The following is a 114715-nucleotide window of genomic DNA, read 5'->3' as shown; positions in this document are numbered from 1 at the left end:
ATTTTAAATATGTATTGCATGTAAAACCAACTAAATCCAAGGCTAAATGACCAAATATTTGTCCTTCTTCTTTATGAGGACATAATCAAGGCCCTTGTAGATAAAATGTAGTTTATTTATCTGAGAGAACTTTCACATGTCTTTTCAGATTGCCATGGTATTTTTACTTGTGTCAGTGGTCACTTTTGTAGCAAGGTCTGTCCTTTCAGAACACGGTGTGCTTATATCAACACACAAATACACACATCACACACTTACACGTGTCATCCACACATAAAATCCACTCAGACACAATCCAAATGTCCAAAGTGCCTCTCTGGATTTTTGGGCTATTTTTACAGATATATGCTGAAGATATAGAAAACTGTTATTTTTTACTAGCAAATTAGGTGACAGCTCTCCAGCCAGAGAAGAACAACACTGAGGAATTCTCAGCATAGGTATGGAGCCCACAGCACCATCAGCCTTATGAGTAGGAAAAATATGAAAAATTTAAACTGAAAATATCCCAAAAGGTGTGAATGTATTGATGGAGAGACACAGCCATTCTGTTCTCTATGTCAGAGGTAAATTCCATTCAAAATCTTTCAGCTTACCTCCTAAAAAAAATTAAAAATCATGCAATAATCTGACTCCTTGAGTTAAATTTGTGTCTTTTCCTCCTTTTTGGATGTTAGCTGCAGGATTGCCATTGAGATGGGCAGAGGGATGAAAAGATCAGAAAGAAAATAACCTCTTACGTTATTCTTACAGGTTTATGACATGCCTGTTTTGTTGCATTCCATTTGTGTGTGTTCCCCAGGGGAACAGATGTACACAACACACACACAAATGTAATGCAACAAATACGGGCATGGGGCTGTTATTCCCCTCACCCACCACCCCTCAGTAGCCATTTGAAATGCTGGTACTAAATAACAATACACAACTAAGAAGACAAAAAGATGAATCCAACACTTTAGCCCATGTACCTCCATTCATTAGCTTAAGGTACCTGCACAATCATTTTTGTTTTATGATATAATTTCTTGAAAATGTCTCCTTCACACTGTTTCCTTTGTGGGTTGGTTTTAAAATTGTCATTCGAGATTGAACAGCACCAAAAAGCCGAGGAGGCGGAGGAGGAGAGAAGGAAAGAGCGAATATGGAGGAGAAAACCGAGTTTGACCTGCAAGTCAAGATGAGCCCGAGGTCCCGAGGAGCCCCGTGGCCGGGTCCCCGCTGGCCCCGTACCGGGAGCCTCGGTGCCCGGGAGCCGGCGGAGGGACTGGGAGTTCGCGAGGCACAAGGGGTGGAAGCTGGACGATGGCAGCCCGAGCAGCCCGGGATGGAGCACTGAACTGCTCCGAGCGTTTCCCTGTAGAGAAGCCCCCCAGGAGCCCGAGAGCGGCGAGGCAGAAGTTTGTGTTGCGGGCTCTGCCCCTCTCGGTGGTACCGCCGGGCCGGGACAGCGCGCAGCCGGCGGAGAGGCGGCATTTCGCTCGGCACGGTCCCGGCTCCATGGCCGGTGCGCTCGGAGCGATGCCGGGAGCCGGGCTGCAGCTGCGGTGCCCGGGTGCCGCCGGGATTTGCCGGGAGCTCGGGGGGGCGGCGGGGGGTGGCGGCGGCGGCGGTGGCGGTGCCTGCGGTTCACATGCCCCGTGCGGAGCGGGCACGGCGGCTCCGCGCCCCCGAGCGCTCCGGGACCGGACGCCCCTGCCCTGGGCTCGGGCTGCAGCTCCTCCTGCTCCTCCCCGGCACGATGCGCGCAGGACATTAGTGGCTCCGGAGCACTTTGAGTTGCTCCCACCCCGCTCCGTGGGATTAATCTATCCTTTTGGAGGTTATTTTCGGCAAGCAGCCTCGCAGGCGGGCAGAGCGGCCGGAGGAAGAGCCAGCGGCAGGGGAGGGATGCGGGAGCAGGGCAGCGGAGCCGGGCGGGACTGAGCCACCCGCAGAGGAGAGGAGGAGAGGGAAGGAGAAAAGAGGAGAGGAGAAGAGAGCTGCCCTGCTCCCTGCTCCCGTGCCGGGCTGCCTGCATGGCTCCCGGGCACTGTGGAGATTGTGGGGGCTGCTGCTGCTGAGCAACCATCCATCGCTTTAAACTCAGCCTCAACTTAGCGCAGCAGGCAAGAATGGCAAAGCCACTGGAGCTTTGGAGCTGCCAGGAGAGCCGGGGAACCTGGGTTTTGGTCGCTGCTGTCTAATAAATGGGAGTAAAATGGAATTTCTTACCTGGGTTTTTCCTGCCTTGATTCTACTGTGCACCCAACAGCACAGGTGTATCAGGTAAGAAAACATCTTATCATTCTCTCGGGGTAGCTGGAGTGAGTGATGCCAGCTCTGGCTGGGGCTCCCACTTTTGCCCAGGGATGCTTTCTGCACTTATGGGCCACGACTGCTTTGAGTGAGTGTTCAGGAGAAAAAGGGCCCTTGACTGAAGAGTTTCCATAATGTGCCTCATGTGTTTCAGTTTTTTCTTTCTTCATTCCCTAGCTGAGAATGCACTTCTGCCAGTTGAGCAGCAGTTTCTTGGCTTAGTCAAGGGCTGTGTTTTTAACAGGATGCTCCTGGAAGATTTTTCCCGAGGGCACTTACTCTAAATTGGGGGCAGCACTTTTTCTAAGGCACTGCAATATCCCAGCTCAGCCTCAGCCCCTCCAGCAGCTCTGTAGGGGCCTGCTTGAACATGAAACTCTTCCATAAACCCCAGCACAACCAGTGGGGTACGAGCTGAATAGCCCTGCTTAGGGCCTCCATAGGTGCCATTAAAACCCCAAAATCCAACCATCCCTTTCTAATGAGTTCATTAAGTCTCCTGAACTTGGGTTAGCAGGAGGAGACTGTCAGAGATCTTAGGGGGAAAAAAAATTTGGAGAACACAAACCATTTTTAAAAAATAATAAATTTTGAAGGAAAATGTATATTTGCAGCTCTCAGTCACATTCCCTCCGAAGGTGTTAGCTAGGCAACCAGCGCCGGTCTCGGTATATTCTTATTCTCTCCAGATCTGGAGGCTGGATGTGGAGAAAGCTTGCCACGATTACGCAATGAAAATAGAGGGGGGAGTAAAAAAGAACTTGCTGCATGTAAAAACATGCCTACACCCCCCAGAGCAGGGGTGGTTGTGGCATTAAAGGGGTCTTACATCTTCTGCTTCATAGTCATCCTTAATAGCTTCAGAGGAGTGGAAGAGGCAAAGTGGGAACTGTAGTAAAACATAACATTGTTGTTACACCTTTTGGAATTAATCAGGGAGATCTGATTTTTTTCACTGGGAAGGAAAAGAATCTTGCTCAGAGAAAGTGTCAAGTCAACTGCTCTTAGTCAGGATTGACAGAATGATTTATCCTGTGACCTTGAATCTGTTATCCAGGGTCAGATCCTGACATCCTCAGACTCTGAAGCATTCCAGTGGTACAGTGAAGGCAGAGGAAATACTGATTATTACCTAAGGGCACCCAGATCTTGCCCATCATTTCAATGATCCTGTTTCTCCCTCTGCAGCTGGGCTACCATTGAAGCTGGGGGTTGAGAAGTGATGTTTGAGTACATAAGACCAAAAAAAGAGAGAATTTTGAGGAAGAGTCTGTCTTCTCAGCCTCTGTCTCCAAGGTCTGCTCCTAGGCACAGCAACTGCCAGGATATGTGTTTGTTGGATACATTATTTATTTTATTATTAATTCCCTAATTGACTTTCTTTCTCCAGTTACACAATAGTGATGAATTGTTTGGTAGGAATACATCCACTCATGGCAGACTCAGGCAAGGCAAATTCTAACTTCAGAAATTCCAACTGTTCAGGTTGTAGTCTTCCAAATATTTCCAAGTGTCAGACATTCCATGGTCAAGGAGAGCTTCTCTGTTTAGATTCAGGATTTAGGGTGGCAATGGCAGGACACTGCTTAATCTTGTATAAAGGGAGTAGCCTTGCTTGCATGTGTACTTTGGATCAGTTAAACAGAACTGAAGTGAAATTTTATCCTTGCATTAGTAAAATTATTTTTGGTACGAGCTGCTTTTATGAATAGCCGCATATTAATGGGCAAAACTGCCAATGGCTTCATTTGAAAGCCCTGATTTTGTTTTCTAAATGCAGTGTGATTCAGAATTTTGATGATAGAGGCCATCCAACACCCCTAAATTCTCTGCTCCTGAGTTCTGTGCACTGTATATTGAAAAAAACCCATATTCCAAAAAGGAAGAACATTTTGGTGAGTTTGAAATTCACCAAGAAGACAAAAGAGACAAGAGACTTCCCAAAAGCAAAACCACCAGTGAAAATAATGTTATGGTTTGGCAGAGGGGGGAAGTGGAGGATGTATGCAGGCTGCTTCCTCAGAGCATTTCTGAATACCCTCCTGGGGTGTTTAGCTGTGTGTAAAGCAATTTCTCTGTCATGTGTGTTATTTGTCTGAAGTGAATGAGCCAAATTCAGCCTAAGTCAGCACATTTTTGTCAGGTAAACAGTTTTTAAAAAAAGTGGGTTTTGGTCTGCTCAAGACAGTGATTAGTGGCAAGGAATTTGGCATTTAAATGATTGACAGGTCTTCAGGACAAAGGCTGTGGCTTCCACTATTTTATCAGGGTTTGAGATGCTGTGGATGCTGCAATAATAAATGTGCCACAGTGAATGAGATCATCTGCAGAAAGACATTTGGAGAAATATTTCTTCATTTGTATGAGGAAAGAGCACTTCTGAAACGAGTTTTGGGGTGTGTGTCTGTACTGTGTAATTTCCCACTGAATGAGATTTTAATTCTCTAATTAGAATAGGTGCATATTTAATATTTAAGTTTCCACTCTGTTAAGTGACTTTTATACTCTTGCATTTAATTGTCATTCTGCTGTGTGTCTCCCTAAGCCTTTTACTTCTATTTGTGGAACCAGAGCAGCTTTAACACGTGAATGTATGCAAAGAGTGGTCCATTTTCTGTAGCTTAAAACTGCCAGAGAGGCTTTGATGTTCTAAAGGTTGCCATGAATTAAGCCTAATGCCTTTTCAATTACATTTCAAAATACAAAACATATTTACAGTGAGCTTCCCTTCGAGTCTGGAATGGCAGATGGGAAGGATATACATACTGCTCTGGATAATCCTGGAGTTTGGCAGAGGTCAGATTGTTCACTGACCTTGCAGGATATTCCTTGTCTTTTTCCCAAGGAAAAGTTTTCTTCAGTGGTGATGACATCTTGGACATCTGTCCCAAATGCTGATCAAAATGAAATATACTGATCCCAGTCCTCCAGCTGAACTGGTTTTTCCATCTGCCAGGTTAAAAGATTCATATAATAACCATGCTACAATCCCCAAGAGAATCAGGTTAGCAGATCTAGAGAAGAAACAGAAGATGCAAAAAGCGATTTTCCACATCTTGCTGCTGTGTGAACTTTTCAGAAGATCAGTGCACCCTCCTGACCAGTGAGGCCTCAAATCCGTGTCCTACTGGCCACTGACTTAAGGATTCTCAGCTTTTTTTGCAGTCATCCTGGAGATTTTGGCACTGCTGGGCAAAAATGAAATTGCTATTACTATCCCTTGCTCAGCTGCTGTTGTGCTCTCATTCACATGGAACTTACAGATTGCCTCTTGCTTTGGTGTGATTTAAATACCAGATATTTTCCAGTAATATTGATAAACTTCTAGCAAGTGTTTTCAAGCAGTGTTCTGGAAGAGAGCAAAGACAGGCTAATGCCTCACTTGTCTGACAAGCCTTTGGAGATGTGCTGTCCAAGTTGATTGATGCTTCTCCCCCAGATCATTCCACATTTGTAGGAAGACCTGGTCCTGCAGCAGCTGGGAGGGAGGTGCCAGCTTGGATTGGGAGGATTTTGGGATATGTGTACTTTTATTCTGGAACTGCTCCCACTTAGCTCTGAAAGAGACATTTCTTTGTTCTGTCATGTGACATTCATTGCTTGGAGTTGCTTTCCCTAATCTGTGTCAATATCAGGGACAGAGGAACTCCACAGGTTTGTGCAGTTTATCAATGGGGATTTCCTTTCCCTTTGTCTATGCAGGAGAACTCACTATTGCTTCCACGGTTTAGACAGCAGTAATCTGTTTTCAATGAGCTCAGCTGAAGTTCTCCCAATGCTCCAGATATGGACAGATGCAAACATATTCTCAAAAATATCTGCCTGAAATGAGATGTGTACAGAGTCAGAGTGTGGATCATCTTCTTCAGCTTTCCCTTTGGGAATGACTTCCAGAGGCACAGAGGTCCCCAGGGCTGTTGCCATTCAGCCAGTGAGGCCCTCCACACTGGCCTGGTGCAAACTGAAGAGAAGCTTTTCAGGAGCTTTTTTACCCCTTGGATTTGACAAATCAATATCTTGATTTTACTAAGTCCTTTTTCTTACTGAAACAAGCTTTACAGCAGCTTACATTAGGAAGTGAAGTTGCTGAATCAACTAATAATAGTTGCCTTTCTTTCATCCTTACTGCTTACACTATGAAAAGTTAATCCCTTCCAATGCATCTTTTCTATGCTGGTCTTCCTTTTTCAGGTACAATAATGAATAATATTTTAGGCCATTTATAATCCCAACTGCTTATCAAGGATGAAGGAAATTCTCCCACCATTCTTCTTGTAACTTTAAAGCACTGGATGTGATGTGCAGAAGTCTAGAGGAATGACTCAAAGGAGTTTTCACCACATGGTAAATTGAGCCATAAAATTATTTCAGCTGTAATATTTTAATAACCCCCCTGGTATTAAGTGCATATAGCTCCACTAACTCCAGCACATTTGTTACACTGATGATCTGACCCTAAGGCTTTATTAATAATAGAAACAAGATTTATTTTAATTGTGTCATGGATATTTAAGTAAAACTCCCTCTAGATTGTAATCTGCTTAAAACACATGGCAGGCTGTAGCCCTCAGTCTTTAACCTGACTCTCATCATTTTAACTTCCTTTGAGCTCCACGGCTTTCCTTAATGCCATTAAAATAGAATCCTGACACAGGGGAACAGCTGAACTCCAAGCTTTGTCAAAACATGATCAGCACATGGGATACATCACTACAGTGCTGTCACCTTCTGACTTGAATTCTGTTTCCAAAACACTTTACTGAACTTGGTTGCTGCTTTAGCAACAGAAGCTGAAAAGCATCACCTTCTATTGAGAAGTCAAAGAGATTTTCAGCAGGTATATTCATTCAAGTGTATTGTAGCTATTTAATTAGGAAAAGAGTACCATTCTTTACATATAAAAGGATGTCTGACATTTTACTGATTAGAAACACCTTTCCATGTCTGTGGCTGAGACTTGTGAATTACAAATAAGTATGTTTTTAAACAAACTTATTATAAAGCTATAATTACACTACAGTAAATAATGATGGTTGGATGATTGAAAGACCAGCAGTCTGATAGAAAGAAGTGTTGATATAGTTGATGAGACCAAATAAAGAAGGAAAAAACCTCTGTCAACATCTGTTATAAATCTTCAAAGCCCTTGTCTAAATCAATTATGTTATTCCAATTTATGTAGCTGAAAACACATCCTGGAGTGTTCCAAGATCCTTCCTCAGAAGAGATAGAGGGAGCTGAGAAGTAGCGGGGATTGTAATTTGAGAGGAACATAGGACAGTGTGCTCAGGCAAGGAAATCTTAGAAATGCAGTTTAACATCACATTTTGCTGGGAACTAATGAAGTTGCACTTGGAGCAGTGTCCCTGTGCTAGGAGGTCACAGAAGCTTTGACAGCTCTGCTAATGCAAGACTTCAGTGTCTGTGCTGCTCAAAACTTACATTTACACGTTGTAATCCCAGAACTCCTTCCTTATATAATTGAGCCCAGACAAGAATTTTAAGACCAGGGCAAGCAAAGGTTTTTCTTTCAGTCTCCTGTGAGAAGAGTTGCTTATTGTAGGATACTCTGTTCCTGTGCTGGCAATAACTGCTTGTGCTGAGCTGAATGCCCAGGCTGGCATATTTTGGAGAGAAAAACCATGTGCTTTATGTGGGTCAATGTCACATGAACACTCTAAGAAAGTTATGTAAGTACCAAGGCAGAATGTGTTTGTGGTGTATTACTCTGCAGCCTTCCATGGATATTTAACCATTTCTCTTCTGTTACAAGTCAGAGGTACCTCTCAAATGCCACAGTTAGAGCTGGGATCAGTGGAAGATGCTAAACCAGTACTCAGGCAGCTTTGATCCAGTACTTGCATTCAGTCACAGGTCCTCTCAAACCACTGGGAAATCTTCTCTTTGCAAATGGTGCTGTCAGACACTGTCCCAGCCCCTCATTTATCTCTTCCTGCCCTGTCAGTCACAGTGCAGCGAGAGGAACAATGTGAGCAGACACAGATCTTCAACTGGAGCCTGCCAGCTTGAACAGATAATGAAGACAACACAACCTTGCCTTGGTTTGTAAGAGATGGAGGAATATCCACATCAGTGCTTGTGCCAGGGCTGAGGGGCTGGCAGCTGCCAAGGGCTGCAAATGGCAACCAGACCCTGGGCTCAAGTCTTCAAGGAGCATCTCTGGCCTGGCGAGAAGAGGCACCTGGGAGAGGGAGCCTGATTGCTGGGAGAGGCTGTGCCATGAGCACAAACCCCACAGCAACACATCTACCGACCAAAACCTGCTGCCTGCTATCCAGATTCCAGATGTGCAGTTTTTCCTGTTTTCCTGTCACATTTGACAATGCACCAGCCTTCTTGATCTCGGCTGTTGTACAGTAAGAAGCTGTCACAGCTGCATTTCGGAGTTCACAGATGCATTCTAGGCAGTATACAAAGTATCTTCCTTTCCCTCATGCTTTTCTAAGTTTCTAAATGTATTTTTCCTATTTTTTTTTAGAAAGAAAGAAACTTTTAAAAGTATGTGCGTGTACTTAAAGAAGCCACAGTCTTGCCTGAAATTTGTTTTGATTTAAACAGAAATATCTGAAATGGTTTTCTTACCTATAAAAATCTCCAGTATAGCTGATTCTACTGTAGGTGGTCTCTGGTGTAAAACAAGTGAATAACTTTCATTTTCTGTCATTCTGTTTGTAAACATGGGAAATTTTAAGATACTTATTCTCTTCACCCAGAGCTATGAGTGACATCGGAGATTACATAGGTTCCAACATTGAAATCTCCTGGTTGCCCAACCTGGACGATTTGATGAAAGGGTACGCACGAAATTTCAGGCCTGGGATTGGAGGTGAGACTTGGAGAATGAATAATGTCTCTTTGGTTCTTACAATCCTTCTGATGTTTATGTGAAATTCATACTTTAAATAAGTAAAAAGTTGTGATTATCTTTTACTTGGATACTGGAAAAAAAACAATCAACATTTTTCTTGATTTTGACAAGAGACAGACTGTTCAACAGCAAGACAGGCTTTTGATGCAGTTCTTAAATCGTTGACATCTAAGTTGAAGGAATTTTGTATTTCATTAAATGGTGATAATTTCTGCATCTGCTTGAAGTCATGCTGTCTTAAACTAGATAATGTGATTTCCAGAAAGGAGTCTGTGGTTTTCAGTAGTTGTGATTTTTATCTTGTGTCTCTTATCACTGAAGTGAGGTGTGCTGTTGGGAATTGAGGGTGCAACTGGTAAAAGATTTAAAACTCGCTTTAAGAATGTACTTTACAACACTTCAGTGAACTGATGAAAGAATTAACAGTCAGGGTCATTGATATTTATGGGTACTATGATGATATTAAAGACCCCATTCAAACATTTTTTTCCTCAGGTCCTCCCGTTAATGTTGCTCTGGCAATCGAAGTAGCCAGCATTGACCACATCTCAGAAGTGAACATGGTACAGTATCAGATTGTTTAGTTTTGCTTTAAAAAAAGCAAAGGTTCAAAGCCAGAAGCTGCATTTGTTGAGCTATGTAAACTGATTTTCTCCATCAAGACCTATGCAATTCTAGCAATGTGTTATGTACAACATTGATATTGAATCACTTTTTTATATCCTGTGCTTATCCATAGTAGGAGCATATGACCAAAATACCACTGCTTGGGCAGCTCCCTGGCTAAGTATAAAAATATGCGTTTGCACTGAAAGCAAATAATATATTTCTAGGCTAAGATATTGATTTTTGGCTAAGTTCCAAGACATTATCATTGTCAGCATCACTTCTTAATGAGGATTTCTCTTGTCACAGGAATACACCATGACAGTATTTTTGCACCAGAGCTGGCGAGACGATCGTCTGTCTTACAACCACACCAACGAAACTCTGGGCTTGGACAGCAGGTTTGTGGACAAGCTCTGGTTGCCAGATACTTTCATAGTCAATGCCAAGTCTGCCTGGTTCCATGATGTGACTGTGGAAAACAAACTTATCAGGCTCCAGCCAGATGGAGTCATTTTATACAGCATCAGGTGAGTGGCAAACAGTACAAGTGTTCTCTGTTGTGTGTTCACTTTTTGAATGTTCTATAATCACTCAGCATTCCTAGGAGGATTTCCTGAAATAATTATTGGTTAAAAACTGAAGAAATGCTCCTATCTCCCTATCTTTTTCTTTATGAGAAGTCAGGAAGGTCTCTTTGGCAGCACTAACACATTTTGCACTGCAGTCACTGGTCATGTCCAGAATGCCCTCAGTGGGAGAGAAGCCTCTCATGCCTTTGGTCATTAGGCAAAGAGTTGCTGAATACAGAGCAAAGATTCTGTTCTCCACTCCCTCACTTTATTTTCCAAGGGAGCTGTGAGCCTGATTTAGGCTCAGCTTCCCCAACTTTCACACAGACAAAGTAGCATTTCTCACTTTTGAAGAGGGCTGTGGCTGGAACTCAGTAACTATATTGACAGTTAATTGTGTAATGTTCTGAAAAATAATGAATGTGCACCTTTGAAACTGTAAGTCCAAAGTCCCCCTTAAGGTATTGGTAGTGATCTTGGGGACAGTGAAAGGGAGGAGATTGAATCAGAAAATTCCTTTTTATCATCATCAATAGCTGCAGAATCCTCTGACGTTGGACGAGTCATTTGACCTTTTTTCAATTCCCTCTGCCTCTGGGTTTCCCACAGACTCAGGCAGCAGCCAGCAGGACTTTGAAAACAGTTTCCTTTGTTAGTATTAAGGTTTCAAAGTTTTCCACTCAGTCTTTTGAGTTCTGAGGAAAAGGCTCTGTCTGAATGTCACTAACTGGTGTTCCTGTTGCTCCAAACAGGATTACCTCAACAGTGGCCTGTGACATGGACCTTTCCAAGTACCCAATGGATGAGCAGGAATGCATGTTGGATTTGGAGAGCTGTAAGGGCTGAGTACCTCTGTGTTTTGTGTGAAGCCTGCATACATGGTGCTGAGATAGCTGCACTTGGCTGGGGTGATTCTGCTTTAGTCACTTGGGGTTTAAGTGAACAGAACTCTCTTCATTGCCTGTGTTGGGCATTAGACTGTGGAGTTTTCAGTACCAGTCCAACCCTGGTCCAATCCAAATCTCTAGGATTTGATGTAGGGACGATGAACAATGTACAGTCCTGCTGACAAATGTCTGGAATGTTGTGCTTCATGTGAAACCTTGTGCAGTTGTGACAGTCACTGGCATTACTGAGGTTTGTATCAAATCCAGTGAGAACAAGTAGAAAAGCCCACAGGCAAAATGTGATGTGCTATTTTTAATTTATGAGAAAATAGGAAAAAGAAAGAATTCCCTGCTTTTAATGAATGCCATTGTGACTAACCTTCACATAGCTCTTTAACTGGCCTTGGCATTCGTGTATCTGTTACACAGAAATCCATCAGAATAGTGCATGGATGGGCTTAATTCATTTGTACTCACAAAGGAGGGTGAAGAATGGATTTATATTTTATCCAGCTTGTATTTAATCTATGATCAGCATGTAATTCCCATGAGCATTAATACTTCTGAATGAAAATCACCACTGACACAAGCAGGGACCACCCAGTCAGGGAAAAAGAATCTGGTTTTTAGATCAAGGGACCTACAGGTCCTGAGGGTTGCAGAGATCTGGGAATACCAGATCCTGAGCAGATCCCTTGGCCTGTTGATGCAAGTTTCTCGTTTTCTTTTTTGTCACTGACTTTGTTTTCTAGGCTGTTAACCACAATACCATTTTATCCTGTCAAAAATAGCAATCTACAGTTTTACTTACATAATCACCAAATGCAGAGGCAGCAGACAGTGCCCCAGCAATTCATTCCCTCTCCCAGCGAGTTCTGCAGGGAGTTTTGGTGGGGGTTGAAGGTTTTAATTGAATTTGAGGGTTTTCATTTCAGTGAAGCAAACAGAAATAAAATCTCTTTAAACAAATGGATGCTTTAGTAGCAAGTTGTCAATGAACAGCAAAACTAGAAAGATTGATTTCCTGTGGATTTGCATATTACATAAATCCTCTCATTCATATCCCCCCTTTCTGTCACGGCCCTGGTGCCCTGCACCTCTCCAAAGCAGAGAGAATTATCCAGACTGAATCTCAGCATGTTTGCAACGTGTCTGGTGGAAATCAGAATAGCAGAGGAATTAGGGAACTTCTACTATGAATTCTCTAAGCTCTGAATTTCTCCCTTGAACTTTGTGTTTATTCAGCTTTCTTTTGGCAGATGGCTACTCTTCAGAAGACATTGTCTACCACTGGTCAGAAAACCAGGAGGAGATCCATGGGCTGGATAAGCTGCAGCTTGCTCAATTCACAATTACCAATTACCAGTTCACAACAGAAATTATGAACTTCAAATCTGGTAACAGAATCTTTCTTCAGTTCAGGGACAGTATCTGACTTCTTCCCACAGAGAGAAACCTCCTCTATCTATAATAGAAAATCCTTCTTCTTAAGTAACTAATTTAAGAACCTGTCAGGTTTCTGATAAGAGTTTCCTTCATCTTCCACTTGTAAGAAGTGCCATTCTTTGCTGAGCCTCTAGGTAGCCACTGTGGCGTGTTCTGTCCTTCAGCTCTCTCTGCTTGACAAAATAGCGCATGGAGTAGCCAGACAGCACTTGATAAAAAGCACTTGAGGTATAGCTCACATTTTCTTGACCTAATTTGCAACTTCAGATCAAGAAAAATTTCCATTAGCCCTGATGTTACGGAGCTTATGACGTACAGTCAGATCAGTCTAATTCTACCCCGTAGAAGTCAGTGGTGTGTATGTCTATCACTGGGCTTATTGCAATGTTTGTACAAGATTGGAGTCATTTCTTTCCTGCTGATTTTTCATCCTCTTTCATGTATTCAGATTCTCATTTATGCTGCACATCTCCTCTAAGCTCTTTTTTGAGTTTGAAATTAACTTGGCCTTTTAAAAAATCTAAATTTAGTATCTGGAGGACTTTCTACAGCAGATGATAAGACAGTACACATTTTGAAGCAATACTGTTATTTGAGAAGACTCATGATTTTATTTTCAGATCTGGCATTGATATGACCTGAGACAAATCATTTGACCTATTCTTAGCTGATGAAAGCTGCAGTACCTCGTGCAGGGTTTATGAAGCATCAATCGAACACCTTTCAAAAAAGCTTTTGGTGACCCTTGTGCAGAAGATGCTAAGGAGTGTAGCTCTGTGTCATTATCTGAAATGTCATTTTAAATATCAATCTAACTGTAATTCACGCAGCCAGAATCTCTTCTGCCTGCTCTCTTTTCCAGCAGGTCAGTTTCCCAGGCTCAGTCTCCACTTCCACCTTCGGCGAAATCGAGGTGTTTACATCATCCAGTCTTATGTCCCTTCCATCCTCCTGGTGGCCATGTCGTGGGTGTCCTTCTGGATCAGCCAGTCAGCTGTGCCTGCCAGGGTGTCACTAGGTAAAACAGATGGCTTGGGGACTCACGGGGAAGGGAGTGCTCAAGTGGGAATTGTGCTCTCTGATAATCCTCATTAAGGTGCATTTATGACCACTGCGTTTACATTTGCAGAAGGGAGGGTTCTTTGAAAGATTTCTCTCCTGGTTTAATTTCTGTCATGTTATCAGAGCAGTTCCTCAGTAAGGAACAGCAAATAACCACCTAGGGAGGGTTAAAAGCAGTAATGACTGTGAAAGAAATGAAGGAATTGATTTGAAGGAACTGGGACAGTGGCAAAAAAATGTTCCTGAAGCTTGCGGGTCTTTTTGTCTGACTAAGGGTTGCCAGCCCAGATGTAAAAGTGTTTGGGGGTTAAGTATTTGGGGTTTGTTTTTCCTGATCTAGGATAAAACCAAGGATAACTTGTTCAAAGCTGCCATACAAATGCAGTTTCTTAAAAGTTTTGAAAATCATAAGCCCCAGTATTAAGGGGCTTTTACTGTGAAAATAATCCTCAGCCTCATATGAATAAATATATTTATGTATATTAGTGCATATATTTCTCTCTTATGCTGCCCTGCAGGTATCACCACTGTTCTTACAATGACCACTCTGATGGTCAGTGCCCGATCCTCACTCCCACGAGCCTCTGCCATCAAGGCCCTGGACGTTTACTTCTGGATCTGCTACGTGTTTGTGTTTGCTGCACTGGTGGAATATGCCTTTGCACATTTCAATGCTGACTACATGAAAAAGCAGAAGAACAAGATCAAGGCGAGAAGGCAGAGTGCAGAGGTCAGTAAGTGTGATACTGGGAATAATTTTGCCAAAGCAATCACCCTGCTTCATGACCTTTTACAACAAATTCTTCCCGAGAGGAAAGGCTTTGAGAATGTTCTTGATGGTGCTTCAGTAATTCAGAGCATGTAAAGCCATAACCAGAATTGTATGTGGTAGCACAGAGTCTTCCATCAGTTCTGCCAAAGCAGGGGTTAAATCCCATTCACCACATTTGGATCCCAGGGGTGTTTCACCATGCTGGTGCCACTGATAGCTGGGATAAATGACACTGTCCTTGCCCTATAAATTGCCATTGTTCTCCTCTTCCCTTTGCAGATCAACGTGAAGAATGCCATTGTTCTGTTTTCCCTCTCCATAGCTGGTGTGAACCAGGAACTGGCCATTTCCAACAGGCAGCACCGAATTCCCAGAAGCCTGCCTGGATCATATGGCACAATAGAAATAGAAACTGGAGAGACAAAACAGCAGCAGGGAATGAAACTGGACAAAAAGACTGGCCTGAAGTCCCTCTTTAAGCCCATTGATGCTGACACCATTGACATTTATGCCAGAGCCGTGTTCCCAGCAGCCTTTGCAGCAGTCAATGTTATATACTGGGTTGCATACACAATGTAAAGGCAACAAAAAAAGGAAAATTCTTCCCAAGACCTACAAACGAAACAATACCCACAGGCTAAAAAGCCCTCACTGAAACTGAATTGAGGCACCTCTTCTCAAAGGATTTTCCAATGAGCTCAAACACTTCCAAAGTCAAGAAGGTCCTGCTATGAATTCCTACTTAAAGCAGCAATTTATTGCTGACCTGATTTGATACGTAAGACTGCACTCTGCCAAACAATTCCAGCTCTTCCTTTCCTGTAACACCATGAGACAACTTTTCATATGTACATATTTGTAGCAAAAGTTTAAATCTTAAATGACCATGGTTTTCCTCCACTTCAAGGTTGATCAGTAATGAAGATTTGGCTTTTCACACTCAGATAATTTCCTTTTTATTTGTAATGAAAGAGCTCATTCCTCACTTCTGCACGAGTGGTTTTCTGCATCTGTGGGCCGGTCTAGGTTTAACAGTAGCGCTAAAGTTGGAGTTTTTAATCAGAAAAATCTCATGAACAAAGTAAAAGGGAATAGAGGGGAGTGGAGGTTTTTTCTTAAAATATTATTTGTCTTGGGTAAAGTATTGAAAAATTTCAATGCTCTTAGTCACAGCATGAAATAAAATATACTACATAAAATTCTACTGAATTGTTAATAATGACTGTATTACATTTCAGATCTGAGCTAATGAAAGTTTAAACACTTAAACACAGAAATGTTTATTAGTTTAATAGGCCCCAAAATAGATAAAGTGGTTTAGAACCACAAGGAAAGCTCAGGCTTCCTGTGTTAGATTGGGAAAAATTTGAAAGGTGCTTGATAATGAAGGAAGTCAGACTCCATTTGCACGAATGACTTTAGAATTTGTTAATTTTCACTGAGAATCTACCATGTGTGCCTCTGAAAATATCCTTTTTGAATCTGTCCCTAAATAGCTGAAGGAAGTAAAAAAATTTCATAACTGACTTTAAGATATTCCGTTGCTTTGGATATTTTTGCTGGTTTTATTCAGAGGCTGACCTAATCTCTTAGGCCTCTTCACTTCCATTATTCAACAGTGAAATTTATGGGTCCTCATACACACTGCTTAATTCAGGACTAGATCTCTCACCCAGCTCCTGCAAAATGACACTTTGTTCTGTAAATAATCTCAGTGAGCTCAGCAAGTGAACACAGTACTCACAACAAACTAGTTTCACAATTATTCTCTAAAATCTCCACAGTAAATATATTGGAATATGGATTAAAACAACTGAAATATTGTTAATGTAGGAAGCCAATAGAATAGATTACAAAAGGGCAATTTATTTTCAGGATACTGTTGCCTTGAAAGTGAGAGTGTTTTAAAAATAGAGACTGCCACAAAACAAAAGGTGAAATGAAAGAGAGGAAAAGAAGGAAGCAAAGCAAGAGGCTGAAAGCTGCAATTGAAAGGAGCATGGAGAGAGACTAAGCCAGAGGCTGTAGGTGAGAGAAGAGCTTTGCTGGCATTTAGGATGGAGCTCTTGAATGTGTGGCTGACAATTAATAGTTACAATAAGTTTGAAAGGAGGATTTGCTCCCGGTGGAGTATGTGCACATTCCTCCTGCCTTAACTCAGCTGTGATTTAAAGTTTGATTTCATATGACCAGCACTGAAAGATAAAACATTTTAGCACTGATTTATAACTTAGAATAAGATTTGTTCAGTATCAGTGAAATAAGAAAGAGAATGCTTTGAAGAAAAAAAGAATGATCTTGAACTGGGCTGTAATAGAAAATATACTCCACTGTAGGTCTTAGGCTCACGTCAATCTTTAGTTTCTGTTATCATGGAAAAGCTGTCAGCCAACAGAGTGCTGGAAAACCCCAAGTGACATCAAGGTGTGATTGTTCCACCAATCCCTCACCAAGTTGACTCTGGACTGAGACACCTGGATTCTGCTCCCAAATCTCACCACTGAGCTGCTGGGAAATCTCAGTCAAAACCTTCCACTGCATTGTCTGAAAAATTGCTGTCATGATTTCTTTCCTATATCTTTGAGTTTTACAGAAGAAAAGCTCTTCAGGAGAGTCAAATCCTATCCTCCAGCTAGGTAAGTGCATCCAATAGTACTTTCATGGTACTATTTACCATTGTTTCTGAGGCTCACATACTGAATTAAGGCCAAGCATCACTCAAATGTCATCTTACCCAGAAAAGCAAATGAAAATCTGCATCTCTTTCAATACATTCAGGTAATCAAGCTTTTTTCTTTCCCTCCTGCTTCTCCTCTTTCTAATTTGTTTTTCTTATTGTTTGTTCCTGATGCTGATGGAATGCTGCATTTCAGAAATACACTTTATTTTTTTCTAAGTGTGTTTTTGGTCATAATCACTTTCTCTCCAAGGAAACGCAACATCTTCTGCCTTCCTCTGAATAAATCCTACCGCTCTATATAATGATTTAATGCAGAGTGGAATAAAAGCAGCAGAAGCATGACTTTACAATGCCTTTTCCTTACTAAGTTGTTGCTTTTTCCCTGATCCATCACCACAAAAATACTACAGCCTTTAGAAAGACCACAGTGCTGCCAACTTCTCTGTTACACTTGCAAAAATCAGAAATAATCTTTAGTTTAAAATCAGATTAATTTCTGCTGGGAAAGCAGAATCCAGCCTTTTTGTATCCCACTGTTTTCTCCAGCTATTAGTTTATTATGTAGCCTGTCAATGTTGGTAACTTCTGCAAAGAGTGAAATTATTGACTAAATCCAGCTGGAGGAATATTCACAGCAAGTTTCTGAGGAGTGCAAAACATAAGAAAATAATCCATGATTTGGGAATTAAATTTATTAAAGAGCAGAGAAGGAAGCACTGCCTTAGTCCCTCTAGTGTGCAGTGGCCAGTTATTGAGAGTAATTAGCAAGAAGGTGGCTGCAGATATTAAAAAGGCAATGTCTAATCTAATTACTTCAGCAGTAATAGTTTGTAATTGTGCACCTGACATAACTCCTTACACTGCAGCCAACGGACTGATCACATGGGGTTATTGGACAAAATTAGTTGCTTCTCCATCTGGGAGACAGTCACAGGCTGCATGTCCTGCTGACTGCTCCAGAAGATTTATTCAGTGAATTTTTTCTCTAGTTTGACTGCAGATCTTCAAGGTGCACAGCTCAGTGTGAGTGATCAAAGTAAAGGGTGGCAGCAATCTCCTCAAAAAGCCCCAAAGCCAGAATGTCAGACTACCTACAGTGATGTAGACAGAAGCATAAATAAAAGGCAAAAAATACCTCAGAAGGTTGCAGGGAGTTGGAGAAGTGCCCTGTGAGCACACATATGGCAACATGTCCATCTCAGAAACAAGGGGATCTGAGGGGAGAACAGGAGTTTCAGCTGCTGTTGTTGCACTTGCATGAGTAGCACAAGACAAAACACCTCCATCAACAAGAGGGAGATTTTCTTAAATTGGCTTCCAGAGCCAGAAACTGAAAATTCAGATGCCATTCAAACTTTTGAGGAGACATTTCAGTACAGGAGTATGGTGAATTGATTGGATTTTTGCATAAATTTGGATCTTCTGTACTTCTGTATGTGCTTAACTTTTTTTCATTTAAAATCATCGTATTTAAAAATCCTCAGACATTACTGCTTTAGACCTAGTAACATCTAAAGACAACTCTCTATTCAACTCTAATTTCATGATGCCCTTAATAAAGTGAAATAAGCCAAATTTGATATCAGTTGAATGCTGACTTTGGATGGGTTGTACTAGTGCCATAAAAAAAAGTATGTGACAGATGAGAAGGCACTTTTTCTGTGCTGCACCTGAAAGCATTTGTGTTCCTTTCAGCAATTTATAGTACTGCTCTATGGACTGGCGTGTCTGTGAGAAAAAGAGTGGGATATGTGTTAATGTAATCATTCTAAATGTGAAGTGTTAATAAAATGTAGATATACAGAAATTGGAGCTTCTATAAACGGACAAAATAGGCATTCCAACTATTGAACTGGAAGATAAAATGCATTAGAAGGAAAATCAGAATGACCCTAGAGATTTCAGCCCATAATGACATCCTGCCTTTTCAGTGCCCAAGGGTTTGCAGAACTCTCCTTTGGCGTTGATAACAGAAGAGGAAGCACCATTGTGTGTTGATGAGAGCTTTCTGGGGGGCACTTATGCACAATGCTGTACTGATGTGAAAAAATAGCTATTGCTGCCTCATGAGGTTGGAAAGAATCAGAAAGCACAAAAGGAAAGATAAGAAGAGCAAGATACTGCATTTGTTTGAAGGTAATGCTGGCAGTAATAGTGACAGCACTATGAAGAGGTTAAAAACCAGAAATGTCTGTCCTGTTTCTGGGTAAAAAGGAAAACATTTATCTCAGTTAAAGCTCTCACATCAGTTTTGAACTGGTTTGCTAATCCAATAGATAATGTAGTGAAACCAATTTAGCTCAATGAGGCTTCTGCTGTTGGGACAACAAAACACTTAATACGATTGCTCTGATTTTAAATACTCCCAGTCATTACCCTGGAAAAGCACTTCTCCCTAGGGGAAAACAGCACCCTGTGTGTTTGTCTTAAAGCAGAATAGATAACAAAAAGCTTATTGAAAGTTTCTGAGAATATTTTTGTTTGAGAAAAAAATCTGAAGCACCTCCCTCCTTCCCTGTTTATTACAGCAGCTTAAACCACTTGCCATGGTTGAAAGCCTGTTTGATATTAAAATAACATTGTGTGCCATATATGTTACAAACATAAAGAGCTGATTCTTCCCAGTGAAAACTGAATAAAAATTTGGCAATGAATATGTGGTTTTGGATGGATTTGGTAGATAGATGAGAAAGGCACTGTGTCTGAAATAGAATTAGAGGATCTAAGCTCCTCATTACATAATGCATCAGGGATCTGCTCTCTCCTTATACCAGCTTTGTGCCACAGCTATTTCTTTTACTAAGTCCTGCACAGTAAAAACAAATCTGAGAAGACAGTCAAGCCCAGACTGTCAGAAAATATTGTATGAACAGAACTAATCAGATGTTATTGGGAGTTCACTGTTCCATGAAAAGATTGGTCCAAAAAAGTAAATCCAAATATTCTGCATTTCTGAGACACTTTCTTTAACTCTTGCAATACTTCTGTTTCCCTTGATCCTCAGTTCTCTTTCCCTTTTTTCTTTCCTTTTAGAAAGGGGAAGAGGAAATTTTTTTTTTCTTTGGCAAAAGAACATATTAGGTAAAACTATTATAATCTTCTTGCCCAGCTATAAAAACCAGGGAGACTAAAAATCTCAATTGACAAACCTTTGTACCTTCCAATGATTATTACATAAAAGGCAAGAAACTCAATGCTGTGATAATTAAGCAGCACACTCCCACACAAACACACTCCCACACAAACACTCCCCCACACAAACACACTCTTTCCTCCCTGTTTCACTCCCTTACACTGCACACTACTAACCCCATACGTGCAATAGAGAGAAAAAGGTAGTTTAAGTCATGCCTCAAATTCTCCACACTCTTAAAGAAACTCTTTTTCCTAATTTTGGCCCAAGCATCTCTAACATAGTTGCTGGGTAACATTAGTTACTATCAAATCCAGGTTGCATTAGTTGTTCATTGGGTAAATAATCTCAATTAAGAGCAGCACAAATATCACAAAACTCCATTTTCATTCATGGGGTTACCAAGTGGAGTAGAGAGAACATTTTTCTTTCCACAGTAATAAATAATTGGCCAGCTTTGGCCAATTGGAACAGGCAGAGCTGGAAGTAGCAAAACAATATATAGGCCATTGAGCTATTCCAGTATTACAATTACTACAGCCTTAAGATTAAATAAAGACTGAGTGATGAAATACAGAGTAATCTGTAAAACATCTGGTATAATGTTCCATCCAGGCTGTTCTTCCTTTATTGCTGCATTTCTTCCAGCTTTAAACAAATACAAAATAACTATTTCTGTACATCTTTAACTAAATTTTGACGGATATATTTAAGATTATCCTACCCTCATCTTTGTGGGTGAAACTTTTGCATATACAGCTTGTATGTGCAAATATATAAAGGACAGGAGGTTCTACATTTTCTTTATCAATTGCAGCGCACATATGCATAGTACTGTAAAATCAAACAGGTTGTTTAAATATCCTGAAAAGGTAAATACAGAAGCACAAAGGTTTGGGTTTAGTTGCTTTTAAAGATGTGTAGTTTGGGCTACTCATAGAATTCTTTCTCCTCCTGGCTAATGAGGTGTCAACAAGAGAGTCAGCTTCTGGTTGCTTCTATCTTATATAAGACAGACAAGTAAGGGAGGTGTTGGCTTAAAATAGGCTTGAAACATTATTCATTTTGCCTATTTTAACACAGGCTAGAAAAACACTAATATTCAAGCCAGCAAGAAAATCTACAAAGAATTGCCATGGTGATTTCTGATATTATGTTGAATATCTGCTTTACTCCAGTTTATGTTCAAATATATTAATGCTTTGCCTTATTATTTTTATCCAAACTTTGTGGCATCTGGCCCAAATTCATTCCCACTGCACCCAAGGATTTCACTGCCAGTTATTTCAATGGAAACAATATCTAGTCTCTTGCTTGGCAAAAGAAGAGAGTAAGTAGGCTGGAGAGCAGCCTGCACATGCTGCTGGTTTGATCTGCTAAAGAGACATTCTATGGGGAGGCATTTTTATTCTAAAGTGATACAGAACTGGTTACTCACACTTCACATGCACTTCGAGATATGAGCTGTCTCTCTCAATTTCTTTGTTGTTTAGTTCGCAGTGTGAAAGCATCATTCTAATCCCTACTAAATCTTTAAAACCTTGGAAACTTGAAAGGTCTTAATATAGCTGAAGATTTTGAGTCATGGATTCAAGTACTAACAGGATACCTGTCTCCTGTCGAGGTGAAATTAGTACCGATTGCCCCTTTTTTGCAACAATTCTCTGGAAAAAGTAGCTGCCATGATGATGTTTTCATTGGAGAGTTTGGGAGGGAGGGAGGAGTTTTCTGGTCAGCCTTGCAAGAAACAGACAAGTACCTCGTGTCTGACGGCTCAAGCTGTACTTTAGATTAATGAAATCTTTAACCTAAAGATATTTTTTTTCCTTCTCAACTGATTTAAGAGTTCTCAACACCCTGAAGCACTAAATAAAGACGTACGACTTGTAAGCATCGTTTGCACACCCGTGATTCCCAGCGAGTTGCCTGGGAATCTCTTGCCATCTGCTGGAAACGTGCGGATGTACAGCCTGAAAGGAATTTACATCACTGCCGGGAAATAACAGAGAATGCTCGGAGAACTCATAACTTCGAGTCAAAAAAACAATTCACACCAGACTCCCAGGCTGCAGCAGTTGGACTACCACCATTAGATTCTTGAATAAATCACATTTTCGCTGATACAGATAATCTGTGATATGACTGGGTGTTGAAAGTAGAATTTCAGAAATGAAATATTTGGAAAAAACCAAAACCCTTTTTAGTTTTCTCTTTCTCAAACAGATTGCTTCAGATCACTGCTCTTAAAAGATCTGATACGAAAAGATTCTAATGGTGATTTTTAAAAGAACTAAAATTTTAGAGATCTCATTTACACCTGGAATCAAATCAAATCAAATAAAAAAACCTGTAGGAGCCTGTCAGCTCTTCAAATCTAGAGGTAGGTGACAGAAATATTGCAAATATTAATTTGAGGATGGCTTGGTAGATTAAAAAAGTGCCTGCCATCTGGAAAAATAAAGGGAGAATAAAAAGGAATACATTGAGGATTTACAACTTGTGTTTCAAACCAGTTACAACCTATTCAGCTAATGCACAGAGCAAAGCCAAGGTCCTCTCCAAAAACTGCCACCTGCCCAGAAGTGGGAAGCATCCACTGAGAAATTCAACTGTTTAAACAGTCTTGTAATATAATACAAACCAACCCAAAACAAGATTTCTAAAGCAACAGCATGGACAGTAAGTGACCAACTACACAACTTCTCTGCAAGATGTAAAAATATTATGGTTGAGATTTTTTTTCATCAAGCACTGAAAATATACCTGAGCTTTTCTCCTTGGTAAGTTGTGCTAGAAGAAAAAACAGCAATAAACCACACAAAACTTCAGATCAGAGTTCTGAAGAACCTTTTATCTCCCAATCCAACAGCTCAAGGATCTGAAGCATTTAATTGACATGGAGATCAAAGACTACCTTGACCTGAAAGAATTATGTTTGTAGACCTACCTTACATAATGTTCTCCATTTTACAGAGAGAAATTCAGAACACATGAAGATTTAAGGACCCACTTTGAAACCAAATTGAGAGTTCCCAATAAGATAAAATTAGCAGTGGACACACAAATAATTCTATTAAAGACTGATAAATGAAGCAATAGGTTGCATTTCCTTGGTGTCAGAGAAAAGATCTCAACAGATGGGAATACATTTTCCCCATTTACTGCTAATTAAACTAATGCCAATTATTATTTATTTGTATTTTGGAAGATTGTAGAAACACTAAAAGAAGCCTCAGAGCTACACTGCTGCCAACTGTCCAACTCACAAACCCCAAAAGCACCACAAAGGTGCTGAGAAAGTGCTAAATATGCCTGAAAAAACTTGAGGTAGGTGTACACATGGAATAGCAGAAAACCAAGGACCAATTATTTTTTTTCCATATCAAAATACAAATCATGACTGCTCAACTCCAGGTAGCCCTCCCAAAAAAATCCTAATAGTTTTTGTCTCCCTGTTTTATTTTTCAAATGTGGTGGGTCATGTTGCCCAATGGTGGGTATCAAGAAAAGCCCCAAAGCAATTCTTTTGCTCTTTCCTAAGCTGATTTGCTTAGGAAAGTTTTAAAGTACACAAGGAAAGCAGCTGTTTGGGCAGGATGAGCAGCATTTCCACTAGAGGACTCTCCGAGTTCATCATCCCACCTTCTGTGAGCAGAACACAGGAGATTCTGATTCATTCACAGTTTGGAAGCAAAATATCAAAGCATCATTAGGGAAAAACATTCAAACCCAACTTTACAAAGCATTAAACATGTCACAGACTGCCTCTTGTGGAACTCTGTTTGCTCCACCACTAATATATTGATTTTTTTCTCTCATCTGGCCAGTCTGATATTATTCCCTCTTTATTATCTCAGCTGTGATTTTCCTGCTTTAGCCACTTTGAGTGGCCCCTCCCTGGGCTGGATGCTGGATTGACACTCACCGGACATCACTGCTGGGGCTTCCTGCTGAGATTTTCTGGGAAGTAGCTCTGGCAGCTCCAGGGGAGGCAGGCAGGGCCTGTCCCATCAGCACCTGGCCTTTATCCCCTCAGCACCTCTCCCCTCAGAACATGTCCCCTCCAACTCTGTCCCCTCACATCAGTCACATCCATGTCCCCTCAGGACCTCTCCTCAGTGCTCAGTCCCCTCACACCTGTCCCCTCACAGCACTGTCCTCCCTCCCTCACACCAGTCCCCTCACACCTGATCTCCCTTACATGTTCTCTAGCCCCTCAATGCTGTCCCCTCACACATCCTGTTCCCTCATACCAGTCCCCTCACACCTGTCCCCTCACACCTGTCCGCTCAGCACAGTCTCCTCAACACAGTCCCCTCACAGCAGTCTCCTCAGTACTCAGCACTGTTCCCTCAGCACTGTCCCCTCAGCACTATCCCCTCTCACCTGTCCCCTCAGCACTGTCCCCTCAGCACTGTCCCTTTCCACCTGTCCCCTCACAGCACTGTCCTCCCTCCCTCACACCAGTCCCCTCACACCTGATCTCCCTTACATGTTCTCTAGCCCCTCAATGCTGTCCCCTCACACATCCTGTTCCCTCATACCAGTCCCCTCACACCTGTCCCCTCACACCTGTCCCCTCAGCGCTGTCCTCTCACACCTGTCCCCTCAGTACTGTCCCCTCAGCACTGTCCCCTCAGCGCTGTCCTCTCACACCTATCCCCTCACACCTGTCCCCTCAGCGCTGTCCCCTCACACCTGTCCGCTCAGCACAGTCCCTTCAACACAGTCCCCTCACAGCAGTCTCCTCAGTACTCAGCACTGTCCCCTCACAAATGTCCCCTCAGCACTATCCCGTCTCACCTGTCCCCTCAGCACTGTTCCCTCAGCGTTGTCCCCTCACATCTGTCCCCTCACACCTGTCCCCCCCCCCCCCCCCCGCCCCGCTCCCTCAGCCGCCGCTCCCTGCAGCGCCGCGCTCCCATTGGCTGCAGGTGTTCCCCCCCGCCCCCCCGCCCGCTCTGGTTGGCCGGGACGCTCCGGCTCCCCAGGTAACGGTTCCCGCGCTGCCATTGGCGGCGGGGAGGCGGGACCCGGGCGGGGATTGGCTCTCCATTGGCCGCGGCTCCCGCCCTCAGACCGCCATGTTGCCGCGGGCGCGGGGCGCTGAGCCTGGACAGCGGCTGAGGGGCGCGGGGGGCACCTGGGGCGAGACTTGAGGGGGCACCTGAGGGGACAGCGCGGCTCCTCCGCCGGCCGCCGCCGCCGCTCCCCGCCGGGGCACCGCCAGCAGAGAGGCAAAGTCCGCTTCGAAACTTCCTTGCGGGACTTTGAGCAACTTGAGGCCGCGGAGGTGTAGCCGGGCAGGGCTCGGGGAGCGGCCCTTGCGCGCCGCGGGGCCCCTGTGTGTGGGGTGGGACCGCGGCGGTCGGAGCAGGTAGGAGCCCGGTCGGTCCCGGTGGAGACCGCTCTGTGCGGTGAACTGCGGTGCCAGCCCGTCCCGAGCGACGCTGCCGCGTCCCGGCCCCTCCCCGCAGGCCGGGGCTGAGGGGGGACCCGGGTGGCGGGAGGGGCCGCGAGTTCCCCTGAGCCCCCCGGGAGGGTCGGGTGGGGGGTTCGGGAGTCTCCGCTCCCCCGGTACCTGTGGCCCGGCTTGCCCGGACAGCGGGCTTAGGGAGGTGTCTGGATACACGCATTCATGTGTGAGGCGGTAGTTTGGAATAAACAGGATGTTTGTCAGGCTCTAATCATAAAGGTATGCTAAATTGCCCCTCGGAGTTCCTCTGCTGCTTCTCTTGGGTAAATTTGTAGCTGATAGTAATTGACTGCAATGTTTTATTTACAGAAAAAAACTATTTTTAGTTACTTGATTCTTTGGGAGAAAAGAGTAAGATGCTGTGTTGATGAATAAGTAAAAACTTCTGTGGAGTATTTCAGCCAGGAGGGAGCTCTTGGATGATTTTTAAGAAAACATCCTCAAATACTTCTGTAAAGCCAAATTGTACAGGATAATTTTAAGCAATCTTATTTAATTTCTATGCAGGTCAGTGGTCTTACACATTTTCTTTTGATTTTTTTTGCTGTTCTATGTAAAGCTATTTGTGTTTCTAAAATTTGACACAACTCATTTGTTTAGCAGTGTGTATATATTCATCAATATTCTGTTTTTTTTATCTCTGCAGCTGGATTGAGAATCATCTGGAGCAGAAACAGATTTCACATGTGAAGCTCTGCAGAATCTATCTTGAATCAACTTATTTCTGCATACTTATAATTTTATATAGCTGCTAAATACAGACCATGCCTAGCAGAATGGGCTCAAAAATTGATCTGAACAAAGACTTCATCAGAGTAAAAACACACTACAGTGGGTAAGTCAGTGTGTCCTTTCCTCTGTGTTATGACCTGTCTATTTTTGAAGTGTATTGAGCAGGAGTTCGTGGTCTGACCTAGTGATAAAGTAACCAGGGCTTTGGTGGATTTGTAATTAACATCAGATCAGGCAGGTAAACTTCTGAGCTATTAAAATACCAGTCAGACTCCTGCAGCATGCTGATCAAGAAGAAAAGTTAATTTATTCTTCTCTTACAAGGGGAGAAAATGTGCATAAGTGACAAACCCGCAGTTATTGTGGGTTGGTGGATTATTGATTTCCATGGTCACAGCCAGGTTAGATCCATCTCCTGCACCCAAATGCAGTTATTACATTTTATCCTGTCTATAATCAGAATGTCATGGTCCCTTATGACTTCATTCAGTTGACAGTAAAAACAGGGAGGTTTTATTGCAGCAACATGAAATTTGAATTTTCAGGTATGTTTAATCTAATTGGCTGGCTGCCACTCTGAGGACCTTGGGAAATAATGTTGCTTTAGTCTCTCCTGTCTTCCTTCAAGGCCTGAATTTAAGGCATTTGAGGAGTGAACTATTTGGCCCAAGTAGATCTTAAAGTTGATTGGAAGTATTTAGACTGAACTTGTTGGCATTTAAGAAGTGACTTGAGTGATCATTTCTGGTGTTTTACTGCTAAATAACTAAATGTAGTTACAACTGTGCATGTTCTTACATTATGGTGTAGAAAAATGCTGGTTTGAATTAAATGTGATGTAGTTATGGAAGTCACTTCACAAAATGTATTGAAAACAAAATGCTTTTGTTTTAAACTTACCTACTTACCAGTGCCATGCAGTTTGAGGTGCTGAGTTTAGAGTTCTGGAGCAATTGAATTAATGTGGTAATGCAATGGGAGAGCTGCCTCAGCTCCGTGGGGAAGGCACTACAAGCAGCAGTAGAACTGGGTGTAAATAATTTGGGGTGGCTTGCTGGCAGGTAGTGTTGGTATAAAGTGAAAGCAGTGTGTCTGTGGAACTTGTCTGTGCACAGCTGGGGGAGGTGATAATAATTGTGTCAATGTTAGAAGTCAAGTGATTATTATTACCATGTTTTACAAGAAACTGCTGTCGTTTTTCCTGCAACACTACATTCAGTCTTTTGCATTAGCTGTGAAGTCTACAGAAGTCAGTTTACAAACAAGAATTCCAAGCTCTCTGAATTTTGTTTATGTTCTGCTGATCTAATTGTGTGAGGTAAAACTGACTCTTTTTGGCAGTGTAGCCTCTATAACTGATCATCTCAGTATCTCCACTGCACTACTGCACTCAGCTTTTGAAGAAATTTGATAGACTGCAAGAAATCCTTGATGCTGGGCAGCTTCAGAATTAGGGACCAACTGCTGAACTGAAAATAATAGTACAGATGCCTGTTAGAAATGTGAGCATGAGGAAGTTTAAAGCATGTGAGTGTTGAGTGTATCTCTGGAGGCTGAGTATCTCAGGTATTCCTGTTTCTGGGTGTGACAGAGTTCCTAACATAGCACAGTAGAAATCACTGCCAGAGTAGATTACAAAAGAAAAACTAACTGCAATAATGAACCAAGAATTACACAACTTGCCTCTGGTTTATACCTGGTTACTTGAAATCATTGGAACAGAGCAGCAGTGCAGTCTGCTTTGCTGTGGGTTATCTTGGCTCTGAGAGATGACAGGTTTGATCTGTCACTGGAATTATTTCTCTTGCTGTAACTGCTCATAGTGAACTTACTAATCATTAGCTTTTCATGTTACTGGGTAGTGTCCAGTTTCAAATTTTTTTTTAAAGTGTCCCATTGGATTGTTTAGTGATAAACAATGAATGGTTTTCACTTCCCTGTGCCCTGATTGCCTGATGTGGCTGTAGAGATGTTAAGATTAAATACAGTAAATCTCAAAGGAACATGGACATCATGGACATGAAGTTCATTCATTTACTTGTAGAATGACATCTGATATCATATTTTTAACAATTCAAGGCTGATTAGTAGTTGCCAGTTTTATTTGGAGTTTTATTTTATTTGCCAGTTTTATAGTGTGTGTAGTAGTGTTGTCTTACAGTGTATTTTCAGTTTTTGAATTTTATTTAGATACTTGTGAAAGTGTGATTGTCCATGGTTACCACAGATTTACTGCTGCCTGATTTCATGAGTGGCTCATGGTGGCAGTGCATTAAATAATGAGCTTTTAAATAATGAGCATTAAATAAATGCATTTGTTGTTCCCTTGTCTTGGGGCAAGGCATTGCACCGGCCCTCAAACATTGCTGTGAGAACCAGTTTAGTCTCTTACTTTCATAAATGCATAAAACACAACTTCTTTGACAGGGAAATGTTCTTAAACTCAACCTCACCTGACAGCTCTCAGTGTTGTGGATGATATGGATGTACAGGTTGGCAGGCAGCATATGGGTTTCTTTTGCTGTTGCTGTTATGAAGAATGATTAAGTTGCTGCTCTTTGAGAGTGCTACAGAGTATAGATTAAAGATACACTTGAAAAGGTAGCAGTGCTTTAATCTGAATTTGAAACAGTCCAGTTCTTTAAGATGATTGTTTTACAGCTTTGCTTACAGTAATTTTTCTCAGCAAAGGCAAAATGGCAAGTTATTAATCTATGCCATTTAAAATGTAAGTTGTGGAGTTTAAGTTTCTTATTTCAGTGTAGTACTGTTCAACTGCTGGCTGAAAGACATAAGTAGGCAGAATGTGTTGTATAACATTTATTCTAAAATGACTTTTCACATAGTATGGAAACAGGAAAATCATCTCAGTCATGTTGGACAACTTCTGATATATTTGCTGTGTTACACTAAGAGGGGAAAGAATTACACATGCCAGTAGCCATTAACTACAAAACAGTTTCCTAATCATCCTCTGGAAGGTTTTGGAGGTAGTGGAATGATTTAAGTTCATCTCCTGTTTCTTTTTGCACTTGTTAATTGATTTCCCAGAGTCAGTTATTTGAAAAATATTTTAAAAGTAGTAGAAAGTCTTGTTTGTATCTTCAGATTTTGTTTTGTGTAATCTTTTTTTTATTTTTCAGTATTTGACGTGCTTTGACAGGACTTGTGGACTTCCATTATATCAAAAGTTAATTGTCACAAATTCCTGAGATAATGTATAGTTTACAAAGAGAGTATTGAGTTCATGTTCTCTAAAAACTACGAAGGTAGAGTGTAAGATGCAGAATTTAAGTAAGATTTTACCTATGTTTTCCTGTAATTACATCTTTTGAGAATTCACCTAATCAAAACTTCATTTCAGACAATGTAGTGGATGTGAGGTAAAGCCTCTGTTTTAAAGGATTTTACAATAATTGAGATTTTATTTATCTCCTCATGGAAGAAGCACCTGGATTTAAAAAAAAAATTATTATGAAAGCTTCTGGTTTGTTTTTTAACAACACTTCAAGTGCTGATAATTATAATAAGGGAGCTTGGCTCACCAGAGTAAACATGCATTCAAGGCAGGTAATTAACGCATTTATTTCCTCCATCCTGAAGTATTTTTAAGTTAAGCGCTGTGAGGTGTAATCCTGCTGGCACAGTGGGAGTGTTTTATATGAGGAATGCTCATTCTGTATGACTCTGCAGCTTGCTGTCCATAGGTGGAACTGTTGGAATATGCATGTATTTTCTGATAAAAGCTGATGTCTTCATCTTCTGCAGGGACATCCTGATAACGAACTTGGATGCATCAATGAGCTATACTGAGCTCTGTGATGAAGTGCACGAGATGTGTAACTTGCAGCAGGAGCAGCCAATTACCCTCAAGTGGATTGATGATGAAGGTATTGGACTGAAATACTTCTCAGGGTTTGTTGTTCACTGTGGTACAGAGAAGGGGCATTGAGGAACTTGTATAAACAAATATCATGCTGTGGAGTTTTTTTGTTTCTAAATACCTAACTACAGAGCCCTGTCCCAGAGCAGGAAGCTCGTAGAAATGAAACTTAAGACATCAGGGTTGATTGCAGTAGTGCCTGAATTCACTTCTACAGAAGCACCTGGTCAAAGCCAGGGCCTGCAGAGCTAGAACTGAATACAGAAAGGTGGAAAAATACCAGACTGGTTTGGCTAATAGTTTTATTGTGTTTTGGTTTTTTAAATAGCTCTCTTAGCTGATAGTGTTGTTTGAGTAAATGGAATTTCAAAGTACTGACCTTGGAGGGAGGTAGCTGGTAGTCAAAGACAACTCAGCCCTTTTTAAGACACCAAGGACAAGTATTAATACTTCTAAATTTTACTCTTTATATTTTGAATACCAAGAAGGACAGAGGGACCTGTACCAACCTCAGTTTAATGGTGGTGTAATAAGAAGTAACCTGATCAGAAGGACATGGAAGATAATTACATTGCCTGTGCTTAGCTGGTTGAACTGCATGCCTGCTAATAAAGGAAGATTATTGCAGGGAAGAAGAAAACCCCCTGAGTTTTGAGTTGGAGGATTCTAAGACAGGAGTTCTGTTAAATGTTTCTTGGTCTCTCTGTTGCATTGGCTTTTTGAAGTTTACTTAAATTAAAAAGAATTTATCTAGTCTCTGTTCTAGTATTTTTATCTAGTCTTGGTTAAATACCTGTACAACCTTTCTCTAATTCCTGGGTCTGAGTGGTTGAGTTTCAGCCAATCTGCTGTGTTGGCTGTTACTGATCCTCCTGGGTTTTGTGAGTTATCCTATTTCTGCATGCAAGTGTTTCCACTTATTGCCACATGGAATTTAAGTTCATTTGACTGATTGCACAAACAGATGTTCTCTTTGAACTAACTAAAAGCAAACAATTGCCGATGGCTTAATGAATAAACAAAACCTACCAAGAGATGAAGAAAATAGATTTTCTGTTGGGCTTTTATAGTGTTTCTTTGTTTTTGACAAGATCCAAAAGGTTTGAACTATGAATAGCTCACTCATGATAAAATCCTGTAAAACATACAAGGAATATGGATTGTTGATTTGCAGTACAAATAATTCTTTTGTCTTTCATGTTGCATTGCTGCATTTATAGATCATCAACAAAGAGACGTAGCTGGGCCTGGGATTCATAATTTTACAAGATCAGAACATTTTTAAATATAAATTAAAGTTCAAATGTTGCTTGACACTGGTGTCATCACTTGGCCTGGATATCATAAGGTCACCTGTCTGCCAAGGTGTGCTGCAGGAAGGTGGCTGCTCCACAGAGGGACAGGGGTTCAGAGTGACACCCTGGCTTCTTTGCTGGCTCTCAGTGCATTGTGACGTACTGTACTTTACGTGTGTCTGCTTAAGTGGATTTATGGATTAATTATCCAGTTTTAACAAAAATAACCCTCCCAAGGTAATGCTGATAAAGTGACCACAAGCAGACATCAAGATAATGGGGGGGGGGGGGTTGATATTTAGGCATATCTGTTCACTTTCATTCTCTTGTTATCCTGTAGGATAGTTCTTCCTACTCAATTTTGATGAAATTGGAAGGAATAATTGAGTTGTTCCATTTTGGCTTTGATCAAAATGCCAGCTTAATATCAAGCGATTGAAAGAGAGGCAATACCTGAAGCTGGTACATTTTTTACTAATTGAAATTCTTCAGTTGTAAATTTGTCTGTGTGTTGTTTTTTTTTGTTAGGTGACCCCTGTACCATCTCATCTCAGATGGAGCTGGAGGAAGCATTCCGTTTGTATTGTCAGAACAGAGACCAAGGGCTGATCATTCATGGCAAGTATTGCACAGTTCAGAACCCCTGTGTGCCAGATAATCCCAACAGCTGCTTAAGTGGCAGGTTGGAGTCGCTCCCTTGTCTGTCAAATATCCTTTGTGTAGCTGCTGCCCTGGAGTTTGATGCTGAGGAAGGAAGTGGAGCTCAAAGCTGAAGCTGTTCAGGAGGCTTTGAGTTCAGCACTGCACAGATTTGTTCATGCTTTACTCCAGTATAAGCTCCTGCCAGTCTAGAACCAAATTTTGATTGCATCATTTCTCACGTAGAATTATTTAAAGGGTTCCAAAAACTGTGTGTAAATGTACTCAAGAATCAAGGAGAAAGTACTACTGAGAATCTTTTACCTTAAAAATCTAATGTTTTTGTTTTAGTTTTCCCAAGTACTCCAGAGAAACCCGGCATGCCTTGTCCAGGAGAAGATCGTGAGTACTAAAATGTTCTCCAATTCTAGCTAAACTTTTTTTTTGTCACATGGAAAAGAAATATATTAAAGCATTTTCATAATCTAGTGCTACATATGTGTGTTTCTCTTTGTTTTCTTAAAAGAATGAAAAATGTTTTACACTTTTTCAACAGTCAAATTGCATAAATCAGTGTTGCAGCAGTGTTTTAATGTTTCTGAGGATTAATGCTGGTTTTTGTTGTTGATACATTCAGAGGAAGAGACAATGGGATTTTAGATGCCTATTTGAATGTAGGCCTTTGCTTTTTTTGTGGTTCTTTTGGTTTTTTAACTTTCAGGGAAAAGAAATGATGTGCTGAAGAGGGAGATACAGCCATTTTAATAAAAAGGTTATTAATCTCTATAAAAATAATCCTGTGAGAGGTAGATAAACCTCCAGAGGAAGGACACATAATTGATATGGTTTACCTGTATTTGTAATAACCTGAACTGCACAGGGATAAAAGGATTAAATAGCTGTATAGTCAGTTCTCATTACAGAGGGATGGCATCAGGACTTTAGTTCATATCTTGGTAAATGTTAAGGAAAGGAATGGGAATAATTGGGTGCCAAAGGTACCAGATGATGCTTGGCTGCTCACAGGAGTATTAAAAAAAGCTAACTGAGGAATTTGAAGGACCTTTGCTCTTCTCTTTGAGAAATATGAGAGGAGATAAAACTAATTGCTGATAAGAGCAAGTAATACAAACTAGGAGAAAAGTACTTGGTTGATGAGGATTTACACTGACAGACTGGCTGAAGATGAGTAGTGCAGTGGTAATAGTTGTGAATGCTATTTTTAATCAGAGAAAGAATGCTAATATGCTAATAAGTTATCTATTGAGAACTTCTATGAGGATGGAGAGAGGTGAAATAAATACCAAAAAGTTAGAGTTCAAATATTATTTTCTACACTTAACTACATCTAACTACAGCAGGTGAAAGGTTGACTGTAAAAACCAGGTAAGTTTTCATGTTGATTAGGTTATTAAAATTGTCTTTTAGAAAAGAAAAAAAGAAAGTAAATGTACAACATTAATTCCTCTAATTTTCTGAACAAGGACAGCAGATAAAGGCTCTTCTACTATGATTAGAAGAGTTAAAGAAATTATCCCTGAGACACCTAATTTAATGAACTCATTAAAGGTGTAGATATTCTAATAGGAAAGTTTTTTGTGTTAATTTGTTCAAAGTTTGAGTTCTCTCAAGCCACGAGATGAGCTGCAGAAAGCAGAGCTGAGTGTGGCTCAGCTGACCTGGTTATTGTGTCTGTAGGGTATTTCTCCCTGTATGGTTTTACAGGTCACGTTGAATCACACTCAGATTGTTTAAAAATCCTGTTTAGTTGGATGTGCTTGATAAGGGATCTCTGCTCAGGTTTCTCATGGTTTCATGAGTTAATTTGATGCACATTACCTCTTTGCATCTGTGGGGCCTGCATGGAAATTTGGCCTAGTGGCCTAGGTATAACTATTTTTTGCAACAGAGCTACTGAATTGTATTTAAATTGTAATTTAGCATAGACTAATAGATTTGGTTTTGTTGCTTGTTCGCCAAAAGCCCACAACAAATATCTGCATTGCACTTGGACTGTAAGGGGATGTTAGTGGAATTGGTAATACAGTTTGTTTAAGGAACTATTTATTTTGTCAGGACTGAAATATTTGCTTTGCTTCAGAAAATATTAATCCTGTTTAAATTTCTTATTTTGTGTCTTTATCACTGTAGTTATGTTCGTAGGAAATCCCTTTAAAAGTGAGAATATTATGTAATATATGGATATGTTTTCTGGAGCATCACGTTTGCACTATAAAGGAGCTTATGAGTTTGCCTCAGGTTTTTTCCAGAGACAAATAAACAGTGAAGTAGTTGGTCTATCCAAAATGAGCTTCTACCTAAATTAGCAGTTCTAAGTGTGGATTGCTCATTTGTTACAGAACTACAGACAGTTCGAAATAGAGTTTTTAAATAAAACTATTCAATTGTGAAATAATTGCATTTCCAATCTGTTGCTCAGATGTCTCCGTGTTAGGTCATGGAGTGGCTCTTTCCAGTAGTTTGTGATCTTCTGAAGTGCAAATCTCTGTTTCTGTAGGCTTGTAGGGTTTTTCTTTCCAGCTCTTTCAGAACAATAATACTTTGGAAGAAGAGTGCAGGAATACAAACTGGAGGGTTTGCATTTACGTTGAAATTTAATTATAGAGCTGCTACCTATCCTCACCTTTGTTAAATTTGATATGGTTTTGAGATTGTACCAGCCAGCAAAGCTTGAAATAAAAGCCTGTAATGCATTAATGAAATAAACCACATGCCTAATATTTCAATTCCATTTGCATGACTTAAGGAAAGTTATTTCTGTGCTTGAAGAACCTTTGTTCTTATATTGATGTGGTGCTGTCTGTGAGACAGAATTTGCACAGTCTCCAGCATCTGCATTTGTATTGTCTCTGTATTCCTTTGCTGCTGAATTTCTGTGCTTGTTGTTGGAGCCAGCCCCAGCTCCAGAGTAAGTGCACAGCTGTGGTTACAAGCAGCCCCTCTCCCTGAGCTGGCAGTGCTGCTGGGAGGTGACAGCGTTGCTGAAACATCTCCCATCCCTTCCCAGACACTGAATGTGACCTCTCCCGGGCGTTCCCAGCATCTGCTGGACTGGAGCCTTGGGTGCTCGATCCGTGTTTCCTGATAAAGATGGCAGACTTTTAGACCAGTCCTGCATTTCACTTTTACTTTTGCAGTGGATGAGCAGTTGTTTCAGAATGGAATAAACAAGGTTGTTTCAGAGGCGTTTGGTGTGTTCTCTCCTGTGCCTCGAGGTGCCAGCGCTCCTGACAGCGCGTGTGGATGCCGGCAGCTGATTGGCAGCTTTATAACTTAGTTATTGGAGTCTCAGCTTATTTACCCTGACAGATCTTGATCTGATTTATCACTCTTGGTGCTGCAGTGCATTGTGTAACACAGCACGTCCAGCTGAACAATTCCCATCGATTTGTAGGACTTGCCTAACGGAATTGCCGGCTTTATCAGAGAAATACTTGTTTTGGTGACATCAGCTCCTTGACATCCATGCCATGTTTTAGTTGTGCCTCAGCTGCTAGCTACAGCCTCTCAAGGGAGCCAGTACCACCCGTGCCTGGATACATGAGGCAGAGATGTGAAAGGGAGAGACGGGGGTAACCAGTCTTCCATTAAATATTTGCTCTTAATGTTCGAGCTGATCCTGCCCATTGTCCTTGGTGTCTAATGGTATTCACACAGCGGCATCCGTGGAATAAAGGGAAAATGTTTCATTTCATACCTACTACATTGTAAAGAATTCCATGCTGAAGAGGCTAAAGAATAAAACCCAGTGAGTAATGCATGCTTTTTCTGTAGATTTTGTGTCATCATTGTGGTTGCTGTTGTGAGCGGCGGGCACTGACGCGGGCTGTGTGTACGTGTGCTGCAGGAGAGAAGAGAACTCAGCATTTTGGTTATGGTACAGTCGCTGTGCCTGCCACCCTCCTTTGCAGCCATGGATTGTTACAAATGCAGAGATTCCTGCTGCCTCTGTGTGTAGGGATGTGGCTGAGAGACCTCCTGGAAATACTGATAAAATTGCATTGAAAGGACTCCTGGGGAATGTATTTTAGGAGGAGAGGAACGGAAGAGTGAGTGATGCTGCTGCTGCTAATATTGGAGATTAATGAAGGAAATGTATCCCAAAAACCCTGACGGTATGTGCTCAGGGCCTGTTTATTGTAGGATTGCTGATGTAAAGGCTAACCATTTAGGAGCATCATTTTCTGAGGCCTTTTTGTTGAATTCTGCTTAGTGGATTGTCTTGATGGCTGTTTTTAATTGTGAAATACTTGTTTTGAATTAAGGGTTACTTAGTTTCTAATATTGTCAGAACAAACTGTGCTAGTTCACTTCTGCTTTACAAATAGATCTGTGTATTTAATATTAAAATTCATCTTGGGTTTGGATAGCTAGTGCCAGCAAATTTTAGGGTTGTTTTGCTGTTGGCTTCGTTAAATAGGAGAATGCAGACTAGGAGACCTTTAAATTAATTAACAGAAGAGAATGAATATGTTTTCAGTGTTTTAGCACTTATTATGTTAGTGTGATAGTTTTTATTATCTAATATTTCTGGCTGATTTTGCTGCCTTATTTTTTTCGTAATGATTACACTGTGTTGTGCATGTCTCCCTGTGCTCTTTGTTTATCTGCTCAGTATTTTAGCATTAGGTGTTTGGACTTCATTTTCCCCCCAAGCCATCTTTCTTGAAAATTTCATCATAGGCTTGAGTAAAGGTATCGTAGTAACCTAATTGTTATTGTGGGCTTTTTATTTTAGGAATAGATACTTGATTTTGCCTTATGTCCTGCCTGATACTGTGAAATAGCTTTAAAAGGCTTCTTGCTGGAGTAGTGTGGCCTGTAAATATTTTTCTAGCTCATAAGGCAGGTTTTTCCCTTCATTTGTTACTGTATTGGCAGCAGTGATTAGGTTATTCAGAGCACGTGAACCAATTTAATCCCCCAATGAAGAAAAGAACTATTGCCACCATAGAGACTGTTCTGAAGACGTAGATTGGATTGCACTGGATAATTAGGCAATTTTGAAACTGCTAGTAACCCTCTCCTGGATTTTAGTAATTGAACTGGGGGGAGGGAGGGACTGTACTATTTTAATGTAAGATATTTTTGCTTAGGATTCAAAAATAGCTGTGTCATAGTTTCTCAAGAATACCTGAAATTTCTTCCTCTGTTTTAACTGCACCACATTGGTGTCATATGTAACATATTTGAAAAAGAGACAGATTGTGAGGCAGCATAAGTGACTGAGAACAGAATTGTAGTTAAAGGTCTGGTTTGCTTATAATAATTTCATGATTTTTAATTCTAAGTAATCTCAACACTTTTCTTAGCTATGAAATGTCCAATGAAGAATAAAGGGCTGGACCTTGCTTTTTATAATTCAGGCATAAAATTATAAAGCACAAATCTGATTGTGGGATTTGAGATCTGCTCTTAATTAAAGGTGCTGGGTGTCTTAGCAGATGTTTGTGTTACAATTTATAAACTATAGACTAAAACTACAATGGACTAAGGACTGCATGGGCTGATTTTTAAGGTGTCATAGCAAATAATCTGTGTTCTTTTTTCTTTATTGCACTTCCCCTCTCCTAGCTGTTACTCAGGATGTAGTATATTAAATGCAGAAAGGATGTCACCTGGTTTCAGAAAGCTTCTCTTTGATGTAATGTCTAGTTCCTCTCCCTGTGTTATGTCTCATATCTTCTTATAAATTGGTAAATCCACTCTTGATATTCAGGCACTTGGGTAACTAAATGGGCAGGGAGGTGGTGAAGCTTTTTGATTTTGCTGGAATGAGTGAATATTTGTGGGCCTGCTAAACCCCAGTTAGGCCTGTGTGTTTCAGAAGCTTGGAAGAGCTGTTTAATCTGTAACCTCCTCATTTATACAGCCAGGGTTAATGCTATATTGTTATACTTGGGTTCTGTATAAGACTTTTGGAAGTAAGTTGCTTTATGCAAGTTCTGGGTTTTGATGTTGAACTGAGCCACAGAATTCACAGCAGAGGCCTGCAGGGCAGGTATATGGGCTCTTCAGCATTGATCTCCTGGATTTTGGAGTTGCTGTGAGAAACCAGATTGTGTGTGAGATTCTGCTGCCCATTTGGAGTGGAGGGCACCAGGAGCAAACCTTGGGAGGCCCTGATAGCAGTTGTAGCCTCTGAGGGCTTGCAGTAGTACAAATCTGGGTGGTAAATAAAGCAAAAAGCAGCAAACTTGAGGCTTGCTGACAGGGGGGCTCCCAGGAGAGGCACAGGAGAGCCCTGGGCACTGTCAGAGAAGGGTGAGCTGACTGTGCACTTCATCCTGAAACCACATGGGGAAGGAACTGCCATGGGAGTGGAAAAAGGCAAAACTGATCGTCTCAATATTGACCAGAAAGTGCCTCGTTTGTAACTCGAGTTCCATTGCTGTTTCTCCTGCCTCTGTTAGGGCTTGTCCTTGAATTGTTAGCTGGGGATGTGTTTAAAAGGAAACCAGAAGCTATTTCAAGGCAGTACTCCAGGATTTTAGTATGGCCTTTATTTTTACAATGAATTACTTCTACTGCTAATACTATTCTATGCTTCCTCTAACAATTTATGTTCTTTTCTAGTTCTCTTCAGTAAAGCAGTGCAGGTGCCCTGTGACTGGCACAAGACTTTACAAAGTTCTTTACTTTGTCAACTCTGATCCAAAGTTACTGAACTTTAATTTCAATTTCATTCCAAGAGTGTGTTTTGGAAACTTTTGGTAGTTCTGTGATGTTCAGCTTCATGTGCAGTAGCACTTTGCAGCACGAGTAGAATTGTCCAGGTAACTCTGAAATGAGGGGGAAATGGGTGGATGGGACAGGTCACAGCCAGGGGAATGTTTCAGAGCAAGAAGACAAGAGTAGGACTTCAACTTAGAAGAAGACAATTGATCAAATATTCTAAAATTAATTTTCAAATAATGTTTGATATAGGATAAGATAAATCAGTTAACCATTTTGTAAAGGACAAGAAGCAGGGAAGTGGGACTCTTCAAGCAAAATCTTCTATAATGTTTTCTCAGGGATTTGTCAGTAGCTAGCTTTTTGTTTTTTCCTTTGACCTTTTCAATAGACATGGCATAATTTGCTTTTTAAGATAAAAAAGACTAGGTGAAAACTAGATCTGACCAAGTTTTAACTGATGACACTTGAACAATGTGGGTTCAGTTCCTTCTGATTGCTGTCTCACTCAGTCACAAGAACTGGACTTCTCCCTTTCAGTTACCCACAGGTGCTCAAAGGACGAACATTTTCTTGTAATTGTGAGCTCTCAGGTCTAGGGTAAGACTCTCAGCAGATCTTAAATCCTGCAGGCTGCTGATGAGATACAGCAGAACCAAATTCCTGCAGCAGACTTCATTGGGTTGCTCCTCACTTTTTTGGTTGCTTTCTTCTGTGATTCCAGGGTGTATAAAAGACAGAGACTTTCTGTTATCAGGCTTTTATTTATAATAGAAAGTATTGTTTCATGGATGTAGTAAGATACAGAAGTTTGTTTAAGAACAAAACAGTGGCCTGAAAGTGGATGCAGATGCTACAGATTGCTTACATGTTCTGAACTGCATTTTGCTGTACTTCAGTCCTAAGAAATTAAAGAATTAAATATTTTAAATAAGTACTGGCTCAGTACTCTTTCAGCTTGATCAAACATTTTAATGCAGCTCCTAAATGATGCTAATAGAACATTAAATTCACTTTTCACTGTAGTAAATCTTTTAATGAAAGTGATTTTTATTTTGGGAGAATTAATGATGCAGTCATCAAAAGAAGCTTTTGGACTTCCTATTAACCATGCAATGCAAGTTTGGTTTTAGGGTTCATGTTACCACTGACTTTGTAACCAGAGGAGCCAACTGCACATCATGAAAGGCTGTGAATTGAAAATTGCTTAGAGAAGGGAAAATATGAACCTTTTTTCTTGCCTAAACAAAAATGTTAATCACCTTTAGAAGCATGGACTCACCACCAGTTGTCTTCTGGCCCTTTTCACAATATTCTTTCAAAATAGAGCAGCAGTTTATCCTGTGGCTGGCACAGCCTTACAAACAGCAGAAGTGTCAGCACAAGAGGCTGAGGAGGGAAGGGCATCAGCAGGTTGTGGTCACTGATGTGCCCAGAGATGCTCAGAGCCAGGACATGGTCACTGCTGGGGCAGCAGCCCCTGACTGAACTTAGTGACCATTTCTTGAGTAACACTTGGTATATTTTGTTATTTTCAAGTACATCTGATAAATTGCACATAAAATCAGACTTGTGAGTCAGAGGCTCACTGAACTGTTAGCACTGCTGTATTTGTGGCATTGTCTTTGGAGGTGTGACTTTGTCACCTTGCAGTGCCACAGAGCCATTTTAGCAGCAGGATTTGAAGGTGAGCTCGGGCATGAGGAGCACTGGGGGTTTGTGCAGTGCAGGTGGGACTCAGCTGCCCCTTCTAAGGCCCTGGGGAAGGATGTTCACCCAGCTGTGCTGCAATAAATGCTGCTGCTCTGTGGGACATTTGTTTCCTTGTTGGCTCTCCACTGATCCTATACTTCCTTGGTCATTGTTGCTGTCTTAACTGTGCTTTTTCTTCACAGACTTTGTAGTTCATTTTAGTGTCTGTTGGAAAAGAAAAGGATGGGGAGATGGTTTCCCAAGTGCTAATCAGCCTTAAATTGAATTTTAAACAGCTATCTTCTGGCCATTTCATATTTTGCAATAACTGCAAGGGGTCAAAGCATTTAATACCTCCATATTGTTAAGGATACTCTTTTCATTTTCCAACTTCAATTGTATGCAGCAGCTTATTCATAATAAAAAGAAAGGACACTTAACATCCAATGTATGTCTTAAAATTGCTTTCTGAAGCATGTAAATTGTTTCAATGTTCCTGTTTGTAGGAAATTAAATAACAGATGTTGAGCAATGTGCTATCAAAGTCTACTTTGGAATTTAGTGTCCAAAAAAGTGTTCTACCTTTATATGTAATTTCTTTATCAAGTCCAGTCTATCTGAAATGCCAGTATCAATTTCCCCCTTGTAATTCATGAGTTGGTTTTGAAAGAATGCTCACTTGTGTGCTCAGCACAACATTAAAAGAACAAAACAAAAACTGGGCATTCTGGTAGTGTCCAGCTGGCAGGCTGGGTAATTGGCCTGTAAACAAGTTGTATTAATCTCTGAGAAGTGATTTGCAGCAATAGCAAATTACCTCTGTGTTCAGGATAGGAGCAGATTTCATTAGGGCTGGATCACATAAAAGCCAGCTTTGGAATTGCATTTGGAAGTCCAAATGAAGAGGGAATAATTTTTGTGGCCATCTTACTGCCCTTCATTGGTGGAAACCAACTGTGTTGTCATTTGGAAAGGAATTGTGCCTCCTATTTTCCTCTGCTTTTCCAAGTTACATTTTTCAGCACCAAGTTCTCATCCTTTCTGTGAAGTTCTGCAGACCTTGTTATGGTATTGGGGAGTATCTTCTGTGGATAAATCATTTTGGAATTAACACTGAACAGTAGACATTGCTTGTCAGTTTATATCCACAGATAAATTTTGTTCATGTTTTTCCTTTGAGCTTTTTTCTACAATATTTTTTAAATGATGAGGAAAGAGGCCCAAGCCCAGTCCCAGAAAATGTCATTGGAAGGCCAATATCAGATCTATTTGCAGGGTTTCCTGTGCTTCACTGTTACTGATGTAGTTGCACAGTTTGACAACAGAGGGAAGAATTGCACAGCAGCAACTGTCAGTTGTTCCCCACTGCTTTTTAGGTAGAGGCAGCTGGTTAATTTTATTTTGAGTACTTTTATTTCCTTGTACCCTTACTTTGAAAAAGCCTGTGTTTTTTTCTTTCCATTTTCCAATCTTGGAAGTACATAAAGTTCTGCACCTTCATTCTATTTCAAATATATGTTTGTATTCCCCGATTAAAAATTGTTTTCCCTGCTAGGAGCTTAAAATCTACTTGATTTTTTTTTTTTATCAAAACATTTTCAGATAATGAAATGAGGGTTTGAAAGATTTTTTTTTTGTTAGGCAATGTTTTGTGTTTAATATTAATCATCAGAAAAGATTACTTTGTTTAATTAGGAGTATATCATCTCCATCAGACTGCAAGCAGCCAACTAGAACTCCTTAATGAGTTAACTGATGTGTACTGTGAAATAAATTTAAAAATAGCCCTTTTCAATAAGCTTAGTAATTAAATAATCAGACTTTTGTGGTGGCATTCCTCCTTCTAGGTAGTTGGGATCAATCCTGTAAAAACTTGGTTTAGTTCTTGGTTACCTGGAATCCATTCCTTGTTTTATTTTGAAGTGTTCTAGAAACATGTCCCTGAAAATGTTGTTTGGGTTCATTTTGTCATGTGAAGGGATGAGATGCAAAGTCAGATGAGAGCTTTGTTCACACAACACTGACAATAAATTGTTTCTTAACTCAAGGTATTCACTTACTGCCATTTTATGAATCTGATTATTGTTCAAGGTGGTTTCTTTGATCTGATGGAGCTCTAGCTGGGACTTGTAGCTGATAATGCTTCAAAATAACAATGATCCTGAAACCCCAAACTGCTTTTTATAGCCTGGCATTATCCTTGGGGGGGGTTTCTGGGAAGGATGTCCCCTTTCAGAAGGTTCCTGCCTGCTCAGTTTTCCAGGGGTTGAGGTCTCTGGCAGCACAACCATGTGGTGCATCAGCCACTTGTCCCAGTTCTGGATGCTCAGTGAGCCAGAGGGTTTTATTCTGTCATAGAAATTTAATCCTAATGTGTAGTAATAATAGAATGTGTGCTATAAAGGTGTGTCTTGCAGGGATTGATGTTTTCTCATTTTTTACCTTGGCCCCTTTTGGATCCAGGGAATAGGAAATAGGGATTGATTTGCCTCAGCCCCTGCACTGAACCATGGCAGTCCTGGAGATCAATTGTAGGGGTTCCCACTTTTTAAAGCTGGTCTATATTAAGCTCAGTTTTTGTTAGACTGTTGCCTCACAAGTACATAATATAAAACCCTGCCTTTGATTTAATATTTATCATTAATTAGGGAGGTGACTTGCTCCTCTATTTACAGACTTCATCAGCACAAGCTGCTCGTTAACTTATCATTCACTTAATATTCCTCATGTCAGTGATAAGCTAATGTTCAGATCACAGATGTATTACATTGCCTCCATATGGTGCTTTGTCTAATGAATTAATTAACTATTTTGGAAAAAAAAATCCTTGTGGAGATTTTTTCCTCTTGGTGAAGTCACCCTAGAAATGGTGGAAGGGTTTTCCATTGGTGTTTGTGGTTGAGCATATTTTGGTTAAAAACTTTGCAGTCATTTTGCTAGGTTCTCATTATAATTTTTTTTGCATTTGAGCAAAGTTTGCTTTAAGGTTGATATTAGGCAGTTGATATTTTAAAGTTGATATTTTGAAGAGTTATTTCAGAAAATGGCCATATCCAGTCTTCATCTCTGTTCCAGTAGCTGTATCTTTGCCACTTTGGGCGTGCAGTCCTTCAGCTGCTTTGAGGAGCTGGTTGGTTTTCTTTTTTCCAAATTGTTAACAATTAGTTTAATAGTGCAGTATCTGTTTCAAATGCCTGCACAGCAAACATTTGCACATGCAAATAGAGTAGGTATGAATGTTTGGGGATTTGGCACTGTAGACATGTGGAATCACAGAAACTTCAGTGCTTCCTTTGGAAGGACAAAAATAGAGGATCTAAAATCAGACCCAGTATTGCAGCCAGTGTTCACACATTGCGTGTCAGTAGCCTGTGAGTTTTGGCTTGCTCAATAAAATGTTAAAATAATTTCTTGACAAAGAAACTTTTTACTACTTGTATTATCATTTGACACAGAAAAAGTCTGTCTTTTTCTATTAAAAAAAAGTCTTCATCTCTGATGAAGTGTGAATGTTTGAAACTTGAAAGTAACATTAAAGATGAAAATTTAAGATGCTTTTGTATTAGTTCCTGAGGATTATAAATATACAGTCTGCTTCATTCTGACAAAGTATCAATTATAGATCAGGTCTCTCAGAGTCCTTATACCTCCTGTAGCCCACGGAACTCACCTGTACCAGCTGTGGGAAGCTGCTGACCCTGGTGGTGTGCAGGGCTTGTCTGTGTCACCCCCACAGCTGTGAGCAGCTCTAAAAGGGACCCCTGTGGCACAACACTTAATATTAAATATCAAACTCTCTAATTAGCCATTCACACAGAAGCTGCTCATCTGCATTTAAACGGCCACAACAAAAGTAACTGGGAGTAGATGCTGGGTTTGGCTTAAGCAGATTAAATGATTTGTTATGTTTAGAATATATTAAAAATAATCGTGGATCAGGCACTTGACCTGCCTGAACAAAAGAAATATTTACTGTCAAGGTAAAAACGAAGGGAAATGATGTAACTCTGCAGACTTAGCACATGTTGAATGCTGCACGTGTGAGGTGTTATCAGTACCGAACACGTCTCGCACTATCAGCACCAGCCATCCTTTGTGCGTGTCCATGGAAGGTGCCAGGGCAGAGCAGCAGCGCCATTTCCCCGAGGAGCTGCTCCTTTAACAGCTCTGTCCCTCTCACCTGAGCCAGAGCACGGAGCTGTAACGGGATTATGATCATGTGAGGGAAAAGAGACAGGGCTGGAGGGAAGGGAGAGGCAGCGGTGAAAGCACATCCTGCCCCAGCCGTCACTCACGGCCGCCTTAAAAAATCCAAATCCCCAGGGATTGTGGCTGTGCGTTGATATTTAGGAAAGCAAGATTGTTCTGAGTCACAACTTGCTTACCCTGCTGTGTGTGGTGCTGCTGGGCTGCCATGCTGCTGCTTTACACCTTTCTGGTTTCTTCCCTAGAATCCATCTACCGCCGGGGAGCCCGAAGATGGAGGAAGCTGTACCGAGTGAATGGGCATTTGTTTCAAGCCAAACGTTTTAACAGAGTGAGTACTGTTGCATGAAACGTTGGGGTTTGCTCATGTTCTGTGCTCATTGTTTGCCTCAGTCTGTGCTTTTTCTGTGCTGGTGTGTTGGGGAGAAAGGAAAAGCAGGATGCTTGTTGATGTGACATTTCGGGCTCTGCGGTGTTATTCGAGTCATAACGAGCAGGCAGAACTTGGCAGTGTTTGAGTTTGAGTTAATAGAGGATTGGTGGAAATGGTTTCTTTTTAAAGTCTAAAATACTGTGTTTGGGACTGTTTAAGCTGATACATCCCTGGAGCAGCTTCTCCTCTCTCCACTCCTGTGATTTTGGTTGCTTGTTAGCAAAATCTTTTACCTTCAGAACACTGCCATCCATAAAAGTTACAGCTGCTGATGTGAGCTTTAACTGTTTAGTAGCTGGGGTACTACACAATCCAAGAATTTAAAAAAGATTTTTCATTGAGCTAAAATACAGCTGCATTTGGAGAGCCTGATTTAATCCACATAAGCAAGTGAATGTGGCTTTAAGGCTGAGACACCTCCTTCACTTATCCCATTATGCCTAAGTATTGCAGCATATATATAAATGTACTTGGGAGAATTCCACACAAAACTGAGTGCACTCAGAAGAGTTAACTCTTTCATTCAGCAGGGACATTTTTTCTAATAATTCAAATAAGAGTTTTCTAAAATTCCCCCCTCCAGAAATGCACTGAAAGAAGGAAAAGCCCCTTAAAACTCAGAATTTTATCACTAAATATATTTAAAATATCATATATCTGAATTATCACATGAATTAGCATAATGTGCTACAGGAATAAAATATTTTAATTTGTTGTATGAAAGTATACTTTTAATGTTTATTTGCTACATAATACCAAGATATTTCCTTTGAAACACTACTGCATGCATACTGCCACATTAATAATCCATAATGTCATAGATAATGATGTTTTATTTGCAATGAGGTAAATAATGAATATACACAGATTTTGATACCTCATTAGGATGCCCACATTAGGATGTCACAGTCTTAAACAAGACTGCTTTTATAGCTGCATACAAGTGCCATCATACAGAGCCAGAACACAAATGACATCCAGCTGGAGTTAGTAAGCAGGTTGCCATAAACTGTAAAATGTGACATTAAAATGGATAAATTAATGAGAAATTATGGTCATGTCTGTATTACTGAATTCAATACCAAATTTCAGCGTTAATGGAATTTTTAAGGCTGGAGTATTCCTTAAGAATTCATTCCTGTTTCAAAGTAACCTTTTGCAACTTTTTCAGATCATTCAGATAATGAACGCATGCAAAAATTTAAACTTTAATCTTGTTGAACATAGCATAGAGGTGAACTCTCTGATATAGCTTTGACTGCATGTGAGAGGTATGAAAGGGTTTCCTGGATTTCTGATGGAATTTGGGACCTGCCCCTACTTCCAGGCCTGACAGGTTTTATTTAGTCTTAATACTACTGCTGCAAAACCTATAAAAAGATACTGAAGGAAGTCTGGTGGGCCAGGAATTTTGGAAGAGGTGGCAATAGATGTCCCAGGCTTCCTCTCATCAGGCAGTTTTTGGGTTGTTTTTCTTTCCTCTGAGCAGTGCAGTTTGGGTTTCTCCTGGTGGAGGAGGACTGGCTGCATAGAGGAGGGGGATGGAATTAAGTCTTGTTTTCTACAGCTACCAAAATACAACAATAATTTCCTACCAATATAAAAATGCTTCTTTGAAGAAATGCTCCATTCTGTGATCATTAGTTTTGAACTATTCCAGCACTACTAGCAGGGATTTTCAGGAGCTGAAGAGTTTTGGGCAGGAGTGTGTGTGACTCACTGGTGTGAGCATCTGGTGACTGCAGTGTGCTGGGCAGTGCCTGGGAGGAACAGGCTGGCACTGGGGCTTGGGGCCAGAGCTTTGGGAGGTCTGGCTGAGCTGGGCTGGGACTAGCAAGGCTCCTGTGCAGCTGCAGGGTGATGGGCACTGCCCCAGGCTGCTGCAGGAATGCCTGGAGAGCATTGGCAGCCTGGATAAGGAGGGAGTTTTGTGGTGGCAGTGTGAGGGAGGATCACTGGGCCTGGGTGACTCCAAGGATCTCAGATTGTTGTTTGGTGCTTTGGGTAGAGTGGATAAAGTGACCATAGCAACATGCACTGGAACAATGATTTAAAAACCTCTCCTGTTAAAGTCAGCAGCAGGATGTCTGGCGTCTTCATTTACCCTCATTTTGATTCAACTCACATGCTCTCTTCTCACATATGTAAAAACACCATAGGTTTTTGGTGCTCAGTGCAACACAGAGGCTTGATATCAGACATGATTAATGGGTTTTAATTATGCAAAGTTTCTACCACTGTTAAAATGTATAGGTGTAGATGTAGAACACTTTTTGTACATTGTCTGCTTAACATTTTGTGCCTGTGCTCTCCAACACCGTCAGTTTGGGTGCTTCTTATACATAATTGTGTAGTACAAACTTCTGGCAGTTTTGTTTGGGTGACCTCTGTCAAAACCTGAGATTCTAAATAGACTTATTCTCTAAAAAATGATTTGCTAATGTCACACTGTAATGTGTTCCATATGCTTGAGGTATTTGTTTTCCTAACATTCATTTAAAAAGAACTGCATTTAGCTGAATTCTGGGTGTGAAGTGTAACCTTCAGTGTAATTCTGGACATTCTGAAATGATTCCTGAACATCTGTTAGGTGACTGGGATGGGCTCTTGTTGCTAGAGAGCTGCTCCCTTGCAGCAGGGATTGACCTGGAACTGATGATGTGCATTGTGGCTTGCAGAGAGCTTACTGTGGCCAGTGCAGTGAAAGGATATGGGGGCTCGCAAGGCAAGGCTACAAGTGTATCAACTGCAAGCTGCTGGTCCATAAACGTTGTCACATCCTCGTCCCACTGACCTGCAAAAGGCATATGGTGAGTGTGTGCTCTGGCCAGGCCTGAGGGGGCCACTCTGGCCTCTGCTGCTCTTGGGAGATGTGTCCTGAATAATGGAGTGGGGGCATTGTAACACCTGGGGGTATTTGGGTTTCAGTTTCTGTGGATGACAAGCCTTTGGATTGTGAGCAGAGAGAAAATGAGGAAAAAAAGCTTGTGATGTGACTTCAGTGTGCTCAAGCTTGAATTTGACTTCTCCATTAGATGTTGACAACTTCAGAAGTTATTCCTTTTAGCCTGTGGGAATGTTTTAAGAACTAAGGCACTGATATAATTTCTGCATTGCTCTTTTCAGAAAGGCTTATTGCTTTCCTGTTCCTGCCACCTCAGTTTCTCCAGGACTGTCCCCTTCCTCTCCATGGCCCTCAGTCCATTGCCAATGCTGGTGTCTTTCCTGCCCTTTAAACATCAAAACATTGAAACATCTGTGTATCTCAGTTTTAGCCCTTTCCTGTGTTTCACTGGTGGTTGTATCATATTTTTTGTGATTTAAAACTTAAACCAGTGTTTTTCTTTGTTGGTATTGTATGTGACTTGCCTTGACATTACCAATTCTTTGCCAATTACTTTCTTCATGCTGCTCTACTTCCTGGAATAGTCCTGCTTGTCTTGGGGATGAGCCCAGGGTCCAAATGCAATACAAAATATCCGTTATTGTGGTCTTCACTAATTTATGCATAATCAGCAACAATTCATGTTTTTATTAAGCAGGAAAGGAATATGCCAGGGCTGTAAATGGGGTGTGTAACATCATGCTGAAGTGTTTACTTGTAATTCCATGTGAAACACTCAGAGGTCTTTAAGTAGAATAAAATTTTGAACTTTGCTGTATAATACCCCACTCTCATTTGTAGAAGACAGCCAAGCCCCTGTTGTGGCTGCCCAGAATGGCTAATGCAGCATTGAGGTTTTGCTAGGCTGGTTTTACCATGCATTACCAAATGTTCATAGTTGGACACATAGTCTCCAAAATCCAATTTTCATTGTGGGAGAGGGGAGGATCTCCTGGAGTTTCAGGCAGGGCACTCCCAGGGCTGCATGCCCAGTGGGGTTTGTCTGTCTGTCTGTGTTTGGCAGGATTCGGTCATGCCTTCCCAGGAACCTCGCTTAGATGGCAAAAACGATGAGGCTGATCTCCCTTCAGAGGACACTGATGGAAGTGAGTGCTTTCTTACTTTAGAACCCCTCTTGCCCTTATTTTTTCCTCTTCCTGTTTACAAAAAGGGAAAAATATGGTCAGCTGGTCAGTATGGTCCAGTAATGTTTAAAACAGCCTGGTCAATAAAATGGTCAATATGATTCAATAATGTTTAAAGCAACCTGGCCATAAGCTACTAAACATCTTTCTGTTCATTGATTTTTAAAACTACTTCAGTGAAGGCTTTTATAACTTTGATTTCTTTTCCAGTTCCCTACATTCCTTCAAACCGGAAACATGATACCATTAAAGATGACTCTGAGGTATGTTCTTAAAATATTTTTGCAATTTGTGTTTATGTACTCCAAATCACAGAATGAACTAGGTTGGAAAAGACCTTTGGGGTCATCAAATTCAATCTAATCACTCAACTTTTTTGTAAAATAGCTGTTTATTTGTTCTGGGCTTTCTGCTGCCCTTTTCAAAAGTCTGGGATTTTTTTTCTGAATGTTGATAATTTTCTTTAAAGCATTTTTATTGGATTTTTTTCAGATTTCTTCTGTGTTAAGCTGTTGTCATTCCACTCATGATCCAAGATACCTTTTAGGATTTTTGTTTTCTCCCTTCCATTTGTTGGAATAACAGTGATTTATCAGAGGGTTTGACTTTTATGGTCCTTACAACAAATGGCTTTGCCATTGCCTTGTCTGCTGTCCCTAATGGATGCTCACCCTTTGTCACCCTCGGGCTCTTGCTGTGGAACTTGGTTCAGTCTGGTGACCCATTAACTGCCCAGCTCTCTGAGAGGGTTCATATCAATAATACCCAAGCATTTCTACACAGCTCCTGTGGAAACACAAGTAGAATAACACACACTTAAACTCTTCTTTCAGGTCTTTTGTAGAAGATCTGACTCAATCTCTGCACATCAACAATGTTGTTCCTTTAGAGCAGTCTGAAAAAATCTGAATATGCTTCAGTTCAAAAGAGCATTTAAGAATGCTTCTGGCATGTTTAAAATAAATAGGATGCACTCTGCACAACACTGGTTGTTCTGATGTTCCCCTCTGAGCAAGGCTGCACCTTTTTCCTTTGCCTCCACTACAATGCTTGTCACTCCCATTCCTTTCACACTTGAGTAGCTCCTGCTCCTGGGTGACTGACTGCCTTATTTTCAGTCATGTAGCTGCAGATTTTTATCTCAAATTCAGAAATGGAAGGGTAGAAATTAAAAGCACATCAGAGAATTTTAATTGCTCACTTAGGCTGTGGTCAGTGCTCTGGTTTGTGTTGAAATTTGGGAGGTGCTGTTTGCTCAGCTGTCCTGAACTGCACTGCTGTGATTGTCCCACCTTGCCTTTGAGCTGAAATGATTTAAGGTATCCTACAGAATTGGTGTTCTGGGAGCTTTGTGTAGAATCTTTAAGCTTAGAGCAATCTCTTCTAATAGCAGTCAATCCTAGATCAAGATTCTTTATATAAACACTTTCCACAGTTCTGCAGAATGCTGATCTGTCTGCAAGTACAGTAGTGTGAGGTCAGATAAAAATAGGCCACAGAAGTGTGTCAAAGCCTTGGGTAGATTGGTAAAACCTGAAAGTCCAAGTACCTGCTGCATTCCTCTAGTTCAGCTGCTCCATCTTCAGTCCCATGTTTTCACATCTAATTCCAGCAAATAGCCAAGGTGATAAAATTTCTCTTTTTTAAATAATGAATTTAAAAATAACAATCTTCATAGTAGAATATTTCCTGCAAATTCTCAGACTTGAGAAATTGAGATCTGCTTCTGTGTGCTCCCAGGAATCTGTTAGAAATCCTAATTTTCATTAAAATTATAATGAGCTGAACACAGACAGTTGTTGCCTAAACTGAAACCAAGACAGTATATTCATTAGCAAATTAGTGTTTCCTTATTCATCTTATTTTTAGATAGCTTTTATTAATTTGGGCTATATCTGTCAGAATATGAACAATGCTCCTCACTTTGTACAAAGGATACAGTGTACATGGCCTGAGGTTCAGGAGTTTGGATAAACCTCATTTCTCAAGGCACTGCTTTCTGCTTTCTAGCAGGGAATATGAAAATGATTAGTTGGATGAATTACTGCCTTGGAAAAACCAGTAACTTTTAGTAAGAGCAAACCCAATGGAAACCAACCATTTCTAAACAAATGTGTTCCATCAGCATCCAGCCCTGGGTGCCAGTGCCAAGCAAAGTCAGCAAATTCTGTCCAGTGCCTGAAGATCTCTCTGCTTTAATGGTTACTTGCTATGGAAATGTCTTCAGTTTCTAGCATCTGTTTCTTTTTATACAGGATCTCAAACCAGTCATTGATGGAATGGATGGAATTAAGATTTCTCAGGGGCTTGGACTCCAGGACTTTGATTTAATCAGAGTTATTGGCCGTGGAAGTTATGCCAAAGTTCTTCTGGTTCGGTTAAAAAAGAATGACCAGATCTATGCTATGAAAGTAGTGAAAAAAGAACTGGTCCATGATGATGAGGTAAAAGTCTGTGTTAATTGCATTCTTTTACATGCTATAAAAACTTACTATGCTTTAACAAAAACCATTCAGCTGAGCAAGAAGCTTATGTTTCAGACAGCTTCTCTGGCAGAGAAGTTTTTCTGACTTTGAGCTCGTTTGTCATCAACTCTGCATGAAGCACCAGGATGAAATCTAACAGAAATGTCCCTTATTTTAATAACAACTAACAATTACAAATGGTCTTGGTAGAAATCATGTATTAAACATTCCAACCTGGATGTGCTAATCTGTAAGTGATGAGATAAATGGGGTGGATTTTGTGCATTTAATTTTGAAAGAAAGCAAATGTGTTTTCCAAGGCAAAAGCATTGTCTGTGTCTCAGGAAAGGAGCTGAAACTTTGTTCTTACACTCATGCTGGCAGAGCCTATGTGCAAGTGACTCAGTATTCTGAAATATTTCTTCTATGAGTACAAAAATTATGCTACTGCAATTTTAGATCCCTGTGTTTTTGTCTGCCACAGAAATCTGCTGCATTTCTCCATTATTTTCAAAATCCTTTAGATTTTTTTTAAATACAAGATCTCAAATGCATGAGTTTGGGGGGAAAATTGAAAATTAAAAGGGGAAAGGGTTTTTTCATCTTTTTTCTATAATGCACTTTTTTGAAAGTAGGGTGTTAGTGCAAAAAACATCAAACCACTATTTTAAGTGTTCTTTGTGTTGGGAGTTTCAATCAGTTGCTCTGTCACCTCTGTCATTATTCCAGAGGCTGGGCTTAGTTCTCCTAAAATCCTTTGGCTCTCTCATTTATTTGATGTTTCCTTTTTATCAACCAAGATGAGGCTGTTGTGTGGTTTATTTACTGTTTTCCTTTTTAACATGTGTTTTTCCAAGAAGGTGGGAGCCAAAGCCAAGTCCTGTTTAATGATTTGTGCAGCTGTTTGAGAAGCAGAGGTAGATGAGGAAAGGCTTTCTGGAATTCTGGTTCTCATAATTACATAGAAGATAGAGCTAATTGGTTTTTCTTTTCTCTAAGATAAGCTGTATAATGAAATTCTGGGAATTGATAGGAAATTCAGTGAATTCTGTGAGTGCATGAGATATTGCAAATAATGAAAATTTCACCTTAGAAGTGTTCTTCAAAGAAAGAAAATCAATTACATAGCAAGTATCAGCATGTTTAAATTAGCTGGTGCTTCCCAGGGTATGGCTGCTAGGGCAGAGAAGTGAGATGGAGGGAGATCAAATACCTGGGCTTCTGTTCAGTTTTGCTAAGCTTAGTTTTGTTAAGTGGAGCACTGGTATAATCCTGATGCCAAGGGCACTAATGAAGAGTTAATTTAAAGACTCTTAAAGAGAAGCTCATTTACTTAAACTAAGAAGTGGACATATTTAGTGCTTTATTCAGAATTGGATTTTTGCCTCTGGATTTTGATCTGGACTCAGGTTTACCCCTCCAAGGTGATGTATCTTCACAAGGGTGCACACACAAAACCGATTTTATTTGTTTATTTATTTAATTGGATGGTGACAGTTCTTGGTTTCCTCTGAGACTTCAGTGCCAGCATCCATCCCTGACAGGAAGGTCTGATTTCAGTTTCTGTATTTATTGTCTCCAGATTGGCTGGGAAGCTGGGAGTATCTGTGGAGAATGGGGAATTTTTAGAACAATTACAGTTTCTGGTATATTGGCAGGGTCCTGAGTGTTTGCAGGGTGGCACATGATCAGTGCATTGCACGAAGGGAGAATATCTGCTGCTAAACCCAGCTGTCTGTGATGTTTAAATTGTGTGTGGTTTTATGAAATAAAGCTTAAAAGCTTTGTTATCACAGCTCTGAATTTTGCAGCACTGTGCCAGTATCATGCAAACTGTTTTTATGGTGTGGTTTTGCACTGGGCATTCAGGACTTCTTCCTGTTGAAGGATTAAAGATATCTGTGATGCTTTTAATGATTTTGGCTGGACCAACTAAGCAGGATTTGGTAGTTTCATTGAATTAAATTTGAATTTCAGATGAGGAGATGAAGTTCAGTTCACTTGATTCTTTTAAAAGCTGGAGATTCCCATTGTTTGTGTTACTGGCATGAGCTGCTTCAGCAGCCTTGGGATCATTTATCAGAAAACTGAATTTATTTCCATGCAGCAGTGTGAGCAGTTTATCAAATATTGCAGATGTGTTTTATTAATAATGGCTTAGATTTTGTGCAGGCCTTCCTTAAATGGTTAAATAACTTCTGAATAAATAACAGAATGACAATGTTTTATAATTTCCTCCAGATTTTCAGGGATCCTTGCCTTTCTGAAGAGCAATGTACCAATACCTGTGTGTGTGAGGCAGCACTGTGATCTTCACAGGTGTTTTTCTGGGAACACCCCCAGTGGTTATCCAGCAGGAGTTCTGATTGTTCAATTACTCTATTTCAGGATATTGATTGGGTACAGACAGAGAAACATGTGTTTGAACAGGCATCCAGTAACCCCTTCCTAGTTGGTTTACATTCATGCTTTCAAACAACAAGTCGGTAAGAAAGATCTGAAATTCTTTTTTTTCTTTTTTTTTTTCTTGAGAATCTTGATCATTGTGCTAAATTTCTTCCTCTAAAGCAAATGTAACCACGGGCATCACACAGCCAGAGAGTTTTGGAAGGAAGTATCAGCATTGTCAGGGATTCAGTGCTGCAGCAAAGTCAGTTCTAGGGGGACAGCTCAGGCAGGGGTGTGGAGAAGAGTGAGGTGTTCTGGGTGAGAGCTGGAGGGAAAGGAGGAGCTGTCCTGCCTTCCTGAGCACAGCCCTGTGAGATGGGGAGCACAGAGCTTCCCAACAGTTCACAGCAGCTTCTGCTGAGCAGCCAGATCAGTCCTCAGCTGTTCACTGTTCCTAAAGAGCCTGAGAGCTGGGCTGCCCAGTAATAACCTTTTAATAATCATATAAAGCCCTACCTGCACAGTGATACTGTCACCTAGGAGGCTTAAAAGCCTTCAGCACATATCAAAACAGTATGTGGTTTTGAGAAAGTGCTTATTTAACTCCTAATTTAGGAATACTAATTCTTTGTCCCTGTGTGCACAATCCAAACTGGATTATTTGCTGCTTATTTTGCAATTGGAATATGAAAAAACCAAGAAATTTCATGTCCATGCCTGAGTATGTTCCTGGGGAACTGGGATGTGGTTTGGGATATTTTTGTTTTCACAGGCACCTGTTTGCTATTACACTTTTATAATGCCTCATGCCATGTCTGTCATAATCAGAAAATTGTCATTCTATCCAATTGTGCAAAGTTTTAAAGTTTTCATGGATTATAGAGTCATATATCCTTAAGAATAATCCCTTGTTTTTTGCAATGTGTACTGTCAAGTGTTAAAATACAAAGCCATGCACTTTACCTTTTCTTCAGTCCCCAAAATTTCACCTCCCTAATGGTTAGAGCAGAGGAAATCTTCCTAGCAGGAAAAACAGAGATGGAGGAGGGAAAGGATCAGTGTTCTGAAGGTACATGGAGCAAGGAGTGTTTGGAAGCAGGGGAAAAGAAATAAAGAATGATCTCCAGAGGTCACTGACTGAGGATTTGACCAAAACAAACTCATCAGAAAAAATATGAGAAACTGTTGGGGAAGGCTCTTAAGTTAAACCAACATTCCCAAAGACTTTCTCACCAAACACAAAGTAGAATTGTACACCTGATATAAAAATTCATGTGGTCAGGCAGGGTGAGGAATCGAGAAGGAGAGTTCTTTAACTGCTGAAACCCAGGAAAAGGCTGAGTCAGCAGCAGGATCCTGTGCATCCCTCTTTGGCAGCTACACTGACAGAGCTGAGGAGCAGAAATTGGAAAAAAAAAAAAAAAACCATGCTGAACATAATCAAAGCTTTCTGAATTCCTGGTGTATCTTTATGAGTCCTGCTTTTCCAGCCCAGCTGCTTCTTGCAGTGAAACTCTAGTTTTTTTGTTGGGAACTTCAGCCATTTGCCATGGATATAACCATAATGTCATGAATTCACAATTTGATTATAGCTGTAATGTTATAAAATCATAATTATGACCTCATTTACATCAAGCAGGAAAAGCACAAAACTGATTCCAAGTGAATAAATTCATCAACATCAGATTGTGTTAAGTGGCCCAAAGAAAATGAGCTGTAATAAAACAGGTTGTGACAAGGGTACTGATGGGGAGAAAGCTGCAAAAAATGTTCTTTCTCTTGAATTTAGTTTAAATAAGTTTTTAACACAAATGTGGAGCTGAATGTGAGGCTAATTGATGCTGTATGTAGCTGTGCATTGTTTCAGATACTGATGATGCTTGTTTCATTATTGTAATAAAATATCTGCCCTGGACTTGCCCAGAACTGCCAGATCAGTGTCTTCCAACAGCCTGAAACCTCCATCCTGCAAACCTGGTGGTGTTTCAGTAAATCCTTCTAATCCCAGCAAGGCCTGCCACTGCTGACACTCTTGAATATGACTTGGCAAGGAACTTGCAATTTCAAGTTCTGAATGGTGATAAAACATTGGGGACTTCTAAATAGGATGGGAAAGCTGGAAGCAAAAAACACCAGGAGTGCTGTAATGAAATACTCAAGGCATTGTTATGTGTTTTGTTTGCTGCTTATTTAATTTCAGTTTAGCATTTATCTTCTTGTGGGGAGGCCACTCAGAGTCCTGCCAGCTGGATTTTGTCCAATAGATTTTCCTGGTTTAAGTTTTAACACTTTTTAAGTGTTTCAAATGAAGAATCCTTTTCCAAAGAACACTAAAATCACCAGCTAGAGTGATCTGAGAGACTGGAGCATGTGTTCTCCAAAGGGAATGATTTCCAGTGTGTGGATGTGTGGAAAGGAGCTTTCAGCTCATGGAAAATGAGGTGTACAAGGAAATGCTGCTCCCTGGGCCAGCCCAACCTGCCCCAGCAGCTCTGTTGCTGTCCTGAGCTCTCTCTGACCTTGGCAGCATTGTCTGGATCATATTTTCCCGAGGATGAAAGCTTTCCTGCAGACTGGAACAGAATCCTTCTATCTGCCCAGCTCCACCTGGATCTCTGTCCCCTGCTGACCTTTCTCTGCTTTGGAGCAGCCTGGTTCAAACATTGATTCTCCAGAGGAACAAGTGAGCCCAGAGCTTCCATCTGGTGCCTGTGTTGTGTACAGTGTCACACTTGTTTAATCCATATAATTATAAATGAATATAATCATTAATTATAATTAATTAATCTATTTATACAGATAAAAGTGGCAGCATTTAAATAAAGGGAGTATTCCTACATCATATACATAAAATAAGTACTCTCTTTTTTTCCCCTCTTAAATAGCTTTGTGTTTGTAAGAAATCTAGAAGTCTGAATCAAGAGTAGAAATGAAACTGGTTCAGATGGGAAGAATAAAACCAGTATTTCTGAAGAGCTTCCTTGGGATGCATGAATTGTGTTCTGTAATTTCAGATTGTTCCTGGTCATAGAGTATGTGAATGGGGGGGACCTCATGTTCCATATGCAACGGCAGAGGAAACTCCCTGAGGAACATGCAAGGTATGTCCTGCCTCAGGGCCCTGTTGCTGCTGCTCTGCTGCTCTCTGCACTTGGGTCCTTAAGTTGAGCATGTCCTGCCTGGGAAGAAATGGAAATTTTATTTTTAGAGAGCAAGCAGTTCATCAGCAGGAGCAGTTATTCCAATTTACTCCTCATTATTGCTTCAGATTTGGGTGCTGCCTCTTTGATCTGTTGATGGAACATGTAATATTCTACCTCATTTGCTGTGATGTTGAAATAATACAGTGTTGGTGGGAGAAGATTAAAAATGCAGTTTGCATGGCCCTGTACTACACAAAGGCTCACTGTCACTCTGAGCAAGAGGAAAATAAACATTTTCCATCTTGCCATGTGGAATTTTCAGAAAAAAAATCTGTGGAATAATGAATAAATATTTTCTTAATTAGTAGAATAAAAAAAAAATCTAATTTTACATAGGGAATGGTTTTATAAGAGGTCAGTGTCATTATCAGTAAATGTAGCTTGGGTTTTTTATGCTATTGATGCATAGAAGGTGGCTATAAAATGATGGTTTAAGAACAGATATTTAAATTGCACCAGCTGTTCTACTATCTTAATGCTAATATGAACTTCCTCCTTTTTAATTTCAGGTTTTATGCTGCTGAAATTTGTATTGCTCTAAACTTCCTACATGAAAGAGGCATCATCTACAGAGATTTAAAACTGGACAATGTTCTCTTAGATGCAGAGGGTCATATCAAATTAACAGATTATGGCATGTGCAAGGTAGGATTTTCCTGACCTTTCTCCTGTCACTCTTGGAGAACACTAAGAAAATTCATTTTTATATCAACACCAGTGTTACTGATCCCAGAATCTGGTTGTGGAATTGGAATTTTATTTTAAAAATCTTAACTTTTTTTGGAATAGAACCACGTTTGGAACTGAATTGTAATAGAAGGGTTTTTTCCTCAACATCTGTATTTGAGAAGGACTTCCAAATTGTTTAACTGATTTTTTTAAATGTATCTGTAAGCAAAATATTCTTACATACATGTTGTAACTCAGTTTAAGTCAACTTTGCTGAAGAGGAGCTGTGGAGTCCTAGGCCATTTTGAGCATTATGAGTATTTATTTTGTGAAAGGAAGCTCTTTAAACTCCCTGAGTAACTCGGGGTTTTAAGTCTAATTAAAGGAAATACCCAGAAAAGGAGGTCAGGTTTTAATTTATGAAATGATTTCTGCATGTAGGAAGGTTTGGGCCCAGGTGACACTACAAGCACTTTCTGTGGGACACCAAATTACATTGCACCAGAGATCCTCAGAGGAGAAGAATATGGTAAGGCATAACTAAACAAGCTCTAGTTACAATAAATAGAGCTGCAGCTGGCTTCAAATATAATTAATTGTTTGACTTGCACATTTCTGTGTTAATATATAATAAAACTTGAGTGCTTGTTGTGCAGTTTAAATTTTTTCCTGAAGTAAAGGGTTTTTTTCTCTTCCTATCACTCATTTCAGCTTCTTTTAAATCATAGTTGGCCTGAAAAATATTTATTAAATGATACTATAGGAAAACATTTAAACTGCAGCTTTGCTGCCTGTAGACAGTTCCCCTACATCTGTCATCCCAGGTGAGAAAGCTCAGACTCACCCAGGGCTGGTGGAAATCATGGCAGGGGTCTCAGCATCTCCCGGGGTGACTTTATGATGCTCATATCCCCATTTGTCTGTTTAGCCCAGAAATTATTTCAATGGGCATTTTATGATGTCCATTTGCCTGTCTAGCCCAGAAATGTAGAATTTTAGCCCAGAAATTTAGAATTTTAGCCCAGATATAGAAATCAGTTTCCATTTTTCTCCAAGGAAATATTTTCATGAACCGGTTGAGGGAGGGGCTGCTTGAATCTGCTTTCCAGAGGAACCCCTTGGAGGTTCTCTCCCAGCTTTGCCCTAAAGCAGGACACAGTGCTAAAACCAGGCTTTGTGGGAGGGAGAAGCTGCATTTCCAAGGAGTGCTGTTTGAGAAGTGTCTGTGTGTCCTGCAGGGTTCAGTGTGGACTGGTGGGCCCTGGGCGTGCTGATGTTCGAGATGATGGCGGGGAGGTCCCCGTTCGACATCATCACTGACAATCCAGACATGAACACTGAAGATTACCTCTTCCAAGGTACAGCCCTGGCCTTTGGGGATGCTTCTGGGGGGGACAGCCCAGATGGGCACTTTGCAGGGCAGAGCTGGGGTTTCCTTTCCCACTGTTACCAACAGTGCTGCCAACTCCATTGCAAAACTGTTCTAGAGCAGTTCTGTAACAGAACCTGTCATGTTCTTCTTGAAGGGCCTGATAGAAAATCAATTTCTGTTTCAAATTTGCCCTATAGTGAGGAGTGAAACTTTTATTTTCTGTTTACACTACAAATAATAGCAAAAGGTAATGAAGGTAACATGTCCCTCAGGAAATCTTGTAATGTCAATAGAACAATGCCTTTGTTTGTTCTGCTTTGCAGTTTTTTGAGAGAGGGAAAAAGGACAACTGTTGGATTTTTATTTTGTTTATTTGTAGAAAAAACTCTTCATCAAAATTGGTACTTCTTGGTCAACATTTATGATGATTTATGCTTGAATTCCTGTAGCTCCTTTTGTTTGCATGATTCAAAAAAATTACTTTATCTTCCATTTTCTAATTGGTACCATACTGAAATAATAAATGTTTGTATTGAATTCATGTCAGTGTCACAAACCAAACCCCAATATTGCTGTTTTTAAACCTGTCACAGTTATTCTGGAGAAGCCAATCCGGATTCCAAGGTTTCTTTCTGTCAAGGCTTCCCATGTGTTAAAAGGATTTTTAAACAAGGTAAATAACATTCTCTTATTTTTAGCATCTGAAAGCTGGAAGTCAGAGCTTCCTGTTGAAAGTGATACAGTTAAGAAGTTAATCTGCTTACTGTTAAGGAAATCTATAAAACCTTGGTATCCTCTATGTTACAAACCTCACTTAGTCTCCAAATTGCTGAGGGAATTCCACAGCATAGGCTTGCTGTTAGCTAGGTGAAGGCTTTAAAAAAATAACTGTAGCTTTGTTTATAAACTCTTTCTCTAATACTTGTTACTTATTTAATTAAGCTGATGGATATGAATTATTTTAAGAAGTTGTAAAAGATAATTTTTAAATTAAGTTTCAAATTTTATTAAAAAAAAAAAAAGAGATGAAGCATTCTTTGCTAGCCACAGTGTGTTTATCCCAGCAGAGTTTGCACAGTCATGGGAATGCTGGAGTCATCTCTGTGGGCTTTTGGCAAACGTGGGCTGGAAGTGGCTTGCAGTGTGTAATTCCAGTGTCTGTGTTTTGCACAGGATCCCAAAGAAAGGCTTGGCTGCCAGCCCCAGACAGGATTTGCTGATATCAAGTCTCACACGTTTTTCCGCAGCATCGACTGGGACCTGGTAAAAATCCCTCCTTGTGTTTCTGGGTGTTCCAGAGGAACCATTCATTAATTTATTAATTGTGTGCATAGACTGGGACCTGGTAAAAATCCCTCCTTGTGTTTCTGGGTGTTCCAGAGGAACCATTCATTAATTTATTAATTGTGTGCATATGAACAAACCTGTTACAAACAGGGAAAATGAATTCTAGAAATGTCAAAGTAGTGGTCCTAGTACATCAAAACCCAGCTGAATTTACCAATTCTGTGACTCCTAAAATAAGCAGGATTATTGAGGTGGGTGTCAGGGTTTAGTGACCTGAGGAGGAGTGAGCAGGATCAGTCCCCTTTGTTAGGGATGTGGCAGGAGAGCAGTGGGGTTCTTTATAAAGGGGCTCTGATTACAGTTTGCAGATTTTCTTTAGTACTGCTGGGGTTGAGGGAGGTTTTTGGTTCATGGTGAAGAAGATGACTTGCATTTCAGTGGGTTTGCAAGCAAATATTGTATCAAAATTGGGTTTTTAAATCTTCTGCTGCTTGGTAATTGTGTTACCTTCTGTCCTCAGTGCAGAACCATCCCAGAAATGCCATTAGAACGGTTATTGACACTGGTTTTTAAATATTCTGCTACTTGGTAATTGTGTTACCTTCTGTCTCCAGTGCAGAAACCATCCCAGAAATGCCATAATAACATTTATTGACATTTGAGCAATGAAGCTGTAAAGTCTGGAGCGCCTCCCTGGCAGCATTACATTTTTAATAGGTAGTTAACAATTGCAAAGTGTGTCTGTAGTATTTCCATAGTCTGGGAAGGCTGCAGGAAGTGTAGGAAGAGGCAGCACTCACATGAAAGAGTTCAGATGAGAGAAAGCTGCACAGTTTCATTTTCCCTTTGAAGCTGCTGCTCTGAATTTCATTGTAACATTCTTCAGAGAGCACAGTGCAGAAGGAATTGGTGCTTTAAGAGACCTGATGTTTACAAATTTATCCCAGTAATGAGGGCTGTCCTTAATTTTGTCAGACATCCCTTGCTTGGAGTTCTCTCTTCAACCTTAGTGGAGGGTTTTTTTTTGGTTTTTTTTATTTGGTTTGAGGTTTTTTTGCTATCTTGTGGTGCCCCAGTCAGCTCACCTGGGGGTTGGAGCAGAGCATCATGTCCTGCAGTTTGTTCTGCTTTGCAGTTTTTTGAGAGAGAGGGAAAAAGACAACTGTTGGATTTGTATTTTGTTTATTTGTAGAAAAAAACTCTTCATCGAAATTGGTACTTCTTGGTCAATATTTATGCTGATTGAATTTTTACATTTTCTAACATATTTTATGGCTGAAAGCTTTAATATTAAATCCCTATTTTAAAAAAATGAACAATACTGCTCAGGAGGATGAACGTCAGAGAAATTTGAAGTTAAATTTCTAATAAGTTTTGGCAAATGTACTCAGGAAAAAATGAGAAAATACTTGGAAAGCTTTTTTAGTTATTAGAATCTCCTACTCACCACCTGCATTTCAAAGAAAACATTTGGACTTAAAAGCTTTTCCAAATCTTTTCAAGTTGTACATAAGGAAACGAGTCTAACACTGACTTTAAAACTTGTTCTGTGTGGAGCTTGAGCTAAATGGAAAAATAAATCCAGGGAAAGAGAGCACAGAGCCCAGGAACATTTTTCCTGGTGTTAGTCATCCAAAGTGTGTGGCACAGCCCAGAGCACTTGAGATTGCTCACTCTGGTGTAGGATGGCTCAGCAGCATCCAGGGCAGTTCTTTTTTGGATTGTTGTGGATATTCAGTCTATTCTTATCTCAGTGCCTGTTCATGGTGTTGAACCATTCTATGCTGGAGTACAAACTCCAAAGCCACAGCTCCTGTTTGCAGTGAGGGATTTTCTAGAGCTGCACCACCTGTTTTTTCATTCATTTGCTCAAGTTAAAGGCTGCAAGTTCTCTCTATGGCTGATTTAAGAGGGCTTTTGTGCTGTACTGAGTATAACAAAGGAGGAAGTCTGATGTTTAACCCCTTGTGGAATAAAGCCTGGCTGTTGGATATGAGTGTGTAGCAACAGCTCACAGGGACAGTCCTGCCACCCTGCTTCAGTTTTTAAATATTCATTTTGCTGATTCCTTCACATTGCCATTCTTGTTTGGGAGGAGCTGGTTATTTCTTCCTCACGAGTTTGATTTCATGGTGCTTTCCCAGACCTGATCATCAATGGGATGTTGATGTGTTAATGCCACCCTGTGACAGTCTCACAATTTCCTCATATCTCCACTTCCTGTGCTCTTGTCTGAAACGTGAAATCCAAGATTTCTCTGGGATTTATTCTGGTTTTTTTGCTCTGTACCAAGCATCATGAGTGATCCTGGCCTTGAAATCAGGTTTTTATCTGATGTTGGTAATACAAGTGATCATTTTGGTCAGTGGTAACTACTGCTCACTCTCATCAGTTACCTGTCCTAAGTTAGGTTATGGAGATTTGTAGCCTAGATAGTTTTTTGCCTGAATATAAATGTTAAAATTAGAATGTTTGTGTCTGTGCTACTATGAATTGGACTATGTGACAGATTGCACACAAATGAGGAAGAAAAGTAGGTCGATATCTCAGGAACAAAAGTAAATATATTGTGCTAACTGCTGTATTGCAGCACTGTGGGAATTTATCAGTCCTGAATCTAATCTACCAATTTAGAGAAAACCTAAAAGGCTGAATTATTTGTGGATTTCTGTTTTAAAATGCAGAGCAGTAACTGTATTGCTGGCTGTTGCCTGGCTTGTAGGGCATGCTACTTGGTATTTTAATGTTCCTTTGCAATAGCATTTCCAGCAGTTGGATTTGAGTTTGCTGAGGGATGCTGTAACTCTTGCACTCTGTAACTTTGTCCTTTGCCCCACGTTTTGGGTAGCTGGAGAAGAAGCAGACGACGCCCCCGTTCCAGCCGCAGATCACGGACGATTACGGCTTGGACAACTTCGACACGCAGTTCACCAGCGAGCCCGTGCAGCTCACCCCAGATGATGAGTATGTGCTCTCTGCCCCAGTCCAGCTGCAGAGCTAGGAATTCATGCAGAGATTAGCTGGAAATCACTAAGAGGCTGTGTGTGTTGGTGTGGTTGGTTTTTTCTTTTCACAAAGGGGATGGGACTGCTGGGGTACGTTCCTTGAGCTTTTATTGCAGCATCAGCCTCATTACATGGTTGAGAGAGTAGGAAGATGGCAAAAGCTCATGTACAGCCAGCAGCAGCCAAATATTTCTTTCACAGAATTCACAGAATCCCCAGGTTGGAAGAGACCTTAAAGGCCATGGAGTCCAACCCAGCCCCAACCCCTCAACTCAGCCCTGGCACCCAGAGCCACATCCAGGCTTTGTTAAACACACCCAGGGATGGGGACTGCAGCGCCTCCCTGAGCAGCCATTCCAGCACTTTATCACTCTTTCTGTAAAAAACTTTTGCCTAATATCCAACCTATATTTCCCTTGGTGCAGCTTGAGACTTTGTTACAGAGCATCTTAAAAACGTTTTAGCCAATAGCATATTGCTTACAGACAGTTGTTTTAGCAAATTACATGTACACCTGCTTCACAATGTTTGCTTGTCTTCTTTCTATTAACAATACACCATTATTAAGCTTAAAACCTTTTATTGTCTTCCTTCTAGAAATCTTCTTACCTTTACTGTTTCCCACAACTATGTACTTGCCATTAGAACTCACATTACAGTAAATTTGAAATTCTTTGTATCTTGAATAACTTATTATATGACAGAAGACTGCCCAGTGTTCTGATAAACTAAACACTGCTCTCATTTGTTTTTCAGAGATATAATAAAGCGAATAGATCAGTCAGAATTTGAAGGATTTGAATATATTAATCCATTGTTGCTGTCAACAGAAGAAACAGTATGAAGGAATGACCTCGTTGGGGACAGTGTGAATGACATTAATTTATCCTTAACTACAGTATATGCATGCGAGGCTGGGGACTGGTCACTTTGGATGGAGACCAATGATCTAAAAACAAATTTGCTGCTGAAAATCAAAGAAGAAAATTATGATTTTGGTGGGTGTCCTCTGCCACTTAGTGATTCTTAAGTTCTGGGCACTGACACAACTGGCTTCATTAATGAAGGAATTTGCATTTTGTGCCTGTTTCATGAAGGATTGAAACGTTCATTGCATCCCTGCAAAAGGAGATCACGAGAAACTTTGAGATCCACACACTTTCTACAAACATTTGATGCAATGAGCTCCCAGTTGAAGAGTATTACAGTGTAACATCCTGAAGAATAAAATATATTACAGTGGTGTTGAAGCTTATTTTTGATGCCTTTTTTCACAAGTGGTACCTGTCTAAACATCTCAGATATATTTAAAAGGAGTTGTGTTTTATTAGCAATCAAAACATAAATTTGGGTACAAGATTTAAGTGCCTAAATGGATAAACTGCATTGAAGGATTATTGCATATTTGGGACGTTCTTACACCTGGTAAGTTCTGCTTGTTAATATTAAGTAAAATTCCATCTGAAACATACAGTTCACAGCTGCAGCCTGATGTTTAGTTGCATTTTTACAGAATTTGGAATGCAGAGGGACTCAGTGAGATTAATTCCAAATTAGAATTTACGGTATCAATTACAGAATCTGTTGTCTTAAACTCCAAATTTACCAAAATGTAGAGATTGAAGAAAACTAAATTTGCACACAAAGGATTTCTAAACATACTTAAGCAGTGCCTACACCTACAATGATATTGTGTTGTATATTAGATTTTTGAAAAGTATTTTTATCAACAATACAAATATTCAGATGTAGTGCAAAAGCATAGTAAAGCATAGCCTTAAAGTAGTAAATCTAGAATAACCATAAGATAAAATCCACTTTCCTGATAAAGCACACCTCCTGCTTATGATAAACTGCTTACAGTTGCTCAGTGTGCATTAATAACTAATCATTCTGCAGCAGAGAATGGGATCTTTCAGCGAAATGATTTGCATCAAAGCAGTACAATTCTTTTAATGGCAGAAAAACAAATACCTAAGAAATTGGAAGAAGCAAAAGACAACTGTGGAATCCCTTCTGGTGGGAGCTGGGGGGTGCCAGGGGAGCCAGGGGCAGGGGAGGACTCGGGAGCTGGCAGAGCCCCCGGGCTCAGCTCTGCTGCCTCGAGCTGGGCTCCAGGGCTGCTGGGGGAAGGGAAAACAAAAACCCTGTGCTGGCATCTCACCTGATTGGGTGTAAAACACAGGAGAAATTGTGACACTTTCACTTTCTTTACATTAACCTATGGTTTTCTCAGGGTACAGCATTGCATTAGGTGCTGAACATGACATCTTTGGGATTCACATCCAAGTCATGAGGTGCTAGGACCAGACTGCCAAAACATTGTTTGAAATAGTCAATTAATCATTGATTAACAATCTAGGTTTTGTATCCCCTCCTTAGCCACAATTATGCAGACCTGTGGTTGTTTAGTTCTATGAATCCCATTCAGGTTTCAGTTGTGGGTTTCTCTGTTGGACTGTAGCTTTTCATATTCAGCAAAATGTGTTTTAATCAACACTAAATAATTTAACTAGTAAAAAGTACTTGCCTCAAATGCCTGGACTTTAGATACTTTATTATCTACTAAAGGCAACATTACCTTTTAAATGTAATCTGACATTTTTTAATTGCTCCTTTTCCCCTTTTCCCTCTTATTTTATTTCCCTGAATAATTTCCCGTTCAGTGTTTTGAACTCCCCTGGTACTAAAGCTAATCAGTAGTGATCAGAGTGACTGCAGGCAGCTCATGAATGGAACTGTGACAGGTTAAGCTGTCCTTTGACATGCCAGGGCATGGAACTTGAAACTGGAAATATTAGAAATGTGGGTTGGGGTTTTTTTTAACCTTTTTTCCAGGTTTCAGAACATTTTTGGGAGGGAGGGAAGGAAGAATAGAAAGACACATTTTGCTAATCAAACATTGTAAAGACTATTTGATTTTTATTTAAGAATTTACAGGCATTTACAATGTTGCTGTGTTGCCAAATAGTTTGCTGGGTACAAGTTTGGTTGCTCATGTGCAAGTGTTTGAATAATGTTCTGTTCATGATGAAGGGGAAATTTTTTATATAAAGTACTTGTTTTATAAATAAAAGAAAATGAAGGATGTAATTAAATGTGTGGTTTGGAAAAAAATCCTAATATATTACAAATGGATCTGGTAATGATATATAGTTGTCTTATTTGAAATAGTAAATGAAAATTCTAGCTAATTTAATGATTGTAAAACAGTAAATATGTTCTTGTAGTTTTGTATAATTAATTAGTTGGGATCTTTGCTGACCAGTTTTAATTGTGCAGAAGATGGTATACTAATCCATAACAGCTGAGATCATTTATATTCTTGCACATCTATTAAAGACTTTAATGAAAAAGTTAATAGACTGTTATTATTTATCAGTGAAATGGGCTGTGTCCAAGCTCTGAAACAGACCCACTGTAAATGAAATCTCTAGGAGCCTCCTGGATTTTTATACTGTACCCTGTGTTTATTTTGTCTCTGAATCCCAGCTCAGCTGCAGGTTTTGAGGTCCAGGGCACAGGGAAATAAACCAGAGCAGGTTGGTGATCTCATCCCTTGGTTTGTGGCTACTGAGCTGTCACTGAATGTCATTTATTGTCATTCCCAGCCTTAGCAAGTGTTCCCCTGCTCCTCTTGGGAAGTGACCAAAGAGCAGCTGAGCTGCTGAGCCCCTCCCAGCCCCAGCAGGCTCGGGGCTGTTCCCTGCTCTGAGCCCTGGTGGTGGCTGGGGGGGCTGTGTGCAGCTGGTACCAAAATCAGCTCTTTTGGCTGTGTTCAATCTCCCTTTGCAGCTCAGCATTGTGACACTGCAGCCTAATTAGCCCAGTGGTATTAATCACCTGTTGAACAGTGATACTGACTTAGAAACCTGCACTGTAAGGTTTGAATTTAGCTGGGCTCCTTCAGAAACATAAAAACCCCACACCCTTTATTTGGTCTGGGCTGTTTTCTCTTAAACAGCTACACTCCCAGGATCAATTGTACAATTACACTTTCTTACTTAGCTATTAACAAAAATTGCCAAATTCAGATTACTTTTAAACTGAGTTTATTTTCATAGTTTATCTGTTTAGAAAAAAAACGACAGTAAATTTTTGGATTACAGCAAGTAACAGTTGTCTTTTGCTCAGCTGCTTTCTTCTGTCCTGGGAGGTTCAGAACTCTGGTGCATCAGACAAAGCTTGAGGGATTTCCAGTAGTGCATTTTTTCAGGAGTACCAAGCCTCATTTCCCTGGGGGTCTCTGGGACATCCCAGAGCACTGTTTTCAGAACTGGAACTACTTCACATGCATTTGAGAGGCTTTAAAAGAAAAAAAAAAACCCAAACCAAACAGGCAGGTGGCACTTATCCTTCTGTTGAGTTACTGGTTTAGGTCAGAGACAAGGATGTGCTTCCTTGACACATTTTTCCTTTTCCTTTGAGAAAGCTTCATCCTTGGCCTGGTTCCTGTGCTCTCCACTCCTCTGGATTTACCACATGACATCATCTGCACTTTCAGACAAGCACCTGGCAAGGTGCCCATCGATGTCCAGCTGGGAGAGTCTGCAAACACAGAAACAGTCTCATCCTTGTACTGACTGTTCTTTACTCCCTCCCACAAGTGTTTGGTCCCTTAGTGGGGCAGTCAGTCCTGTGCACAAATCCTCTACCAAAACCTCCCACCCTTGCTGTTGGTGCTGCTCAAACTGGAGCTGAGTAGCACAGACCTGATGTATTTTAAGCCTTTCTGTCTAAGTCTCTTGACAGAAGCACCAAAATTGTCTAAATATTAATGTAGCCACTGTTGTGTCTCCTTGTTCAGCCTCCCAACAACAGGGAAAGTGGCCCCCAACAGCTTGCAGGGTTAGAGGACCTGTGGAAAAGCACATTTTCAGCAACTCTGACAGCCAAAGTACTATGAAATTGTGTTAACATTTCTTACTGTAGAGCAGATACTCAACTTGTAAATGGGATTAAACTATGTCATTCTGACAGCTAAAAAGGACCTTACAGTAGAAGTTTTGTCTGCTTAGTTATTCTGTACATAAAGGATGCATCCAGAACCTGCTGTGGTTCATTTATGGGAAAGTCATGAAAAAAAACCAAAACACAAACTTACCTTCCACTAAACTGCATCAGACACATTGGACAACTGTCAAGAGTTGAAGCTGCTTCACTCTGGTTTTCCTCCTTCTCCTTGGGGCTCTCAGCCCCAGGAGCACTCCCGAGCTGAGGCTTCTCTGCAGGCACCCCTGTGGCCTCCCCTGCTGCAAGCTCCCCCTGGTGTGTTTGGATTTGAGGCTTTTCTTCACCCTTTTCTCTCCTGTCTGCCCTGCTGTTCTGTACAGTCCCTGCGTGGTGCTGCTGAGGGCCCAGGGCTCCTGCAGGGCTTTGTGCCAACGCCGAGGGCTGTGCTGAGCTGCTGTGCCCAGGGAGTTTACATGACTTGGGACTCACATCCAGCTCTGAAACACCTTTTGTGTCTGCTCCAGATGCAGTTTTGGCTTGATCTGTTCTGGTTCCCCTGCAGGTTTTCTCAGCTGTGGATGATGAACTCCTCAGTTTATCTGCTTGGCCCTGTCCTTTATGTAGTTCATTGCTCTGGCTCTGTGCTGGCTGCTGGGAGCTCAGATTCTTGGGGTTCAGACATTTTTCTTGGTGAAAAGAGGGGAATGATACCCAGTGAAATTCTTTTGTTCCGACTGTAAAGACTTCCTGGTGTTCTGGACTCTTTTCCTGTTGTTTCTACAATACACACACACACACACACAGAGAATGCCTTAAGCACATGTAGCAAAATCACCCAGGCTTTGAGGACACATTGCAAATACTGAGAAAGCTGAACTACAGGAAGGAAAAGAACATTTTATTTGTGTCCCTCCTCCAGGAGCTTCCTGGAGCTGATGGAATATGGGTCTTCCCTCAGCATTTCTAAATGGATACAAGGGGTACTCATGTTCCAGAGAGACTAAGGATGAAAACAACAACCTGCTGCTGTTCAGGGGGGAAAAAAGTTCTTTATAAAGACTGATTTTTATGTCATGATCTTGCCTGATGCCACTGGAGTGATGTCAGGGTGGGTTCTGTGCAACTAACCCCTCCATTACAGCTTGCCTTTTCCAGTGTCATTCCTTGGGGAGATGCTGGTGTTTATGGCAATCAGCATCCTTACACAGGCTCCTTCTTCCTAGCAAAATGTTGGAAAGAATTTGCTGTACTGCAAAAAAAAAGCCTCTTTGTAGCTGTCCTTATATTCCCTGCCACACCTTGCCCAGCCACAGCCCTGCACACAGAGACTAAAGAGCTGAAACCCCACATCTCTAAAAGCTATTTCATGTTGTTTCCCATTAAGCAGGCTGTCGCTATTGGAAGCAGGAACAAAGTGCAAAAACAAGGATACAGCACGCTACCTTTTCCAAGAACTCTGGAAAGCTGGGCACTGTGTCCCAGTTTGTGCACTCTGAATCTTGACTGATGTCTTTCAGTAGCAAAAGCCAGGTTTTTTCACACTCATTTAATTCTTCCTTTTCAAACCAGGAACATCTGTCAGTCGATGCCCTGTAAAGACACAGTCCAATAGTTTGAAGGTGGGAGAGAACAAAGAAAATACTCTTAACACTGATACCAGTTTGCCTCTTTTTTCTGGAACACAAAGACATTATTGAGCCTGCAAACTATTTTTTGCAGCTTTATATGACTTATGTAATTTGTGCAGCTAGCAAAAAATTAATGTCTAAATGCTTTCCTTTCTGCTTGTAACAAATGAGCAGTAGGTATCTATCACTATCTTTACTTCCAAGTGAAGCAGTTAAGTGCAGCCACTGTTTTATCTTCTCAAATACCAAACTTAACACCTGCTGAGCACAGAAATCATGGAAGTGTTTGCACTGAGGGTGGCAATTGTATCAGTTTCCATGTATGTCTGGACATTCCCACACTGCCATTTGAAATTACTGATTATCTTCCCAAACAACTTGATTTAATTGATCCCAGGAACTATAAGCACTAAAAGGTAATGTTGTATAAAGACAATTCCAAGGAAAGGATGGATTGTTAATGTCACAGTGGTATTTCCAGCATTCTCCCTGATGCGTTTTCTTGGGTCGCTGTCCAAGAATGAAGCTGTACAGGGATGAAATTGGAAACAACATACTTTTAAAGAGCAGAGTGATCAACCTCTCACAGCCCATGGTGGAAGGGGCACGGCTGAGCCCCCGGGCTCGAACACAAACCGAGCCACTCACTGCCTTCCGTCCTCCCGAACTCCAGGGCTGGGAAAAACAAAAACTACTTCTGCGCTCCTGTGAGCCGTATTCTGGAAGAAAGAAAACTGAGTTTTCATATATTAACGTTTCTCAGGCCCTGGCCTTGCCAGTGCTGTTCGGAAGGCGGGGGGCAGGCTGTGCTCTATCCTGCAGTTTTACCTCTATTTTTTGAAGGCGCTAAGGGCGGTGTTTAATGAAATAGCGTTAACAGACACAGATCTGACCGCGAAACGCCGCGAGTCGCCGGGGCTCTGCACCCCGGCCTCCGAAGCCGCTCCGATCCCCCCGGAGCCCATTGGGTCCCCCAGGACCGATCGGATCCCCCCGGTCCCGACTCACTGGGGCCGCGGCGGGGGCTCGGGGCAGGGGCTGCGCTCCCGGCCGCGGGCGGGCGGCGCCGTCCGGGGCTTCAGGCGCAGCTTGGCGGCTCCTTCCTCACACATGGCGGAGGCTCCCCGCGCCTCGCCGGGGGACGGCGCTGGCGGCCGCAGGAGGGCGGGGAGTGAGGGCGGCCAAGGCTTCCTCCTCCTCCTCCTCCTTCTCTTCCTCCTCCTCCTCCTGCCCCGGGCGCGCTGCCGGGGCTGCGACTCTCCGCCCTCAGAGCCGCCCTCAGAGCCGCCCTCAGAGCCGCCCTCAGAGCCGCCCTCAGAGCCGCCCTCAGAGCCGCCCTCAGAGCCGCCCTCAGAGCCGCCCTCAGAGCCGCCCTCAGAGCCGCCCTCAGAGCCGCCCTCACGGCGCGGGGGTGGCGGGAGAGAGCGAGCGGCTCTGAGGGCGTCCTGAGGGGCGCCCGGCGTTCCCCAGCCCCTGCACCCCTGAGCCGCCGGGGGCTGGTCTGTCTCAAAAAAAGCCCTTTTTGATGTTGCTTTTACCCTCAAACTTGATGTTTTTATAGGGTTTTGGTGTGTCGGGAAGGGCAGGGTCAGGGGCTGTGCTGGGTGGTCCCCGTGGCTGAGGGGGACAAGATGGCGGCGGGTGGGGCCTGGCCTGTCTCGCCCTGGGTCTGGAGCTGCTGCGCGGGGTCAAACCCAAAGGCTGTTCTTCCAGAAAAATAACATGGACTGGGAGAGCGCCTCCGACCTAATTTCGCTTTTAGAGAAGAATTTGAAGTGATGCGATTTGACGTTTTTGGCCGGAATGTTGCCATGCTAGAGAGGGTTTAAACACTCCCCAGCCTGCAGCCGTCTCAAAAACAGACCCCAGAGGAATGGTGACAGACACTTCATCCTCCATTAGTACATGAAAGGACCAGAAAGTAACTCTGCTGTTTAAACTCTTAACAATTGATGCAAGGAACAAATAACTGTGCAAGGAAATAAATCCAGTTTGCTAACAGTTGTTTGTGAGGGAGCGCCAGCACGCAAGACTCTTTGCATTAAACCAATTTATTATTGGTAAAACAGGAGCTGAAGTCCACATTCTTTTTCTGTAAGTGCATTTATGTGTTCCTGGATGTCAGTGGACTGCTCCATCCTTGGATTTTTCAGAGTAGAAAGGAAGCATCAGTATTGACTGATTGTTAGAGGTTACACCAGTGAATCATTGTGTTGGTCACACAGCCCATCAAAAATATATTAAGTAACTAAGTTGACTTAATATGTGGTTTGAGTGGATCTGAACCTTGAAAATGGGTATCAGAGTTCAGAGATTCACATTTCACATAAATTTAAAGCTGAGCAAGTCCATTCAGCCCCATCCAGAGGTGTTCCAGCTGAGGATGATTCTGTCTGTGCAGAGATCTGGGAGGCTGTGCCCAGCCTTCACCTTCAGGTACTTTGTGCTTCTGTGAGACCATAATCCTTTAACTCTGTGTAACCACTAATTTCTTAACTTTAAAGCAGAATTAATAGGTTTCCTTTTGTGGATAAAAGTCTTAGAAGTGCAGTGTTTGGTTGCTCCTGGTATCTGTGGAAGTTTATACAAGAGGTAGTCCAGCTGAAAGACAGAAAGAATAAAAAAATTGTCACACTAGAGGGCCAGCATTTTAGCTGTGTGATGGGCAGAGTAAAACAAGAATAAAATCCAGGAAGAAAGAAACTACTGGAAAAATCAACCCCTGTCACAAAGACTAACCTTTTCCCACATTAATATCTGTTACAGCTACTGCAGTGCCCAGGGAACACTCAAGGTACAGTCACAGGGTTCTGTCACTTTTGTTGCCATTTAGAAGCTGCTTCCCAGTGTGGTGAAAGGAGATCCCAGGAAATCGGCCCCTCCTTTCCTTCTTTGTCGGGAAAGGCGTTCTCCCAAAAGCTGCAGGTGGAAGAAGGTAAGTGGAACAGAGGCAAAGAGTGAATCTGGATCTGAAGGGTTTAGGCTGCTGTGGAGAGGAAGGTGGTGGTGGCAGCAGAGACAGAGCAAAGCTGGAGAAAGGGGGTCTAAATAAAGCAGAAGTGTGAATTGAAGAGGGGTTTGGCCGTGGAAGTGATGGGAAATGAGATGGTAGAAATCTGATTTCACAACCAGCTGAAGAAGTAAAATCCCAAGGGGATTTTACTCAGGATCACTGGGAATTGTGGCCCAGCGCTGACTGTCACCACATGGAGGCAGCAAACTATGCAAAACCAGGGATTTTACAGAATCCGGGGGGCTGTGAAAGCGCTCCAAACATACTCCTGGGTGTATCTATGCTAACGATCAGTGATGCCACAGGGTTCCTTTCATTCCTGTGATGTTTGGGTTAGTGTTTTATATTTTATGACCCCTTGGATACTCCTTGGACAATCCTCTGCTGCTAAATTGTGTGTTGTACCTATGGATTTATGTTGTTGGATACGACTTCTCCCAGAACAGCCATCAGGAGTGCAGCCTGTTCTTCATGCTGGAGGTGTTGCTGTGTGGTGCTGTGAGCACTTACAGCATTTGCAAAAGCTTTATTATGGGGGAACATAAAAATTGGTTATTGTGCAGTAAGGGTCCCAAATGAAAGAATATAATAAAAAGAATAGGGAAAATTATTGTTGCAGCTTCTGCTTGTAAAAAGCAAAAGGAGAAAACCTTGCTTCTGTAGCAGCTGTAGGTTGTAGGTAGGTTTGAATTTTGTAGATTTAACTGAAAATTCTAAGGGTTTTTTGATTGTTATCTGCTTAATGATACCCACTCTAACCATGTCATGAATGTTTTCATCCTTGCTCTATCTGCTTCTGTAACTACCTCCAGATTTCAAACTAGAAATCTTTGTCCATTAAGGACATTTAGTATTTTTCATCTGCATCTTTCCAGAATGAATAAAGTACTAAGAATAGGAAGGCAAAGTGTAGAATAGGATCTGTTCTTGGGCTTGCCCCTTTGCACAAGACAAAATCTTCTGTTTCCTCCACTGCATGGAAATCCTATTACTTCTTGCTTGATTTTGGGTCTTGCTAATTTAATAATTAGAATGTTTAGTGGTCTTAGGAAAAAAGTTCTCCTAGAAATGCAGAGAGTAGTCTTTATCATAATCAGCCTTGGCTGGATTTGAGCCAGTGGTCAAGGGATTTGAGCTTGTGGAAGCCAGAATGCTCCTACAGATTATCTGCAGGGATTTCCTTGTAAATGGAGTGCCAGCATGTGTAGTTATCTCTTCCCTGTTGAGTCTCATCAAGCTGCACACGCTTAATCTTTACTTACATGGTCGCTGATTCTTGCTGTAAAGTGGGCCTCAGTTTTAACTTTTGCTCTCAGGAAGAAGGGGCTATTATAACAAATTCTAATCCTTTTGCAGTTCCACAGTCACTAAAGCCTATAAATTGCCTGCCAAACAAACCAAGTGATCTTTTCCTGGGCTGAGGGAAAGAGGAGAGTGTAAAACGCAGGTGCCAGCATTTGCTGGGGAAGAACTGGTACATTATCAACTAATCCGCCTTCTGCTATTTCTGATTTCCTCCCCAACAGCTGCAGCATTGAATGAGAGCTTCTGCATTTGGGAAGAATTAGAAAGCTTGGTAATGCAGGGTCTCTATTACAGATACAACAGCTCACAGACAGGGAGGAGATTTTTGCTGCCGGTGTAGAATTTGGAGTGCTAGGCGTTTTATAGCCTGGAAAAATTGTAATTTTCAGCTGTTGTTATGGAGTAATCAATGAAGAAGAGATGCCACAGTTTCTGCTGGGTTTCTCTCAGAGCCTGATGTCATTGCATGCAGAAGCTATTATTTTTTTTAATGTGCCACTTTGAGGCTGAAGCACATACAGTTTTTATTAAAACTTCTTTTTTTATGACGACTGATGCTCGCTGATAGTTTTAGACCTTCTGAAATATCATTTCTTCTGTAATGATAGCTCCAGTATCAGATAAAAATGTTCAGAAGAAAGTGTTCCTTGCTAGACCATTGAAATATTATTATATTTTAATTATTTTATCTAATCAATGCTTAGCTTGGAAGTACATGTTGATAATTTTTTGTCCTTGTCAAATAGTCTGTGACTTCACTCAAGGATGAGCATGGCCATTCTGCTAAATGTAATAAAGGACAATGTCCCCAAAGAGACCACAGTGTGCAGGGCAGAGCAGCAGGGAAAGCTGTTGCAGCAAATGTCCCACAGCTGAAATGCTCCACTCTAATGTCCCAATGTGTCCCCTAAATAGCCAGTGGCAGCAATTGCAGCCCTGGAAAGAGTAACTCAGCAAACTGACCGACTCAGTCCAGTGCTAATCACTGGCTGTGGTGAAGTGGGAAAGTCTGACTCGTTTCATTAATGTGATGTGTTACAATTAAACCAAAAAATGAGGAGAACTGGGTAACACTGGCTTAGTCAGGAGAATAAAGATGACGTGCATTTCAGTTTGAGAAGCGCAGGCTTCCAGAGAAAGTCAGTTGAGTGGAGACACGGTTTTGTGGGTTCTCCTTAATTTTAGTTGGAGGAGACATTCTCTTTCCCACAAGAAGCCACTGTCTTTGAAACCTGCTCCCTCTGGTAGCACACCAAAGCTGAATTTGCCAACGTGCAGCACCCAGTGCATGACTCATCTCTTCAATTCAGCCTTTCCAAATGCAAGGACAGATCAGCACCTGTGTGGCTGGAGATGGAAAACCCAGGCTTATGACATTTATATGCCAAGATGGGAAGACCTAAAAAGAGGACTAGGGAGACTAGCGTGGCATTTGCGGGTACCAGGTTGCCAAGGAGGCATGTTGTATTGAAACAGTTGCCTGGGAAACATTTAAAAATACATTGAATGGAAAAGCATATGTGATGTGCCCACAAGTGTTCTGTGTGAATGAAATGCCATGGCTGATGATGGCACCAAGAGACTGTTACTATTACATGTAAAAATGCTGCAAGTGATGTGTGGTTTTTTCCCTTTTGTGGTGTTTTCCTACCCTGTTTGCAGGAGGTGCACCGAGGGAAGGTTGTTTTGCTCTTGGCTGATGGATTAATGTGAATGTGGGGAAGGTGGAACACACAGGCAGCAGCAGCAGCTGGGGATGGCAAGAGCAATTTGGCTTCATTTAGGCAACCTAAACCAACTGACAAGGAGCCTGCACAATTCCCCCTCAAAAGTAATAACAGCACTGCTCAAACTCCTACAATATAAAGATAAATGGTTCTCTGAGCATTGCCACTTTAATTGGTGCTAAAATGGGTATTGGGAAGCTCTGATGTCATTGCAGTGGGACTTACATGTAAACATCATGGAAAATGCAGGGGTTTTGATCAAAGGTTGGACAACATATATGAAAAAGTCTCTCACTGACCTTGTTTTTTGTTTAGGGCACTGAAATAGAGGGAGATGATAGGATAAAGTTTCAAGAGACAGTTAACTGCTCTAGTCCTTCCTCAGATCAGAGTCAATTACTGAGGGATGATGCTGACAAAAAAGAATGATGTCACGAGAACCAAAACAACAGTCATATTCACTCTTTGTCTCACAGAAAAGACCCTTATTTTCCTATGCAGCCAAGAAACAAGGGAGCTAGGAACTGTAATCTTTGATATCCTACCTTGGACAAAGAGATTCATCTGCTAGCAACTTCCAGATACTAAAATGCATCTCTCCTTGACTAAGAATGAGTGGCAGGTGCGAGGCTGGTTAGGATTATGGTCACCCTGCCTAATCCTCCTTTGGAGATTTAGAAACAAATACCCTACTCTTGATTTGCTAGAGGCTTAAGAAGCCTGTTTGGGAGCCAGCAAATTTAGCTTGGTCCAGGCTTTATGTGGTACAGTAAATTTTTTGGATGATAGATGGAGTAGAGAGGAGTTCAGTTCAGTAAGAAGGAAGGTCTGGAGTCCTTTTTGTTGGTGGTAGCTCTGCAAAGAGGGCACCAGAGCTTTGGCTGTTTGGGGCTGGGAGGTTGCTGCCTGTCTGGTGAGTGCAGTTCCCCAGGGAGGAGGAGACTCTGCTGACTTTGCTGTCAGTTTGGCCAGTGAGGAGATGCTTTTTGGCATTCTGTTATCTCCTCATTTCGGCACAATCTGCTCAGGGGTCTGAGGTGATGCAATGATCACGTTGGAAAGCCATGAATCAGATGAAGTCTCCCCTGGTGTCAGTCAAGTCCCAGGATCACTCATCATTTTTCTGGCCCAGTGTGTGTTTGGTTAAATCAAGTCCTGCTGTTTCTAGGCCCTGGGGTTAGTGTAAGAGAGGAGGAGAATCTGCCTTTCATCCTCTCAGAATTTTGCAATGTGACTGAAAACTTGGAGAGAATGTGTCAGATCTCAAACAAAGATTAGGTTTGATGGCATGGAGCCATGGGTTCTGCAACCCAGCCCAGAATTCTGCTGAGGGAGTTGTATCATCTCCCCATACTTTAAAGGATTTAGACTCTGAGTTTAGGATGAAATATGGCTTGAGGTTTTCATATTTATTTATTGCTTGCTTTCTTGGTTTTTTTTGTTTGTTTGTTTGTTTTGTTTTGTTTTTATTTAATTCGAAATATATCTCACAAATTATAGCCAATAGAAGTCTGAGTTCCTCTTCTTTGCTTCATTTGAAATCAACATACTAAGGAGCTCCACAAAAAAAAAATTTCCATAAATCACTTGTTTATGGGCATGAAACCACAAAACAGTGGGACAAAATTACCCTACTAGTTAATGTGGTGTGATTTTATCCAAAACTACAATGTTGTATAAAATCAACATAAAATAGAATGTAATTCAACAGATGAGTATGTCTTTATTGCTTCAATAAATGTGGGTAGTAGGTTTAGTTAGTTTTGCAATTTTTTAAGGCCTGACTAATATTTTAGAAAGAAAATAGGGTAAGTCTGAAGGAATAACCAAAGTTATGGAGGCAAATATAAATATTTTCGCTGAGGAGGGTGTATTTTCATATTCATTCTCCCTTTGTCATTAATGCTTTGATAAAAGAAATATAAAATGTGATTTATTTAGACTCCTGACAGTAAAATACAGGAGAGCTCTAGTTTCTTTTTTTCCAAGTGCCATTTATTTAATTGTGTTAGACATGGGCTGAGTTTGGTTTATTTACATTTTCTTAATACCCACTGCACTGTAACTCCATTGAGACCTTGTCACTGTGAGGGGTCTCTGTGCCTGGACTGTCCCTTGCTGTGACCACACCTGCTCAGAGGTGCTGGGCAGGGCTGTGCCTGCCTCTGCTGTCACTCTGCAGCTCCAGCAGCTGTCACTCACATCCATTCAGTCAACTTCAGCACAAGAAAGCTGATGCCTTCCTGCCACATCCCAAAACTGCTGCTAACAAAGGGTAACTTCATGCTACTGTTCCTTTCATGAGTGAGTTTGGAACTGGACTGATTCTGGAGGATTTTTCCCAGCAGAACTTCTCCTGCTCCCCAAATCCATTTTGCTGTTTCTTCAATCCAACTGTCCTGCTCTCATAGAAATTTTTGCTTTTTCCCTTTTGATCAGTGGGAAGTGCTCTGAGGGAGATGTGTGGTAGCTAAACCAAGATGTTGTGGTGCTGGCTGAGGACAGGAAACATGTTTAGTTAGCTGAAGTGCTTGCTCTGGTTTGTACCACAGTCTGGTTCCATCATTAGCCTATTTTTATGAGTCTGTCCTCCCATACTGGAATCAGATGTTTTATCAGAGCACTCTGAGGAAAAGCAGCAGCCTCACAGCTCTCCGTGACTGTGCTGTACCCTGCAGAAAATGAGTTGTTTAACTTAAAGCCACATCCCACCAGGGAAGAGGCAACATCACAAAGAGCTGCAAAAATATTGGCACCATCAAACCTCAGTATCAAAGGAGGAGATGAATCCGGGTCTTCCAAGAAGCTGTTTGGGCCTAAATGGGTTGGAGATGCAATCTATGACCAGTGCAGCTTTGTAGGCAGAAATGTCAAATATAGATGCATTTAAGTGAGAGCTGCCTCCTATTCCCTGTCCAGCCAAATGAGATTTGGAGGAGCCTGCTCACTGCAGGGTTCAAAGGACAGCAGGGATCAGCAGGGAATTGTTGTCAGTGTTTCTGGGAGTGGGGTTTGGGTTTTGCAATTACAGAGAAACTAGAATTGGCATCCTCATTTGCTGGTCCCATTATTTAGTAAGAGACGGTTGTTTTTCTGAAATGTTTACCTGTTCAGTGATGATTTAATTTAGGAATTAATTTGGGGAATTTCTACTGCCAGTAGTGTGATGCAGTAAGTCAGAATACTTAATTATGATGTGCCCTCTGCCTTAAAGTAGCCCTTTCTTACCTAATATCATACTGGTACCTGTTTATGAGATGGGACACGGGTGCACAAAAATTAGGGATATGGCCTGTGATAACACAAGACCTGGGAACTGAACTCTGGCCTGTTCACTGGGCCTTTGCATAGGCATAAGGCTGATCTTCCTTTCAAGCCCTGTTTTACTCCCAAGGGCTTCCAACACAGTGTCTTTCATCAGCTTTGAGTTCACTGGAAAAAAATAAAAGATTGGGACATCTTTCTGAAAGTCTCTGCCTAATGGCTTGTGTTTTCCAGAGTATTGATAAACCCCAGTGCAAATCCTGAGCCTCCCCTGCCCCAGAGACGTGCTCTGGCTTCAGTACCACATTTAATGACAAACAGTCACCTAGTTTACCATATGCATTCTTTTATCTTAGCTTCTCTCCGTGCATGCTAGGAGATTTATTTCTCCTCATAATGCATTTCATGTGTGTTAGTTGTAAATATTGTGCTCATAAATCAGCCTGGAGCATCCAGCCCCAAGGATGGAGACAGCTCACAATAGGTCTGTCTGCTTCACATTGTGAGCCTGAGCTCGCTCTCTGCTTTTTCCATTGCTGGGCTCTGCGAGTGGCGTGTTGCCAGTCTCCTGCCTCACATTAACAGGAATACTATATATTACTGAATTCAAAGTGTTTTTCCTTCAGGACTAGAAGAATGTAATGGAGCATGCATCTGGCAGCAGGACACCGTGGCTGTGGCGTGTGGGGAATCACCCCCAGGGCTCCCTGCTCCAGTCACCGGGGCTGGGGACACCTTATGGCAGGGGCTGCATGCAGATAGACACAATGTGTCATGAAAAACTGATTCTTCTCCCTTCCCTGAGCCAGATTCTCTAAATTCAATACCACAAAATTAGCAAGTCTGGTGTGCAATCCCCAGAACTCCATTTTTTTTCGTGCCACTTCTAGAGCCAGCTCCATCTGTATTCACACCTACTGACCTCACTTTTTTCATCTGGGAGATGGAAACTTTTTTTACTTGTAAGAAGTTGTTTTGAGATGAATGAGTGTGTTCTGTATATGCATGGGGACATGTCAATGCTACAGAGATGCATACCAAACTGCCCCAAAACTGGGGTTGTTACTCCCTATTTTTGGGTACTATCATTTGGCTTCCCCTCCATCTGTCCTTTTTGTTGGGAAGTTTGTCTGCCTGGTGGACTGCAAGTACTTTGTGTAGTGCTCCTGATAAATTACTGCCCTTTTACTGATTTTAAGGATGTTGTTCTCTCAAAATTCCTGAATCAAGGCTGCATTACATTGCATGGTCTAAAGCAATCAATATTCTCTAATCTTTTGATGTATTAATTAGTTTGTATTTGGAAGTCTGAGATAGGCTGAGCTGCAGGACTAAAACTAAACAGAGTCTATCACACCAAAAATATTCTGAAGGAGTGTATTTCTTCATGGGAGTGCAGCTGAAAACACCCCGTTTACTGTAATTAGTTCATCTCACTCTTGTGACTAGGCTTCCCACCTAATTTATACATATTCAAATATGTTTCTAGGTATCTGATTCTTGGAGACCATGTTAAACCAGTGCCTTCTGTTGGTTATTCTGGTCTAGGGAGATTTTGATTTGCCTCACACAGTACATGCCAAAATTATAACCCTTGATTTGCCTCACCCAGTACATCCCACAACTCTGACCCTACCTGAAGACACTGTTCCCCAGAACAGTCTGTAACCATGATGTTCATGATGCATTTCAGGAGAGCTGGAGAGGAGAATGGTGTCATCACCTGAGGGGAAACACAAAGCAGAAAGAAACGAGGAGGGGAAATTTCGGTGCTTATTTTTAGACTCCGTGGGTGAGTATTATTTTCAGCCTTATCTCTATTAATTTCTGCAGAACATGGTGTTAACGTGTGATTAGAAGAAAGTATTGTAGTTTCTAGCTCAGGCTAAAGTAATCCCTCCCTGGAAATCCCTGGAGAGTCAATACACCCCTTTGTACCAAGGTAGGGCAGCAGAGGCATGGCTGCAGACGTGGATGTGTCTGAGACAGCTCTAAGCTGAAAAATAAACCTTACATGTGCATTTGTGCTTATTGAGTTCACAAAAATTGTCCCTGACACTGGGTCAGTCCTCCCTGTAGCTGCAAACCCTGTTAGGGAGTTGGTTTAAAGCTAAATTTCAGTATGTTGATGGGGAGCTGTTCTCACACTCATCATCACATACCTTCAGCATCTTCTGAATTTAGCACAAGACTACACACTCATACGTTTCATTGAAGAACATGCTGCCTGTTAATCAGCACTTTATTGTCTCAGTATGCTTAAAATAAGCATTTTGTCACTTTCAAGAAGAAGGAACTTTATTGGTTTGCATTCTGGCACTGTGCTCCATGTTGTCAAGTGCTGTCAGTTGGCTTCTTTCTGTAACTTATGAGATTGAAACATTCTGGTAACAATTTTCATCAGATACATATTGGATGTGTTACAGAAGTATCTCTAATGTTCCAGAGAAGAGAGATTTAGTGGGTAACAGTTTGATCTGGAGTGCCAGAGGTCCCCTTTAGAGCTTCTGATTGCTGTATGGGACAGGGAGCACAAAACTGAAATTCCCCTGTTGATCAGAGAATGCAGTGAGAGGAAGGAAAGAAGATAACATCTTATCAAGGCATCTTCTTGTTTCCTTTATGAGCTGCTAAGAAGCAGCATTAGCCCTTCTCTCACTCAGTATTAAGCAGAGGACCTTTGAGGGAACAGTGGCTGCCAGGCTACCAAAATTCAGCTTGACTGTCTGAGACTGTGTCTGGAGTCTGAGGAGCACTAAAAGCTCATACTGCCTTCAAGCCAGATGTTTTGAGTTAGGCTGCAGTGCTGTCTTTTCATTTGGTGTGGAGGCAGAAAAGTACAATGGAGTCTGATCTCTGCTTTGAAAGACCTGTCAGTAGCCCTGAGCCTTTCAACCAGCTCTGAGCCATTTCAGCTCTGCAACCCTCCCAGTTCAGCACCAGCATGAGGAGCAGGGTTGTTCTTTACACAAGGAATCTTGTTTGACAAGATTAGATATCGCTGTCATTAAATTTAATAATTTGCAGAATTGTCCATTGCTAGTTTATATTCTAAGTGGAGCATCAGAAAAGGCAGCAGAGGAGACTGAATGGAGACAGGGAGAGCCAACCCCTGAAGTGATAAACTCAATGCCCAAACCAGTCTGTGGGACCATAAAGCATATTAATTCCTAAATTCCAATAATCTGTGAAAACTTTTGAGGCTTGACTGTGGCAAAATAGCCCAGAAGTTTGGGAAGAATTCAGTTGAGCAATGTCCTCTGCAGAAGGCCACAAGCAGCTTTAGAAAAAGACTTGGGTAAGCCTATTAAATCTGCTTAGGTTCTTGGATATTTCCTGTTGTAAATAGATATGCTTTGGGGCCTTATTCAATGCTATATGTAAGAGAATTTAATTATGGTTATATCTTTTAGCCTGTTACAAAACTTTGCAGCTCTCTTTGAGAAAAAACCCAAAAAACCAAAGCAGAGTTTCTTAGGTCACATGAACACAAAAGAAATGCATGAGATTTTGGTCTTGGAAAATGCAGCTAACCTTGAACTCTCTTATTAGGAAGAAAAGCTGTGAGAACTTAACAAAATGCTATAATTATCCATGTTTCTAATGAGGTTTTTTGGGTTATTGATTGAGTTTTATTGTGCAGCAGCTTTTCCAGAAATCATGGGGGCCAGGAACTTACCATTAAAGTCTTGTTTGGAATCACCCAACTGAGGAAAAAAAATCTAGGAAAAATGAGTTCTTTGGATTACAAAATGTAAAAAGCATATTGATATAATTATCCTTAAAAGGAGATACTGTAGGAAATAGGATGGATTGAGTTATTACAAACATTCATGGAGTAAAAACACTATTAAAGCATTACAAGATTCAAACAACCAGTGAACCAAAAGTGCAAAAACAATGCTTTGGAAATTAATATTTTCCCAAGAAATGTTTCCAGTAAAAACCTGGGAAACTGCACTTTCTCTTGTGGGTGAAAAAAAGTCACATTTTAACTTTAAAGGGACAGTGCTTCTGGACAGTTTTGACATTCAGGATGTTCTCTATCTCCATAAAACTGTGAAAAAAGAACTTTAAGGGCATCATCTGGGTTTTTTCCCCAGTGTGTGCCCGTCAGTCTGTTTGTGTGTTTTTCCATGCGGACGGTAAAAGTAGACGGGACAATTTCACAACTGCTTCCATTTCTTTTTCTGACTCCTGGGTACTTGTGGCATTGCTGCTAGTGGAAAATACTAATAAAATCCCTCTGGGGAGCAGAGTGCCCAGCATATTTTGGTGACATTTATGGTGCCCTGGGTAACCCTTTCCCTCCCCCAGCTCTGTGAGCCTGCTCTCAGGGAGGGCTGCTGTGCTTTGCTCACAGGCTCTCTGCTAAGGAAACCAGAAACTTTGATTGCATTTCAAATCCAGTCCGTGCCAGTAGCAATTCCCTGGTTGTTTTCCATAGGGTTATTTTCAAGTGGCCCATAAATAAACAGGGACATGGTCCCTGATGTGTTCCGGCCTAAACGATGAACACGATTGATCTTAATTGGTTTCCTTGGTAGTTCTCAGAAAGAGCTCTCAGAAAGAGAGAACCTTGACTGGTTATTTAGTCTCAATATTGCTCATTCCTGACTTTTGCTGGTGGTTCCTGGAAATTTCTCAAGGCATTGTTGATTGAAATATACTGCTGAAGCAGTGTCCAATGAAGTCCCAGCCTCCTGCTGTCAGAACTGGACCTTTTGTGGAGACAAAGGACTGCAGACTCCAGGGCTGTCATGTCTGATATCCTTCACTGGGAACAAATGCACAGGGAAAGGGAGAGAGCAGAGGCAGACCCTGCTTCAGCTCCCTTCTGTGTGGAGGCACAGACTTGAGCTTGTAACATGTACCGTGAAGCATAAATACATATATTTATATCTGTATTTTTAACTGTGTACTGCTGGCTGTGCAGCTGAGAGTGTGGAAGGATTCAGGAATGATGGGATATTTGTATGGTGCAAAACCCCCGGATTTGTTTCAGTAATGATCTTTAAAACAAAATACAGCAGAGAAGGAACAAGAGAACCCTTTTAACTCTTGCTGGTGAAGGATGGAGTTCTTTTTTTTTTTTTTTGGATTGCTACCTCTTGAAGTGTCTTAAAGTTTTGTGTGAAGCAGCTTTTCATGGCCAGTGTCAGGCAAAGGATAGTGGGCACTGCATGGGATCCATTGCAGCAATTCCAGTGCTGAAAATAACATCAACAGCATTTCAGTGTTAAGAAACAAAGGCTTGGTCCCAAAGTTATTATAGATCAGAGGAGTAAGCTTTTGAGAATGGAATGAAAAAAGAAAAAAAAAAGAAAAATAAGGCCTGATTAAAGACTTTAAAAAATGCTTATTCCCGTGGGATTTTTGACAGTGTCATTCTATCAGCATAAATTCATTTTAATCCAGCAGTGGCCATCCTCCTCGCCGCCTCTTTTCTTTTTTTTTTTTTTTTGTTATTTTGGCTTAGCTAACTGTGCAAATTACTCAGTTTTCCTGTGTAGAAATTCAAACACAGAAAAAATAATCCAATCCCTGGATTTCTAAATTCAAGCAGCTTTCAAATCAGAAATAGTTTTGAGGCAAGAACAATAATCTTTCTGGTGGTGGGTGGCATAAAAAGACTGGTTTTTTCCATTCAAGGCTTTTTCTTTTAAATGCATTTGATTTAGATTGATTTAGCCTGGTGTGGGAATTGAAAGTCTGACTGAAACTTCCTGTTCTGAGTTGTGGCTTAAGTGAGTTGCTGGGTGAAGGTGTCGGAGCAGCCGTGTATCCTCTCTCTTGCATAATGATCCTTGGTTCTGATGAGTTTCCATCACCTGCGTGGGCTTGATGAGGCAGAGCCCTCTTGACTGGTTAAAAGCACAGGAAATCTGTGCTTCTCTCCAGACCTGCTCTGTTTTTTGAGAGAATTGCTTCATTTCTTTCTCTTGTCTCAGTTTGTCAGTACGGTGTAACTTTTCTAAGTGCTCTGAAACCCTGTGGAGGACTTGTTGAATCCTTGGGTGGAGGTTCCATATGATATTCCACAGGTACTTCTTTACTGAGGTGCTAAATAACCTCAGCCCTGTCAGTGGAAATAGTCCAACTTGCCTTTTCTTCTTAGAACCCACTGCCCTGTACTTTCAGTGAATTGCTACTTTTCCTGTTTCCAGTACTTCTTTAACGATTTTGTGGAATGTTGTAGGATGTGTGTGGCAGCTCAGACCTTGTCCTCCATTGAGAGCTGAGCAGGTTGGCACGAGAGGTTTCCGCTGAGTTAAGGCACATGGGAAGCAGTTCTGTCTTTCCAGGCTGAGCAAGGAAAGCCTTTAAGTTACAGCAACACCTACAGATGTTTCCCCTCTGCTGACTACTGCAGTCAACAGGAAATGGCCAATAAACAGAGTGGCTTCCAAACTGCAAACTCCTGCAAGAGGTACAGACAGAGGTGAGGGTGCTGGTTCTCTCCAGCTCAGGGAGAGGTTCCTGGGCTCTGGAGCTTTGTGGTGCATGGACACATCACTGACCTTGAGCAGGGTTTTGGTGTTGTGAGCCACAGCCCGTTCCCACAGGGCATTTTGTGCTCAGCCATCCTGATCTAGAGGTGGGTCACTTGATGTACTGGGGCCATGTGGCATGAAACACTCCCCCAGAACAGCTCAGACCTTTTGGGGTGGCAGCACAGACCTGTGCTCAGGATCTGGAATATAGGGGAAAATAGGTAGTTTGTGTTGATTGTATGATCCCATTCACAACAGGTTGTACATTGAAGCCCATGCCCTAAACACTTGTAGGTTTTTTTAAATGCTCAACTGATTCCTTACTCACACTGAACAGTTACTACTTTCTGATATTTTTTTGGAAATTTTCCCCTTCTTTCCCTGCATCAATTAATATAAACTAGAGGTCAGAGCAGCTCTTCATTATGAAAATGTGCTAGTTTTTATCTGTTCTGTGACTCATTTTTCGTGAAGAAAATCAAGAAGGAAAGAGTCTTTGAATCTTTTAGTGTGATGAAAAGTACATAAAAATGATTCCTTTATGTGCTTGAGTGTATGATGTTTTCAAGGTTCTGTTTTTGAAGAAAATTTTCAGAATCTTACTGATCATATTGACCTGCTGGATTTCTTTCTGCACTTCACATTTCTAGTGAGTGATACGTGGGAGCACTAAGTTGAAATCATCTGAGGCAAATCTTTATGCTTTTCAAAGAGTATAACTTGCTATTCAAATCCAGTGTCTGAGAAACACCATCTTAAAAATTCAAATGTTGGTGAAGACAATTAGCATGGGTTTAGTGAGTACAAAACTGAACTTTGGGAGATAAAGGAGGTAACCTTTGGCTTACTACAGAGCATCAGCCACAGAGCCTCTGCTGAGATTTGAGTTCTTAGTGCTCAAGCAGTGATGACACAAATCCTGAGGATAACTCTGTGTGGTTGGCTGTTCTGTGTCCAGTTTGGCAGCATCCCTGTGCAGTGCCACCCTTGCAGAGACTGTACATTCCCTCTGAGTATGTGGTGCCCAACCAGCTACTTGTTTTTCTCCTTAGCACCCCTTCCATGGCTGTGAAATATTTTCAGGACCTGAATTTCGTGACTAGCCCAGTTACTGATTTATCTGCTGTACTGTTTATCCCACTGGGACCATGTTATTTTTTTTCAGAGCTGACCTCCCTTGCTCACAAGCCACAGCTAATTTAGGTTTATTTCCCTCCCTGCCCCCTCCTCCTGGCATGCTAACAGTGATTCCAACTGGCTGTTGACTTCCACTCAGGAATTGTCACCAGATCTTTCCAAGTTAAATCTTGCAAATGAAGATCACAATATGCTTGGCACTGTCTTCACTTGGAGGTGCAGTCTGCCCTTAGGAGGTGATGGTCATTACCAAATGTCAGCTTTGGGGAGATCCAACAGATGGCAAAGCTCTGATTTACATGAACTGCCCATGTATTTTGTTTAGACAGATTCAGGGGCATTTCTGATGCTTTTGGAAGCCAGAATTCCTGTGCAAAGCACTGGAAAGGAAGGGAAACATGGAGGTGGAAGGAAGTGCTTGAGGTGCACATGAAATGCTTTCAAGTAAGATTTTCAAATTGCACAAAAAGTGCATACTCCTATTTGTTTAAAGAGTGTGGCAGCAAAATCCATTAAAAATCAATCTGGATGGGCATTCCCTCAGGTGGCTGAGACCAGTGCACAGAGCTCAGCTCATGGCCCACCTCTGGGCACCAGAACAACCTCCTGGACACCAGGAACAGACCTGGACCAAGGAACAGATCTCCTGGACACCAGGAACAGACCTGGACCAGGGAACAGATCTCCTGGACACCAGGAACAGACCTGGACATCAGGAACAACCTCCTGGCCACCCCATTAGTGACAGATGTCTGTGGGAACCAAGTGTCAGCAACAGTAGCTGAAGCTTTTTAGAAGCAATCTTTTCTTGCTTGCTTTTCCTAGAACTAAAATAAAATGAGAACAGAATCTGTGGCCTGGCCTATCTCCAGAGAAATTTCATGGACTTTATTAATCAATTATATAAGAAAGATCATTGGGCAATGGGAAGAAATGACAAAGCATCTCTGTGAACTTGCTGAGTTTTTTCTAAGCAGCCCTTTTTAGGACCTCATTGTTTTTCCTGCTGAGGGAGAAGAGTCTCCTTCACAGAAGCAAATTAAGGCAATAGCTCCTTGTGATCAGAAGGAATGGAAACATGGCACAAAAAATTGTTTTTGGTAGGTAACACAGCAGGTCATGACAAAATTGTCTCATTCGTGGTGCTAAACATGACCCTCTCCACTGTTTGCTCTTGTAACACACTGTTCTTGGTATAGCCCATGTACAGCTCTACTAAAGGAAATCATGCTGGTTTGACTTGCTAAAAATTACCTTTCCAACCTAGGGAAGAACCAGAGATTCAGTTCTGGACTTATACAAATCCATCATTCCGTGTGTCTTGTAATTGTAACTGATCAAAATGTCAATGATCTGTGGAGAGTAAGGAGGGAAGGGGGACATGAAAAAGATTAAATATAGATAAACTGCAGGTGAATTCTAACATACACAACTCCAGTGTGGGTAAGACTGAACATCTAAAAGAAACATTAGTGGTATCATTAGTCATGGAGCTTTTCTAGGTATGAGCCAAAATGAAAGGCAGCACAAATCTGTGTCACACACCTCTTATTTGCATGTCTTCTTTAACCTGGATGTGTTCCCCATGGAGCTTCTGTAGACTAGCCCAAAATAATCTGCATGGATCCAAACAGTCTTAATTTTCTGTGTGTAAGGAGACTGAACTTGGCATTTCCGAATCTTACTAAGCTTTTCTTTTTAGGCTTAAACACAGGAAAGACTTCAAACCTCATTTCTCAGCTTATCGTGCAAATAATATTCTGAATCTTGCAGGATCATAACTTTTTGTATAAAGCTTTCCAGCTGTTTTCTGTTGATAAAAGACTTTAGCTGGGCACCACGAGATAAGACTGTGGGACTGAGAAATTGCTGACTTAGTCCTGTAATCTTCCAGCAGGGCATTCCCATAGGGAAGTTATGGATAGGTGTAACTCTGCACAAGTTAATGTTCTAATCCTAGAATCCCACTGAATGGCTCAGCCACTGAATTTGATGGAAATTCTGGGCACCTGACACATTTCAGGATTCAGTTTTATACAGAGACTTTCAATTCCTGGCAGATTGTCAGTGTGGAGCTCAAACTGATTCCCTTGGGGCTGTTCCTCTGGATTTGAGAATGTCGTGTTCTGAGAGCAAACCTGGCTGGGAACTTCAGTGACACCCTTTGGAAGGACTCTGAACTTCCAGACTCCAAATCAGGAAAAACTGTCAGGATCAAACATGATTTCAAGCATGAAGAACTTTATTTATTGCCAGCAGAGAATGGCAGTGGAGTTTGGAATAGCTTCAAGCTTATGTTCTTTGCTTCTGATAGCAAATAGACTGTCCATCCCTCTGCTGGGACAAAGGCTTGTCTTGGTGTTCCAGATAACTCTAATTATATAGACAGGGAGATAAAATTAGGACAAATAAACTGAAGATGGAAAATTAGTTAGACAAATGGAAAAAATGCATGCAGATGGTTAGGAACACCTAAAATCCCACATGGTGAAGTGACTGCTAAGTCAGCCAACAATTTTTTATGAATGAGAAATCTAATAAGGAGGGGAAACCAGTTAAAATTTGCCCTGGAGCAATTGTAACTTCTACACCTCTTTTTTTGGTTCATAAACACCTCTGTTGCCTGCAAAAATACTTGTGAAGATGCTTTTTAATATGGTTTGCTAAGTTTTGTTGCTTGACTTCATTGTTCCTGCAAATCAGCAAATGAATTCCATTCACAGTTCGATTTTTTTCCTAAGACAAGGAATGTTCATGCCAGATTGCTGTTCCTACATTTTCCCTCCAAGCTCACGCAGCACTGGAGCTCTGTGTGGTGCAGGAATACACAAGTGTGGGATCCATGTGGAAAGAGCCAGACTATGACAGGTATTTTGCAGTGCTAATCCATTAAGTAACTCGAGCCATACATTGAATGGCACTTTTATCTCACATTTAATGGGTAAATACAGGCAGTGAAGTTGTTGGCTGTGTGTCACAGTCCCTTTGTCTCAGCTTCACGTGGCAATCATTCTCTCCATTTCACTTGAGCTGTCCTGCAGCTGATTTATCCCCAGCCCAGCAGATAAGACGCTCAGAGAGTGATTGGAGTCAAATCATTCCAGTTTGATACCGATGCAAGACAAAGCTGTGTGTTTGAAATCAGATTTTTCCCTAGAGTAAGGAAGAAGAGAAGGTGTTCTCCTCAGCTGAGGCAGCTGGAGGGCTGCTTTGTTTGCTTGTTTATTCAAAAGTTTGTGACTTTTTAATATTCCACTCTGTAGAAGACAGTGCTGATGCAAAGTACATAAAGAAAATAATAAATTTAAAGTAGAAAAAGTCTGAAATCAGAGAAGGCTTTGGAGCTGGTGAGAAAATGAGAGGTGACATGAGAACAGGAAGGAAAGGGGAAGGTTATGTCATTAGAGGCTGGAATTCAATGTTTTGATGAAACTCCATGGATACAGGAAGGAGCAGGGCGGGTAAAAATAGCCAAATGAAAATGGTATGAGTTCCAAGAATTCAACTCTGAAAAGAAAAAAGAAATATAAGTTCTTGCTCAAAACCAGGTGGAAAAAGTTATGTATTCTTATGAAGCATTAGAAAAGGTGAAGCAAAATTTGCTGTCTGCAATTTCTTCATTTTTTTCCTCCAACAAAAACTTGAAATTTTGTGTTATTATACACATCTCTTCCAAATCCTCAGTGGCCTGGTTCCCAGGAGAGGGAACACTTTGTCAGAAAAGTCATCTCATCAGAAGCCCTTGGAAGCAGTTCAGATCCGAGGAGTTTTTGGGGCTGAGCACATGCAAATGCTTACAGCCACAAGAACTGTCTCCCTCCCTGAGTGACAGGAATGCTCCTGATGGCTGCAGGAGGAAATGGCCATCACTGGGAGAACAGTTTACTTTGCAGGACGACGATTTGCGCAAAGCCAGCAGACAATTCCTGCAGTCTCTGTTTTCTTGTACTGAACTCCATGTGCTCACAGTTCCCCTTGGAGATTCACTCTTATCTACAGAACAGAAAGCTCTTACTACAAGAAAAAGAAAGAAAGAAAATCAACCCATTTGCTTACTTTGATTTTGTTTTTGTTAATTTCTGAACAGATGGTAACATACCACAATGGAAGTTTTATAAAAATTTCCATCTTTTAACTGAGTGCAGGCCTGAAATTTTTCCCTGGTGAAAAAGCGGAGTGTGAGTCATTAAACAGGCTCTGTGCTATCTGCCTGGGATTTTCACTCTGCAGGCAGAGGAGTCAGAAAGCCCTTCCATTACAGTAACTACCTTTTTTTTCCCCCTTCACCTGGGCAAATGGCCAATTCCATCATCTGAGGCTCAGTAGGAACAAGGAAGGTACAGTCCGAGGAGGGATGTAATGCACAGACAAGGGGAGAGCCATTGCTACAGGCCAAGAGCAGGAGTCCAGTTCTAGAGCTCAAACAATTGTCAGAAGGAGTGGCCTGATTTATGATTTCTCCAGTCCAGTCTGAATTCAGTAATTGAAAAGTTACGGGCTGGGTTTACAAGGGAGACATTCTGTTGCCTACGGAGTGCTCAGCACCTACTGAGTCTTGGCCCCAAATTATCATTATGGAGATGGAGAGTCTAAAGCTAATCTTTGTTTGGACTCCGTTTGAAATTTGGCACTGATTGCTGTGGGACAAATAAGGCCCAGAGATGCTGAGTGTTCTTTTCTGCAGGTCTTCTGACGTGACCTTGGAGAGCTGGAGGAGTCCAAACTCTCTGGTCTCCAGTGCTGTTCATTTTAGTGAAGTTACAGAACTTTGCTGAGGGGGGTTGGAAAGAAAAAGGGATTTTTACACTAAGGTTTCAGGGCATTTGTAAAATCCTTTCTGTCTCCCCAGGGCCTGAGTGCAGGCTCTGGTGCCCAGTCCTCACACACAGCATCTCCCTGAGCAGCACAGCCCTCACCAGCTTGTTCCTTGTCTCCTTTGTAACACCTTTTCCTAAGCAAAATTACCTCAGAAGAATCAAACCAGGGCCTGAAATTTGCATTTTGGACTTTGCTCTGTATCACATTGAGGTGGTGCCTTCATCAGCTTTGGAGTGGAGATGTGACAAAGTTGCTGACAATTAATGGTTTGTTAGAAATGCAGAAGGATGGATGGATGGATGGATGGATGGATGGATGGATGGATGGATGGATGGATGGATGGATGAATGGATCAACCTTCAAGGTCTCTGTCATTCAGGAAAAGATGAGTTAATCCTTCTCAGTCTGTGTGACACTTAATGACATGTACAAAGGAGGTGAATGGTATCTTGTTGCATAGCAAGGGTAATATAGAACACAATTTCCCCTGAAGAAATAGCTCACATACCTTATATAATGAATGAGCTCATTTCGCCTGTGTTTGCCAGAAACAATAAAAGTTAGAAAATGTCCCAGTAATTAAAATAAAGTGTTACCCAGATTTATGGTGAGAAATGTGAAATGTCAGGCAATTGAGTGCAGCTCCACACTCACAAATAAGCTTCACATTCGTTAGAACAGGTTGCATTCATTAGGAGGAACAGTGTGGGTCCAGGGCTGGCCCCAGAAGGCAAGGAATGGTTTCTCCTGCCCAGGGAAGGAAAGCAGAGGGGAGGGAAAGGTGCCAGCTGGCACATTCCCTGATGGATCCTGGTCCTAGTGGTGATGCTGCAGCAGGCAGGGACAGACAGGATCATAGCTTCAAGATGGGCTTGGATGACATGATGGATGGGAGGGGGAAAGGAGAGAGTCCCACTGTCAGCCTGCCATGTGCAGAAAAGAAATCTAATAAAAAATTTTGAAGGGTGGAGATGAAAAAGGGAATCTAAGCATGGCCAGCCTTTCCTGCAGTCCTTCCTCTCACAGTCACTGTTCATTATTTTAATACAAATGCTGTACCCAGAAATAGTTTAGAAGTTTACTAGGTATGAGCTCATCTCTTGCTTAAAATAATCTGAAACCCTAATTATTTTTTCTATGCACCGTTCTTTGTCAGAGGGCCACGTAAGTGAAGTGGGTTTGATCTACATAAATACCATTCCTGCAGCCATAGGGAACCCTGAAAGTGCAGAACTGCTGGAGACAGAAGTGGAACTCTGAAAGTCTGGTGGAAGCTCATTTGAGCAGGTCCTGCTGCAACATCCCCAGTGCCTCTGTGCACTGTGCAGCTGGAGGAGGGCAGGCTGTGGAAATGTCCTGCTGGGACACTGGGAACCTGCTGCCCCAATGTCTCCTGTCACCAGCTTTTGTGCTCCTCTCTTCTGACACAGCTAATTAAAAATTGAAGAGACTTGAAATGAAAATGCTTTACATAAAAGCTAGTCTGACAGTTGATGCTGTCTAGAAAGGAAAACGTTCAGTGCCTTTTTCCTGGAAAAAAGAACAGGGCAATGTTAAATCAGACACTTCAGTAAATACAGATCTAGTGGGGGACTCTCACTACCTGCTTCTACCAGACTGGAGTGTCTGATTCAAAATATAGCCTGTCTTGTCCAATGAAGTATGGAACAGGACAAAAAAAGAGATATTTAAATAACCCCAGTCCTCTGTCTTTCAGTGTTGGATTCTGTTATTGCTAAGTTTTGATCTGGGAATAGTTCTAGGAATATCATGGAGTTTTGTCAGGAAAAAGCCCAATCATGAAGCTAAAAGCAGTTGATTCTAACTTGGTAAAAGATTTGGATTGTGATAAAGATCTGCAGGGTGGCCTTAAGTCAGTTGTGTATCTTCTCTGTTCTGCAGTTCCACATCTGTAAAATGACAGAATGAATTTGTTTCGTTTTCATTACATGCTTGTAGGAAAAATCTCATTATGCTAATGAGGTGTGCATGTGCTTTAATCACAGGTTCATTCAGAAAGCCCATAAATGAAATAAATATGAGATCAAGGCATAAGAATTTGTGAGAAAGGAGTAGAAATGTGGGATTTTTAGGACAACACGTTCTGAATGAGTGAAGTGATGATGCAAGCACTGATCTCCACAGAGTGCCTGGTGCTCTGTGTGTTATTTATAGGAGGCCCAGGCCTCTACAATAAATTGCAGGTTCACCTGTCAGACCAGCAGACAGGGGATCACTTTACAACAAGAGGGAAGAGGTCATAAATTTCAAGCAGAGTCATTCCCTGCCATGATTTTGGATGTTGAGCTGCTATAAAGGATGTCCCAAAGGACATGAGGAGAGACACCAGGGTCAGAAGCTGTGGTGATAGGAACCCAGCAAGCAGATCAGGAGATCTGACAGCCTTTGTAGCAAAGGTGCATTAAACTTATCGATATTATTTGCAAAATACAGATACCATGATGATGAGAAATGATCTCAAAGATGGAAGAGATTATGGAAGAGAGAGGTGAATTCCCTGGAGTCTGTGAGAGGCTGTGGAGGGAGGGAATGTTTGGCCTGAGGGGTCTGGGTGAGGTGGGAGCGGGGCTGTGTCCCTGCTCTGTCCCAGGTGGGTCACACTGGTTGTGGAGCCCAGCTCTGCTGCCTTTTACTCGTCCCAGCAGCTGCAGCAGATCCAGCCAGCATTCCCAGAGCCTCTCCTCATGGCAGAGTGTGTGGGAGGGCAGGTCACCCACCTTGTTTGCTGCAGCTTGGATTTTGCTGATCAGGAGCTCCTGTAGGGCAAGGCTGGCACATTTCCTCTATTATGGATTGCTTTGGGATAAGCTGTGAGAGAGACTTGTTTAAATCCAGGTTTAACTTTGTCCAAAATGGTTGGTTTTTCTTCCCTGGAATGGTGATTGTGGCTCTGGGAGGAACTGCTGAAGGGGACAGCAGTAGTTCAGTGCAATATTGCCAGGGACAAGGCTTTGGCTTGGTGTTCCTGTCCCTGCCTCTGCTGGATGTGGGGTTCTGCCTTGTTTGCTCATTGCTGGCTATGCTGAGACATGAAAGATTTGCTGTTCATGTAAACGGCAGAAAGTCTGTGCAGCCTGACTCCCTCCAGGACTATTCTGTGAGCTCCTTTGGGAATCCCAGGAGTTCCAGCTTTATTCCCTTCTCTGACTCTGATTTTTCCCAGTGAATTCATTTTTTTATTGGTGGTAGCAAGCATGTTTTTTTGATTTTTTAAAATGAGGTGTTTGGCAGCGTCCACAGGGACATGTAGGTGCAGAGTGTGTGAGGGAGGGAGGGGCAGCCCTGAGCAACATACCAGGCAACTTGGGACAAAAAAAATCCAAAAATTGGAGAACTCTTTCATGTGCTTTTAACAACCCCTCACCTCCCATACTTCCTAGGATGCCTGATGATTTCCTGCAAATTAAATACGAATTTTAGGTGAGAGCAAGTCATGTGTTAAGCAGGTCATATGTTCACTACATGTATTCATCATGGATATATGGCCAGTGGGCCATGACCAAGAGGTTCTGTACTTGGGAAAGATATAAAAGATACAGGAGGCAGGCCATGGAGCTGAGCTGAACAAAAGGAAAAGGGTTAAGGAAATAATGATGAGTTTGAGTCCATGGGGTTCTCTGGGAGCAGCTGCTGTGAACATGGTAAAATAAAATCAGTGAGCTGGACCAAAGCCCTAAAACACAGCCTTGCTGCCATTGCTGAAAAGTCCCAGCCATCTCCCTGAGCTCTTTCCTGACAGGTGTGCTCTAAATAGTTGACTTTTCCATTAATTAAAAAAAAAAAAGACTATTTTAGTTATGAGTCTATTGCTGACCTCAGACAGTGAAAATTTTTGTTTGTTCATCTTAACTCTGACTGATTCTTGAAACTTTTTTTGGTAACTTTTTAGATGGCTTAAATTCACTTATTTCAGTGCATATCTCAGACATATATGTACAAAAAGAAGTGGTGTCTTTAAAATAAATGTTTCAAAATTAATTTTGGCCAAAAAGATAATCTAGATCACATTTGTGAAATGATTTTCTGTAAGCAGATATGCGTGTTGATGAAAAATTTAAAGATTTGAATGAAAAAGACCACCTGGCTCTCAGATAATCCTTTCCAACAGAGAGTTTGAAACCTTATTCCTCAGGTTCTGGATAGTTTGGCATTCCCCAGTTTCCCTGTAATTGATCAGTGAAAGTGATGAGTTTGATAAATTATAATCTCTAAAGGAAAAGAGGGAAGGAAATATCCTGGCCATGAAGAAATTGTCTTACTTCTGTCACAATTAGCAATGAATATGTACAGTACAAGCATGGAGCAAGTGGAAATTGGCTGCTCCAAGGGCTGTGCTGTCTAATGTGAGCTGCAGCAGGAATTTTGACGTGTCGTATTCGCACCCACGCTCCCCCCCTTCCTTCTTCACAATCTTCACAATAGGCCCTTCCCAAACGTTTTGTCAAATAGCTGCAATATGCAGCACAGCCCTTGCTAATCCCCAGCTCTCCCCGAGCAGGCAGGCAGTGAGAACCAGAGGGGGCTGGGGGGAGCACACTTCTCCTGTGTGTGTACAAACACAGGCACAAACATCCCCCCAGCCCGGGGGACGTGCAAAAGGTGGGACCCGGTGCTGGGGAGAGGCACTGAGTGAAGGCGATGGGGAGGGAAGAGAACTGCCTGTTAAATATGGAAAATGGAGTCTGCTTTTTGTTCTGGGCCTTTGGAATCTGTGGGTGGATTGGAACTGGCAGGCAGGGAGCAAACACCCACCCACCATAGGGCTGTGTGGTTCAGAAGTTTACAAGAGTGTTTGTGTTCCAGGAGCTGTTGGCCTTGAAGCCAATGGAGAGGGGGAGGAGAAGAGGGAGAGAGTGAGAAAAACACTGTGGTGTTAGGGCCCTTCCTCGGAGATATTTTTCCCCTCTCCTTTCTCCAGCTCCAGGGCTTTGGAAGTGGAGCAAGACTGACTGGGGGACAGATTAATCTGATTTTAAGATGCAGCACTCACAGTCCATCATGGAGAGGCAGAGACTTGAGAAGCCACTGCCACCTTAATGCCACATGACGGCTCCCTTGGCTGCCCCTTCTCCTGCCCTGCTGCTGTTGGGTTCTGCAGAGGCTGTGGGATGTAAAGACGTGGAAGTTTTGCTGTGTTGTTACTGCAGGAGTTGAAGCTTGGTTTCTGTCCCGTCATGGCTTTCGGTTTGGAAGCTGCCACTCCAATTGCTCACTGTCTGAGTATTGCAGATACAGAAACTGAGGCACAGAGAGACTCAGCAACTTGCCCAAGGCAACAGGAAATCTGTGGGAGATCTGGGAATAGACCCCAGATGTCCTGAGTTTTCTGTCTTAACCACAAGACCATCCTTCCTGTCTCTTTGGTAGTCCCCTCTGCTTCAGGAATTCCATTTACGAATTCCACCCAGAAACAGTCTGTTGCACGATCCAGTGATTTACTTGCATTAAAAAGTCATTTGGAAGAGAAAATGGCACCTCTCTGAAAAGCAAGCTACTGCTTGCTGTCCTTTCTTTCTAGGGGATGAAGGAGAGGGAGTGAAAAAAAAAACACCCCAAGCTTCCAGAGCTGAGAAGCTTTTCCAATGCTATCCAAAGTTCCTGCAGGCATTAGTTTGGTTCTTTAAAAGAATCAGGAACTCCATATGTGATGTTTGAGTTTATCTGGCCATTTATATTTTAGTGGATTATAAAAAGGCCTGAAACTGCACTAAATCCATCTAGGGAGTGATCCTGCTGCTGGTCCCCATTGTATCCCAGTGTCTCTGGTGACAGTCTGGTCAACTGCCACAGCCCTGGGGGAATTCACTGTGTGTCTGGGGCTTCTCCCTTGTCACAGTCACAGTCAGAGCTTCTCTAAGAGGAGGCTGAATGCTGGGAGGGGTTTTCATTCTACCAAAGCACACCCTTCAGTTTGGAAATGGTGGAGTGGGTGGGATGTCCCTCATATTAACAAAAGGTACCCTATGTACCTTCTGAAGAATATAATTTAAAAATTATTCTTAACTAAAACCTTTTAGATGTTCCTGTTACCCAGTGAGGAATATTCCTAGCCCTGCTTTCTCTTAGCATAAGGAATCAACAAGGACTGTATGGCCTAGATTGTTAAATCCCATCTTTAGACCTTGGTATTGTGGTCATATCTAAAAATCCCACTCATGGATCACCAGATCCTTGTGTGATGGATTGTATAAACAGAAACTTCAAGGGTCCTTCTTGCTGCCAGTGGCTTCCTATTAAAGCAGTTTGGTGGAGAACCTCCAAGGGTCTTCTCTGAGCAGATGGAGACACAGCTGCTAACCTGGACCAATGTGTTTGGTTCCTGTCTCTTCTGAAGCCATTTAGCACTTTGAGGGTTGATGTCCAAGTTGGGTATGTGAGAGTGGGTTCCTCTCTGGGGAAATGCTAACTTAGGAGCAAGGTCAAAGCTCTTACACAACTCTTACACCTTTTCCCTTTATTCTGAATGGGATTGCATAATATAAAAGTAGAAATAAAACACAAGAGCTTGGTGTGTGTCCTGCCCCATTACAATGAGTCTGAGTAAATCACAGCGGGTTTGTTTTCCAATTGCTCTTTTAAGCACTGTTTGGATATTTGTCTGTTTGCTCCTCCTCTTTTGTCCCAATGTGTTTTTTCTGCTGTTCCACTGCCATGAACTCTTCCAGAGCACAGTGTCCAAAATTCAATATCTGTGTCCCTCAGTCACACTCTGTGGATGAGCAGGGCTTAAAGTCCTTGTTGCATTACAAACACTATTAACAATTGTGCTGGTGTGAAAGTGCTCCCCAGCCCTTTTTGGCACACAGCTGACAGAGCTCTGAGATAACAGAGGAAACATTTTCAGCTTGTTCCTTAATGGTGATGCTAAGTGGTGATTGAAATGTTAGAATTCTGGGTGTGCAGTTCATGGAAAATGGGAGAAGACACAGTTTTTTTGCTTTGAAATTTGATATTAATAGAAAGTAAGAGCATCTCACTCCTGACCTGAGTAATAAATCCATAATGGAGTTGGCAGTGCTGCTGGGCAGTGTGTGCCTGTGCCCTGGGCAGTGGGTGCCCGTGCCCAGTCATTGAGTGTCCATGCTGTGGTCAGTGGGTGTCCATGCCCTGGGCATTGGATGTCGGTGCCATGGGCAGTGGGTGTCTGTGCTATGGTCACTTGGTGTCCATGCCCTGGGTGTCTGTGGCACGGTTACTGAGTGTCCATGCTGTGGGCAGTGAATATCCATGCCATGGGGAGTAGGGGTCTGTGCCATGACCAGTGGGTGTCCTTGCTATGGTCAATGACTATGCCATGGTCAGTGCATGGTCCATGCTAGGGCCAGTGCATGATCCGTGCTAGGGACAGTGGATACACCAGTGCCCCAGGCAGTAGGTGTCTGTGCCCCGGTCAGTGATGTCCGTGCCCCGGTCAGCGGTCAGTGGTGTCCGTGCCCCGGCCGCGGTTGTGCGGGGCGGTCGCGGTGATCGCTCATCGGTCGGTAGAGGGCGCCCGCCCCCGCCGTGCGGGGTCGCTCTGTGCCCCGGACACTCCGGACAGTCCCGGACACTCCGGACAGCCCCGGCCCCGCGGGTGGGAGCCCAGGAGCCGACCCGCGTGTGTGCCAGCCGCGTGGCCTTAGTGCTGCCTGTGCCTTCCTGCTCCAGCGAGGGCTCGGACAGCCCCAGCCGCTGCCCACCCGCGCTGCGGTTGCGCCTCTCGCTCCTTCCACGCGTTGAGCGTCGCCTGTGGGTGGAAGGAGCGTGTGACGTGTGCGGGAGCGGGGAACACATGTGTGTCGGAGCAAGGGAGCACACGTGTGTCGGGACAGGGAAGCACACGTGTGTCTCTCGCCTGTAGCGCTCGGTGTGTTGGGGGCTCCGGTGTCCCGTGGCGCCCCGAGGATGCGCTCTCGTCCCGCGCGGTTGTCGCCCATCAGTTGCGCTCTCACGCCTGTGATTGCTGTCGGCGCGGGGCGTGTGCCCGCAGTTGACGCCGGGCAGGGCGCCGTGAGTGCTCACACACGCTCCGTGCCCGTGCGAGCGCGACCAGCGCCGCTCCCCGCGCCTGTTCCATTTCACCGCTGCCAGAAATCCAGCGGCGAGAGGGAAAAAGCCCTCGCCCTACCGCCCCTCCTTGGCGGCGCGGCGGTCCGTGAACCCAGCAGTTTATCCTCCCCCCGCTCCCTCCCTCCCTCGCCGGCGCTGCCGCCGGGGCCGCGCCGCGCGCCCGCCCGTGCAGCGGCTCGGCTCGGTTCGGCTGAGCTCGGCACGGTTCGGCCGAGCTCGGCACCGCTCAGCACAGCTCGGCACCGCTCAGCACAGCTCGGCTCGGTTCAGTTTGGTTCTGCTCGGCAAGGTTCGGCTCGGCTGGACTCGGCACATCCCAGCTCGGTTCGGCTCGGCGCAGCTGGGCTTGGATCAGCTCGGTTGTGCTCGGCGCGGCCGGGCTCGGTTGGACCGGCTAGGCTCAGCTCGGCACGGCTCGGCTGATCCCGGCACATCCCGGCCGGTCTGGGCGCAGCGCGAAGGGGGAGGCGGGCGCTGTTCCTGGAAGAGCCCGGCCCGGGGAGTTGGTCACATTCTTGGCCGGGATTCAATGACTGAGGCAGACACCAACAAACAGAGGGGGGGAGGCGGAGGGCGGGAGGCTGAGCCCGCCTGCATTAGCTCAGCTCTCAGGCACTCTCAGTCACTGCTGGAAAGAGGAGCTGGGAGGATGTGCGCGCTCTCACCGCGGCTCCCCACGGCACAACGAGAGCACCGGCAGAAATAAGGGAAGGAAGGCGAACCGAGAGCCGAGGAGCCCTCCCAGGCCGAGCAGAGGGACCACGAGGGGCAGCCGAGCCGCTCCTCGCCCGTGCGGAGCCCCCGCGCCGCTTTGGCAGTGCCGGAGATCTGGGCCTTTTCTCCTGCGTTGTTCCTTCCACTGAGCGAGCGTGCTGCCTCCTCCTGCTTTTTACTTTCCTCCCCCGCGCCTTCCCTCGGTGGATATGGACAGAAGGGGGATCACTGCAGAGAAGCAGCAGCCGCCAGAACATATTTGAGCCCCGGGTGCTCGGAGCGTGGCACAGACTTTTTGTGTTTCTGTGGGTGGTGTGTGTGTGTGTGTGTGAGTGAGTGAGTGAGTGTGTGTGTGTTGGAGGTGTGGGAGGAGGGATTGGTTTGCCTGGGGGTTGGCTGAGGGGGTGAGTGCTCGGATGAAGACCTCTTTTTGCCGTGATTCTGTGCTCCATCGGGGCAGCTTGGAGACTTGGAGGGTTTGAAATTGTAACGCGAATCAAGAGAAAAGAAAGAAGAGAGAGACACGCATACAAAAGGATTTATTTCCTCTCCGTTAGTGGATTGCTGAGTGAGAAGGAGGAAAAACACAAGGGTGGGTTGTTTTATTTTGTTAATATTTTTTTCCTTAAAAAAATCCCTTAAGTGGATTTGCACCAGGGTGGAAGATAACTGGGGATTTTTGCTGTTTGTTTTGGGAATAGAAACTAAAAAATGGAGACTGTAAGTAGAAGCAGCTTCCAGCCTCATCCAGGACTGCAGAAGACCTTGGAACAGTTTCATCTGAGCTCTATGAGCTCCCTGGGTGGCCCTGCTGCTTTCTCAGCACGATGGGCACAGGAGATGTACAAGAAAGACAATGGCAAAGACCCAGCGGAACCTGTACTGCATCTGCCCCCGATCCAGCCTCCTCCGGTCATGCCTGGTCCCTTCTTCATGCCCTCGGACAGATCCACGGAGAGGTGCGAGACCATCCTGGAAGGGGAAACCATCTCCTGCTTCGTGGTGGGCGGAGAGAAGCGGCTTTGCTTGCCCCAGATCCTGAACTCGGTGCTCAGGGACTTCTCCCTGCAGCAGATTAATTCGGTGTGTGATGAGCTACATATTTACTGCTCCAGATGCACTGCTGACCAGCTGGAAATCCTCAAAGTCATGGGCATCCTGCCCTTCTCCGCTCCTTCCTGCGGGCTCATCACGAAAACTGATGCTGAGAGGCTTTGTAACGCCTTGCTTTATGGTGGCACCTATCCTCCCCACTGCAAGAAGGAATTCTCTAGCACAATTGAGCTGGAGCTCACGGAGAAGAGCTTCAAGGTGTATCATGAGTGCTTTGGGAAGTGTAAGGGACTCCTGGTGCCAGAGCTTTACAGTAACCCCAGCGCAGCCTGCATCCAGTGCTTGGACTGCAGGCTCATGTACCCACCTCACAAATTTGTGGTCCACTCTCACAAATCGCTGGAAAACAGGACTTGCCACTGGGGCTTTGACTCTGCAAACTGGAGATCCTATATCCTCCTCAGCCAGGATTATACTGGGAAAGAGGAGAAAGCTAGACTGGGCCAGCTCTTAGATGAAATGAAAGAAAAATTTGACTATAACAACAAATACAAGAGGAAAGCCCCCCGGGTAAGTGGTGCCTGTAATTTTAAAGGGGGCGGGGGGAATTTCGGTAACATTCATCGATATACACAAATTGTTACCAGCTGCTTTTCCTTGGAGTCATTTTGCAATTTTAATCGTGTTCTCCATTCTCCCCGCGTGTGTGTCACTGTGGAGGAGCAGTGCTCGAGATGGCACCTTTATTTCTCTGGTTGTGTTCTGACCACGGTGGTTGGAGTTTGTTTAAATTACGTATGTGTATTTGTATATTTTACTATGTGTGGACCTTGATCTTTGAAGCCCATCACACTGCCCCAGACTTTATCTGGCAGTGCGTGATTTCGGGTCTTTAAGGGCTTCTTCACTCAGGGGTCAAGGCAAGGAAAAAGGCAGAAAAAAGGGAGCAGGTACTGATGGCTCCAGACACAAGTCCGTGCACTTTTCTGGTCGATGGAGTGTCGCCAGGGATGGAGGTGCGGGCTGAATGCTCTCAATGCTGGTATGGAAATAAAATGTGCCTGTTAAAAAAAAAAAAAAAAAAGTGCCGGTAGTGCAGGTTACTGGTTTATAGATGAAGTGTTCAGAACGTGAATGGAGAAGTCCCTGCTTTTAAAGTATCCCTGCGGAGCCTAAATTTCCCCAGCAGACAGGCTTTTGTATATTGGATTATGTATACATCCAGCAATGACTCTGTCTAGGGCCAGCTGCGGCAGCTCCTTCAGGTATTCCATGCCGTGCTGTGCTGAGCCAGACAGCTCAAGCACGTTTTTTTTTTTAGGTGCCACTTGTTTTTCTTTCAGTCTGAGCTGCCTTTAGGTCCCAGAATCCCTGGTGTGTGGGTGGGAGGCTGCCTTGGCATCTGGCACCGGTCCTGCTCCATGGGCAGCAGTGCCACAAGGCCTCGGGGACTCGCAGACACCGGGATGTCTGTCTGTCTGTCTGTCTGCCTCCTGCCACGGTGCCACTGGCTGGGGATGAGCAATTCTGCTTCCTGCTCCTTCCCCCCGGTGCGAGGGGAAAACAAACTCCTGCCTCCCGAGTTCTCCCCTGCAGGCTTGTTGGTCGGGCTCTGCCTCACTGTCAGAGATTTCCAAACTTTGGGGTTTTGTGTCTGGAGTGGAAGGGCAATACACAAGCCTGGAAAAGAGAAGGTGTTTAAAGCCCACTGTGAAAATTTTGAATTAACTTATCAAATACCTGTTTAAAGGGGCAGACACATACTCTGAGTAAGGTAGAGCTTTAATTTATAAAAAAGTGCAACAAAAATACCCAAACAAACCCCAGATTAAAAAAAAAAATAAATGTGCAAACAGTACAGTAATTCCACAACCAATCTAGGAGGCCTAGTGAGCCCATCTGACCGGGCTGCACACTTCTGGATTCAGGAGCAGAGTCTCACTCTTCCAGTTTCTCTCCTGGCCCCGGGCTCAGTCCTTGTCCTCACCCCTCCTTTTCCTCCCCGGAGTGTCAGGACGCTGTGACAAAGCTGGGCTGTAATGAGGCACATTATCCCCGTGGTTGGAGGTGGATGTGTTTTTAATGGCTTGTCTATCCTCCGTCAGTCATGTGCCGAGATGGAATGGTGGGATAGATCTACATGGATGTGAGAGGAGAATATGGCTCTCAAACTGGAGACATTTTTATGCGAGGAAAGGAATTTTCTAGGGCATGCTTCGTTTGGGAAGTAAAATGAAGAAATCTCCTTATTCTTGTTGTAGAAAGGTCCTGTTCCCCTGGCTTGGTCATTTGCAGAATCTAAAATGAATGTTAGTAGAGAAGTGCGTTCCTTTTCCTGCAAGGCTTTTTCAGTATTCTCTTCAACTGCATCAGCTATCCAACACCCCAGGCGAGGCTGCAGAAGGAGAACAAGAAAAGGTTACTAAACCTTCACTGTGCCTCAGTTTTTTCGGAGACCTTTTTATAGGTCCTAGACGAGAACATGAGAAACACTCTTCCCTCACCCTCCAAAATCTGCCTGCAGAGTGAATTGAAGATACCTAATAGTGAATGTCAAAAATTGTGTGAGGAAATGGTGGCCATCTATTTTCTGGAAAAATTTACCAGAAATCTGTCATGAAATGCTAAGTCTCCTGCATAAATTCATTTGGAAGGTGGTAAGGAGTGAGGTGGGGAAGAATAGAGTGGTGTGTGCTCACATGATGGGGTAGGAAAAACAGAATGTTTTATCTCATATTAAGTTTCACGGCCTTCAGGACTCTTGCATTAAAGCAGTGCAGTCCTGAGGAGACCCTGACGGTGCTGGCAGAGTTTTGTACTCTTATCCTTCCTTTTCCTGAAGTCTTTTTCCATTGGGCTCAGCCAACGGATATCATATGCTAAGGTCATTTGTGCTGTAGCAGTGTGTGTGGATAATTACGGAGAGATTTAATCAGGCTCTAAGATTGGTAGGCTGTGGCCAGGGGCAAGTAACATTGGAGTAAAGTTTAGATGCCTAGTGAGGAAATGACAGGATAGTCCCATTCTGTGTGTGTTAGAGCCTGTGTGGGTTTTGTGTGTCTGTGGGGCTCTGGTTGTCTCAGGGATGAAAGGGTGAAGCACATATGTCTTTGTGGTGGGCTTCCTTTTTGATGTAGATCTCAGCTTTGCTTTGTTCTGTTTCATACAGAGGTGTTCGCGTGCCTGGTGTGCCATAAGCTGCTGTGTCAGAGATTGGGTTTTCTGCTTTCAGGAGTGACCTTTTTTTTTTCAGTTTCTCAATTTCTTTATTTCTCTGTGTGTGTACACACATTGCTTTGTGTGGTGTGTTTTCCCTGGGGCTCTGGTAGTATGTTGGTAGCATGGGATGCATATGACCAATTTTATGGCTCTTTAAGCAGCAGTGAGTGTTTTGACCTTTTCATGTGTCTCCATGAGGTTTCTGTGATGAGGTCTGGAGATTTCTGCCAGCACAGCTCTGCCTTTTAAGAGTCTGACTTAAATGGAGGAGCTGGGTTGGCACAAGCCCCTGGTGCAGATTCAGCGTAGTGGCAGAACTGCCTTTTTTTCCTCTTTTTTTTTTTTCCCTTTTCCTTTTTTTTTTTCCTTGGCATGGTTTAAAGCTTTGCTACAAGGCGTAGCTTTTCCTAGATATTTCATTCCCAGTGCATATTTCTCTCTACATCAAGTATCTGTAGTGCATATCCATCCTTCTGTACCAGGAGATGGATGTGTAGATGCAGAGATCTCCTCTCTCTGTCAGCCGTGTTGGTTGAACAAGACTCCTGTTGCCTGGTCTTGCCACTTGCAGAAGAACCCTTTGTCCAGACCTGTGTGAAGCCAGCAAAGGGTCTTAACCAAAAGCTGGAGAGAGTTGTGACATCTGGGGCCCCCCGCTAGAGCAGAGACCATAAAGGCCTCAGTCACATTCCTTACGGTCTTCTAAAATTTTGGGTTTTATATCCTCTTTGTTCATGCTTGGATGAGTAGCTGACTTCCCATAGGGTCTGTCACCTTGATGCCACTTCCCAAAGGTCTTTCTTCTCTTGAGCTGTATAACTTCTCCATTTTACTTTGTGTCCTTCACTGGGTGTTCCACCTTCCCATGCAGGGTTTGTTGTGCTTTGCTTTCTCTCTGCACCAATACAGCTTTTACTTGGGTGGGAATCCTGCTTCCCTGCCTGTCTCATCTCATCCACCATTGCTGCTGTGGAGCACAACAAAGAGAAATTCTGGGGTATTTCTAGAAATTAAAAATGTGAATAACCTGATGGGGTTGCAAAACAGGGTCCTAGAAATCCAGCATCAGTGCCAAAGCCTTCTCTTGGACTCAGCTCCTGGTGCCTGGTGTGTGCTCTCCTGTGGGACTGATGTGGCCTCGGTGTGTCTGTGGCACTGCTCTCCCCTCACTCCTGTGTGACAGACAGCTCCCTGCTTGCCTCACATCAGGATGCTCCACTCACACAGAATTAGTTCAGACGCAGCCCTGAAGGCTTTGTTGGTTGCTATTTCCAGAAGAGGAGGGTGGGTTCAGCTGTGTCTATTTTGAACCCTTTTTCTCCAATACTGAACTGAGCAACATTTGACGGCGCTTTGAGATTCCCCACCTGTGTGCCAGACATCCATACCCTGAGCAGGACTGGCTGTGAGCAGGGCCCAGGAGAGCCAGAGCTGTCCTTGCACGCGTGTGAGCACACCCACACACCCAGCGCTGCCGTGTTCCCACGGTTCAAGTCCCAGCAGCACTTCTATGAAGTAGCTGGAAGCCAGAAGCAGCATTCTGGGTACTGACACACAAATGAGCACATGAGGCCTCCCACTTTATTTCTCAATGCCTCCCAACCCAGCGCTGCCACAACATGCAGCTCGCTCAGCTGGAGGAAGGTTTAGCCAGGTCAAGTGTGCAGCAGAATCAAAGAACCCAAATTGCTGCGAGCGGAGCAGCGCGGCGCTGGCGCGGGCGGAGGGAGGACCTGGGCTTTTAGGTGCTGCCCAGTGCTTGCTGTGCTGTGCTTTATGGCCACCTGAAAGGCTGCAGGAGTAGAGCTGGAATTTGTGTCTTATCCTGAAGTCCTGCCTTCTGGCAATAGTAACCTTTATTTGTCAATGGGTATGTGGTGGGTGGTAGCAGAGCGATTCTGAGTTTATTCCCTGGCAGTGGTGTTCACACTGCAGGATGGGTTTATTCTTCTTGGTAGAAACCTATGTGAAAAATACTGTTGCAAAATTTTTGCCTGACAACTGGGAGTTCAGTTGTTTTCCCATGGAATGTTGAAAGTTGTGTGTTCTACCTGATGTTCAAGAATTGTTTTAGAGATTCTCCAGTAACAATTTAGATGTCTCTAAAACAAAAACATTGCCATCTTGGGACAGTAGTTTAGTTCAGAAGTCTTCTACAGCTTAAGAGTTGAACTTTAAAAGTGACACCAGCTTCACTGAAATCCCATGTACCCAGGGAGAGGACAGTGTTTAAGCAAACATCAGCAGTTTTTCCCAGGCATGCAAACAGTTTTACAGATGTTGTAGATCGAGAACAAAGCAGCAGGTACGTGCATGTGTGTTGGACAAAGAGTTTGCTGCCAGTGATCTCATGGTGTTGAGTCAACCACGACTCTCTTGCTCCAGAAGAGTTCCTAAGTTCCTCAAGTCAGTTCTCTTGAATTAGGGTGGGAATTATATACAATCTCCGCTTTTGAAAATCGCTGCCTAAAATATTTCAACCTCTGCCTCTCCCTCCATTGTCTGGGCTGTCTTGCTTGCCTCTCCATTTCTGTGGTTTCGGGCTTGGGCGTGTGTTCTGCCCAAACAGTAGCACACTTTGAAGATGCGTGTAAACACCGCTTCGTTTTTGGATGTGCTGGGAGCCCGACACCTGGTCCCTGGCAGGCTGCGAGCCCGGTTATCGCTGGCTGGGGCTGCCTGACCCGGGAGGGTGTGTTTGCACTTGCTGAGAGGCGCCTTTGCATTGGTGTTGTAAAAGCATCTGGAGGCGTCTGCGCCAGGCTGCTCCGAGCGTGTCCGGGCAGCGCAGCAGGGCTGGAGCCTCTCCTCGCTTATCTGCACCCCAGGCACCAGCACTGCCAGGCCAGGGGACTCCAGGGCCACATACCCAGATACCTCTGGGTATCTGCAATGTCCAGTCTGACAAAAAACTCGCCTTATGTTCATCTACTGGCAGAGTCATTTCACTGAAGCGAAGGGTTTGAATGGCCCCAGTGCAGAAGGAGTGGGCTGGCTCTTACTGGGGAGTACTGGTGATTGAACTCACATTGCTGGCTCAGCTGGCCAGACTGCTTTGCCATCACATGAGGAGCTGTGTCTCCATGTGTGCAGTATTAAGACACAGATTATTTTTTTTATGTTTGGCTTATGTTTGGTTGTTTTGGTTTAATTTTAAAGCACACTTTGGACTTGACTCTAATTCTTATTTAACAGGGAATCGTCATGGAAGGGTTACACCAAATCCAATAGGGGGATCTTGGGGAAAAAGTAGACAAAAATGACTTACACTGGATTGTTGAGAATCTATGGATAGAATCCCTTCAATTACTAGGCTGATCTATTTTAGCTGAGTGGCCGTAGAGCACTTAATTCAAATTGATCTTCACATACAGGAAGCATTACTTTAAAATGTAGGAATATTGCATGTTTTTGTTTGAAATCTGTCAATTAGAGCATGTGTGTTAATGATACATTTTATCAGATAATATCTTCTTTGTGTATGTTTTGTGTATCTGGGTAATGTGTATTATGAATTCATAAATCAGCACCAGTTTTTTAATGCTATTCCACTCTGTCTCTAGTACAGGCAGCGTATATTCTTGTAAAATAATTTCAGAGAAACAAGTTTGCTCTGAAAAAATGTTCTCTGGTCCCTCCTCCTTTACACCTTGTGCAGTGTTGTATGCCTTAAATTTCATTGTTGGCATGGAGAATCAGACTCAGATCCTCACTGAAATCACCTGCTCCAGATCTTCTGGAACAGAGCAGGTTAATCCGAAGGTTTGGGGCTTTGGGGCCGGTTCTACAGCTCCCACTCAAGAAATCAGCCCACAGTAATTGGAACCAGTTCACCCACAAACCACAGCAGACTTGTGTGTATCAGGCTCCTTCCTGTGTGCTGGCTGGCAGAGACCAGGGACAGATCTGAACCAGAAGGTCCCAGTGCTCAGGCAGAGTGGCTTCACTAAGTTTATGGCCTTAGCTGGATTTACAGGACTGTGCTGACTCTGACACCCTGTAGCTCTGCTACTGCAGTGTTTTCATTTTGTCATTAATGAGGATTTGGTGTAGAAGACATTTGGTGCTCTGATCCTGGTGGATCTCCCTGAATGGGGCAACTCGGAGCTGGCTTCAGACCGAAAGTCTTGTCTGTTGGTCACTACAGGCAAGATTTGGTTTTAAGGTTGTGCTAGAGATCTACCACAGAGATATTCTCTACCTGTATTTAGGATTTGTCAGTTATTATTTTATTTTTTTAAGTAATGAAGAAATATGTCTGAGGTTAGCATAAGGAGCAGCCTTTTCTGCTGATGCAGATTCAAGGGCCATAAGCTTGGCCTCACAGTTACATCAGGAGCAGTAGATTGAGTGTGCAGCTTTCCTTGGCTTTGGGGAATCCTGCTGGCTGATAGAGGCTGGCCCCTCTGCACTGAGATAACGATTTTGCTTTGACTTTTGGTTGGATGAGGTGACGAAAACACTGATACTAATTTGAGCTCTGATCCTGTCAGCGTGTGATGGACAGAGCTCTTCTGGGAGCCAATGGGAATTCCCATGTGTGGAGCTGTTATCATCGCCTCCATCTATGGTTTGGTTGCTATCCTGTAAAATTAGGCTTCTCCAAGCAGTGGATGCATATTAACACACCCTGATAAGCTGCACAGACATATGTTCTGGGAAATAAGGCAGGTCCTGTCATCCTAACTCAGGCAGCCTTGTTCTAACAGTCCTGTTTAAAGTGTCAGGGAAAGCGTACACGAGGCTGGAGATTCTGTGTGTGTGTAAAAATTGCAGCATCATTCTGTATGCTGGAGGTAAACAGCAAAGGAGCTAATCAATAACCTGGGTTCTGGCTTTGTTGTTTATTGATTTATGTACAGTTACCTTTGCACATGCTTTGTAGAAAACGGGACTTGTCTGTTTGGTTTTCTGTAGTTTTTTCTTTAAAAAAAATGGAAGCTGTTTCTGTTTTGGTATGAGAATCAGTGCCACTGGAAGCACAAGGGCTGCTCAGCCTTTAAAGGTTAAAAGACAGCAGCAATATCAACAAGATAAGGTAGAACCTAGTGCTTGTCTTTTCCTGGGGGAGATTCCAGCGATGGATTCAGGGGCTGTGGTACCCTGTGCTTTGTTCCTCGCCCGCTGTTCACTCAGTGGTATCGTTTTATAGAATAAGGTCATTGACTTGGATTGCTTCTTGGTTTCTCAACCCTTTTCACCAGCCAGTTTGTGTAATGTCTGTCTGAAACATTGAGTAAGGGCATTGAAATAGCAGACAGGATATCAAGTGTTCGGAAGTCTGGGTTAAGTATAACAGACAGTTCTGGCTGGCGAAAGGGGAGCAGCCCCTGGAGCTCCCTCACACTCAGGCTCTGTGCAAACAGCAGAGCAGGGCTCTGCATCCCTGCTCCAGCTTTCCCCTCTGTTCCCTCCACACCCATATCATTAATCGTGTGTGGGTGCACCTCTTTTCTAGATATGCCTTCCTTGTTTCTTAGTGGCGCAGAACTGTATGTAATAATGTCTCTTTCTAAGGATTACATAAGTTGAAGATGATTTCTCCACTGGGAGAATTATGCAAGTTTAAACTGAAATGTATTTAGAAAGCTTTTATGTATGTGTTTTCTGACTCGCAATGCAGAGGGTGATTTATTTGCATCCTTAATTGAACAACATCTGTTGGGGTTGGAAGAAAAACCATTTCATATCTTTTCACTGTCATATCCTGCATTTTTATGAAGTCCTCTACCCCCTCCACTTCTCACATTACCTGTGTTACAGGTGCTGATTTCCAGGTAGATCACTCATGTGGTGTGGGATGTTCTGGGCTCTGCAGCATTCTTGATGCATATCTGCTGCAGTGTTTTCTTTCACTTGTTGGATTTCACAGACACACACAATCATTGAGGCTGGAAAAGACCTCTGAGATCCCCCCTGATCACCACCCTGTCTACAGACACCTGAATGCCGTGTAATGCTGCTCTTGGTGTGCTCTGAGCATTTAGCCAGGAAGTTCCTGCTGCCCTTGAGCAAAATCAAGGTTTGTGTCCCAGGAGAAGAAAGCACTGCAGTCAAGAGCGTTTATTGAACTTGAGGAGAGGGAAGCAGCTCCTTGTTTCAGTGTGAATTTCTGTCTGAGGCTCTTTGTGTGACTGTGTCCTGGCACCTGTACCCTGCCGGAGGGAGCACAGGTCTGGAGAGCTGTTCCTGCGGTTCCAGTGCCTTTGGGAGAGTCACTTTCCTTCCCTCCCTCTGGAATTCTGGAGCGCTGCACTCATGGTGCTGGGAGCTGCTGTTTCCAGGATCACAAAATTAATTCTGCTGAGTAATAAAAAATACAAGTTGCACAGGCATCCTGCTGCTTACCCACACAGAGGTTGCAATAGTACCAATTAGAAGCAGTGAATTACTTTAAATAATTAAAAACCTAAGTATTAAATTTTTCTAGGCTCTGTATTTTTTCACCCTACAAAATCTTCAAGATTCTTCAGGTTTACCTGTTCATAGCAGTAAAATAAGTTTTATAACTTTACACAGAGTAATGGGTTAAAAAGGCAGAAAATGCACAATGTTAGGGCTAAAATATGGTTTGATTTCAGTAACCTTCACTGATGTAATGAATTTCAGACTTAGACTTCTGTTATTAAGAATTATATGATAAACAGGCTTTTCTGAAGCACCATCATTCCACAGTTGGAAAACTTACCTGAGCTGAAAGATAACAGTGTCATGCAAAAAAAAAAAAAAAAAAAAAAAACCAAAAATTGCCATTTTTAACTCCCCACTGGCAGTTCCAGTTTATTCAGTGAATAATCTCACCTGTGCTGGTATAATTGAGAAATATTTCTTTGAAATAACTGTATTTAGAGTGGTGCAGAGCTGCTGCGAGAAGTAAATCAACCTCACAGCAGCCCAGACTGCAGCATCAGGTCCATCATTGATATTTCTTTGTTCCCATTCAGTCACTAATAAGAAACATGGCATGCAATGAGTCCTTGTCCTTAAATAGCCAAAGATTTCGTTATATTTGGCTTTTTGCCCTTTTTTGCCACAACAGTGCAGTTTTTTGTAAAATCTGTTGAGCCAAATAACCTTTGGGCTATTTTCAGTGGCAAACAGTGATAGAAGTGGAGTAAAGTGCTCTGTGTTACTATCAGTGAATATGCAGAACTCAAAGGCCTTGGCCCTCACAGCCTGCAAATTAAGTGCTCTTTTTCTAAAACCTTAATTTCTAAAAACATTTCTGTGAAAATCTTTCTTTTATAATGGATTCATTGATCATTCTTTTGACCTGTTGATTCTAGAGCAAAGGTATTGTGTTGAAGACTACTGAGTTCTGAAGGAAAAAATTAAACCACATTTTTATTATTGTATAGTTTTAAACTTTTATATAAATTTTGGAGTACAAAATGAAAGTAAATCAGTTATCTTGAGGGGAAGAAGAGGTAGATGGAGCTGACAGTGCCTTAACTACTATTTACTTGTATTTGTTGTATGACTTGCTTCATTATTTGTAGCATTAACTTTATTCATGTGTCTTTTAAGTAAATTTGGTCTTTTTGCAGTTTTTGAGCAATTAACCTAACTGTGCTGAGGCTTGAAAGAATATCATCTGCACACCTGTTTAATGTTAAAGATGAGGCATTCAGTGCTTTGTGGCTTTAGCTTGAAATTCAAGTTGCTTTGAGTCATCCCTTTAGTCTTTTGTTTGGGTGGAAAGAAGGAGTGGCAGCAAAGGGCCTGCAGCTAAGAAATGAAAGAGTTGAATTAGGTTTTAGAAATGTTAGTCTTGGCATTTGGGCCATTTGCATTTGTAGAGATGTCACGCTTGGCTTTAGCAGGGCTTGAGCGGTGTGGGGATGGAGAATGTTGCACATCTCTGTCCCAGTTGCTCCTCAGGGGCACTGGGAGGAGCTGGGAGCTGTGGGTTCAGTTTCCACCATGCTCCCTCTCCCTCGTGGGGTTGTTGCTCCACCTGGATTTCCCAGCTGTGCTGCACAACTGCCTTGGTTTCTTCTAATTCTGTGACCCAGAGGGCTCTCCGCTCTTAAATCACCAACTGGGTCACAAACGTGGGACAGAGCTGCTCCCAGAGAATCACAGTGTTCTCTCTGTTTCCCTTATTTTTGTTATTTTGTGGGGAACCTGCAGTGGCACAAAGGGGACAGCGTGTGGGAGGCTCCCAGCAGGAAATATCTTCCCTGGATCACCCCTGGGAGTTGTGTGAGCAGCCCAGGCTGCTGTGCCACCACTGGGTCCATGTACCCACACTGGTGTGCTCTTGGTGGGCTTTGTGGAGAAAAGAGAATATTCTGAATGTCCCTCTGGTCCAGACCTTGAGGGTCATTCCTCAGTTCTTTGGCCTGGGATGCAGCCAGGATAATCTGTGTGATATCAGAACCTGCCAGGGTCTGAAAGGGAAGAAACTGGAGCATCCCTGCCCCAGACCCTGCCATGGAGCCCCCACTGCCCAGTGCCTCACTCCAGCCTCTGTGGTTTGACTCCACTGAGGTCACTGGACTTGCTTCAGATTTATTAAAATGTAAAAATCACTCCCAAATGTGCCCAGGTTTTCCTCACTGGCAATGATTTGAGGGCCACATTCTGCTGAGATGTTACAAGTGAAAATTTCAGTGGAGGTTTTCTTTTCAGATGTCTATTTGAATTCTGCTCTTACAAATTTACATGCAAATTTATAATTGAGATTTCTAAAGAATTTTATCAAATTTGCCCTTGTTAGCTGGACTAATTTATTGGTGCAGTTTTCTCTTATTATAACATGATTTGATTTCAGTAGAGTCACACACAACTCCATATATTCCTTTGTTTCTAAGAGGGATGCTCATTCATGTGCTTGTAAAAGAGCAGCTGGATCCCATCTTGGCAGATGTGAAGCCCTTACATTGAAATTGCTGTATTTTTTGTATGCAGGTTTTTTGCCTTGAAAAAAATCTCTTATTAATTAGATCCCCCTCACTTTTGAACTTTTTTGCTCCCTCAGCCAAAATCTTAATCCCCTATGTCATCAGAATTAACTGCTGCAGACAATTGTGATGTCACAAAGTCTCAGGGAAGAGAAATATGGAGACACACAGATCCTGCTCAAACCAATTTCTTAACTTAGAAAAGGTTGCTTGGTTTTCATTTCCATTTTAAAGCCAGAAACAAATTTTACCTCAGATTATCATGGCAATTGAGTAAGAAACAATTGAGTTGATCCAAATTCACTCTCAGCCATCATGTAAAGGCTTCTCCAGTCTGTGATTCCTGCTTGGGCAGGGGAGAGCTGCAGCTCTGGGCTGGGTCACTCTAGGGCCAAAGGAGAATTGCAGCCCTGAAAAAATTTGGTGAAGACCAGCAGGGCAGAGCCATGTCCCAAAGGAGAAGTTTGCAGAAGTAAATTCATAATTACCAGCTCTGTTGCTCCTCTTCCTGCTGGTTTGGACACACTTGGTAGCTCTTCTTTTTTTTGGGGAGTGTGGTGGTGTTTTTGTTGTTAGGTTTGTTGGTTTGGGTTTTTTTC

The 114715-nt window shown here is 42.4% G+C and overlaps 4 protein-coding genes across 6 annotated transcripts in view; 3 read left to right on the top strand and 1 right to left on the bottom strand.

The window, feature by feature from the left end:
* Positions 1-2200: 2200 nt before the first annotated feature.
* On the top strand, positions 2201-15111 carry GABRD (gamma-aminobutyric acid type A receptor subunit delta; the record flags this gene model as incomplete). Its single annotated transcript, XM_084220088.1, has 9 exons — positions 2201-2268; positions 9033-9145; positions 9683-9750; positions 10103-10323; positions 11118-11200; positions 12512-12649; positions 13561-13716; positions 14279-14490; positions 14812-15111. The coding sequence occupies 9 exons, from the start codon at positions 2201-2203 to the stop codon at positions 15109-15111; spliced, it is 1359 nt and encodes a 452-aa protein (XP_084076214.1).
* Positions 15112-25499: 10388 nt separating this feature from the next.
* PRKCZ (protein kinase C zeta) lies at positions 25500-65823 on the top strand. Its single transcript, XM_084220252.1, has 19 exons — positions 25500-25722; positions 26468-26656; positions 30322-30443; positions 32260-32349; positions 32722-32772; positions 45210-45295; positions 48076-48207; positions 49306-49387; positions 49637-49689; positions 51682-51870; positions 54280-54377; positions 57294-57380; positions 57992-58127; positions 58593-58680; positions 59390-59509; positions 60117-60196; positions 60697-60786; positions 63659-63774; positions 64572-65823. The coding sequence occupies exons 2-19, from the start codon at positions 26586-26588 to the stop codon at positions 64657-64659; spliced, it is 1779 nt and encodes a 592-aa protein (XP_084076378.1). The 5' UTR covers positions 25500-25722; positions 26468-26585; the 3' UTR covers positions 64660-65823.
* Positions 65824-67949: 2126 nt separating this feature from the next.
* On the bottom strand, positions 67950-72209 carry FAAP20 (FA core complex associated protein 20; the record flags this gene model as incomplete). Its single annotated transcript, XM_084220398.1, has 5 exons — positions 67950-68363; positions 68920-69545; positions 70211-70358; positions 71405-71897; positions 72059-72209. The coding sequence occupies 5 exons, from the start codon at positions 72207-72209 to the stop codon at positions 68291-68293; spliced, it is 1491 nt and encodes a 496-aa protein (XP_084076524.1). The 3' UTR covers positions 67950-68290.
* A 28656-nt stretch (positions 72210-100865) lies between these two features.
* The window catches only part of SKI (SKI proto-oncogene), a 97658-nt gene continuing 83808 nt past the window's right edge, over positions 100866-114715 (top strand). For all 3 annotated transcript variants that reach the window (XR_014616680.1, XM_084220171.1, XM_084220170.1), the window contains exon 1: positions 100866-102561. Coding sequence is in view for 2 of the 3 variants with exons in the window: in XM_084220171.1 (XP_084076297.1) it covers positions 101650-102561 (912 nt within the window). In the remaining variant the exon portion in view is untranslated. The remainder of the gene's footprint in view (positions 102562-114715) is intronic.

The sequence above is a fragment of the Fringilla coelebs genome (genome assembly GCF_963513975.1).
Source record: "Fringilla coelebs genome assembly, chromosome: 22".
NCBI classification, from domain to species: Eukaryota; Metazoa; Chordata; class Aves; order Passeriformes; family Fringillidae; genus Fringilla; species Fringilla coelebs.
The sequence above is the reverse complement of the archived record's forward strand: the minus strand, read 5'-3'. Positions and strand labels throughout refer to the sequence as shown.

Coding starts and splice junctions, on each gene's coding strand:
- PRKCZ (XM_084220252.1), top strand. CDS start 26,586: ATGCCTAGCAGAATGGGCTCAAAAATTGATCTGAACAAAGACTTCATC. Junction 32,350..32,721: donor CCAAGGGCTGATCATTCATG/GCAAGTATTGCA, acceptor TTTTTGTTTTAG/TTTTCCCAAGTACTCCAGAG. Junction 60,787..63,658: donor GCAGCATCGACTGGGACCTG/GTAAAAATCCCT, acceptor CGTTTTGGGTAG/CTGGAGAAGAAGCAGACGAC.